This window comes from Calypte anna, chromosome 1, assembly GCF_003957555.1.
Source record: "Calypte anna isolate BGI_N300 chromosome 1, bCalAnn1_v1.p, whole genome shotgun sequence".
In the NCBI taxonomy this organism is placed as follows: Eukaryota; Metazoa; Chordata; class Aves; order Apodiformes; family Trochilidae; genus Calypte; species Calypte anna.
The window spans coordinates 53,013,995-53,133,152 of NC_044244.1; the positions used below are offsets into that span (position 1 = coordinate 53,013,995).

General features: G+C 44.0%; 2 protein-coding genes across 3 annotated transcripts; both read left to right on the plus strand.

Annotated features, from left to right (window-relative positions):
• Window positions 1-1,039: 1,039 nt before the first annotated feature.
• Window positions 1,040-10,558, plus strand: TXN2 (thioredoxin 2). Of its 2 annotated transcripts, none has more exons than XM_030462497.1 (4): window positions 1,040-1,097; window positions 1,746-1,954; window positions 3,387-3,510; window positions 9,820-10,558. In XM_030462497.1, the coding sequence occupies exons 2-4, from the start codon at window positions 1,746-1,748 to the stop codon at window positions 9,934-9,936; spliced, it is 450 nt and encodes a 149-aa protein (XP_030318357.1). In that variant the 5' UTR covers window positions 1,040-1,097; the 3' UTR covers window positions 9,937-10,558. The 2 variants fall into 2 exon arrangements, with proteins under 2 accessions (XP_030318357.1, XP_030318365.1); XM_030462505.1 differs by having other exon boundaries at window positions 1,050-1,068.
• A 24,266-nt stretch (window positions 10,559-34,824) lies between these two features.
• MYH9 (myosin heavy chain 9) lies at window positions 34,825-105,814 on the plus strand. Its single transcript, XM_030469249.1, has 41 exons — window positions 34,825-34,991; window positions 50,509-50,861; window positions 56,299-56,455; window positions 66,225-66,252; window positions 67,066-67,159; window positions 72,644-72,736; window positions 73,426-73,489; window positions 74,052-74,150; window positions 75,004-75,147; window positions 77,302-77,397; window positions 78,462-78,580; window positions 79,665-79,817; window positions 81,578-81,751; window positions 82,502-82,675; window positions 83,242-83,356; window positions 85,707-85,900; window positions 86,240-86,361; window positions 86,737-86,806; window positions 87,756-87,916; window positions 88,678-88,786; window positions 89,761-89,892; window positions 90,536-90,742; window positions 91,240-91,377; window positions 91,875-91,998; window positions 92,786-92,957; window positions 93,535-93,747; window positions 94,215-94,359; window positions 94,983-95,189; window positions 96,175-96,279; window positions 97,246-97,398; window positions 97,729-97,977; window positions 98,459-98,671; window positions 99,311-99,523; window positions 99,850-100,011; window positions 100,689-100,817; window positions 101,164-101,252; window positions 101,457-101,580; window positions 102,669-102,874; window positions 103,329-103,437; window positions 103,946-104,118; window positions 104,272-105,814. Exons 2-41 carry the CDS (start codon window positions 50,529-50,531, stop codon window positions 104,387-104,389), a joined length of 5,880 nt encoding a protein of 1,959 aa, XP_030325109.1. The 5' UTR covers window positions 34,825-34,991; window positions 50,509-50,528; the 3' UTR covers window positions 104,390-105,814.
• The last annotated feature ends 13,344 nt before the right edge of the window (window positions 105,815-119,158 follow it).

The window sequence follows — 119,158 nt, forward strand, 5'->3', positions numbered from 1 at the left end:
GCTCGAGTCCCTTCACCAGCACAGTTGCCCTCCTCTGGACCTGCTCCAGCACACCGATATCCTTCCTAAACTGAGGGGCCCATTCTCCTCCATTCTTAACCCCTGACTCCTTCGGCCAACCCCATGCTTGGATCCAGCAGCTTAAACCCTAGAGCTTTGGCCACCAATGGCTCCACAGCGGTTCCCAGGGGGCAGAAGCCGCGTTCCCAACCTCCGGGCGCCGCTGAGCGAGCATCGCCCTTCCGGCCCTGCTCCTGTCGGGCCCTGTGCCATCGAAACTGCCAGTGAGAGAGGGAGGGAGGGAGGGAGAGAGGGAAGGAGGGAGGGAGGGAGAGAGAGAGGGAGAGGGAGGGAGGGAGAGAGGGAGGGAGGGAGAGAGGGAGGGAGGGAGAGAGAGGGAGGGAGAGAGGGAGAGAGAGAGAAAGAGAGGGAGGGAGAGAGGGAGAGAGAGAGGGAGGGAGGGAGAGAGGGAGGGAGGGAGAAACAGAGGGAGGGAGGGAGGAAGAGAGAGAGGGAGGGAGGAGAGAGGAAGAGAAAGAGGGAGGGAGAGAGGGAGGGAGGGAGAAAGAGAGGGAGGAAGGGAGGGAGGGAGGGAGGAAGAGAGAGAGGGAGGGAGGAGAGAGGAAGAGAAAGAGGGAGGGAGAGAGGGAGGGAGGGAGAAAGAGAGGGAGGAAGGGAGGGAGAGAGGGAGGGAGAGAGGGAGGGAGAGAAGGAGGGAGAGAGGGCGGGCGGGCTCCCCATCCCTTTCCCAACGCAAACGCCGCTTCCCGTTCTGCTCCGCCCCGATCTGGCGGGGGCGGGGCCGGCGGCACGTGCGGATGGCGCGCCACGCCCCGGCCGTCCTCGCGGGGCCCATTGGTGGGGGCGCCGCCACCAATCAGAAGGCAGGGCTTGCCCCACGTGATACATCCCCCCTTCCGGGGCGGTGGGAAGTGGCTTGAGGGATGGCCGCGGCGACCAATAAGAAGTCGGAGGCTGGGAAATGGGGCCGTCCCGCCGCTCGCGACCTTCCGGTGGCGGCGACGAATCGTCGCGCGGGTGGGCGGGGCGCTAAGCGGAAGTTGTGTTGTGCGTGGGTCACCTCAGGGCTGGGGAAGGTGCGGGGGGCTGCGGGCCAGGCCAGGCGGGTTCGGGGGGCCGGGGGTTCGGTTCCGTGGGGGGCGAGGACGTTCCTTATGCCGCTGTGGCAGTGCGAGCCCCTGTGGTTAAGGCGTCCTGGCCTCTAGGAGTGGGAGGAGGAGTCGGGCCTTCATAGGTGGGGGGGTTGCGACCTGAGAGAAGGAGTTGGGCCCCCGTGGCTGGGGGGATCCAGCGTTATGGGGCTGGGGGAGCAGCGGGGCCCCCGTGGTTTGGAGGAGGCTGTCCTTCCCCAGCGGGACTGGGGGCTGAGAGCGGGCCGCTCCGTAGCTCGGGGGGTGCCGACCCGCTGCTGGGAGTTGCTGGGACCGCCTGGCTGAGGCCGTCGTGCCAAGGGAACAGGGGTCACGTAGCTGGGGCCCTGCCATGCGGGTGGGAAGGAACGGGGGCTGTGCTCTGTAGGGCCGGGGGAAACGGGGATGCTGAGCCCCGTGGAAATGGGGAGGAAGCCGGGTCGGTAGCTGGAGGCTCCGTGGTGGGTGGCCCTGCACGGCTGTGGGGCTGGAGCATAGGGGCTGCCCTGGTGAGGGGGCTTTGAGTGGGACAGCGCTGCAGTTGGACTGACCGTGGGGTGCAACCACCCCACATACCTCCTTCTCTCCCAGTAGATGGCCCAGAGGTTGATGGTCCGGCGGCTGCTGTCCCTCACCCCCAGGACACTGCCCCCACAGGGCCCCTTGGCACCGTGTGCACCCCCTGGCAGGCTCTTTGGCACCTCGGCAAGCTGGAGGAGCACCTTCAATGTGCAGGATGGCAGTGACTTCCAGGATCGAGTGGTGAACAATCCCAAACCCGTTGTGGTGGATTTCCATGCACAGTAAGTTCCCCCCTCGGCTCTTGCTGGGTGTCAGATATTAAAAGGTGCTTCTGCCCCTGCGGCACAACCCACAGAAGTTTCACCTGTCAGGTTGTACCACTGTGGGTGTAGCTACAGCCTGCAGGAGCATAAATGACAAGTGCCAGGAAGGTGTTCCCTGGGGTGGTGCAGCTGCACCTCCCAAGTAACTCAGGTGTCACACGGGCTGTGGTGTTGCATCATCTTCTAAAAGACGCCTCAAAAAAAGCTCCAGTGTCTCCTTTTTGTAGCTTTGTAGATTAAATGTCCTCTTAAAAACACTAAATGGTGTTAAAAGCTGTGGAGGAGCTTGGCGTGCCCCTGCACCGTCATGTTTTGCCTCTCCAGCTTTCTCAGGCTTCTGACAGCAAATGCCTTTTTGTATTTTTAACAACCACGTGATACTAACAGCAGCATTTAGCATTGATAAAAACGTTTCCATCCTCTTGCCAGTAAAAATATTCCAAGATCTTATCTCTGGATTAACGACCCTGATTATCTTTGGTTTCTCAAGTATTTTCATAGTCCCACGGTGCTGTCATGTGAGCCTCTTGTGGCTGATTTTGGGCAAACAGAGTATGAAACAGCTCCAAAACTTCTGCTCTAGATAGACCAGCCTGACAAACCCGAATGAACATTTATTGGGATCAGCCAAGGAAGAGAGGGCAAACAGCTGAAAGCCTGAAGCCTGAATTAGAGGGAGACTGAGGAGAAATAAAGTTTACCAGAGCTTTGATTTTAAAAGAAAAGGGCACGTAGAGCATTATCTCCTGTTTCCTTGGAAACAAGTAAGTTGGGAGCATCCTCACGGGTTGTGGTTGAAGGTTGCAGGGGTTGTTGCATCTGATTTGGAATAGGTGGTCTCTCTGAACAGTCCTCTGCCAGTTTTGCAGCTAAAAGGGGATTTCTGTGAACTCTGCAGTGAGTGTGGAGGTGAAGCCTGTGGTCTGACAACTGGCATAAGCTCTTCTGAGTGTGGGCTGTGACCCAGCAGTGACATTTGCCCCAGGGCAGCTTTGCAGTCAGTGAGAGCACAGCTCTGCACATGCCCCTCAGCAAAGAAGCAAAGCAAGGTCTGGATGAAGGGCCAAGAAAAAGAGGCAGGATGAACACCAAGGCTGGCAGAGCAGACTGGTCTGATCAGAATGACATCAAAAGCACCACAAAGGCTGAGCAGGTGACCTCTTCTTGTTACTCGGTGTCATCCACCCCCCCAGCACACACACAGGTACAGAGAAAAAAACCCTTTGGCAGTGCCTTTGTGAGAGAAATGTTTCTCTAAGCGTTGGTTAAGGAATGGTGTTTCCAGGCTGGCTCTTGAATGGAACAGTGATGGTGGTACAGTCCTATGAGCTTTCCACAGCTGCTGGGGTGCTTGCTGCCTCCAACTCCCCCTCTCCTCTTTCTCCATCAGGTGGTGTGGCCCCTGCAAGATCCTAGGCCCCAGGTTAGAGAAGATGGTGGCCAAACACGAGGGGAAAGTGCTGATGGCCAAAGTGGACATTGATGATCACACAGACCTTGCTATTGAGTACGAGGTAGGAGCCAGAAGAGCACAGACCTTCTCTTGGTGGTGGTGCAAAGAAGGTCCCCCCTTGGGGAGAGGTGTGACTGGGGCAGGGGTGTGGGTGGGCAGGGGAAGCTCAGTGCCTACAGGTTCCTGATTCTTCAGGTCATTCATTGGTAGGTGGATTTCACTTCTTGGCTCACCCCTAGCTCTGCTGCTCATGCTCGGCACCCCCACCTCTAATTCTGCAGAAACGTGGCCTCTGAGCCCTGCAGGTGTTTGTAAATGCCAACTCTTGCCTGGCCTCAGGGAGCCCCCAGCACAGGGAGTGTTTCACTGCATGCATGGGCTGCTCAGGTGCAGGGCAGGAATGTGAAGGGACAGACTCCAGTCTCCTGCTCTTGAACCCAGCTCTTCATGCAGCCAACCTGTTCTCTTTTCCTTCCTTGCTGGGGATTCATAGCATCATAGAATTGGCTGGGTTGGAAGGGACCTCAGAGATCATCGAGTCCAACCCTTTATCCACTACTGCTGCAGTTACCAGACCATGGCACTGAGTGCCACATCCAGTCTCTTTTTAAATATCTCCAGGGACAGAGAATCCACTACTTCCCTGGGCAGCCCATTCCAATGTCTGATCACCCTCTCCGTAAAGAAATTCTTTCTAATGTCCAACCTAAACCTCCCCTGGCACAACTTAAGACCATGCCCTCTTGTCTTGCTGAGAGTTGCCTGGGAAAAGAGACCAACCCCCCCCTGGCTACACTCTCCTTTCAGGGAGTTGTAGAGAGTGATGAGGTCTCCCCTGAGCCTCCTCCAGGCTGAGCACCCCCAGCTCCCTCAGCCTCTCCTCACAGGATCTGTGCTCGAGTCCCTTCACCAGCCTGGGTGCCCTCCTTTGGACCTGCTCAAGCACCCCAATTGCCTTCCTGTACTGACGGGCCCAGAACTGGACCCAGTACTCGAGGTGTGGCCTCAGCAGCGCTGAGTACAGGGGCAGAATCACTTCCTTGGACCTGCTGGCCACGCTGTTCCTGATACAGGCCAGGATGCCATTGGCCTTCTTGGCCACCTGAGCACACTGCTGGCTCATGTTCAGCTTCCTGTCAATCCAGACTCCCAGGTCCCTTTCTGCCTGGCTGCTCTCAGCCACTCTGTCCCCAGCCTGGAGCTCCCCACGGTGTTGTTGTAGGTGTCGCTGCTGGGTGACAGTGTCCTGTCCTTAAGCCACAGCTCAAGGAGGCACCATGGGTTTTGTCTGGCAAGCAGAATCCAGGTCTGAGAGCACTCGTGGGCAACAAGAGCCCATGTCCTGTTCTCCATAAGCATGGACCTTGATGCTTACACTAGAGTTTCACATGCCTGTTGTGTGTGTTGCCCATGCTGCCTTGCTCCCAGAAAGAAGCAGAGTGACTGGAGAAGGTCACAGCCTGGGTTTATGTGATTTATCTTTTCCCTATGTCAGTCATTAGGTAGTTTTAAGAAATGCAGAAATCGCTCTGACAACTGTGCTCAGTCCTGTTGTCTGTCCTTGTAACAACGCCACCACAACATGGTCTGCAGAGTTGGGGCACACAGGTGGAGCTGCTTTCCCTCCCCAGGTGAAGTCCTGCTCCCAGGGCAACACTTTGCTTAGCAAATTGTGAACCATCTGAGCAAGCTGGCATTTTGCCAAGCCTGGAGGTGCAGCTCCGGGCTGTTCAGGCACCCTGCTGGGTCAGGAGAAGGAAGTGGAAACAGCTTAGAATCATAGAATAGAATCATAGAATTGGCTGGGTTGGAAGGGACCTCAGAGATCATCGAGTCCAACCCTTTATCCACTACTGCTGCAGTTACCAGACCCTGGCACTGAGTGCCACATCCAGTCTCTTTTTAAATATCTCCAGGGATGGAGAATCGACTGCTTCCCTGGGCAGCCCATTCCAATGCCTGATCACCCTCTCCATAAAGAAATTCTTTCTAATATCCAACCTAAACCTCCCCTGGCACAACTTAGGACCCTGCCCTCTTGTCTTGCTGAGAGTTGCCTGGGAAAAGAGACCAACCCCCACCCAGCTACCTCCTCCTTTCAGGGAGTTGTAGAGAGTGATGAGGTCTCCCCTGAGCCTCCTCTTCTCCAGGCTGAACAGCCGTAGCTCCCTCAGCCTCTCCTCATAGCTTGTTCCTCTCCACAGCTCCCCAAGGAGACCTTTCTGGCTGTGCTGTGGTTCACTCAGTTGTCACCCACAAACATGACTTTCAGCTTCCACAAGCTGAGCACAAGGGCCCGCAGTGTTCTCCATGGTGGCACACCAGCAGATACGCCTTGGGGGAAGGAAGATACGGGCTGCTGGCTCCTGAGCAGGGCCGGGTGTTGCAAGCCCACAGACTGCTTAGCTCAAGGGTGCTGGTGAGAAGAAGTTGAAGAGGATGAGGCTGATTTAGTGGGGGTCAGAAAGTGTGTCAGTCCTCATAGGTGGAGGCAAGGCTCTGGTAGCACTCACCCAGGAGAAGAGAATGGAGATTATTAGATTAACTCTTGTGTTGTTCCAAGCCTTCTAATAGATTGAATTAGCTGGGATTATGAGAGGATATTCTCAATTGGCTGGGAAATGGCAAACTGAGTGCATGCATGTGAAGAGAGGTCTTTAAACAGAGGCTGAAAGTTGCTTCAGGTGTGCAGGGTTGGTGACACACTGCACTAGACAGTGAGCCAGTAGCTGCACAGCCCATTGCATGTACACATCTGTCTGCAGGGTCTGCATGTCTGGCCCTGGGGGCATAGGTGCTGGCAGGATTCAGGCTGCAGGCAAGGGCTGCCTGCTGGCAGAATGAAGTTTTTGTTCTACAGGAGAGACTGCTGCTTTCCACTGCTCTGAACAGTGCATGTTACCTGTTTTTTGACCATTGTGGCTAAGCCCTCATCCGTAGAAGAACATCTACAAATGGGTAGGGATAAAGGAGAAATTTTTGCTTTGCCCTTTGTATTCTGGGGCATCCTTTTCAAGACAGAAGTTTAGCTCATGTGCTGAGCATACACTTGAATTTACATCTTCTGCTAAGGAGATGTGGACATCAGAGCTGGTGGGAAGACACCAAGCTGAGATCAAAGTAGGACCAAAGATATTGTTTGAGAGAGATCAGGAAGACCAAAGGTTGTATTTAGGAGGGATCAGGAAAGATTTGTTTTTTTTAAAAAATTGGGTTTTTGAAAGCCATTCCAGTGGGGCTCAGATGTCTGCAGTCTGAGAAAGTTCTTGTTTTAGGATCCATGCTGCTCCCACAATTCTTCTGCTAGCTGCCAGGATTCTCCTTCCATCTGTGCTCATTCCCCTGCCCTTGCACACAGCCATCAGCTTGCTTTCTGGTTGCACAATGTCCTCTTCAGCAGTCTCCTAGGTGCAGGGGGAGGCAGGGCAAGGGAGAGACCCCCCTGCTCTGGAATGTTTGTGCATTCCTTCATGTGCTGCCTTCTGCCCGTGGCTCCCACTCATCCCAGCTTAGCACGAGGAAGGGATGTGCTTCTTGCAACTAGGAATGTCTCCAGCACTCTTCCCCATCAGCTATGCCCAGCACAAAAGTTCTTTTTCTGGGGATTCCTCCTTTTATCTAACACCTCTCATCTCTGGTTGTGGCCTTTCTGTGCTGCTCCAGACTGCTCCTGACCTCTCACCCCGGGAGCAGAAAGGGGAGAAGGAATACTTTTGTTTCAGCTGCTGTCTCTTTAAAATTCTTCAGATTCATCTCTCCCCTTGGCCCATTGCCTGCATGTGTGGCCACTGGGAAAGGGCAGCCCCTTCTCCAGCCACTGCAGGTGGGCATCTGGGGAGAGATGCTGGAGACAGGGAGGGGTGTTCAGCAGCAGAGCTTGGTCCTGTCTTTTGCCTCATTCTGAAGCCCGGGTGAAATCCTTCCCCTTGCTCCATTCTGTGGCATCCCAGCTCGTATAAAAGCCCCAGTTTCAGATGGGAGAGAATTTCCTCGTCACGGGTGCTGCCAAGAATAGCCTGGATGGGTTTGTTTATCTGTGTGGTCAGTGCTGATCAAAAGCAGCCTGGCCTTTTCTCTAGAAACACTCTTGAGAGAGTAGGAGGGTTTGTTTAGGTTCAGTGCAGATGGGACCCAAAAAAAGAAGAAAAAATTTAAAAAGGGGAAAAAAAAAAAAAAAGGCCCCAACTTTGTGTTCTAGAAGTTCCCATGACATTTGCTTCTCAAGCAGCAAAACAAAATATGTGCTCTGTTAAAGGGCTGCCCTTGCTGCAGCCAGCAGGAAGGAGACTGTCAAAAGCATCATGTTTTCTGGGCAGAGGCAAGCTGCTTGCTGCCCCTGCTCCTCACCCAGTTCTGCAGCACCAGCCCCAGACCTGACACTCGTTGGGTTTTGCTCACCAGCACAAAAAAGGGAAGAAATGGGGGGATGAAGGCTGTATGAAGCTCACAGGGGTGCTGGCCAGCTTGCAGAGCCCTGTAACTTCAGTGTTAGTTCCTTCTCTGCAGTGCTTCCAAGAGTTCCCCATTCCTCACCCAGGCTGTTGGTTGGGCACGTTGGGTTTTTTTGGGGTTTTTTTTTTTTGGATGGAGCTAAGGCAGCTCCACTCTTTATTTAACCCACTTTGCAAACCAGAGTGAGGCTCAGTGAAGTTTTGCCCTTCTCAGGGAGGGAGAGGAGAGGCCAATTGAGTGCAGTGCTGGTACCATCCTTTCTCACCCCTAAAATCAAACAGGAAGCACTCTTCCCAGAAGCAGCTGAGGGAACTGAGGCTGTTCAGCCTGGAGTAAAGGAGCCTGAGGGAAGACCTTATCACTCTACAACTGCCTGAAGGGAGGCTGTAGCTAGGTGAGGGTTTGTCTCTTATCCCAAGTATCAAGAGGAAATGGCCTCAAGTTGTGCCAGGGGAGGTTTAGATTGGATATTAGGAAAAAATTCTTCATGAAAGGCGTTTCAGGTACTGGATGGAAGAGGCTGCCCAGGGAAGCGGTGGAGCCTCCATCCCTGGAGGCAATCAAGAGCCACGTAGATATGTGGTGCTCAGGGACATGGCTTAGTGGTGGACTTGGCAATGCTGGGTTAAGGGTTGGAATTGATCTTCAAGGTCTTTTCCAACCAAAATGATCCTATGTTGGCGGCACCATCGGCTGGGGGAGCCCAGGCCCTCGGGCTCCGCTCCTGCCTGTCACTAGGAGGAGCTGAAGATCGTGGGTTGCAGCAGCCCCGGCGCTCCCATCCCTTCCGATGAGACTGCAAAAGCCTTGGAGAGCAGACTGCGGGGAGCCACGCCGGGCTGGCTGGCCGGGACCGGGTGGGAAGGGAAGCACAAAATGTCTCTTTCATCTCGGGCTGCCGACGGGAGAAAAGCCAGCCCTCTGGCAGGTTTCCCGAGGAAGGATTTGTAGATCCTTGCTGGCAGCACAGGCGGGAAGGCCCCTCAGGCTGGTGGGAAGGCAGCAAGCAAGATAAGGACAGGAGCTGTTTCAGAGGGGAGTCTTTGCAGAGATAAGGACACCGAAGCTGTGGGGTCAGAAGAGTGACCACATCTCTCCAGCACTGCAGCTCTCTCGAGTGCTGGTTCTCTTGATCATGTCCTCAGGGCCTCTTCTGTCACTGGTCAGCTGGAAAGTCCCTGGGGAGCATTGTCATTTCCAGTGCTGTTCTCTTGGATAATTCCAAGAAAACTTTGTTTTGGGATAAAAAAGCAGTGCTTAGGGCAGTGCAGCTGCCTGCTGGCTCTGTTCAGGGGGACTTTTTCTACTTAACTGTAAGGGAACTGCAATGGACAAGCACTGGTGTGTGACCAACTACACCATTAAAAGCTGGGGCAAAAAAGATAGGTTGGAGGGAGTTGTCACTACCATGGATGGAGCAGGAAATCTTGTGCAGTGATGGGAACCCTTCTCCAGTTTCAGATCTGTCTGGAGCAGGACATGGATTCAGTCTGATACCACCACCCTGGCTGTAAAACGTCCAAAGGTCATCATGTCTGAGTAGTGTCCTTGTAAAAGACTGGGTTTGTTTGCATATGATAGGACAAAAGGGAAGTAGAAATGGAATTCTTACTAGAGAGGGAGGGAAAGACTTTACCAGTTTGATTTTTATATCAGCTGTGGTTTTGTTCTCAAAATTTTGGGTCTTTAACTCCAAAAACTGCACAGACTTGAGCAGTGCAGAAATGAGGCCACAGGGAGAGAAGGAACATGAAATTCAGCTGGCCTGTGTTTTGTGAGTGGACAGGTTGCCCTTGGGCAGCACATGCTCAGCTCCCTGGTAGCCAGTTCTTCTGTTGAGCTCCATTTGGGGCCTGGGTGCAGTTGGGCTCCCCACAGCCTCTGCTCACCTGTGTCCCCTTGTTTCTCTTGCCCCCAGGTGTCGGCAGTGCCAACCGTGCTGGCTATGAAGAATGGAGATGTTGTGGATAAGTTTGTGGGGATAAAGGACGAGGATCAGCTGGAGGCATTCCTCAAGAAACTCATTGGAGCCTGAAGTAAAAGGGTGGCTGTACCTCTGCCTCTGGACGTGTCCATGTTGTGCATTCCTTGTTAGGGAGAACCGAGGGGCGTGTGAACTGCCTGCCTTGTACAACCTGGGGTTTTCTTCTGGTTTGGGGTTATTGGAGATGGACAGTGTGGTAACCCTTCCCTCCCCACTCCCCCTTCTCCTGAGCAGCAGTTGTAAAAAGTGCTGAGGAGTGGGGCTGCTTATCCTCAAAATGAGGAATGCAGCTGGAATTAGGAACCTTTGTTTATCAGCAAAGAGCTGACGTGTGGAGCTGCTGCTAAGCTAAGAGGAGGAATGTTTTTCTCTTTGCCTAGCATCTGATAGCCCAGAGCAGAGGGCAGTTGCTCCTTGCAAGATGTGGGTACATACCTGCCCTGGGTGGGTTTATTTAAAGCTGAGAATGCCTCTGCCTTGTCTGTGAAACCTGTCTCTTTGTCCCTCTGTCCTTTTGTTGCTGGGACAGGTACAACTCGTCCCTAGATCCATGGGCTCCCATCATAATTTTCTAAGAGAAAATAGAAGTATTTTATGGATCTCCTTTTGTAGGTCTGTAATAAAGATAAATTTATCGATCACTGCTGTCTAGCTGGAGAATAAAACTTGATTCTCAGAAAGCTCAGGGAAGTCCCTTGTTTATCTAGAGAGGTGAGAGAGCAGCACAGTGGCTGCTTTATAACGATGGGTTGGGAGAGCACAGATTATGACTTGATCCCTGCTAAAAGGCAATGTGCCAAAAACCAAAGCAGATTATTTTCACAGGGCTTTCAGTGCTGGTTCTAGGAGCTGCTCTGAGTGCTGCTGGACCCAGGACACCAGAAGGACCTGCCTCCAATGCCCAGAGGAACAGCATCTCCTTGTGCATGAGGAACCTGAGCTGTGCTTGCTCCCCCCATGTGTTTTCTACTCCTTTCCTCTCTGAGGAGCCTGAGAGCCTTCTCTCCCTTGTGTGAATGATTAAATCTGCTCACACAGGTGAGCCCTGCCAAAAGGCAGTCTTTTGACAGTAACTGCCCTGACCTTTAGACTAAGGGAGGCAGTTGTGTTCTCCTATATCTAGCAGCCTTTCTCTCTTCCTCCTCCTCACCATATACACCTGTTTACAGTCAACCTGGCTTCTTAGCTTCTAAGTGTGTGCTCCCAGCCTCTTCATTGTGCACTTATAGGCAGAGTGCAGCAGCACCAGGGTTGATGCCTACTGTAATGCTTAATTCCAGTTTGCTTATCTAAGCTACATGAGAATACTGTAAGTGCTTAATGGCCATGTACAACAAGCTGCTTTTTTTTTTTTCTTTTGGTCCCAGCTCTGTTTCCTTATGTCACTCTTAACTCTGCTTTGGCTCTGCTCCATTTCATCTCCCTGGCATAGGTTGTTATGAGCAGCAAAGCAATTTTTTTTTTTTCTGTGCCTTTGCAATAAGGATTTACAACATTTGAAGGAGTAGGGGAGTGGTGATCGAAGTACTGCAACCAACATCACTGCTTCCACCTGCTTCTATCATCCCTTGGAGCCTGGGCAGCAGCACAAGGTGGTGCTGGTCCCTGGAGATGAGTACCTCCCCACTGGGCTAGGCTGATCTCACCCTGCAGTGGGCTCCTAGAGGTGATGTCACTTGGAAGTAATTTGGTAAAGAGCTGTTGGTCAGTCATGATCAGTAAAAAATGGCATTTTCTTTTATTTGGGAGGCCACAGAAACCATGCTGCTTGTGTCCTGCTCATGTTTCAGGCTGGGCAGCTTGCCCTGCAGTTTCGGTGTTCCTGCTCTGTAAACATTTCTTGTAAAGACTGTCTCCATTTTCCTGCATGAGCAGGAAAAGTAGGGGAACAGCGTCACATACCCAACAATAGCCAATTTTCATGCTTCACCATACTGCAGAGCAGGAAAAAACACAGTGACTTTGCATTGTCTAATTAAGGGGCAGTATAAATTAGCTATTTTATCACTTCCCTCTAAGGAAAAGTGGAGGTTAGGTGCCACTTCTCTATTAAAGTGCCAGGATGCTTTAGGGTCCATTATGTGAAAGCCACAACTGTTTCTTTGAGAAATTCTTGAGACCCACATTTTGGTGTCCTCTGGAAATCCTTCAGAAAGAGTGCAATGGGTGGTGAGAAGGAGGCATCTTGAGATTCCCTGAGTGATTTGCACAGTTTTCACCACAGGACAGGACTCAAAATGTGAGGATGTTTTCTGTGGCAGGATCTTGGTTCAGCTCCCTGTTTGCTGACTGCTGAGGGAGGCTTCAGGGATTCCTGCAGCTGCTGTTAATAACAGAGGAGGTGCAAGAGGGAACCACTACCATCAGTGTATTTGTGTAGTGGTTAAAAGAGGAGTTGCACAGCAATTTTGACACCACCTGAATGTGATGTTGGTCTTTCCCAAGAGAAAAGAGCTGAAGCAATAGCCAAGTCCTTAGCAGTAGCTGCTTTTTCCATGTCAGCTGGAAAAACGTTTCTTCTCTGCTCACTCCAGCAAGGAATCACTTGTGTTCCCGTCTGCAGTTAAGCACATCAAATGCTCCTCTGAACTGTTATGCATTTGCTCTCTCCTGCCCAAGACAGCCTGTATTACAGCAGCTTTCTCAGCTTCTGATGTTCCTAATTGCTATTTTAAAAGGATATGATGGTTGGTGCCTTCCCAAGGGGCACAAAGTTCAGCTGAACCCACTTCTCCTTCCTCAGGTGTGTTCTGAACCCAGAGTCCAGGCCACCTGCAAAGCTTGGGCACAGTGCCTCTGTCCTCACCCTTTCATCCAAGGTGCCTGATCCCAGGCAAGTGGAGGTTTTCCATTCATTTCTGTTGGCTTTAAGCTTGCATCAAGCCCTAACACAGCTGCTGCTTTCCCCAAGATCTTTCTGCCCATCTGCTGAACTCTGTGTTAAACTCTGGGCCATGGCAAATGCCTGCAAGCAGGGAGAGCTGCACTACTTTCCCTGCTAAAGGTGCTATGCCAAGAGCTACTTCAGATGCTGGTAGAGAATGGAAAGTTGGGGTTACCTGGCTTGCAGCACACAGGGGCTGGTGTATGTATGGTCCTTTACAGCTCTGAAGGGGACAATTTTGGCTGTGTTTGTCTGCAATCAGGTCTGGCCCTAACAGCTCAGCCACCCAGCATTGGCAGTAAATCCTTTGCTTTATCAACATATTACATGATTCCTCCTGTGCAAAGAACAAAACAAAGACCAGCTCCACGTCAACAGGGAACTGGCCACCACCAGCACTACTCCTAGGCAGGGTCTTTCACCAGCCCAGCCCAGCCCTGCTGTTTGCCCTGGCAGTTTGTTAATCACTTTGGGCTTCTCTCCCCCAATACACACCCCTCATTTTTTATTTTTTTTTTTTTCAGCTAACTGGTGATAGGATTCAGATAGAATTAACAATTAAATTCTCCAGCCCTGCCAGGCTGTTAGCTGCCATGTTAAAAGCTCAGCGTTGTTCAGAACTGTTGTTGAATTGGGTTAAGTGCCTGCTGTGAGTTTCAGTTTCCTGCAAGTTAAAGAATAACAGCTTGCACAGCTGCAATGTCCTAAGCAGTAAAAAGATAAGATAAAGCTACCACAGGATTGTCTTCCAGAGGAAAACCAAACTAGATCACCTTGTTACATAGTCCTGTCCTGCCCCTGTAGTTCCCCCAGGCCCAAGTCCATCACCAAGCTCAGGTGCGCTTCTGAGCATTGTTGTTTCTCTTCCTTTGTTACCTCTTGGTAACTTCAGCAACACTTTTCCCTCTTAAAACCTTTCTCAGACACAAACTAGAGGCTGCAACTCATGGCAAGAGTGGTAGTCACAGGCTGGGCATGGTGCCAGAGGGGACTGCTGTGCTGAGCCTGGTTGCTTCTTAATGTGCCTTCTACCATCCAGGGGAGAATAAAGGCAGGAGCAGCAGATTCGAAATCTTCAAATTTCTTACACCAAGAGAAGCCAAATGGCTGGGACCCAGCAACCTCCAGGGAGAACTTGAAAAGGTGGCGCCCCACACCCCAGTGGGGATGGAGCAAGGAGAAATCCTGTGGCTGCCTTCCTCGTGGCTAGAGGTCCCTGCTGGGCAGTGAGATGGGAGAACTGGCCCTGTGAGGTAGAGGGTGGAGGGGGATGCTGGAGCTGCTCATGCCCTTTGGGCAGACGAGAGCAGGTAGCTGCAGGCAACAGGGTGGCACCCAACCTCTCACCTGCCCCCATTTTCTTCCCAGGCCCTCATAATCCAGTCAGCCACAAATAAAAATGCACTAAAATTAATCGGGTTTTCTCCATGGCCTCCAGCTTCTGTAAAGTAATGTCCCTGCACATATATATATATATATGTGTTTGTCCACCCACATACTGTTGTTCTCTCTGTTGTGGAGAGTGCCAGGAGCTCCCAGGGCTCACAGATGTCCCCAGCAGCTGCAGCCTCTGACAGAAGAGGACAGGAGCCAGCCTGCTGCTTCTCCCACTCAGGGGGAGGCTGAGCTCCCAGTACCCTTCTTGGCACACTCATCCCTCTGCTGCTGAAGGCACTCCCAGCTCCATCTCTCCTTTTGAGTGGAGGAGGAGTGGTTGAGCAATACTGAAAAACAGGAAATTTTTGCAGCAAGAGTCCTCAGAAACATCCACTTCAAGTTGTCCGGAGGGTAGAAAATGCACCGGAGGTTTCGGTGGTTTCCAGAGATGATGGTGACCTCCGGCCACCCCTGTGGCTGCAGCTCCTCTGTGCTGTTTGCATACAGCTGGCAGCAAGAGGGTGACTGTCCCCACTGGCTCTGCACGGGTGTAGCTTCACAGGCTTGAGACAGCAGAGGAGCTGCATCCTTTGAGGTTGCTTTCTTGGTCCCTCCATAACTTCCCCATGGGGAATAACTTCCCCATGCTTCCCCTTGGGGTCTTTAGCCATGGGTGCAGGGTCTTCATAGCTCTTCTTCTCTCCTCACAGAGACTTTCACCATGGGACTGTGCCATGCTGCAGCCAGCAGGTACCAAACACCCTGGGTCCAACCAGCAGAGCAGTGGTGGTGGAGTACAGAGCACCGTACTGGCTGCAAGCTCCAGCATGCCTGCCAGTATTTATAACATTGTTTTGCTTTAATCTGGCTTTTTAAGTGAATTGTCAAAGCCCTTCCTATTCACTAAGAACCTTTTTCTTTTTTTCTTTTTTCTTTTTTTTCTTTTTGACTGCAAGTTTCATCTTTCAAAGCTCCGCTAGTTTTGAGTGATGCTGAAAAAACCCATTTGCGGTGGCTTTTTGTTCCGTGCCTGTATTGTTCAGGCAAAAAAGTGGTTGTTTTCTTTTCATCCTGGCATAGCTCAGGAGTGACTGCATGGTCTGAGCTCAAACTTTCTAAAAATACTCACCCGTGAGGAGAGATCCAGCATGGCAGTGTTCAGACCCAGAGATTAATGCCTTGGAAAGGCATGGCAGTCTGAAAAGAAGCCGGTGGCAGCATCATGCCAGCTCCTTGGGCACTGTAAGCCCTGGAGCTGCGATGCGTGGCAGTCAGAGAGGGTTGGGGTTGAGGGTATCTCTGGGCCATGGAGGGTTGGGGGTCTCTCTGGGTAACCCAGACCCAGGTACAGGGGAAGTCCATGGCAGCTCCTGCAGAACCAGCCCAGGAGAAATGCTGTCTGTGGGGAGGCTATTGGGTGACTCAGAAATCATCAAAGAACTTACTGCTTGGAGAAGCAAGGCTGAATGATGAGCCTGCTCCTTGCCAGAGGATGGTCTTTGTAACCACATCCTCTTCTCAAAGTGTGAGACAGGGAGCTCTTGGGGAAGGGAGGATGGCAGGGACTGACTAGAGCTGAGCTCAAGCATATGACAAATTGCAGGAAAGTGTGTGGGAGCTCTTTTTTGTCCTTCCACTGGCTGATTGCAGGAAACTCCCCAGGTGATGGCTTTAGCAGCTGCTGGGACAGGAGACCTTATTGTTCTGCGCTCATGTTTACAGCTGTGCCAGCTTTTGGCAGGAAGCTACAAGACAAAACCCTCGCTTCTTTCTTGCTTGCTGGCCTTGCTCTCCAGGGACTGATCCTTCAGCTCAGCTCTTTCAGTGCTTAGCTGGCCACCTGAGGAGGCCCAGCTTCCACTTCCTACCTAGGCCAGGTCCCATCGGTTTCGCTCTATGATCCTGGCAGGAGCATGGAGTTTTTTTCATAGAAGTTGGGCAATATTAAGGGTTGCTGCTGTCACGCCTGCTCCTGCATTTCTAATGCTAAACTATGCTGTTGCTCAGCACACCAACCCCCTTGTACCTGTTCTGGGTCCTGTTTAGTTCCCGTTCCCCTTTCCTTGGCCTTTGGCTAAATTTCTGTTCTCAGTTTGGGTTTTCATGGTGACACTTAGAGGAAGCATATTTGATGCTTTCTTAATCTGTCTGGCATTGCACAGGAAGGCAGAAGCTGGCAGCACCCTTGAGACGAAAGGATGGGGGGGAACATGGGGGACCTGTCGCTGCTTGCTGGTCTCACTGGATCCTGCAGCACACAAACAGGACGTGGCTGTGTCCACAAGCAAACTCCTTAGGTTGCTGTCATTTCCCTGTTCTTCTCCCTGTGATGCTGTGGCTCCCTGTGACACTGTGCCCAGGCAGTGGCAGCTGGCAGCAGGCGGCCGAGCCAAGGGCACGGTTTCCAGCCTCGTCCTCTTCCTCCCACAGCCAGTGGCACAGCGCCTGAGCTCTGCCAGCGTTAAGTCCCAACCCTCCTTCCTTTTTCTCCTCCTTTTTCTTCCCTCCATGAGGTTTTATAGCAAGGCTGGGAACAAAGGTCACGTCCCCTCCAAGGAATCAACAGGCTGTGGCATTTCCGGCGAGGACAGCCATGCGCTGGAGGCTGCCGACAGCAAATCCCCCCCAAATCAGGGCTGACAAAGAGCAGGCAGGCCGGTGTGTCACCAGCTCTACTAAGGGGGGTGGGTGTCAGACAGGGTTTTGCATGGAGCAGATGTGCCAGGTGTCGTAATCTCACATGGAGAGCACCTGGCTGAGGTTCAGCCCCTGCCACGCTTGCCTGCGCCGTGATCTCATGGAGTTTTGCAAGCGCTGGCCGGGCACAGACAGCCCACGGTGGGGCAGCTGCAGGGGGGTGATGCAGTCAGGGAGCCTCTCTCCCAGCTGAGTCAAGCTTTATTCCTTTATGAGGTGTGGATATGTCTACAAATCATCAGAACCCCTGCGCCAGACTGGGTTTCCCCAGCACTGCTGCCCTTCTGCCACCCCCAGCCCAGCATCCCAGCCCATGCCAGCTGCTGCCGTGGCTGCTTCCTTGTGGCTGTACTGCTGCATGCACACAAACAGCTGCATCCTGTCGGCCCAGCGGGCAGTGCTGCCCTGATAAACAGCCCAGTTCCCAACAGCATGGATGGAGCTGACAAGGTTCAGCTCCCTAGACTGAGAGAAGGGCAGCAGATGGCCCAGCCACACCATGGGGGGACCTCACCACGCATCTCATCTGTGTCTCCCACCAACATCACGCCTTCTCTTGCCTGGTATCTGCTCTTGCCACACATATAGCAGTACAGGTAGCAGCCAGGCTGCTTAAATCCATAACCTCTGTGCTGCTGAAATGGTGAGTGGGATCTCCTGGGGCAGTAGGGTCAGGGGCAGCACTGTTGACACTTTGGAAAGCATGTACAGGCACTTGGAAAAAGGGGCAATGGAGGCTGGGCACCTGCAAACCTGCAGTGTGCCCAGGTGGCCAAGAAGGCCAATGGCATCCTGGCCTGTATCAGGAACAGCATGGCCAGCAGGTCCAAGGAGGTGATTCTGCCCCTGTACTCAGTGCTGGTGAGGCCACACCTCGAGTACTGTGTCCAGTTCTGGGCCCCCCAGTTTAGGAAGGATATCGAGGTCCTGGAGCAGGTCCAAAGGAAGGCAACCAGGCTGGTGAAGGGACTCGAGCACAGACCCTATGAGGAGAGGCTGAGAGAGCTGGGGCTGTTCAGCCTGAAGAAGAGGAGGCTCAGGGGAGACCTCATCACTCTCTACAACTCCCTGAAAGGAGGGGGTAGCCAGGGGGAGGTTGGTCTCTTTTCCCAGGCAACTCTCAGCAAGACAAGAAGGCATGGTCTTAAGTTGTGCTGGGGGAGGTTTAGGTTGGATATTAGAAAGAATTTCTTTACGGAGAGAGTGATCAGGCATTGGAATGGGCTGCCCAGGGAAGTAGTGGATTCTCCGTCCCTGGAGATATCTAAAAAGAGACTGGATGTGGCACTCAGTGCCATGGTCTGGTAACTGCAACGGTGGTTCAAGGGTTGGACTTGATGATCTCTGAGGTCCCTTCCAACCCAGCCAATTCTATGATTAAAAAAAAAACAAAAACCAATGCCCATGGGGAGATGAAGGAGGGGTATCCTCTGGCTGTCACCTCTGGGGGCCTCTTAGCAGCACCTCAAGTTTAGGCAGGGAGCACAAGAAAACCAAGTGCCACCTCATGGGGCTGTTCTCCTGCCACATTTCTTCTCCAGGCTCTGCAGGCTCTGCCCTCTCCCCGGTCAGGACAGGGGGATGGGACAGGAAGGCCCTCATTATTCAGGGCTTGCTAATTAGACGGGAATGTTATCTCCAGCCCAGATGTCAGCTCTGACCTCTCTCTAACCTTCTTCTGGAAATCAAAACAGACACAACTCTGTTCTAAAATAATAAAAATAAGCATTTGGGGTGAAGCAAGAAAACCCGGTCCTGGGGGTACAGCTGGGGAGGGAGGAGGGCACCCAACCAGGTAGGCCCGGTAAAACACACCAGGCTGCAGGGCTGGGAGGAGCAGGACACCCTGGACAGAGATATAAGTCCCGTGGTTTACAGTGTCTGTGCCAGTATTTTTGGCCCTCTAATCCATATCCAGCAGTGATGGTGTCAGGGACATGGCTCCCCATTCCACCCCAGCTGAGCCCCATTGGTCTCGGGGTGGAACTGATAGGGAAGGTGAACTGAGTTTGTATTTCACCTCCCTGCCTTGCTTTGGGGTTGACCAAACCCCATCTCATCAAAACCATCAAAACCATCAAAATGAGATGTCAGTCGCTGGAATGAGCTCTGTGTTTTAAACCTGACTTGAATGCCTTTTACTTATGCAACCTAAGGCAGTGCCCAAATGGTTTCAGAATAAAGGGATATGGATGACATAAATAGCTGGGGATTCTGGTCCTTAGTTTGTAGTAAAAACTTGGTTTATTGCATTTCTGTAATAATTTTCTATAGCTGGGGAGCAAACTTTGCCCAGCTCTAAACTAGGCCAGATCTTTGAGCGACTCAGCCTACATTAACCCAGGTTTACATCTCTGTTCTCCACAGCAGATTGCGTTTCTTTGCTTCCTCTTCTTTGTAATCCCACAGCTCCAGGCTGGAGCTAAACACCGAGGATATCTTTACCTGGCACCCTTTGTTCTTCTGTGCCAGACATCCTGGGCTGCAGCACCACAGCTCCTTATGATAGAGGCTTGATGCCAGTGCTTGCTGCAAAATGAGACGTGTACGTGATCAGATGACAACAATCACTCTGGGGCTTTCTCACTGAGCTGTAGCCTATGTAGCTTGGGGCAGCTGCAGGTCCAGCCTTGGCCATACCCTGCTTAGTCCATCTAGATCACAAGAACCTGAGTGTGGCCTGAACTAAACTGCCCCAAACCCTCTTGCCAGGGACTCCTCCTCATGGAGCTTTCAACTGTGTGAGTTGGCCTGGGGCGAGCTGAGATGGACACTCAGCCAGCAGTGCAGAGACCTGCTGCCCCTGCCACCCTCCTCCCTCCCTGACTGCACATCATGTCCACCACCTCATTCCTGACATCTCCTATCTTTGTGGTGCACTGCCCTCATCCACAGCCTGGAGCTCATCTCAGCTTTCCCCATTTTCCATCTTTTATGAAGACTTCAGAGGGATCGCTCATCACGCCACGATCCTGGCGTTGCAAGAGGCACCACTGATTTGCTGTTACTTATCATTTCTCCTACCAGTATCCCCAAGATGGCAAGCAGGTAAAAGTGTTGAGGTCTTCCTACTCACCTCCTTTCATATAAGACCCCATGTACTCATGGGGGGGGTGTTCATTTTTATGCTCTGAAGGTTATGCCTCACAGTTATGACATCGTGGCAGTGATGCATTGCCCTCGGGCAACATCACCAGAGCAGAACATGAATTCTGTTGTCGCCCAGTCCTAGCTCCTGCCTGGTACACTCCATCTCCCTGAGCATCAAGGTTACTGAAGCAGAGTAATAACTGAGAGGTGAGTAATTGAGAAGCTACCTGACCAGATTTAGACCTGGCTGTAAACATCCTCTCCGATAACAACGGGAAGGAGGATCTACGCCTGCACAGGCACAGAGCCACTGAAGGAGAAGGATGGTGCACAGGCATCCCCGGGTACACGCACTGTGTACATGCAGTATGGCTCTGCTTACAGAAACCAGCACAGCTCCCAGGCCGTGGGTGAATTTGCACTCATTTTGATGACCTAAACTTCTGAGGTAATATTTAACTAATAGGCGGAGGCCCTGACTCCCCGTGTGACACCGTGTACATGTGCTAACACAGCGCTGCTGCTCTGCAAGCACACCTCAACAAAGGCACTTCCAAAGACTCATCCTTTTACAAGACACCTACTCTTCCCCAGGAGGTGAGATGGACAGTTCCTCAGGCTGCTTCACCATGGTCCTTTGCATTTGCAAGAGGCACATTAAGAAACTGGAGCAAAAAAACTCTGATGGAAGCTTTATGCTTTATTCCATCAGAGAAGCATAAAGCTGGCTGGGGCTTGGAGCATCTGACACATGAGCAGGCACTAAGGAAGCTGGATTTGCTTGTAAAGAGAGAAGCTTGCTTGTGAGGAGTTGTGTAACTACTGTCTGCCAAATGGATGTTATGCTGAAGGTGGAGTCAGATTGTCAGAATTGCTCAGTGAAAGGACAAGAGGAAAGAACAGAGACTGGGGGTGTGACATCCTCACATGTTTTCCAGTCCTCCTGGATAAGCCCCTAGGAACCCTGATCTATCCTCAAGGATGGTCCTGCTCCAAGCATATGGTTGGACTGGAGACCTCCAAAGTTACATCCTACACTACAGGATGCTGTGATTTTGGTTATCCTACACATTTGGAAATAGATGTTCCATAATTCAGATGCTGATCACAGTTACTTGCATGTGGAATGCTGTAACAACCCTGGGCTGCTAGAGTAAACTAATTCATTGTATCACTGGAAAGGAGGGCTTCTGGCCTGTCCTGGACTGCAATTCCCACATAGTTTCTGACCTGCTTCTGTCTAGCTGCCATGACTGTGCATTTCTACTGCCTCTCCAGCACCTAGGTTGTCAAATGGATCAAGAAAATGGTGGATCTGAAAGCATCTTTATTTTTATTTAAACCTGTTTCCATTCCAGCTGGATCATCTGGCTGTGTCATCTGGGACTGGCAGCAGAAATGCAAAGATCCAAGGAGGGAGGGGAACAGGAACTTCTTCCTTTGGAGCCTCCTTAGACTTGGGTTGATTTTGTACAGCCATCAAGCTCTAACACTGACCTTTGAGAGGCTAAGGAGGAACATGATGTTCCACCCTTGTAGGTTAACCTAACCCACCTCCCTCATCCCAAAGGGTGCACAGCCTGCAGCAGTTAAAGTAAGCTCAGGAAATTGTGGTAAGGTCAGGAAACAAGCTTGAAACCACTCTCACCTGTGAGCCACTCCCACAGCTCCCTGCCCCTCTTGGCTCTTAAAATAAATGGCCTGAGAACAATAAAAGCTCAGTACATAGTGGAAAAAGTCATTACATCTGGCATCTTGTGTACCTCTGTGTAAACCTGGGTGTCTGAGACCTGGTGAGCCCATGTGGTAGCATCTAGTCCACTCAGCCCTGCACTTTGGTGACTTGAACATTGCCACAGCTATGAATACAAGAAGTGTATTATAGACGAAGCTCTTGATGCCTATTTCCTTTCTTATAAAACATACATAACTGCCTCCCAGAATGCTAAATATGACTTGTTTTGGTAAAGATTGCAGAGCATGTGCTTTGTTTCCACAAGGCCAGCCTTCTGCAGCTTGCAAGTGGTGTGGCTAATCCCTGCCTCCTGCCTGGTGCTCCTTCCCCAAATGTTCACAGAAAGAGGTGAGTGCTCTGGCATTTTTTTAAATTTTTCCCCACTTCCCACTGGGAGGAATTAAATCCCACTGGGGTAATGTCCTGCAGGCTGGCAGCAGGCCCAAAAACAGAGCTACAGCCTGAATCCCTGCTTACCATAACCCCCTACCCATCCCACTCACCATGTGCACGTGGCTTAACTGTTCACGTCCTTGGTTTTAATGAACCCATGTCAGGAATTCTATGTGCATAGCAACCTTATCTGATGGCAGTGACATCTTAAACATGTTTATGTTCAGTTTAATTTGTCAACAGTTTCCAGCATAGTTCAGCTGGGTGGATTGGATGGGGTTGAAAGGTGTAAGAACCCTATGTGCACACTAGTAGCTCAGCCAGATACTGGGGGGCTCCAAAGCACACCCCGAGGCCAAAGGATCTAAAACAGAGGTTTTTGCACCAGTTTTGCCAGCTGCAGCCTTTCACACACTCGCTGGTGTCTGACAAGCAACACTGGGAGTGGAGGGGAGGGTTGTTTGGTTTGGTTTGGTTTGGTTTTGTTTTCTTCCGGTTCTCAGTACTGTCCCAACCAGATGGGAATAGGTTTCCCACGTTGGATGTGGGGGACTCACCAACCCAGTGGTCCCGGATACCCACAACATTACAAATGCAGATGCTTCTGCTTAACCACAGCTCCGGCTAGTAGGAGGTACGGGGGAGAAGGGGAGGGGAGCCGGGTCATTCTGTAATTTTTAATTTAAACAGCTGGACTCGGGCGAGGGTTCCCAGGGTTTTTCCCGGGAAGGAGGTCACTGGCTTCTCCGGGCGGACAGCCTGGGAGGAAGCATCAGGAGTGCCCCTGGAGGCTCCACCTCCGCAGCTCTGCCTGGAGAGGAGCGATCTTGCCCATATAAGGCCGTAGTTGTCGCAAAGAAAAAGAGCCATAAATAGCTGTCTGATCGGTACCTGCCCCGCTCTGAGGGAGGCTGGGCACCTTCCCAAGTCAGACTCTTCCTGCCGGCAGCTTCCAGCCTTCCTCTCCCCAACTCCAGTTCCAGGAAGGCAGCGTTTTCCCGGATCTCTCAGCTGAAGGACCTGCAAGCCTAGTCCACGAGGTCCAGTTTCTCCAGGCGCTTTGCCCTGCACAGCTCCTTGCCTTGGACTGTCCAAAGTGTCCAAAGCCTGACACTATTTGGTTGCTTTGCAGAGTGCTGCAGGAGGGGGGGCTGTGTCCTGTGTGCCTAAGGTGCCTTTCTTCAGCAGCTCGTTGCGCCAAGTTCCCTTACTTTGAAGGGTGGCCCTTCCAGTCTTAAATTGTGAGCTTAGGAACAGGGGAGGATGGAGGAGGAAAACAAAAAAGATGGAGGAGGATAAATAAAAACAATACAGCAAAGCAAAACAAGATGCTAGGGGAGATGGTAGGCAACCCGAGGCAAGATGTTTCTGCTTGCTTCTTACTTCTTTTCCTGAGTGTGAGATTCTACAGGAGAGGATGCACTGAGGCAGGGGACTGAATGACAGAGAAGGGGCTGTGGTGACCAGCACATTAGGCAGGGATCACCCTGCCTTCCTGAGCTTGGCCCTAATACCATAGTATGGCTGTGGCACTTCTCTTGCAGGGCCCTCTGCACAGCCCCTGGGGACATGAGGAACAGGGGGGTGTAGGTTGGGTGAGACTTAGCAGTGCCACGAAGCCCCTGCTGTTGGTGTCAAAGAAAGAGGTTGTTCTTGGGGTCTTAGGCTTAGCATGTGAGCCTTCAAATGGCCACCTTCTTCCCTCTTTTCACTCTTGGAAAATAATGATCTGAGGACATATTGCCCTTTCAGAGATGCAATGAGTTCCCTTGGCAATACCTAAATACCTAAAAAAAAAAAAAAAAGACTTTGATGTCTTCTGGAAGGAGAAGCTTATTGTGATGAGGAAGACACTGGGCTGAGCAGCACTGAGGTCCTAGACCTGAGGTCCTAGACCAGCAGTCACAAGACCTGGTATATCTGCCAGAGAATTACTTGCCTGTTTCCTTATGTGGCTGTTTTATGCCTTCCCCACTTCTCAGTTTTTTCTGTAAGTAATGAAGCAATTCATTGTCAGTGGATATTTTAAACATTGAATCTCTTGGTTCCTGTCTTAGACCCAGCACAAACTTCCCAGAAGTTTCCTGTGGGCCCCTGCTACAGCAGTTTAAACATTTTCCATCATACATGAAGGAGCTACCATGGGGTCCTTGGTTCCTTTACTTGCCTGGTCATTCAGGGTTGCATCTTACACCTAGTTCCTGCCTGGGACCTGCTGGGGGCATTAGAACTGTTACCAGCTTTTCTTCATTCCTGATTGCTATCTCACACTGAGTTTGTCTGGTCCTTTTGAGCTTGAAAGCTTTTTGGGGACAGAAAGAGGAGCTAAATGCAGCTTGAAAATTGGTCTGAGCTACTGCAATGCAGCAACAAAGGAGGACTGTGGCATGATATGCAGCAATAAAGGGAGGGGATACCTATCTTCACTACATTATTTTCAGCCTCAGAGAAGAGGCAAGGTTGCTCCCAAAGAGAACTGCTATGCTTGGGAAGCTGCCACTGAGAATTAAGAATTTTCCCCTAGATTAAGTCTTTCCCAGGTCTGCTGACAGGCCAGGAGACATAGGCCCCGTTGGGTCTGTAACCTGAGCTACTTTTTCCCCAGTCATACATAAACACTGTTGCCCTGCTTTCTGGCAAAGCAGGCAACCTTTAGGAAACATGGGTGTAGCCCCTCATCTATACTTGAATATCTGGGTGCCTTCTACTTTCTAAAGGTCTTGGGCAAACAGTGCTATCACAGGTGGCAAGAGAAGTATGACACTATCATCACATGCTTCTCCCAGTTCTGTGGGTTAAAGTGCCTCGCTCCACCTTTCTCCAGAAATTCAACAGAGTACAAGGTTAGAGAGCAGCAGTGCAAAAGGTTTCATGCCAAAGCAGGGTGTAAAACAAGATGTTGTTGTTGTTGTAAGACAAGAATTGTCTTTATAGTACAATTTTCCATCACTGGGATTGCCTCTTTTTGAAGCTTTTTGAAGCCCAAAACTGCCCAAGGCTCTGGGTTTTCTCCTCCCCTTGCTGGGAGGCAGAGGGAGGCTGAGGGGCAGCAGAGCCAGGGTGGCTGATGCTCCCCTGCCAAGACGTGAGGTCATTGCCACCAGGATAAAGCGTGGCATTGGCAGGGAGGAGGGCAGAGGCCTCTCCCTTCCCAGCTGCTATGGGGTCTCTGGCTCTGAGTGCACACTGAATGGGCCAGCCAGGACGCTGGCAGGCAAACAAGATGTCCTGAAGGCCATTTAGGGCCTTGTTTTTACAGCAAACTTTGCTTTGCAAACAGAATGGAGGGACAGGGTCTCGAGGAATTGCAGCTTGCAGCCCCTCTTGCTTCCCTCTGCCTCCTCCTCCTCCTGCAGGAGTGAAGGTAGCGCTCATTTCAGAGCATGCAAATCCAGATCAGATTCTTTCCCATCCCCAGGCATTTACACCCAGAGTTTCTTCCAGGGAATCATAAGGCTGGATTTTCAGTTTTAAAGGAGACAGTGCAGTGATCTGAAAAGACCTTGGGCTCCTGTATCCTGAAGAAGCACATAAAAAAGGCTCCTTTAAATGTTTCTAATTATACATTTTTTTTAAATCCCTTCTGCTTTACATATTTTCCTGCTTGGGGTTCTTTTTTCTTTGCTTTGCTAATTAGAAGACTAATTTTAGAAATTAGTCTTGTCCACTCTGTAAAACTAATAGAAAATGAGTAAAAATGTGGTTGCATGAAAATGAAAGTAGGCCTGGGGAAAAGTATTTGTTTATAACTGAAGGGTTTTGTTGACTCCTGTGTCTAATTAACACACTACAAAGAGAAGCCTTTGTTGAAACTTCCACACCCAGCTTTCTCAATTAAGGTTCAAGAGAGATCATAATAAGAAGAGCTTGGAGACAGCTGGTATGTCCCCTAGCAAAGCCAAACCTGACTTAGCATTCCTTAAGTGAAAACAAAACAAAACAAAAAATATACATACCTTCCTTTCCTGTGCATGAATCTTTTTTTCTCCATGTAATGCAAAACTATTTCTCATGGGTTACTAGTGGGAACAAAAGCCTTAAATTATGCTCCTCATCACTGATGTGTTCTTAGCCCACAGGAAAAATGGGCTGGAATGATTATTTTCAGGGTTATGATGGCTGCTAGAAGAAACTTTGCAGGAAAGCTGAATCATTGGATGAGCGTCTCGTTTTCATCTCTTTGTGTTTTGCTATCCCACATCTAAGGGGCGGCTTATGAAAATTCAAAAGGCTTTTATATGTGTACATTCCTCTATAAAGACTCAAAGAATTACAGGCCTCTGTGCTGCCTCACAATTAGCTGCAAACTTACGTACAGGTGTGTGTTTAATGTTCTGCATTAGATGCAGTTGTAATCAGGAGAATGGTAGAGTAGCAAATGTGTTGGGGATGCTTTCACACCGTGTGGAGATAGAAAAGAGAACGAGGAGGGAGTGGACACTATTTACCACGGGTTGAATGTCTTGACCCACTAGGTAGAAAAAAGCAATGCTATATTCTTATTCTCTGCTTTAGATTTGTATGACGTTTGGGTCCGTAACTCAAAGTTCAAATGTTTTCTTCCACAAAAAAAAAATACTTTTTTTTTCCTAAGGTGGGGCAGAAGACAGACAGCAGTGCCTGCAGGACTCCTTCCATCCCAGCCTAACACCAGCCACTACCTCATGTAGAGGAATTTCACAAGAAGCCTCCAAGAACCTCTGTCCTGTGGGTTTGGTTCCTTTAACACTTCCTTGTCTCTTGGTAGCTAAGAAATATTGCAGAGTAGGTGCTGGCCTGCAGTTGGGCAGCTCAGTAGCCTACCACTCCTCAGTAAAGTATTGATTTTTGACAGGAATTGTGTGTCATGCAAACAAGTAGGATGCCCAGTGAGTTGTTCCAGCATTATCCCAGGAAAAAATGTTCTGATAAATGGGAAAGAAGGTGACTGAGTTAAATAGAGCTCAACGAAAAGGTGGTTTCCTACAGTGATGGCATCTCATGTATCGTCCTTGGTATTTTCTCACATCCTACAAATCTATAAATACCAGCTAATTTTCTGCCTTCTGTGCCAGTGCTGTCAGTTCAGTCTTCTGGTCCATTCACCTGACCCAAACATGAATCTTAGAATAAGGGCAATGTATGGATCTTCCATGTGCCCCACTTCTGTCACTGGCCCATGTGTTTCTCCAGGCAGAGCAGACTGGCACAGCAGTGCATGACAGTCCGAGCTGACAGTGGGAGGCCAGAGGAGCTGGGAGAATTAAGGAGGCTCTCAAAGGAGCAGGAAAAAAGTCCCAAATGTGGGAGGGAATCTTGGCAGAAATGAAAGGGGGGTTGTTGAGAAAAGCATGCACTGGCTCCAGACACACAGAGCTTCCAATATGTTACGCTGAGAATCAGTGGGTGTGTTTATAAGACCTGCTGCTGACTTGCAAGCACAAAGGATGTAGCCTCCTCTTATCAGAAAATGTGGGCTTCAGTCTTTCAGAAGAAGAAGAACAAATGCATGTGTAACTTCATGTGGAGTCTTCTTTCTGGCTTTAGCCTGAAAGAATGGTCCCAAAGTTTGACTTTGACCAGACTGACTTTGGTTTCTGGCACAAGGAGTGGTGTCTTTAATTGTGGCAGGCTATAAATGAGTTAGTTCCCCCTGCAGTTCCCACAACAAAGCTACAATGAGAATCTGGACAACTTTCTATAGGACTGGAAAAATCCCCTGTTCCTAGCATCTCTCGGGCATATTAGAGCATTTCAATCTAGTTTCACTTTGTCCTTAGCCAGCTCCCTGGAATGAGAACCACAGAGTCACTTCATTTGAGCAAATATTTGGCCTTGATTACTGTTACAGGCTGAGCCCAAAATCAAACAGCAAACATGAGGTAAGCTGAGAGGCACCATTAACAGAGCAAAAGCTCACACAGTAACTTCAAGAAAGGCAGCAACCTGAAAGTAAGGGTGCTCTTATGTTTTTGAAGGAAGAAAAAAAATTAAGGGGAGACTAAATTCCTGCTATAGTACGGTGCTTGGAAGAGGAAGAGGGAAGCAAGCACCCAGATACAGTCTTTTTGTTTAGAGGTCCATAAAGGTGACTGAGGCTGAAAAGCAACAAAAACAATTAAAAAAAAAATTTAAAAAGGCAAAATAGCCTAACACTATAACCTTTATGGTTTCTCTGAACTTAGTTCTGTTTTCCAGATAGTGTAGTCACCCTGATACTGAATTCTTGGTTCTCTGAAAACGTGGCCCAGCCTGAGACATAGGGAAGGAAAAGAGAAGCAAAGGTGGCATACAGCTCTCCATAACCCTACCTTATCAGAATGAATTAAACAGTGTTTAGATGGATTTGTCAGTCTCCTTAAAGCATTTTTTTCCTTATCAATATCTGAGCCAAGCTTGGTAAGTATGTTTGCTACCTGAGTGTCACAAGCATGACAGGTGCAGGGTGACAGAAGGGCTGGGGAGGGAGTTATTCTCCTTTCAGCTTACCCTCTGCTGATTAAGAATACTGCCCCCAAGGCCTTCTAAACTCAGGAATCTGAAGCATTTCTTACCCCCTGTGAGAAAAGGAGAAGAAAAAGGAGATATTTGACATGTTAATAAAAGAACCTTAGCAACTGCTGAACCAGGGAGCTGTGGGGGGAGGACAGGCAAGCCTAAAATTGCATGCGTTGTACTCACTGAATTATCACTGAAGGAGCCAAGCTGTAAGAGATCGTGTGAAAACGCTCACTTTGTTTTTTACAGCAAAGAGTTGCCGTGCTTATTTAAGTCAGGTATCAGGATGTGTTTTGCTGGTGTTTTGGACAAGTCTGGGTTGGCCCAAGGCAGAAAACTCAGATTCCAAATATAGGGTTTGGGGTAGAGATACTTCTGCTGGATGGTTGCATTCCTGTTGGCTCCTTCATATAATAGTGTTGCATGTCAGCTCTCTCCACGTTTGAAGCTGAACAGAAAATAGTGAGCAGGAAGAGAAACGGGGCCAGAGGAATCAAGGTTAGGAAGGTGATATACTGAACTAAAAAAATGCCTGTTGCTTAGCATTGTGCTTACATTTAAATGACAGAGATGACTGTATTAGAATTCCTTGGAGGTAAAGAGCTCTGGGCCATTATTCTTAGTGCATCAGATCAGGAAGGTGGTGTCTCTAATCATACATAATGGAGCTGTAATCTTATCTCAGGGTTTGGAGGAAATCACGAGCTCCAAGAAGAGTTTTCCTCTGCCTGAGACAGAAGTTTTCATTTTATACTTCATTACTTCAGTCGGAGCATAGCTGTTTGATAACCTGCTTCCCCCAAAAAGGTTATTTCAACATGATGATGTCAGTCCCATTTTATTGAAAGGAGGGGCTTGGGCACAAAATAAATATATTTACCACACTACATAACTGCTGCCTAGAGATATATGCCTCTGAATACTCTTGCAAACTAGCAGAGATGCTTTATGTAAATGCTTTGTTTTTCAGCTGCAAATCTTGTCATTAATGTGTTAAGAAAGTAAAAACATGTTCCTCTTTCAGTAAAGCTGAAGCAAGAACCACAATGAGGGAGCAGGAGTTCAGCAGGTTGTTCACAAGAGGACTGTGTGGGTGGAAGGTTGGGGAGAGGTGAAAAGCAGAATAACTGTTTAAATTGCTAGAGAGTGTCAGGTACAGCTCCTCCCCAGTCTTGGGGTGCAGGGAAAGTTCCCTCAAATTTTCTCCATCAGCAAAGTCAATTTGAAAGACTTCTGCCACAGAGCCTCAGTGTAATCCCTTCAGTTGTGCTGATGCATCTCGCTCAGCCTATAAACCATCTAATCACTGAACTCATCTTTTTTTCCTAAGTTTCTTTTTAAACTCTATTTCAGTGATCCAGTTTGCAATATGGCTTTTGAAGCATCTGCATCTACCACTACCATGACTGCAAGTTATGAGAAAGCATGAGGAACAGGAGAGAGAAATAGATGTCTTAAACCAGCTTTGCTGTTGAAGAGGACATGATGGAATTGCATCTAAGGTGAAAAAATGAGCCAATTAAGCTGCACGTTTTCCACAGCCATGCCAGAAGTTGGGCAGTCATGATAAGGGTAATGTTATTCTGTAAGAAAAGGGCTATTCTCCTCCTAGTATCTGCAACCGGCTGCTTCTGAGACAGGTTACCAGGTAAAATCTGTAAGCATATAGGTAAAATAAAAAAGCTATAGGTAAAATCTGGATGAACAGAGCTAGAGTTTGGGCTTAAATGGTTAGTGACTGAATTTGTAAGCTGTGACACTCTCGTGGAAACAGCACTTGCCTTCACTCCTTCCGCATCTTAGGTTCACAGCTTCCACCTCCCGTTTTGGATTTGGCATTTGTTATGGGAGCCAAAGAATAAATTGTAAGTATAAAGGGAAAAGGAAGTTATGTGCTAATAGATGTGCCTAAATTGCAGACAAATTTCAGGCTGCTCAGAGGACATAGGCGTGAAGTCTACAGACCTATGGCTTGCTTTTCCAGACTCACCTCCAAAGAGCTGTTTCCTTTTGTTGCAGCATGTGAAAAGTTTAAGTTTTCATCTGTATTTGTAGCCACTGCTTTGTAGGGGTGAATGCACTAAGGCTACTCCAGAGATGCTTTTTTGTTTGTTTGGGGTTTTTTTGTTTGTTTTTTTTTGTTTGTTTTTGTGTTTTTTTGTTTTTTGTTTTTTGTTTTTTGAGAAATTCCACTTGTGAATCTGTGTTGAAACTAGTGATGTTTCAGGGTTTTGCAAATGCAGAGCACAGGCTTCTTAGCAATACCAGATGGTGACATTCTCCAGCTCTGTACACCTGCGGTTTCTGTCTAAAGCCACTGTGGTTAACATGTAGCAATGTGACTTCTCCTATGAAGTAAACACCCTTTTTCTCTTGTCACTCTTCTTGTTTCACCCTCTTAATGCTTGTCAGTAAGAAGCTAATTTTGGAAGATACTACATTGGAAATCACATTGGAAATTATTCACCAACATAAATTTAGCTACTTTACCTGTTTGTCAGATATAGAAATCAAATGTCCTTGCCTTTATTGTTAATCACAGAAATGCAGGTTTCACACAGAGATTGCCATTTGCCAACAAACTTAAATGTTAGATTAGAATCATAGAATCATAGAATTGACTGGGTTGGAAGGGACCTCAGAGATCATTAAGTCCAACCCTTGATCCACTACCACTGCAGTTACCAGACCATGGCACTGAGTGCCACATCCAGTCTCTTTTTAAATATCTCCAGGGACGGAGAATTCACTACTTCCCTGGGCAGCCCATTCCAATGCCTGATCACCCTCTCCATAAAGAAATTCTTTCTAATGTCCAACCTAAACCTCCCCTGGCACAACTTGAGACCGTGCCCTCTTGTCTTGCTGAGAGTTGCCTGGGAAAAGAGACCAACCCCCCCCTGGCTACACCCTCCTTTCAGGGAGTTGTAGAGAGTGATGAGGTCTCCCCTGAGCCTCCTCTTCTCCAGGCTGAACAGCCCCAGCTCCCTCAGCCTCTCCTCATAGGGTCTGTGCTCGAGTCCCTTCACCAGCCTGGTTGCCCTCCTTTGGACCTGCTCCAGGACCTCGATATCCTTCCTGAACTGGGGGGCCCAGAACTGGACCCAGTACTCGAGGTGTGGCCTCACCAGTGCTGAGTACAGGGGCAGAATCACTTCCTTGGACCTGCTGGCGATTAGACCAGTGTAGGCGAAAACACAGCAGTTCAGCAAGGTGAGCATTTTTTTAGTCTGCAATTAAGGTTGGCAAATTGAAGAGCATCTCTGGATGCTCACTACTTAGTAGATTTTTTTTTCCCCCTGAAGTACCATTACTCCCACCAAACTGTTAAATCTGTCTTCTCTAGAGTTTTGTTTTGTTTTGGTTTTTTCAGAATTCACTGACCATTACAGGTTTGTTCTTCTGAAGTTTGCTGGCTTGCAACCATCAATGGAAAATGTGAGTGAAGTTGATCAGAAGGATCCAAATAAACGTCCTGTGAATTTGTAGAAAGTAACAGATGCATAAACTTAACATGATAGCATTTTTAGTCATAATTGTTTCTTTCTGAGGTGTGTCTCCTTTCCTGGGTAACTTCCTGCCACTAAGTCACCACAAAGAAACCCTGTTGCAGTTATTTTTCGAAGTAATCGAGCTACAGAAAACAGACATTTCAAACCTGACTTACTTCAACTACCTTACATCTACAAATCTACATGAAGAAACACAGAGTTTTCAAAAAGCTGCATTAATCTATGTTCTGAGCTAAGCTTTACTGCTGAAATCAATAGTAATGTTTTGATATTAATGAAATAGGAGTGGAACCAAGTTCTCGAAAGAAAAAGAAGCAAGCAAACAAACAAACAAACAAGGAAAAAAATAGTAGACCTTAACAAGACAGTCCAGTCTGACCTTAGACTTAAATCTTACCATCAGGAAGAACTGCATTTAAAATTATTCTTTTCTAAGAATGAAAAAAATTTAAAATGCCCAGTATCATATACTCTTCAAAAACTACTTCTTGACAGCCTTTTCTTGTCTGCATTTCATGCTTGTAATCATTACCTTTTATTTGCACATTACTACTGCTGTCAGTTCATTCTGCCTTTTCTTTTCCAAGCTAAGATCAGATATTTTTCTCCTTTAAAAACTTCATTTGGAGTTAGGGTAGTGACTGCTTTCACTTTCCTTTCCTCTCTCAGACACCTGGCTGAAGAGTCTCTCTTGTTCTTAAAATGCTCTTGATATATGCAGTTACCTCCACTGTTTTCATTCTGCTTCATTTTTTGTGGGAAAATGTTAAAGTTTGTTGTTCAATCAGTGAACATCCTTTCCATGTATCGGTCGCTTTTTTTCATGGATCAAAACAAGACTCCTTGCTTCCTCATATGAGGTATCTGGTTATATAGGTACCTCTGGCTGTCACAATTCCAGCAAGCTTTCTTTCATTTTCTACCTTGATGTATTAGTGAAGACCTATCTTGTATGTTCTCTTCTTGGTGCCAAATTAAATTCTCATTTCTGTTTTGTACCTCTATTTACATTTCTCAACTCTGCCTTTGACAACGACCCCTCTCTATCCCTGATACTCAGAGATACAAACCTTGCAGTTATTTCTCTCCCTGCCTTTTGTGTTTTGAGACACAAAAGTCTGGCATTTTTTCCCAGATGCTCAAGTGAATCTTTCTAAGCCTGAAGTGTTTCACTTGGACAAGACATTTCCCTGCTAACCACTTTATTTATTCAAGCCTCTTTGACTTCATTTGCTTCTTTCACTTGTAGCCTTGATACTGTTATCAGGAAACTTTGCCTTGCATTTTCTGTCAGCAGCACCTACACCTGCAAATCTGCCCTCCTTGTGGAAAGTAGAAAGCCTCAAAGGGAGAGAGCCTTGTATTTGCATCCTTCTAAAATGCGCAATAAACCTCATCTGCACAGCTTGATCTAACATCTGGATTAATACATGCTGTGATCTTTTCAGAAGAACTTTTGTTTTGCATCTTGGCCTCTGCTTTCTCTTTTTTTCCTTTGTACTTGTCTTAAAAGCTCACCACTGGAGTACTATAGTAATGCAAAGAGGTAGAATTACATCACCTTTATCTTTTTTATACCTCTACTTTTTTGGCATGCCTTTCAAAATCCATTTTGAGCCTTCTTTTCCATACACACTGGCTGTTCAAACTCCTTGGCAGCATCAGGAGCTGCTTGTGCTGATGCTTCTCCTTGACTTAGTTCTGTCCCTTTATTGCATTAAATTAAATCACAGCATCATACCACAGAAGGGGTTGCGTTGGAAGGGGCTTTAAAGATCATCTAGTCCCACCTTTCCTTCTTGGGTGGGGACACCTCCCACCAGACCAGGTTGCTCCAAGCCCCATCCAACCTGGCCTTGAACACTTCCAGGGAGGGGGCAGCCACAACTTCCCTGGGCAGCCTGTACCAGTGTCTCACCACCCTCACAGGGAAGAACTTCTTCCTAATGTCTAACCTCTTCCAGCTTAAAGCCATTACCCCTTATTCCATCACTACACGCCCTTCTAAAAATCCATGCATCTTCCACACGCGGTTATTTTCCACTGTAAGACAAGAGGACCGGGTGGGGATTCCCACCCCGACCCTCCCCCCTCCATTTCTGAGGCAGGGCCTCCAGGGGACGGCTCCCTCAGCCCCTCGCCCTGTTACTGGAAGCTTGAGCCCCAGCTCTCTTCTCCCAGCCCTGAGGGCAGGCCAGGGCTGGGCCGTGAGCCCGGCACACCCGCGGCTCTCGGCAGTGCCAGCGAGGCAGCGCTTCCGGAGGGGCAGAGGCTGACGCGGGCCGCCGGTGCCCGCCCGGCGCGGGGCATTCTGGGCCTAGCCGGGCACTGCCTGGCGCGGGGGGTTGTGGGAGCGGCTTGGCACGGCTCGAACCGCGGTGTTGAGAAGGGAGGAGACGGCGGCGGCTCAGGGAGGGAAGAGAGGGGAGCGTGCCCAGGCCCCGCGGTCGGTCGGTCGGTGACGGGAGGACGGTGCCTTTGGTCGGCCGCTGCCGGGCAGCACCGCGCCCCGCCCGAGCTGCCGCGGGGCTGGGCTGAGCTTCCGCCCCCCGGCAGGAGGGGCGGGGCGGGACTCCGCGCGCGCCCGGGCGTTGCTGCCCCGCCCCTTTCCCCAACGGCTCCCCGCTTCCTCAACGGCTTCTCCTCCGCCCTGCCGCCGGCTCCTATTGGCGGCGGGGCCCGTCAGTTCTCCGCTGCCGGCGCTGCCATTGGCTGGCGGTGCCCCGGGGGGGAGGGGCCGGTGAAGGGCGGGTCGGCGGCGTTGCTGGGCCGCGGCGGCTCCTCCCGGCTGAACTCCTCGCAGTGCCGGTGAAGCAGCGAGACGCGGTCGCGGTGCCTGCGGGAGGAGCCGGCAGCGTGAGGACGGCACTCTGTCGCTGCGAGGAGCGCAGCCGCCACCCCCGCCGCGGCGTTTCCCTCCCTCCGCTGTAGCCGGGCTCAGGTGAAGCCGGTCGGGTGGGGCGGTGGGCGCGGGTGGCCCTGGGGTTGTCCCCCTCTGGAGCCGCGGTTCCCCCCTGCCGGGTTTCGCGCCTCTTTGTCCGGCCGGGAGGAGAGGGTTACCGCTCTCCCGTTACTCCCCTCCTTCTTCCTGGGTAACCGGCCGGGCGGCAGCTCGGCTGGACACCGACCTGTCCTGCTTGGGGGTGCTCCCCGTACTCCCTCAGCGCTCTTCCTCCCCATCGGGGCCGTGCGTACCGCGGCGGCGAACGGTTGCGTTATTGCCCAGGGAGTTGCCTCTCTTCTCCCTCCACACCCTGCTAACTGGCCTCTTTGGAGGTGGGGTGGCGGTATTGGCGCTCTTTTTTCAGCCGCACGTCTTGGTCTCCTCACCCCCGTCCGGTGCTTCTCTCCCCGCTCCCCCCACGCTCCCCCTTCGCCTTTAAGTGTCCGTCCTTTGGAAGTAACGGGTAGGGAAAAATCAGGACCGTTTGGCAGCTGTCAGGGTGGCAGCCTGAGTCACGGGCTGACAATCCTCCTGCAGACATTGCAATGGGCTTGGCTTCCGCCCTCAGATCTCGACTTCCTCGTTCGGTTTGGTCTGTACAATAAAGCCAGGAGAGAGGGAGGAGGGAGTGACAGGGCAAGATGAAGCTTGCAGTAAAAGAAAAGGAAAAAAAAAAAGTTCTTGCAGATAGCTTGTGCTTTCAGGCATCATCTCCAAGCGAGCAGGAAGAGGTATCCGGGTTTTAGCGTTAAGGTTACCAACCTGCCTGCAGTAGGTGTGGAAAGTAAAAAGTTTCATAGCCCCTGAGGGTGGTGTGTGCCCAGTGGGTTTAGCAAGGATTGCTTCTAATTTGCCTAAACACAGGGCGAAATGGGTTTTAAAGAAATATCATGCTTCTGGTAACAAAGTGGAATTTTTCAGAACTACATTGGTTGTGAAGCTCCTCATGCAGTGGCTGCTAAATTGCCTGTTCTTTTCTCCTTATGATTCCTTTCTTCCTTTTTTTTTTTTTCTTCCTACTTGAAACACTGTTTCTGCTCTTCATCTTCTTCCCCAGGTTTTTCTTCTGTACCCCATGTCCTCAGCTGCACTCCATCGGAGTGGATTAAGAACCAAAAGTTCTTTCTTAAGGGAGCAGGTCTGCCCTATACAGGGTAATCTGTCAAGTGCTGGAACAGAAATTTCTGCTTCAGACTTGAAGAGGTATTGTAGTAGATGGACTTTGGCCTACTGACTATGATTTTTGTGCCTGTGTCATACACTATAAAGAAATACAAGTTAATTTGCATGGATGCTGTTGAACCATGGATTGAAAGATTAAATTACATGTCCTTAACTCATATACATCTCCCATGCGTAAGCCTAGATACGGCAAAGTTTTAACTCCGAACTAATAGTGCTCTAATCAGTTACTGCTTGTGTAAAAATGTTTTTGAAATTAGTCACTAGGTAACAATGTGACTAAGTTCACTTACCCATGACATTCTTGTAAAAATGGCAAATCATGGTAGGGAATCTGTCTGCAATGGTATCTCCCAGAGTTTAAATGAGGTAATCAAATATTTTTGTTAACTAGAAAGTTGTAATGAGGGGGAAGCGTTTGATAAATGCAAGTGAGGCTGCCTTTGGCATAAAGGAGTTTTGAAGTTGTTAATCACAATTGCCAAAACTGTGTAAACACAAGACTGTGCTGCTAATCTGACCTTGTAAAAATAATGAGTGAAATGACACAAGAGTTTCGTTAAGCTTCGTGTCAGGTGAAACTGTTTAAATTGTCATGTTCTCCTGTTGGTTGCACTTATTCGTTGTGTGTGCACTGTCTTTATGGAGGTGGACAGGCAAAATTTTCAGTGACTCTAATGTAGCTGCAATATTGCTAGTGGTGGATAGAAGTGGAGGTCTGAACTTCTTATGTTTACTGACCTGGAACCTCAAAGCTAGTTTGACCAGAACCAAGCTGATGAGTTATATGATTCTTTGTAATATGGGGTCATTTCTTGGACACTTGACTCGTATAGCCATGATCTGATTTTGGAAATTCTTTGGAGAAGATACTTTGACCTCAGGGTTTGCTCTGCTGGGCAGCATTTGGCTTTTTCTGTATAAACAGGAAGAACAAATAGTTATGTTCTGTCTGTCCCAGAAGAATAGCTATAGAAACTGATAGCTTTTTACTGGATTTTGTTTGCATAGATTGTTAGGATATTCCCACTATGGTTCTGGGATTTTCTTATTTTTACTTCCAAGTTTTTCTTGTAGGAAAAAAAAATGCCGGGGTGATATTTTCATCTGAAGAGAAAAAGAAAGTACAAGATTTGTTTCATTATTTCCTCTAGGTGGATTTCTATATGCTTCAGAACATCTTAGGGAGACAAATAGCTTGTGAGAGCTACACCACAAACTTTTAAGTGAATCACTAATGAATAAATAATAAAAGAATAAAGCCAGTTGTCCAGGAAAGGTGTAGGAAAGAGATTAGAGGAATTTCTCACACAGGAGCATGAGATAATCTGTGTTGTTCAGCACATTATTTTGTTATTATGGAAAATATTTGAGAGTGTTCAAACTGTGTAGTGGGTGGTAGCTCTAATGCTCATGTTTGAATTGAAAACTGTTTGGTGGAGTCAGGTGCCACAGGTGCTAAAATTGCTTTGCAATGCTACTTGGCACTGCAAATATTTCTGCTATGGAGACTTACATTTACCACTGCAACAAACTACCTTGAAAATTTTGATTATTATTGTCTTGGCAGGTCTTTAATGTATAAATGTTAATAGTAACTAATAATTCACAGGTTAGTCTTCTGACTGTTCGTGTTTGATTCAATAGTACACTCAGGGCCTGCTAACTTTTATCTTTGATTTCTCCTGCAAATGTCTTACTAGTCTTTCCTTTCTTAGTTTATAATTGAGGCACAGCTGTTTGCATGTTAAGTGGAAAAACGGTGTGCCTGACATTAAGTCTTCTGTGGGTTGGAACAGAAGCATAATAGTTCAGGATTGCCTACAGCAGCATTGTTTTTGCTGGCAATTGCTCTAGCTTAATGGTGGCTTGGTGACCTTGTGCCTTAAATTTCTTTTCAATTTAAGCATGCTATGGTTCTAATTGAGTTTCCTAGCATAGAAAGAGTTGGAAACTAGCAGCCTGATTTAAATGAAGTATGACAAGACAAAAACACACTTGCAACTTTCTACCCTGGAAGCTAATGCAAATGGGTGTTGTCCAACTAAATGAAATGCATCAGTTTACAAGTTCATCTTAATTATAGTTTATCAGCGTAACCTTTTTTTGTTTAGCAGCTGTGAGAACCCATTCTGAGTGTTTGGAGTAATATTCTCAATACTGATTCGTCTTGCGATCCTAGGCTACTGTAGTGGCTTAACATCTTCTGATCTCACTCCAACCAAATCATGTTTGGTACAAAGGGCTGGTCCTTGTTTTCAGTTAATGGCCCTTTGGCTTGTTACTGTTCAGCATAATATGTTGCCTTTTTGAGCATTCTGAGAAGTTTAAAGAAATACTGGTGTCTACAGTTATCCAATGGTGGAGCTGGGACTGGTTTCATTGCATGGTACTTTGGGAGCTTGTATTGCTAAGTAACATCCTTTTTAAACATGGGAAAATGGAAACTGTGAAATTGATCATACTTGTCTACTGCAAAATATTTCTTAACAGAAGTATTACAAATGTATTGCTGTTGGATGCAGAGATGTATAATGAAATATAACTCTGCATACTGTGGTATGATTCCATGATCTCTTAAAGAAATTTATGCCTCTAGAGTTTTGTACATAGAGTTTGGATTCTGCCTTTTTTCATGACTAGAAATTTAAATTTCTTCTAATGCATGTATGTTGACTCTATTGAGAGTAGTAAATAAAGCCTGGAGATGAGGATGTACATGGATGAGTGATTTCAGTAAACTCAAGTTAATTATTAATGTATGTTGAGGGGAACTTAACTTGGAAATCTATATCATAAAGTCTTCTTGACCGATGAATACTTCTATTCATCAAGAACTACCGTTTTAATGAGGCTCGGCAGGAAATCCATTGTGATATATGCCTCTACACAGAACTGATTTGAATCAAAGCAAAGTAGATATTCAAAGTTGTAAGAAAAGTGGTTTAGAAAATTTTGTAGCTTAATTTTGACAGTCCTATGAAGTCAGATGTTTTTTTTTTTCCCTTGTTAGGCAGCTTCCTGTTTAAAACTTAAGATTTCAAGCATATTCTTGTAATAGTTTACTTCCCTTTTTATTGTTTGTAGTGATGAGAGTACATTCATCTGTGTTTTTAAGATTGAGACTTCACCAGTGCACTTGAATCTAGGCTCTTTTAATCAACTTGGAGGTAGATTTGATTTTGGTTTAAGTTGATGGTGGCCAAAATTTAATCCAACTATTTTTACTGTCATACTTAGAGTTTATTTAAATATCTCAGAATAAATAAAAAAAAAGAAACACTGAATTGAACCTACAGCAAAATTGTGGAAAAAAATTCATTTCAGTTGCTTCTGTCTTTTTCTCCAAATGTGACTTAAAACAGCTGTGTCAATTGTAGGTAAACTGTCATCTCTTCTTGTCAGGGACCAAGAAGATAAACTGTAGGTCTGCTTGCCATTCAGTGCAAGAGATTCCAGTCGTGCTGTTCTCTGAATTGATCATATCTACTATTTTGAGAAGATTGTGAGTGCAAATTAATTTTCATTGATAGTGATTCTTTTTCTTAAGCTGATAGTCTATCTTGAGTCATAAATATATTAAAGTAGAAGATGCTTAAGATAAGAACCTGGCAACAAATACTGAATGTAAATCAGAAGTTAAACCAATAAAATAGGTGAGAAAGTACCTAGCTAAGCACTTGGAATTAATTGGTTGATAAGGGAAATCAACTTCTGGTAGGTTTTGGGTTTTTTTTAATATATAGATGAACAAAAATAATGTGCAGCTTCTTTTGGCTATATCATTCATAGTTTAAAACATAGAGGGAAGTGTTGACATTTTGCTTTGTTATCTTCCATTTTTTTGGGTGGTGGATATGGTGGGGTGTGTGTTTGAGTTAGTGGAACAGGTCAGAAGGGGTGAATTTGAAAGTATCCAGGAACAGCCATTTTAACTCAAATTGCTGATTCCAGGTAACTATCTAGAAAACAATTTCATTTAGTTTTTGCTTGTAAATGCATATGAAGCAGTATAGGGATTTTAAAAAAATTATAATTGAAATTTCCTTGTTCTTTTTAGCAGAATATCCCTTAATAGAGATTTTTTTCTTTATACATGTTGTTCAGATGCCTGTATTTTTGTTGTTCAGAGATAGGGAAGCTTTATCTCTTTGACATCAAGTACAATGTATTCAGACTTTACAGAATTGTTTAATAAATGGATTTTGGGAATATGGATGCAGGTATATGGTAGATTTCAAAAACTAAGTAATTGGATACTTTAAACTTTAGTGTTTCAAGTGGTTATGTCTGCTTACTGACTGACAAAGGGAATTCTCTTTCACAGAGAAGCATAACTACAAAACAAGATTTCTCCATAGGCACAAAAGCTCTTTAAACTGTGACTTAGGATTTGTGACTTAAACCAGTTCACTTAGCTTTTATCATCTCAGTTATATTGCAGTATGAACATTTATAGCAGATATTAAATGCTTTGACCTTTCATTACACAGTCAATTATTCAGAATTGTTTTAATGGCACTTTGCAAGTCAAAGTTTTGCATGGGTATACTTGAGCTGGCAGTTTAATGCAGTAAATGATGGGAAATATAAAATGAGAACACACAAATGTGTGTGGAATATATATTTGTCATAATTTTTACTTAAAAAGGTGATGGCTAATTTACTAGACAAACCAGTGTAGCTTCTAAAAATTAAATATCTGCTTATTGTCTGCATAGCACAGGCATATACATATGCACAGTCAGGTTATCATCTTCCTCCACTTAGAGGACTTAATATTTCATATAGTGAATTCTAAGGTTTTTCCCTAATGGGCAGAACGATTAGATTTTTGTAGATTTTAGCTCTTTAGCAGTCCAAAAGCTTGATGTAGATTTAACTGGTAAATATTACCACACTACTTTATGCCAATTCTATCAGGGAAAAGTACAGCTGAAGTAATAGTTCATCTCTTGCTCATGTAGATGAGGAGAGTAATATCACAGAATGATTTGGGTTGGAAGGGACCTTAAGGGTCATGTAGTTCCAACCTCCTGTGTAGCCAGGGACACCTCCCATTGGACCAAGTTGCTCCAAGCCCCATCCAGCCTGGCCTTGGACACTTCCAAGGGAGGGGGCGGCCACAGTTCCTCAGGGCAACCTGTGCCGGTGTCAGACAGCCATAGTTCTTTAGTGTATGTGGTTGTGAAGCATGTTGTTAATTATGGTGGAAAAACACAAAAGTTTTGCTACTCTATAGTCAGTATTTCCTCTTGTTTTTTTTATCCTGCTATTCCAAAAAGCAAAACTTTGTTGGAAACTTCCAACTTACATTTGCCTCCTCTCACTGCGGACCATGGAATGTCATAGTGTGCCAGTCTTCTGTCAGAAGCAAATAAATTTTTTTTCCATTCAAGTCTCTTCCTGTAATGCCAAAATATTGAACATTTTGTATGCCATATAACGTTGATTGTGAAAGTTCAGACTAAGTTCCTTCTTTAAGTGTCCTTGCTTCTACTCATTTCAGATTGAAAGATGAGTTCTTTCTCCTCCTTTAATGCAAAAATCAGTGTTCCAGGAGATCCAGACGGGAGGGCATGGTTGGATGAATTCTAAAATAAGATATGCCTAATGCTGTTTCTTTTTAGAGACTGATATATATGGCATTTAGGGAAAAAAAGCACAGGTCAGGAAAGGGACAGGCTAACCAGAAAACGAGCTTGAGTGTTGGCTGTATAGACAGACCAGACAAGTGTTCCTTGTGTGCTCTGCTGCACTGGGGGCTTTCTCCAGAACATTGGTTATAATGGACAGTGAAGCAAGGAGCCAGTTAGATGTGCAAGACCTTGAAGACAATAAGGAAGTGTTGTAATCAGAATGTTTCAAAGTTATTCTGACCATCTTGAACTTGATATTTATGCTCTACACGATTATTTTCAACCTGTCCATCTTGTACATCCTGGAGCTTAAGGCTGCGTAGCTTTTTCTTCAGTGTAGGAGTTGCTGTTGTTCTCATGTCCAGAAGGAGTCTTTCTCCTCCTGCTCCCCACCTCCAAGATCACTTTCATGAACAGAAATAGGTCCTCTTAATGAAACCCTGTATGAAGCTAGAAGAATTGAGACTCAAACTTGGGCCCTGTAAAGCTGGCAAGCTTCTCTGCCTGGGTTTTTTGCCTATAATCTCCATAGCTGCTGGTAATGGTGGAGAAGAACTATTTGAAACATGAATAAAAACATTAGAGCATAAGGCTATTTATACAGTGTCATAGTTTGGCACAGTATTGAGCTGCAATTGTCTGGAGAAATGCAGTTACCCACCGCAGTGTAAACATAACTTTTAAAAAATGATTTGCCAGATGTGTTTGCACTGATTATTGGTTCTTTCCAATGTGAGCTGAAATAAAATCAGTATTATCAATGCTGAGATCAAAGGCAAGTTCTCATTTAATGTAAGCAAGAATAATTGCTCCTGTAAGATGACATGGTCTTAGCTGCTTACCTGCTAAATATTTGTCTCTAAAAGAGCAAACCAGAACCATATTTTTCTTCTCTTAATATAGGTATAATTGTTTTGTTCCTTGTTCCCTCTTGCAATGAAGTGAAACATGGAGCTGACAGAGATGATAGGGAGTGCTAATTAATACCGAACTGTGAATTGGGAGCTGCCTTACAGTTCAGTGCCCCATAGAGTTCTTGGCAGGTATCTTTTTAGCTTTAAATCAGACCATTAGGATAGGGATGAAGAGTGACCCTGAGATAACAAGGACAGGCTGAAACTTTCCAACCTCTTCTTCCCGCTCTCATGCAATGTCCCTAGGGAATTCTGCATGCCTGATCAGAACTTTTGCAGTCAGTTATGCCTCCTGAAAACAAGTGTTCCAGCAAACCAACTTAAAACAGCAGGGATGGGCTACAACAGTTTTCTGAGCTACAGCTGTCTCCTTAAGTGGGATTACTTTGCTGAGTGGTCAGGAAGAATGTGTTCTCCCCCTGGAATGTTTTCCTTGTGGGCACACTGTCTCTGGAACAGGAATTCTCTCCTCTGCTGAGAAGGCATGTAGTGAATGAGCACTAATGAGAAACAACAGTTGCAGAAAGTGTATTATGCAGGATTGTAAACTTTTGAATATTTATTCAAAGTGAATGGGGTTGGGTGGCAGCCAGCCTAGCTTTGTCATGCTAAAGACTGGACTTGAAATCAACAGAAGGCTACCCTTCCCCCCCTCCCTAAACCAGTGTTTGGTGTGGTTAAGCAATGTGCATAGGCTTCATAGAACTGATTAACTTTATTGGTGCCATGTAGGTGGTAACGTGCCTTCATGTCTCACTGAGCTGAAAAGGTGCAGTTAAAATACGGGTAAGCTGTGCCTGGCTGTATTTGCCCAGCAGTTGTTAATTTCTTCACGGTATGCAGTGTGGTTGCCCAGGATTATTCAGTGCTTGTATAATCTGTGGTGAAGCCTGCACTATCCCTTCTTCAGTGTTTGTACCCAAACCTAACCTCTTCAGATTATGTTACATCTACATGCGCTGTGTTGTAGCCTCTGTTTTGATCATCCCATTCATTTGAACTTGGTGGAGAAAAAAGCTGACAGCTAAATAGCATGTAAGGATATGCTACTTGTGTATGTCTTTGTGGCCTTTGCATTTTGCCATGGAAAGTCCCAGCTTCTCAGAGCAAATCCACTTTGTCAGCTGTTAAAGTCAAATATGCAAACGCTGCTTCACACACACCAGAAAATGCTACTTGACAGCTGATGCTGTCAGGAGAGGAGAGACCTGGACCTGTAGAAACTGAGAAACATTCCAGGTTTGTTCTGAGGATACATTCCAGGTACCTTTAGGTCACCTGTAAGACTAAGAATTCCCTTCTACTTATTTCTTCTGTTTTACATGTAGTCTGGTCAGTACATGACTTCTGTGATATATACACTGGATAAGCAGATTCTTCCTCTTTGGTTCTTGGAGCCATGTGCATACAGAGAAGGCACTTCCATGCTCCACCTTGAGTTTAACTTACAGTAATAAACATGGTAGCTGACAAGTCTGGGCAGCACTACAGTCAACCTGAATATGCAACAATTATTGCCAGCAATCTGCATTCCAGTTGTGAAATAAATCTTTCAACGATGTATTGTGTACGTCATACTGACTAGAGAGGAAAGCAGTGAGCTACTGTAAGGCTAGCAGCAGTCATTATGAACCCCAAATAAAGCTGAACCTAGAAGAAACGAGTGCATGTGGCAGGGCAGCATTCTGAACAAAAAGGGTAAGTGCAGCCGAAGGTATTCAGCTCGGGGGAGTATTAATTGCAAACTCGTGTAGTTCCTTGATGTGCTCCCTAATGGGAAAACTGAAATTCATGGTTCTTGAGTTCAGACTGAAGCTTCAGGTACTGGTGTGTCACAATATACTGAACTCGAGAAACAAGCAGATACAACCAGTTGGGCATTTCAGCTTCCTGGCAGCTTTTTGTCTCCCCTTCCTCCCCCCATCCCCCATCTCTGTGATTCTTTTTTCACACATAGAGATTCAGGCTTCAGTTTTTATGTAACTGACAAATTGAAGCAGTTTGTGCTAACAGTTTTCTCAGATTCCTTCCCATAAGCATCCAGGCACCTGGAGCTGTGAGGTGTCAGCCTAGTATGTCCTGAACAGATGAGATCTGAAAAAATTTCTTAGTAAATACAGAATTGCAAGGGTGTTTTTACAGGTTGGTTGGGTTTTGTTTTTTAATATTGTCATTTTGTGGTCACTGTAGGTAGACTGGCCACTGAAGTCTACTTACTGTGCTTTCTTGCTGCGCTGAATGAAGCTGTTTGTGTTGACTTGCTGAACTGTATTCATCTTGCTGGGGTAATTAAATAGTTGAGTTTGCAAATGTAATGCAAGTGTTAGCTGTTCAGATGATACACTTAAGATTTCTCATCATATGAATATTACTGACCAAACTTACTTCAAATTACTAGCTTCTTCTCAAAGTCAGATTATTTTTTAAAATTCTGTGTATTAACAAATCAAGTTTTTTCACTCAGGACAATTTAGTTGTAACTGAAAGGGGACTTTAAGTGTCCTGTGATGCTTTCATTTTCTAGTGTAAAAGTCTTGTCTTACCTGCAGAAGTGGTGCACTTTCCTTTTGTTCTGTGAAAGGGCTTTTTTTCTTGTTGTCCATTCTGTCATAACCTGCTAAAGGTAAACCAGTTTGGAAAGTGGCATGGGATCTGTGTTCATGAAATGCTTTAAAAGTGTGACCTATAAAAGAAAAAAAATTGCTTTAGTCTAAATGAATCTGAAGTGCATTTTATTCATTCTTTGTCACCTTGACAGTCACTTACCCCTCTTGTAGTCCTAGTATGAAGGCCACTACATGAGCCATGTGGGGGGGGGATCATTTCACATGAAATTACAAAGTTTTTATAACGATACCATACTGGGGAATATGAAGTGGAAGAAAACTTTTACTTACTACCTGTGCAGGTTCCTTTTCATACATGCTCAATCTTACAGCAAAGTTCTGAAATCCTGATCTGCATCAGGAAATATGCAGTACATTCATCTGGCTATTTTATGTTCTTTATGCCCCAGCATTTCACAAAATTCATTAAGGTAGGGAAATGATTTGTGATTAAAGCTGTCTATTCCAATGCAGTAATACATATTTGCTAATAATGAAGTTGAAGCCTAAAAAGAATAGAGTGAGAATCCCTCTTTAACAGTGGTGTGGATAGCTCTGAAGGGCTTTCCTTGTCTACCTTGTGCTCTAATACTTGTTAGTAAGCATGGTGCTTTAATTGCTACCATTAATGTTCTTCTGAATTTATTAGTTGTGTTTCTACTTCAACCTTTATAGTTTACCATAGCCAAAACTCATCTTATTGAGCAGTGGCTCAGCCCTATAAACAATTCGGTGGCTACTGACAAAGTAAACATTGGGGGTGAATAATATGAATAGTTCTGGAAAATTAAATTGCAAACAGATAATGTTCTATGCTTTTGGGAGTTGCAAAACACTGTAACCCAAAGGAAGGGACCTTTTAGCAGAGGTAGCTTATAGACCTCTGCAAGGCAGAGCAGGTGATTGTTTCCAGGTTTTTGGGAAGCAGTTGATATTTCAAGCAAGGAGAAGAGTGTGTGAAGTGTCTCATAATTCAAGCCTTAGGGCTGTGAAATTGTAGGAAGCTAAGGCAAACTTCTTTCCAGATGATTGCATTCAACTGGGGGGTTTGGATAATTCTGCTTATTTCAAAGGGAATGCATGGCATCTTAAAGCCAGTGTTTAATTTGTCCATCTGAAAAGAATCTGCATGGAAATATTTATGTAAGGAGCTCTTGGGTTTTTTAGGGGTTTTTTTTGTTTGTTTTGTTTTAATAATATGTAGTCCAACCTTAATGTCTTGCTCCCATCCTGTTCATGACTGTAGTGATGGCTTTGCCTTTATTGAAACTATATAGCATATTTGTGGGAACTATGTAGTTAGTTAAATGGCACAGGAGTCTTTTGACATCTGTAATAGTGGAAAACAAGCAACATTTGACCAGCCTGTTCCTTAGACTGATATAAACCACAATAAAGGAGCATACTGGGTTAACGGGGAAGTGACTGTAGTATTTCAGTTTTGAAAACAATAGTAGGAAGGAGGAGGCATTTAAACTCAAAACAAGGTTGGTCTATCTTTTGGAGCTTGTTGTTTTGGTTTTTTGGTTGTTGGGGTTTTTTGTTTTGGTTTTTTGATTTTTTTTTATTATTATTATTATTGTCTGTAGACTGGTGTTGCATCAAAAAGAATATTGTTTAGTGGTATTCTCATTTGACAGTTGCACGATAGCCATGTACAGATAAATGTCCTTGCCCCACATAATTGTCTACACCCAAAATGCAAACTACTAGGCAAACAAATTGCTTCCTAATTTGTTCCTAAAATGGTAATGACTTGCACTGGTTGCAAGATGCTGTAAGGTTGCAAGAGCTTGTTGAACTTACTTCCTTGACAACTGAAGTGGTTGTTTTTAGAAATGTCCAGAGAAATGCAGCATAAGTGAGGAAGGTAAGTTTTGAAGCCCATGAGATGGAGCTTGCTGAATCTGATTCCTCTGGTACTGTTCTTGTGGAGAAGGCAAATTAATGGTTGGTTTGTGGTAGTGCTAGTTTAGAGGCCCTCTGGGTTAGAAGTCAGCTTTGAGAATAGCACTAATACCATGTTATCTTAGTATGATCCTCTGTTTGTTGTTTTTTTTAGTTCTGGTACCTGAGGAGTCTTCTTTTCTGAAGCATATAAAAATTAGTTTGAAGTGGTGGAAATGACTGTGTGCTGCTACCATAAAATAAGGGCAATTTTTCAAGTCTGTTTAAAGTTTGAGTTGCAGACCATCTTTTAATCTCCATACTATTTAGTAGTACTGACATAAAAAATGTAGTGTTTGGTGAGATTTTAGAATGTTAAGTCTATTCTGCTTTTTACTGTCATAGTTTGTTTTCAGTCCTGGGGATAAAAAGGCATAGATGCTATCCCATACTGACTAAAGAATGCTATCTCACTGTATATAAGATAATTAGGGTTTCTCCTCCGGTATTGGACTTGATTAACCTCTCTGTGGCTGTCTTCTCAGTTCACTTCAGGTCTTGAACTGTCTGGGGATAGATTGAAAGATTTTTTTGTCATCTAATGTATTTTTTTTTAATCCAAAAAGTATTAGTCTTTACCTCAATAAATCTCCAAGGTGTACTGAACACATGTATTCTAACAGTAAAGAAGTCAATAATATGTTTCAGTGTAATGTAGGACACTTCAGATGGCTGGTTACTTAGGATTCCTCAGGAAATGATGAAACTGAATTTAGCCGAAGCATACTGCATCTGTGTCCTGCCTGATTATAGCCAAAAAAGGCAACTGGTTAGATTCTGGGAACTGCATAGGCAGGAAACTGTGTAATGGAGGGTAGAGCACAGCTGTTGCCTTGCCAAACCTGATACAACTCTGGAACACAATTGAATATTTATTTCATTTTTTTTTCCCCTTTTAACCCTCCTTCCTTCCACTCCCTTTTCTTAACCCTTTGACCACAACCTGCAGATCATGCTCTGCAATGACGTGGAGTCTCAGTATCCTTTGTTAGGCTTGGCTATTTCATGGAATCATTTAGTTTGGAAAAGGCCTTTAACATCATTGAGTCCAACCATTAATCTAGCACACTGGCAAGTCCACTGCTAAACCATGGCCCTGAGCACCACATCTACACAGCTTTTAAATACCTTCAGGGATGGTGGCTCTACCACTTCCCTGGGCAGCCTGTCCCAGTGCTTGATGAACCTTTCAGTGTATAAATTTGTCCTAGTATGCAGTATAAAGCTCCCCTGGCACAACTTTAGTCCGTTTCTTCTCATCCTGTCACTCTCTACTTGGGAAAAGAGACCACCCTCCACCTCCCTACAATTTCTGTTCTGGTAGTTTAAGAGACCAATAAGGTCTTTTTCTATCTCTTCTTTCCTACATACTCTGTCAGGCTAGCTGTTGTAGTGTGGTCTTGGAGCTCTCTTGACAGCTCAGATTTTTTCATGGCAGCCTTCTGATTGCCACATCTTAATTTCTGTCACAACTCTCTTCACTGTGTAGCCATTAAAATCTGGATTTTCAATAAAAATGTGAAAAGTCAGTAAGGAGGAGTTGCTCAGGGAATCACCATTGTGGTGACTGAGGTCTAAGTGTTGGTGACTCTGTGGGGAAGGAAAGATGAGGTAAAGTGTGGGACAGCTGCTTGGCATATCCTGCAAGGTTTAAGACAAAGTTTTAAACTCAAGCTAAAGGAAGCAATTGTTTATAGAGTAATTTTTTCTTTGTTTGCTAAAGAATTTTTGACTACGAATACAGAGCCATCCATACAGTCTCTGGCACAAAGTTGCATACTACTTACAGTGATATATTTGTTGAAAGGAATTTCCCTACATGCTTACAAATGACTGGTGTGGGCATTTGTGCCCATCATTATTATAGCTGATGTTTTTCTGGCTTCATTCACTGCTTGCTAATGCTGGGACTCAACATCTATTGTTGCTCTCATGCATATTTTGGGAGTTAAATTGCTTCTGTCCTGCTCTCAATACCTTTTTGTCTGTGGTATCTGTAGTCAGACTTCACCTATCTGATTTGCAGGGTGTTTTGCAGTTATGGGTATGTTCTGTAGAAGAGTTATCCCTGTAGATCCTGTCAGCCTTCCATGATGTGAATATTTATATTTTTCCATTCCTGTTCTTTTGGTGGTAAAGAGCCCTAGCTTCTATCTAATTTAAGAAAAACATATATTGAGGACACTGGCATCTTTGTGAGGAAGAATTCAAGAAGTAATGTTTATGGGACCTTGTAAAGAGGCTGCTGCTACGTGGTTAATGAGCCTTGACGCATGCAATCCTTTCTTCTGATTGAAAGCATTTCTGAATGGCACCAATAAAATTGCTGCCTTATAAACTGGAAAATCCCTGGCAGTTGTGTTCTGGTTTTGTTGAAACACTACATCTAGGGTGCCTTTTTTGGGGCGTACTGCCTAAATCTCTCTCTTATAGGGGTGGTGCCCCCTCTATCTCACCATACCTTCAGTAGAAGGTTTTTGTCTGTAAAATTTCCTGACTACAGGTTTACTGTTACTTTCTTGGAGGAATTTTGGTAGAGAACATTATCTAGAAAAAAGATACAAACTGGTGGGCTGGCTGGATGTTGCTGCTAAGCTGGTGACGTATCTAATGTTGGTCTTGACTGATGTCCTCCAATTATTGATGATGTCTTGTAGAGGCAAGTTTTTCTAGAATGGTATATGGCATTTCTCAGAAGTTGTGCTACTTGATGAATAGCTTGAGTATCTTCTTGTCAGAACAAGGAGATAGGAAATAAAAGTGTTGATTAAACATTTATTATTATATTTCTGAGCTAATTTCTGTATGAAGTAGAGCAGTGAAGGGGCTAATCCTGACCCGAATGTTACTGACATAGTATCTGATGCTTTGAGTATTGGCACATCTTACAAACCATTTGATGCTTGCAACTTTAATATGCTTTCTCTTTTCTGCCAAGTAATGCCTTCCAAATGCTTAATAGTCAGTGTTTTGTTGTAGGTTGTTTTTTTTTTTTAACTGCATGCTAGTTTGTTTTTTTTCATCCTCTTGGCAAGCAAAACCTTGACCTTATTGGAAGTTTGACAGCTTACCAGTGCTTACTAACATGAAGCTAGAGGAGGGGGAGGCATGCTCTGGTGACCAGGGACTCAAGAGTATTTAGCATGTGCCTGTCTGCCTTTAGGAATCTGCAAGGCAGTTTGAGGCTTTAAGTATATTTTTTTTCTTTTCCCCTCTCTTTTCACAGGTCCCCAATTCTAAAACACAATGTCGCATAGAGATGCAGATAAGTACCTTTACGTGGACAAAAACATCATTAATAACCCTCTGACTCAGGCTGACTGGGCAGCTAAGAAGCTGGTATGGGTTCCCTCAGAGAAGAATGGTTTTGAGGCAGCTAGCCTGAAGGAAGAAGTAGGAGATGAGGCCATCGTGGAACTTGCAGAGAATGGGAAGAAGGTGAAAGTAAATAAGGATGACATCCAGAAGATGAATCCCCCCAAATTCTCTAAAGTGGAAGATATGGCGGAGCTGACTTGCCTGAATGAGGCTTCTGTGCTTCATAACTTGAAGGAAAGATACTACTCAGGACTGATCTATGTAAGTGATCTTTTCTCTTGGGGTGAGAGTTCTTGGTTGTATACTGTGTGAACTTATTTTAATCTGTTTACTTATGAAATGCTTTATGTTAACCTTTCATTGCCCCTATAAGCAACTCTCATGTGACTTAGTTTATTTCCTCTACTTAAAATTTTTTTCACTAAACTATGCCAATCCCCTTCTAGTTAATGTTGAAGCTTTCAAGGAATGCTGTGGTAAATATCTTTAACATTTTCGTGTCTTCATTTGCAGGATGCTTTGAATGCCATTTAACTTTCTTTTAGCAACAGACAAGTTGGAAGTGGTAAACAGGGAGTCTGATCTGAACTGACCCAAACAATAATAAAAACACAGTCCTAATATACCTAACATCTGAATTGCATTTTCCCATGTCTGGAGCTTCAGTGAGGAAGAATGCTAATGCCACCCTTTTTGTGTTAGAAAAATTCTAGATCTCAGAATGTCTTATTAGAAAAGGTGTATGTGTCTGCATGTGCTTACAGAGAGGAAATACATCCTTTTCTTTCCACCCCAAAATGGACAAGAGCAGAGATTCTTGCTTCTTATTGTTGCTGAATTGACAAAGATACCATTTATAGGACCAATGGTCACACCCAGCAAAGCATGCAGCAACTACTTCACTGAATACCAAAAGCAATAAATAGGGAAATTTATGGCAATAAATAGGGAAATTAGTGGGAAAGGAGAATTAGAAACCTTGTCCTTACTCTGCGTTTCCCTTTTCAGTTTCTACTACATATGGCCTCTTATTTAGCCAGCAGATGCTCATCATGATAACCACTATTAATACTCTGCAGGCATAGAATGAATACTTAAATTCAGCAGTAATGTAAAATTTGGGTGCAGTGATTGGTTAAAACAGAAACTAGTGTTTCTTAGTTTATTCATTCTCTGACTAGCCTCTGCTTATAGAATTAAAATGGGACTGTCTGAGCTGGAGTCCTGAGTGATGTATAAATGCTGGATGTTCAGTATTTTTAAGTACTACTTTTTCACAGTAGATTAGAAGATCTATAAAATGTGTTAATAATAAATTTTGTATGTAAACGTCTATTAATAATTAGTGCTTAGAAAGTCTGTCCAGATTTTCACTCCCCCCCTTTGTGCTGCCAAAGCCCTAAGGCTGCTGATACTCTTGTTTTACAGAGAAGACAAAAGTAAATAGTCTACATCTTTAAGTTTGGGGGGGGGGGTTTGAAAGCTTTGTCATACCTGAAGGGGTCTGTTTTTTTATGTAGCCATCTTATATGGCAAGCTATAGATGATCTCTTGTGCCCTAGCAGAGTAGGAATTCACCCTAGCAATCCATCTTGGGTAGAAACCTTTATGAACAGTTGCCTTTGAGGTTAAGGAGCATGAACACAAGCTAGAAACTGGCTCTGGCTGGTGGTGTGACCACTGCTTTTCTTGAGTGGTGTGAAGTCTTCTGAGCAGCTGTTGCAGAAGCTCTCAGAGAACATCTGAAGGATTCAAAGTTGCCATAAATGTAGTCTGACTCCCCCTATCTGATCTCAAAATTTTGAGACTTTATATCATTGGAAGTTAATTCAGTTAATTACTCTGTGTAGTCAACAACTCCTTTGACTACTAGTCAAAATCTGTTCTTGGAGGGAAGAATATTAGTACTGAGATGAAATAGGATGTGCAAAATAATGTGTAACATTTTTAGAACAGGAAACATTAATAGGTTGTGTAGAAGGTTGTTGAAAAATAATTCAACAGAATCTTTTAAGTCTGTTGCACACTATGCAATGGGCTGTTTCACATACCTTACAAGAGATCCTCTGAAATCTCAGATGTAGTCTGGGACTGTATTAAATTGAGTTCTTTTAGTTGAATTGTAAGAACTATAAAATAATAATCCCCACACCCTTCACCCAAGTAAACCTAGGATAATAATGCTCTGTTGCAGAATCATAGTCTTGCCAAAACTGTGTGTCTGGGTACTTGTGAAATGAACTGATCTCACCTGTCAGCAGATCTCAGCAAGTCAGGAGATTATTGTGAAGGCTTAAAATACTTTCACTGGAGTGGCTGTTTGCTGATCATTAATCCTCTTGAAGAAAGAGAATATACGCAATGTATCTCTAGCATAAATGTCTCTGAAAGATCATAAGCATAATTTAGTTCTTAGTTCTTCTCTTGTCTCTCTTCTTTGCCAGCAGGACTCTGTGTCTTTGTTGCTTTTTTTTTTTTTTTTTAAACTTTATTTTTCTACCTACCCATCCTATAAAAGAAAGGGGGAAATATTATGGCTGGTGCAGACAGATTTTGAGCAGAGAACCTCAAACATTTCAAGAACTGAGAGCTTGAGTCTGACACCAATTTGCTGTTTCCATGTGCTGGTTGTTTCTGCACTGATGTGACTTGCTAATAGAATGGCTTTTATATTAACCCTTGCTATTTGGAATGTTTCATCAGAAGATAATTTTCAGCTTCTGCTTTGCTTACTTGATCAGTCCTGCTTGAATTCAGTGTGAAACTCAAAACTCAACTTTACAGGTTCCAGTTGTATCACTGGAGTTGACAGTTGCTTGAAAATAAACTTTCTGATGCTGTGCCATGCTGCTGATGCTCTTCAGAGCTAGTTCAGCAGTTAGAAAAATAAAACCAGTTCCAATCTAGCCTGTGTGTCATTTGAAATAGTGAAAGGTAATGCCAGAATTCTATTCTGAGACAGTAATGTCTGAAACAAAGTGCAGATTTCCAAGCCAGCTATACTTATAATAGATTAGCCTTTCAATTGGAGCCTTAGATTCACTTCAAGGATTTATGCATATAAGTCATTAACTTGTACTTTAATAAGATTAAGATGACTTGTCTTCTCTGAGGTAGGACTGGCAGCTTCTGCTTAATATAATTCAACTTGCTTCCTGTAAAAAATTATTTCAGTGTGCTTAACTGGCAATCAGCACATGGTGGTCTCTCTCAGTTGCCTATCCCAGCCACAATTAGTTGCCTCTTTTCTTGTTAAACAAAAATATCACCTCACGCATCTGTCTGAGTACCATTACACTGCAAGGAAACTTCCCTCAGGTATTTCTTCTGGCAACCAGGATGCTGGAAGAAGGTGCTGGAAGAATGCTTCTTCCTGCACACCTGCTTCATGGCTTCATCACTCTTAATTGAAATTAATGTCTTGTGCTTTCCGAACTCCTGCTCTCATCTATAAGGCTTCTCCAGTCCTACTTCAGACCTTTACACTATTACTTGAAAAGCAGCAATTACAATTTTTCAGTAAACATGGACATTAGTGTCTTTGAAGGAGAGGTAGGTCTGGTCTGTGGTACAAGTTACAGTTTTGTTACCCAGGGGAATGGGCTTCTTCTGATTACTACATGCATGTTGCTGCTTCCATGGGATTTGAGGCAAGATGACTGCTAACACAGACAGCTGAACTGATTCGTCAGAGGGTTTTGGCTAATTGTTTTCCAGAATTCTGATAAAATGACAATTTTTTTTATAACAGCTCAGTTGGTTCCAGTGTCAGTTGTTTTCACACCAGTAGAACCATACTGTGAATGTGCTACTTAAGACAACTCTTTTCTACCTCTTGATCTTATTCTGTCTTCCACTAGTGTAGTCAAAGATCAGGAAAGCATGACCCAGTCTTTCAGCTGGTGTTCTGTGCTGTACAAGTACTGACTGATATGATTGAGGACTAAGGCTGTGGCAAAAAGAAGTAAGATTGCCAATTTGGTTTCTGCAAAGTCCTTAAACTGTCCCTTTCAAGGAACTTTCAACTGCTTCAAACCTAACCTAAAATGTCACTGAAGCTTGGCTTCCTGGAATTTTAGAAGTCCAACACGAGAAGGTATTTAGCTAAATTTCAGTTTCCCATGTATTTTATGTAAGCTATCCAAATATTCCTCAAATGTTTTAAAAATCAAACAAATAAAACAACCCCAAGCTGTCTGAAAGCACTCCCTGATATTTTATACTGGGGTATGGAAAAGAAGCTTAAATACCTATGAAAAGTTTCCTTTCTGGGAGACATGGGTGAAAGTTGTATCTGAATGTGCTGCATCTAAGAGTGGGCTTATTACTTAGTGCTAAGCCAGCATGTAGGAAAATTTGTATGTATGTGTAGTAAATACTATTTTCACCTCTCTGATCACTGTAGTCTAATCCTTACCTTTATCTAGCGAAAGACCCTAAATCTGATTAAGTACTCTCTGTGCTCATTTTGGAGAACTCTTTACCATTCTGAAGCACTATTCTTTGAGCACACAATATATGAAGTGCTAGCAATAAAAATGAGAAGTGTCAAATGTACTCACTCTAGCACTGCAAGTTGCTGTAGAAAGCTGCTTTTTTCCAACTGTTTCTAACAGCTGTCTCTAAAATTAGAAAACTGGGGTAGCTCTAAACCCCAAGAGTCAAGCTTGGAATGCTATTCTTAGAATATCTAGGAAATATCTAAGGAGCCTCTGCCACTCATATTGCCTTTGAAAGTAAAATGTTTCCAAGGGGTTATTTTTAGGTATTCAAATCTCAATTATATATATATATATATATTTATTTTTTTTGTTTAAAGAAGCTTAATATTTTCACTTGAAGTATTTTGACAGTTGTCTTTCATGAGAACTATAGAATTTAAGCCAGTGGAAACCAATTGAGAAACCAACTTGTGCTGTTACTGGTTTATAAATTAACAATTTGAGATGAATTTGAAATAAACCTTGGTAAATGTTGCTGACTCCTTGCGCATAGAGTGCTTTAGAATTGTTTCCTAAATTGACTGGTTCAGAAGTCGACTTCACTAGAGACCTTTCAGTTTTTAATTTAGTTGTAGTTACACTTACTACATTATCTGGAAGAGTCTATAGGAGGTCATCTAATACAACTTCTGTTGAGCAGTGTGAGCACTGAATTTAGGCTAGTGCAGTGATCTTGAAAATGTCTAAGGACTACAGTGTTCTTATTTTTCCTTTAGTAACCATTTTGGCTTCAATTTTTGTTACATTGCATTTGATCATTTACCTGATATGGAGGATAAATCCATAGCAAACATGAGGAAGAACACATTATAATGACTGTTTCTGGGAGCTGAGCACCTTCCTTATATAATGAAATGGACACTTGACTTGAATATAGGAACTTAGGAAGAAAAGCCAGTCCAAGTGGACCATTAATTAGCCAGAGAACAGTCAAGTTTGGTATCACTGTGACAAATGTGTCAGTTGATGCACTGAGTGTACTTGGAAAAGTTGAGTAGTAGTCAAGTTGAAATGACTTCAGCTGTTGCTCAGATTCTAATATTGTTTAGTGGGAACTATCCCATGTGACATCAATGGAAGAAGCACTTAAAAAAGGACTGTTTGGTAGTGTTTGTTTTTCCAAGTAATATATTGTTAATATGTGCAAGTAACTTTTGTAACTCCTGTCTTTATTTGCTGCAATGTTTTCTTTCCAGACCTACTCAGGCTTGTTCTGCGTGGTAATAAATCCTTACAAGAACCTGCCCATCTACTCAGAAGAAATAGTGGAGATGTACAAAGGCAAAAAGAGACATGAGATGCCCCCTCATATCTATGCAATCACAGACACAGCCTACAGGAGTATGATGCAAGGTGAGTGCTGACTGAGATAATGACTTGTTGAAATCACAAATCAAAGTTGCAGTCAAAACATTGTAGAACAACAACTTACTGCTATCAGTAGGCATTGCTGCCCCCTCTGCCCTTGCTTACAGACACCTACCCTACTTGGTACCAGCTTTTGTGTTCAGGTGAATCTCTTTCTCCTACTTCTGTGGAAGAACTTTACAAAAAGTCTGGCAGGAGCTAAACAAGAACAGACTGGTATGAGTGCAGGGGGTTCAGAGGAATAAGCAGGGACAACTTGTGAGATGGTGAACTGTCCCTCGCAGTGATGAGCCTATGGAATGATTGCTGTAGGTGGGCAGTTGCGTGTATTGGTTGGTGGAGGCTTTTAACCAAAAAATTTCAAACCACTCATACAGTCTAGTTGGGTGAAACAAGCTTAGTATAAATTGCATTTTGAAATGCAGTGGTCAGTGTTGGTTTTACTATCAGGGGTTGTTTGGTTACGTTTTTACTCTTCATAAGAATAAAACTTACTGTCAGGCAGTATTAAATATGTCTGTTGGCTTTTTGTAAACTTAAAGAAAGCAAGCAGACTTTTTTCTTTCTCCCCCATGTATACAAATGAGAAAAAGCCATATATGTTACCAGCTGTTTGTTTGTCACTTGAGGACTTTAAAATGTGGACTTCTGAATGTCCTGTGCATAATTTCCCATCTGAAAAGAGGTGTTTTACAGAGTCAGTGCTTGTGTCTGTGGTGCTTGAGAATGTTCAGTTAAGCAGGTATGTTGTGCTGCTCTTCCTGTTTGTAGCTGGGTTCTACGCAGAGACATGCTTTGTGAGATTTAAAGCATGTAATGTACAGTTTAATTTGGCATAGCTTATGTGAATTTGATTGCTACTTTATTTTCTGATGACTAGCAACGATTAAGGTGTTTATCTCTCCAAGGTATTGTTATTACCCTCATTTTTTGAACAAAGGCCAGATAAAATAAAATTCTTTAAAATTCTAACTAGATGCAGTTTTAAGAAGTCCTGCTTTTTCCCTTCCCTCAGCACCATTTGAGCCTCCAAGTGCAGGAGCACTATAACAACATGGTTGCCCAGAGTGGAAAGGAAGCAAGAAAAACTCCTTCTACTTTAAACAACTTTTAGGTGTGGAGAATGCTGGGAAGGGTTGAAAGTGTGGTCCATGAACAGTAGAGCACATGAGAGAGCCAGCATGATGGATTGATTAAGCTGTAGTTGTAAAACTTTGGGTGAGGAGGGGTGCAGCACAGGGACATGCTGCAGCAAACTGGTGGCATGGTGCAGATGGCAGTTTAAGATGCGGCAAGTCTTGAAGGAAAACAGCTATACTGCTGTGTTACTCTGAAAGGATTGCTGTATCCAGAGGAAAAAAAACTGAGAGCCTGGACCTATGTAGGACCTCACTTCCCTTGGATAAAGACTGGATCTTCCACAAAGGGCAAGAACAGATGCTCTGCCTGTACTGTACATGACAGCATGGTTGTCCATAAACCTCTTATCACTGTTTTGCTTCCTTTATTATTTCCTTCTCTCCCTTGCCCGCTCCTTGTCAGCTCAAGTACCAACATATATTTTTCTTAAATAAGTTACTTACTTAACCCTACCAGAGTTATTGTTCCCTAAAAATAAATGTTTTCTACATGGAACCAGAAAATTTCTTTGGCACTGTTGTAGGGAGGGTAAGTCCTTTTCCCTCTACAAAAAGCAGTTAAACCATGGGGAACTTTGCACACATGCATCTTGTTCCTCCCTACCAGATATATGAGTGTGTGGCAGTGGATATCCAGACAGCCACAATACTGTGGCAGGGGTCCAGTGACATTTCCTGGTCTGATGGTGGTTCAGAGCTAGTGATGTGGATGACGTGGATCTTTTCTTTCCTTTTGGAAGGCGGTGTCTCTCCGATCATTGCCTGGGTAATATCTAAAACTTGGAAATCCTAGACTTAAATTTCTTTGGTTTACAGTGCTAGAGAACAGCAGACCTGCCTCTGTTATCCTTGCATGAGAAAGATACTAAGTGCTCTGCTGCAGTGTTTACCTTCCCCAGAACAATTCTAGCTATGCAGTCTTCTCAGCAGTATTGGCAGTCTAGAAGTTTACTTCAGCTCTTCTTTGCCTGGTTTGAGATACCTTGTGGCTTACTTCTTGGCATATGTACTAGATGTGACTGTCATTCCCAGTTAGCTTTTGAACCAGCCCTTTTTTTACCTACTTAGCTAGACTTAGAAAGATTTTTGTGTGTGTCTTTCTTCATGTGTGCTTTGTGTGTGCTAGCAAGAATGTAGAGATCATTTTAGGGTAATTTGCTGCCTTATTTCCTTATTCCAAAGGAGTTAATTCTGATTGCTGCTGCTGGTAGTGAAGGTGAGTAGGTTGTTGCAGTGTCTCTGGTCCTTGCTGGGCTCTAGGGCAATGGAGAGCAACATTCCTGTTCCACTTTCTCAGTTTTGCTTAGCAGTGGGGGAGGCTTGGTACAGCAGCCAGTGGTATGGCAGGAATCTGTACAGAGAATAGAAGATGAAAGGGTCCAGAGCTCCACATGAGCCAGAGGCATTTAGGATTAGGCTGCCTTCCCTAGGTTGCTTTCAGAGCCCTGGAGACTGGAAATCCTTCATGGTCAGGAGAAGGATAGGAAGCTGTTGATTTCTGTGAGTATAGGACATAGTTACCTCTTAAGCTGACAGAGTGGGGAAAGCCTTGTATGTTAATTGATTTGGACTCTGATTTCTTTTTGATATGCTTGTAAGCAGATAATTCAAAAGGATTTTTGTCAGGAAAGGAATTGGGAAGAGAAAGGAAGATGAGAGCTTTATTCCAACCTCTGCTAATCCAGAAAATAGTTAACCCTTCTCAGGCATCTGTGCTGATGCACTATGGGTGACGTTGGTCCTCTGTGTCTGCCCTGGTTACTCTATTTGCAGAAGTGTCATGTGGCATGTATATATTCCAAAATTAAATTCCTCCTTGTTAAATTTTACCAGAAGTTCTTCCTTGAAGCAATAACATAATGGAGAACATGTTGAAAGTGTTTGTTTGTTTTCCTTCTTTCTCTGCCTCAAGACATTAAAACTCAGAAATGAGATGAAAACATTATTTTACTGCACGGTACTTGGAGCTACTTCCTGTGCTTTAAGGGCAGAACTCCGAAGAAGATGTAACATTTTTGGTTTTGGAGAAAGCAACCATTTGTCTCAATGTTCCTCTTCCCTGGGTAACCCGGGTATCAGAAGCCAGGGGTCTGACTGCTTAGGAAGAATTACTCCTCTGGTGCTGATGATCGAAGCACAGTGCCTTGCAAGTGGAGTGGTGTCTTAAGCAAACATGTCATTATTCTGATGCAGCAGATGTACACTGAAAGGTATATTCTTTACCTCGTTGCATATTCTCCAGGGGGTCTATTTATAAAAATATATTTTAAAGCTGTTAAACAGCACCTGTTTTCTATTTTGAACATGCATAGGGAACTTTTTAATGACAAATACTGATAGAAAAGGTTAGAAATGTCATTGGTGTCCAGAGCATGATGGCTGTTTTAATGCCAGTGCCTGAAACTTCAGTGGTGGATTAGATGAGCATGGTTATTCTGGTCTCTAAAGCTCAACCTGCTCAACTAAAAGGTAATCAAGGGGAATAGACAGCACATTGCTAATGAATGAATCTCCTTTCTCATCCAGTTTCTCCACATATTAGTGTAGGGCTCCTAACGGTTCACTGAACAAAACTCTTAAAATAGTTGTGTAGTGATTAAACCCTCCTTGACCTTGATGGATTAGTCTGGAAAGAAGCCTGTGCAGCTGGCACCTTGCTGATGTTCACTTGGGGAATTAGGTAGTCTCTGGGTTTGGCATTTAAAACAAAAAAATTCTGAAGCATAGGAACCTAAATGCTTTTTATTAGCCTTGTTAATATTAAGGGAGTAAACAGTGCTATAAGTTATTTGCTTTACCATAGCTAGTTGTTGTAGATCTTCACTTGTACCTCAGGCCCAGTTGTCATTTTCACAAGAAACAGTCCTTTAGATCTGCTTCTATAGAACATAAGGTTGAAGTATTTTATTTGTAATTCTTAGATGTTTACATATTTCTTAGGTTTCTGAACTAGTGGAACACTTCTGTTTTAACTTCTTGGCCTCAAGCCTTCTCAGCTTGCTTCTTAGCATTGGTTTTCTATATGCGGCATTGTATACTGCATTGTCCCAGTGGGCATATTTATTTTCTATACTATATTCTGTATGTGCTTACCTATTCAGGGGTAGTTGATAGTATCAGAGTTGTTCAAATTATGTAGAGGCACAGATGTCTCTTTCATGTTGTTTTCACTAAACGCTAAAGACTATAGCTTGTGGTTTCTCTAGTTTATTTCCAAAACACATCCAGATTTCTGTTGTAAGGGACAATGTTAAATTTGGACAGTAATTATGGAGGACATAAGTTTTGATGTTGTTTGTATACAAATGGCGAGAAAAGGTGTACATAGTTTCTGATTTTCTTAAGAAATGTTTTACATGCTTTGATTTACTTGAGATTTCTAAATGCAGCTTGCAAAATCTGTGTCTCAAAATGTGGCTTTCAGTAGAACAAGGAGCTAAAAAAGAGTCCATTGCCCACTTGTTTTTAGTAGTTACCACACCCTTGCTTCATTCCTGTAAACCAGCACAAGAGCTCTCTGGCAGTCACTTCTGTAATGGTTTAGCCCTTGCTTTCAGTTTTCCTGCAGTTCACTGTTTTAGTATCTTGAGCTGCCTGAGCTTTTGCAGGCTGTATACCAGTTGTTCTTTCCTGTCAGAACTTCATAAACATTTGTGTAACCTAAAATTACAGCCTAACTTGTTTTCCTATTTTGCTATCTCCAGATTCAGTTAAGGAATGCTAGAGAAGGGGGTGTGGGCTCTAGTCCAAAAACGGCTTGGGGAAATAAATATTTGCATTTGACCCAGTGGGATGTATTTCATTTTTTTAAATGAAACTTACTTTTCTACTTGTGACTGTCCTTAAACTTCAGCTAATGCAAAGCTGAATATTGGTACTGCAGTGTTCCTGCCAACTGACGTTATTTCCTTCTTTACATCTTGCAGTTCTGTTATTGAGAGCTGGCTTGGATGTGCTGTGTTAGTCCTTAGTTTGATTTCTTTCTCTTTGTTTTTTTTCTTTTTTCTTCTGTCCTTGATGGTAGATTATTAACATTTTGAAACTTGTCTGTAGTACATTCCTGAAATGATAATGCAAAACCAGGCTGTCAGGCTCTCTTCAGTTGTTCCCTTAAATCAGCATGCAGGTTAAAGCATCACAATGAACATATTTTATTAGATTTTATGCTGGTGGGATTGTTCCCAGTAGCACAGTGTGTCAAGTGCCTGGGGCTCCTCTTGTCTTAGAGCCCTTGAGGGAAGGATATTGTTGTAAGATTATATTGTGGTCAGAAGAGAAGTCTGAGGCAGGAATGAGGAACTGAAGCCACTGCATGGTCAAAACACATAAGTGCACATAAGGCTGTTTTCTTGCTTTAGGTCAACTCTCTAATTTGGTTAGCCAGCCCAGTGCCTAAGTTGGGCTACAGGCATTCACCACCAGGGTGGTAACAGAACCCTGGAGGGCCAAGCTGCTCCCTGCTGCCAGATACTGGCTCAGTGGTTAGGAGGTGGGTGGTTCCATCTAGCTATGGTTGAGCTTTTAGCCTTAGTGAGTCAGCTATAGGCAGGGGACTGCAAGCCAAGCCTTTGCCTTTCAGCTACACTTCCTCTTAGCTGGAGAGATGATGTCACCATGGTGTGAATGCTATATTACTTCTCCTTTTATGGAGATGAACAGGCTTGAAACTGAAGTCACTCATGCAGAGGAAGTGGGTGATAAAGGCCTGCTAGGATGTTCTGTAACTGAGATGTGGAGCTTAAATTACACATTCTCTTCTAGCCTCCCGACCTTTTTCTTGTTCTATCCCAAACCATCTAAAAAAAAAATAAATTCAAGAGTTTGGAGTTTATCAATTATGCCAATATATTTGACAACAGCAGTTCAGCATTCACTCAGATTCATTGTTTTGCAGTAGAATGTTGGGCTGGGGATTTCTTGTGTACAAGATGCCTCTTCTGAAAACAAATTCTGGTTTAACTAAATTTTTAATGTATGCTGGAGGTCCACAAATCAACCTAAAGTGTGGTCTTTTATTTTTGTATTGAAGAAGCCAAGAATGAGTTAAATACAGGTTTTTTTAATATAATAAAACTAGTCTACTGAACTTATACCATACTGCTGTCTAGCTTAAATTTGAAGGATGTTTTACTTCCTGAATTTCTGGATGCTTAAGGCTGCTGCCGTTTATGATCACTTGAATACTTATGGTGATGAGAGCTAAAGAAGGGCCTAGATAAAAAGCTTTCCTTGCCAGCTGGTCTGAAATACAGAACTGTTGCTATAATTAACTAATGAGTTGTTATTCTGGATTGGTTTTAATAAGTGACTCCGTTTAGGATTGAAAAGCAGATGCAGATTTCTTTTAATCAGGCGTTTCTTGATTATGTTATTATAAGCAACTGAGTTTATGGTACCCAGCACATTCTCTTTTGCTGAGTAGCTTGCTTGCACAACTGGCAATGGAGTAAAAGCAAGTGCTGACTGAAGTTGTGAGGTACGCCCATGTTGAAAAAAAGAAAAAAAAGAGGGGTGGAGGTGGCCTCTTCTCTGTGTAATTCAATTCTGATTTGTGATGGCACAAGTCAGTATTGTATGGAGAATGAATATTGGCATTTAAAGCAATTCTTAGTTGGAAGTGTGTCTAAGAGTTATGCTTTTGTATGCGTTAGCTCTTTGGCCTTTTGGTCGGCTTCAGTTTCCTGTTGCTCAACACATTGTTCGAGTTGTCTGTCTGTACACAATTAGAAGAATTCCAGCTATCCCAATGACTGCTGCTTTTGCAGTCCTGGGAAAGAATTTCCCCCGGATTGCAAACAGGAATGTTGCCTTTTAAGGCAGTGTCTGCACGCTGCCGGTGACTTGCCTGCACTCGCAGGTACGTTCCTGCTGGCTTAAAGCAGAGGTGACTAATGCAGCTGCAACTGGCCACCAAGAAAGTATGTTGGGGGAGGAAAACACAGTGCCGAGAGGGTTTTTGAACACTGTCTGTGATTTTTCCTGCCTGAGTGAGTGCCTTTCAACACCTTGCTCTGTCTTAAGGCATGGAAAAATCCTCTGCTTTCCCCTCTAGGATTTCCTCGGGTCACTCCAGGGTGCTGTTGCTACCTGGCCTCCTTGAAGTGAGGCTCAAAAGGAGCCTCTCAACTAAGGTGCAACAAAGCTCGTCATGATCAGAAAGTGTTCAGTGCCAAAGAGCTTCTAGGTAATATTTGATGATGGGATCCTCTCCTGAAGGAGAGGGGAGGGGGAGAGCATAGACTTATAGAATCATAATAGAATCATAGAATTGGCTGGGTTGGAAGGGACCTCAGAGATCATCGAGTCCAACCCTTGAACCACCGTTGCGGTTGCTAGACCATGGCACTGAGTGCCACATCCAGTCTTTTTTTAAATATCTCCAGGGACGGAGAATCCACCACTTCAGTGGGCAGCCCATTCCAATGCCGGATCACTCTTTCCGTAAAGAAATTCTTTCTAATTAGTTATTCCCCTGATCCACCCTTAAAGTGCCCAGTCATGAGGAGGGCTGGCAGCTGTGCCTGCTGAGCCCTTGACCCACTGGGAACCTTGAATGGGTGGGGCCTTCAGAGCTGGCTAGCAGCAACTCACACTGTCCCTCAGCAAGAGGGATGCATCTCTTAAAGGCAGTTAATAAAATTTATCACATGAAAAAAATGCATATCCAGTGCTGGTAAAGCTTCAGTATTTAGTTTTTGAATGCCTAAGAATTTGCTGGGCCAAAACCATTTGTGTGATGATTTTCTTCTGCTTGCCTTCTTCCAGTCATAGGGTTGTCTTTCTGAGAATGGTGTTAACAAAGATAAAGGAGATTGCATGCAATCAGTTTCCAGTAAAGAAGCTGAAGAGCAGGATTTGCCTTGTCAGTAGGTTGTGAACCTAATGTTCCCATTATTGGTTGCAGAATAATAATTAAAAAAAAAATAGCAAATTTGGTTGGTTTACCCACTTCCCTTGTTGCATGAAAATGTGTCCAAAGGGTAATAAACTCTCCTAATAAACTGAGTTTATAGGATATTTTTTTTATGATTAGGATATTCATGATGCTAGGACTAAAATACTAAATTCACTTGCAGTGTTTAGAGGTACAGAAAGTGGTTCCAGGTACCTGAAGTCTGTATGACTATCAAGCCTTCCCTAATTACAGCTCAATCTTTATCTTGCGCAGAATAACTCCACTGCTGACTCAGTTTTATCATCTAAGTACACTCTGGTGGGAAGAATACTGAATGCTCTTGGGTTTTCTAAACTACTGGAGAAAGGAATAGAAAATAAGGAGATAGGCATATTCGTAAATATACTGGTGAAGTTTACCAGTTGCTGAAATAATTTAATAGAGCAACCCAGTAAATTCTATATTCTTGTGGATGTTTGAGTCTTGAATTCTATCTGTTTAGACTTCAGCACAAAACTGGGGCTCAGTGTGGAAAAAGGAAAGAATAACATATCACTGGATGAAAACTAACTTTTGTGTTACCAAGGTTCTCAGACAGGATAATCTTAAAGTACTTTGATCTTGATCTTAAGAAAAAAAAAATCAAACCCAAAAATCAAACAAAACAAAAAAACCCATAGCCAAATAGATAACTTCCAAACTAATGGGGGTTTGGTGGCACAGTCTGTTCTGTGAGTGCCCCAATAGTTCGTGTGGGCTGTCTGTGGATGACTTGCTGTGCCCAAGTCTCTTCCATATCTGAACAGGACTTGCTGCCCCTGTGGTGACTGCAGTGAGCTACTAAGGAAGGAGACATAGGGTGAAGGGGTAAATGAAAAGTGAAGGTAAGGCAGAAGCAGGGGAGTGTCCTACAGAAGTGGTGGAAGAGCAGTGGGATGAAGGCTTGGTGGAAGGACTGATCAGGGAGGAAGTGGAATCATAGGTGAAAGCTGAAAGGTTAAAGATGTGGGAGAAGATACTGGTGGATGGGCTGGGTGAAGTAAGTTGTGTAACTGGAAAGATGTTATCATCCACAGCTGGGAACTGAACAGAGGATTAGTATGCCTGCTGTTACTAGCTGCTGTGTTAATACAATAGAGGATGGTGCCACAAACAAATCAGCTGCATAAGACCTAGGCTGCTCCTCAGTGTGGTAGTTATCAAGTCCATTCTGTACAAAATAAAAATTTTTCACTGAGCTTCCATTGTTCCATGTTGAGGGTGAAAGCCTTCATCTTATGTGAGTTTTTAGCATTTTGAGATTTGTCCCATTTCCCTTCTTTCCCTTCCATTTCCACTGCTCTGCTGGTAATTTTGAAGTCAGTATGGGCCCACTGTAATGGGGGGGAGGAGGCTGAGGAACAAGTAGATGTATATCAAATTGTCACTCTGTGGTAAAGAAATACTCAGTGAGAGAGTTCTGTATTGTTTGTAGAAAAATTGCAATGGAAACAGTATTCTTTCTGGATGAAGAAAGCTAAACTACCAGAGTGCCATTATACTTTGGCAGATGGTGGGAGGTTGGCATCTATTGTCAAGAGAGGAAGTACCCAGCCATATTTCTGAAGATGCTTGGCATTTACTAGTTCCTGCTTTTGTCTTTGGTGCTGATTTCATTCTTTCACAGAAATTTAAGTTTAGAGTCTCAGTCTGATTACTTTTTTTTAAAATTTTATTTCAGATCGAGAGGATCAGTCCATCCTTTGCACGTAAGTATAGCAGTTGTCGGCTTGTCTGGATGTCAAAGTCTGTGTTAAAACTCTTGGTTGGAGAGCTCACATAACTGTAAATGCCAGGGGTGGGCTCAGTAAGTCAGGAATAGTGGAGAGCCAAGGAAGGTCCCACTATATTTCCTTACATATATATATATGTATGTAATCCTTTCTGCAGAATAACTTTAATAAGAATTAGAGGAAGAAGGGAGGTCTTGAAACAGCCCCTGTGTTCCAGCTCCTAGGAGATATCTTTTTACTGCAAAAGGCTTGAGGAAGTCCTTCAGATTTGATGCAGCTGTTGCATTTAAGTACATTCATACTGATGAGACTGATACAGTAACAGATACTCTTGATACAGCAGTTTCGCTTCTAGACACAGCAAAATTTATTCGCCCTAAGTTCTACTTGTGGAGTTGGTTTTTGTTCTTGCAGTCAGGAGGGTTCCTTTTGGAAGGTTCTCTTCCTTACCTTTCACCCCCAGGTCTATATCAGCTTCTGGATTATTCCTCAGTCACTTGCCAGTCTTCCTATCCAAGTGATTAGAAAGAATAGTTCTTCATTGCCTTACCTCCTCCGTGCATGTATACAGAACCTGCACCCAAGGGCAGACTCCTTGAGGGCCAACTTGCAGTCCAGCAGTGTTGCTTGCTACTGCTTGCCAGTACAACTTGTTTTTTACTTTGTTTCAAGGGAGGTTCCATAATGGACAGAATGCAGTTAAGGAGCTCTTTAGCCCTTCTGGGTTTAGGAATATGAATGTGTCCCTTTACATCTTGTTTGTGTATGAATCGCATATTTTCTTTACAGAGGTGAATCAGGAGCTGGTAAGACAGAGAACACCAAGAAGGTTATTCAGTACCTGGCTCATGTTGCTTCCTCACACAAGTCTAAAAAAGACCAGGTAAGACATAGGTTAAATGATGCTTTATTGCTGTGCTGACTTTGGACAGTAACTATATATTGGCTGGTGTTTGTAAAAGCCATATTGCTCAATAAAACCCTAGATACTAACATTTATCAGGGGACTGAGAAGGACAATGAACTATGAAACAATAAAAGTTTGTAAAAGATTGCAAGCCAGGGTACGTTATTGTAAGTCATAACTCCTTTTAATTCAGTGGAGATACAGTGGGGATAAACTCATCTACAACCCCTTGGATTTGTGGGCAAGAGACACTATAAAAAAAGCATCACCCGTGCTGATCTTTTTACACAGATTTGTTGCTTATAACCAGTCCAGGCAGAATAAAACCTTTATAGATTAGGTCTGGCAATTATATATCCTGTCTCAAAACTGGAGAATACAGAGCAGGCTAGTGGACATCAGCTGAAAACTTGAAAATTGTAGGACAAAAAGGGTAGAAAACAGCCAAGTGTTAGCCATACATCAACTGAGGGTGGTGGTGATGGTGGGAGGACTTCAAAGGTGTCTCACTTTTATTTTTTTCCCCCTCCCTCTCCCCCGATGGACAATTGCTGAATTCGTCAGTTGTATCCTCGTAGGTGAGCTGCACGTTTACTGCACGTTCTGCACCAGGAATGCGTTTTCTGTACCATTGTGTGATTTGGGGTTTTTTTTTGTTTTGTTTTGTTCTTTTGAGCAGCTTTTCACTCCACACCAATTTCACTTTCTGCAGCTAAAACAAATCCATAGACAATTCACAATTTATTTTTTTTTTGTGTGTGTGTGGTGCACAGTAATATTTTTATAAGGATGTTCTGTTGGACACTAATATCAAGAATAGTTATGATCTGTGTTCAATACTAGTTTGCAATTAAGGTTTTTCTTGTAGGACTTTCCCAGATAAACCATTCAAGAATTATTCCTGCAGGACAATAGAACTGGACCAGACTTTCCTAGAACCATAAGCATCTAGGGTGTGTGATGTTCCTTGTAAGATAAATATAGTTAAGTGTTTAGCTTCTATTCATTGCAATGAGATGTGGTGGCAGGTTGCAAGGAAAGGTTGGGAAGAAGGCCGCCCTGCAGACAGGGTGTTCAAGGACTGAACTTGGTAGCCAGAGCTGAACATGTTGGAAATGTTCACTGGTGAGCTGTGTAATGAAAGCCAGATGCTAAGTGTGTCCACTAAATCTCTACGTAAGAGTTTTCCCATAGTAGCTTAATGTGTAAGCATGTCTCATGCATGTGTAGTATATGAATAAGAAGGCATTGCTGCACACAGGCATACTCCGTGTGTAAAAGGAACTTCTGGAATTCAACAACAACAAAAAAATCTTTCTACATGGCAGACTTTAAGACATGTGAAGGCTTTTTCCATGGTTTGTCAGTAGATGTATTTAGAAACATTCTCCTTTTTATTTTTCCTTTTTTGAAGTGTGGAAAATAGAATCATGAGGTTGAGTTAAGTATTCTGCCACTGCTTACCCTTGAGCAAAATGTGAAACCACCTAATGCAGGACAGGCAATCTGCAAAGGAGAATAAGAGTCCTAAGTTGGACCAGTCGGGGATTTGCCCAGGTTTGCTCCCTCCAGTACCCGTCATCCTCCTCTGCCCCCTTCCTGGCTAAGTTTTGGTTCTTACAAGAAGTCCTACGGATCACTTTTTGCTCTGCTTTTGTGACTCAACAGTGGCACTTACTGTACCAGAGAGGATTTGGAATTGGAGTCTTTGAATGTTAATTGGTACTAAGTGTTCTATGCAGCAACTCTTTAGAAGCCCTAAACTTGGAATCAGATAATAAGGATTTATGAAGATGAATACATTGAATTTTTTGAGGATCTTGAGTATACTGGTAACAGCAGATTTATTCTTTAGGGTTGAATATCATAGTGATGAACCTTTATGCTGCAAGATTAGGTACAGAACTTAACCAATGATATTATAGAAAGTAGTGGTGCTTATGTACCAGAAAGATTTCTTTGTAGTGGAACAGAGCGACCAGGTGCCTCTGATCATCAAGAAGTGGGTGTGAGCTGCTATCAACTCCACCTGTGCCCAGCCAGGGCAGGGCCCCTACGGAGCATGTGCAAGACCATGGGGCCAATAAATAGTGAGGCTCACACCCACCGAGGCAGCTCATTCTAGAGCTAGCTTAGAGAGTGGCTGGTTGCTTCCATAGCAGCAGACCATCTTTGCTAGTTCCACACTGTGGGCAATAGACTCAGATCACATCCTACGAGTCTATATCATCGTATCAACGCTTCGATCCCAGACTAGAGACTCCTTTCCGGTAACATTTCTTGACTGACTCCTATGAGAGATGTAAATCCATGTTTTTCCACAAGTATCAGAGCAAAGTCATATTTATAATGCCTATTCTCCAGCTGTGTCTTTCTTGTTTGGAGGCTATGGCAGTTTCCATTGATCCCAGTGCATTAGTGCATTCAGCTAAATAGCTTCTAGCTGCATGGTGTGACTACTAAGCACATTAAATCTGCTTTGGGGGGCCTACTGAATCTAATTATATAAGCACTTTTTTCATTACATGAAATTTTATTTATGGAAGTTGTGATTGATGTTTTCCCATGTTTAGTCTCTGCTTCTTTGCTGACTTTCTAAATTACTCAGTAGGTTTTTGACAATGAGAATGTTTGCAGCTAATCAGAAATTCATGAATTAGTTGCTAATGCTTAAATATTTGTAATGAACAGTAGGTTATTGGTGATTTATCTCCTTTTTTCCCTCCAGTGCACTGTTGCCGGGACTCAGTTATTTGAGAATCTCTCACATGGCTGTAGAGAAGAACAAAAAAACAAATCCTTCAAGTATAAAACCCAAAACAGCAAAAAATCCTGCCAAAACAAACAAAACCAGTAAATACCTTCCCCCAGCTTTTAGTTTTTTTAAATTGCATGCTGTTAAAGCTGCCTGTGATTTCTAGATGCCTTTCTCCATGCTTCCTGAAGAATAAACAGCTGGCAAGACTTTTATCTGGCATAGAAATCATTCCAAAATGTGTACGAGATGCAAAAAATTCAGAATACAAGATAGGTGTGAAGGATTTTAATTGCTTTAAATTGGTGCTGTAACTTGAGAGCAGTAGAAAGAGAGCATACCGAGGAGTGTGTGCTGCCCAGCCGTGAGCTGACAGATCCCAGTGGCTGTTACTCCTTCTGTTTTCATGAGAAATATTGTACATACTTCAAATGCACGCCAAGTAGTAAACAAGTTTGTTTCAGGTCAAGGAATGGCAATTACTCATGCCAGAAAACAGCGTCTAAGTTACAGGAACCTTAGAATTTCTAGAAAGCTTGTGACAGACACTTCTGTGGTGTACTGGGTTTGCTTTGCAAAATTATCCATTGGGTAATAATAATGAAATATCGTCTGTGAAAGGTGAACGTCAAAACTTAAGGTAAATAAAACCAACAAACCCCATCAAAAAACTTCTTTAAAATTTTGAAGATAGTGAGATTCTCTTTTTAAACAGAGACAGTGTACAGTGAGGAGTGGACACGTAGCAATAATTGCAGCTGCTTAATCTTGCGTGCCATTGCCACGGCACGCTGAGAACTTGATCTTCTCACTTGTATCATGGTGCTAAGACGAGTCTTCAGAGCTAAGAGATCTCACCAACTATTTAGTGTTTTCCTTTCCCTGCAGCTTTGTATTGCTCTGAGCCTGAGATGGCATTCTCTATGCGTATTACTGCGTAGACCCTGTCACTTCTAGACTATGGTTTACTAATACCTACTTGAGACTAATGCCACTTTCTTTCTGAGGTACAGGAGCATCTATAGTATGGATTTCTATGAACTTTTGATCTTTGTGTAGCTAAATATGACCTCAGTTTTATTTCTAGCCAAATAATTAAAATATTTAAAGCCTGTTTAAAGGAAAAAACAGACTTGTAAAATAAATTTCTTCTTCCGTAGCTGGGTTGAAATGCTATGTTGCTGGCATCTCACTTGCATAGTAACGTTGGTGTCACAAACAAAAGCCTGGGATTTCTCTGCTAGACTAAGAGAAGGAATGGGGTGAGGGGAAGAGTGTTCCAGCTTCAGTACATATGGCAGAATAGGGAGAGGAAATGTGACTACCACACAGTTTCAAGGACTGAACCCTAGTTTCAAGGTTTTCTCCTTAAAAGTCACATGCTAGCTGTGTTGTGAGAGAGTAGATGTCCGAGCTCAGGTTCCCTTTCCAGGGCTAAATCCCTTGTTACATATATTTAGTAGTGAATGAAAGTGTCTGCAGTAGCTGTTCCTTCTGTATATGTGCAGCTCTGCAGGGTGTGAGGGCCTTGTGTAGCCTTGCACTTTGCAAGTATGAAGTGAGGTAGTTGTCTAAGTTAGAAATAAACTTGCAGTTCTTTGTACAGTTTCTCATACATCTTCCTCTGTGTTTTTTTTTTCCTGCATGTATTTTTAGAGACACTGTGTGAGGATTAATCTGTTGTATAATGCTCTTTGGGAATGAATGGGAACAATTTTCCTTCAGAAGTACTCTTAATAATTTGCCCATAAATTCCAGTTCTCATGAATCAAAGTTCATTTCCATCTGTTATGCATAGGAAGACTTGAATACTTACTGATAACTGCTAAAAAGAGAAACATTAATCTAAACTAGTTTTCTGTTTCTATAAACTTTTTAGGTAATCTTGAGATAGAACTCCTTGGTTTTAGCACAGAGAAGAGGTAATTTTTAAAAAATTCAAAGATATATTTAGAGCTGCAGGGAACGGTGTATATGCTCCAGTGGTCTGATACTTGGCAGAAGTAAAGGTTCTGAATTTTCTGTTTTCTACAGCTACCAGCATTTTGTGTTCCTTGAGGGGAGAAGTGTGTGAATATGGCAGCAGAATGCAAGCAATCATGCAGCGTGTGGGATACCACTAATTCTCTTTTTTTTGTGTACCTCCTTAAAAGGAGGTTTTTGCTTGTTTGTATACTGGAAGATGTAGACTTCTAGTGCAAGCTTTTTGTTTAGGTTTTTTTGTGTTGAGTTTTGTTTTTTAAATACTAGACCTTTTCCAACTAACTTCTTAACCTACCACTAGCAGATATCGGGGTTGCCTTGCAGTAGCAAGACAGGATTTTCCTCACTCTTCCCACCTGGATGGCAAGGAGCTTCTGGGTTGATGGCCTGATCTTGGATTGTGTGGTGTTCCACTTTGATCGTGGGAAGTCTGTGGGATGTTCTGGCCAAGCGGCTTTGAAGGGCTTCTTGTTAACAGGAAGACAGCATTGGGACGTCTTTGTGTTGAGGAAGTGAATAAGACATATTTGTGGATGTTTCTGTTTTACACAGATAACTACTGAGTCTCCTTTGAAGGTTTAAGGGTTTATCTCCTAAGGTTTAACATGGCTTCTCTACAACAGATGTCAAGCTAGTGTGAATTGAAACTTCAGCACTTGGTTTGACCCAAGTTTAATGCATTGAGCTGTTACCTACATTATTAATTTCTGGTTTCTCTCTAGGGAGAACTGGAGAGACAGTTGCTCCAGGCTAATCCCATCCTAGAGGCCTTTGGAAATGCCAAGACAGTGAAGAATGACAACTCCTCAAGATTTGTAAGTGTTATTATCCAGTGCCAGTATTCTGCACTTTCCAGAGAGAAGATTTGATATGCTTTTGAGTGAATTGCTGTCAGGAGTAGAACAACTGTCTGTGAGTGACTTCCTTCAAAGTTACCTGAGAAGTGACTTTCATTCAGTGAATTATCCAGAACAGACTTGATAGGTCTCTGGAATAAAGGAACCTGACCCTGTGCCAGGTTCATCTGTATAAGTTTTTATTGAAAGTTTGTAGCAGTCAGTTCTATCTTGGAGCACAAATACTGGTCCTTTTTGTGCATGCTTTGGAGTGCAATGGGCAGCATCTGAGAGGCAGATCAGGGAAGCTAAGGCTGGAACTAATTAAAAATGGTTGAAGTTAACATTGAGGGATGTGAAACTATCTGGATCATACAACAAATGTAACTGAAGAGGCCCTGATTGTGGGAAGTGTCAGCTGAAACACAATGGGCTTGAACTGTAGGCTGTTAGAATGTCAGAAATGTCTTGAAGTGTTTGGTGTCTTCTTTGTTAAATTGCTCTTGTGATCAGCAGGCATTGCCTATTAGGTGACCTTATGTTTTGCCTAACACCTGCCTGCCTGTTCTGGATTTCTTTTCCTGGGTCAGAAAGACAAAGCTTACCCTAGCTGTTTAGTACTGTTACCAGATAGAATAAATGTAATTTTAATGTTGTTCTCCTCTTAGGGCAAGTTCATCAGAATCAACTTTGATGTGAATGGCTACATTGTTGGAGCCAATATTGAGACCTGTATCCTTTCTGTAACTGCTTAAAAGGCGAGGTTAAAGGTTATGGAGGAGGCAATAATGGCACTTAGCAATTTCTTCACAACTCATTCTGTCAGGCTGAGAAAATGGTAGGAACCACTTAAATTTATGCCAGCAAGTTTAGTATTGTAGTCTCCTTTTTCTTCATACAGTATTTTGTGATGTTTGTGATTATGGTGGAAATTTCTTCTGAATTAATGTATTCTAATCATAGGAGGCCAAAATGAAAGCTTAAACTGCAGTAAGATGAAATTGGAATTTCATAAGCCACTCTTGTATCTATTCAAGGCAAGTATGGATGGCACTGGTTTTGTGGAATTTATCAGCTAAGTCTCTCTTACCATAGCAGTCTTTCAGAGTTTGGCAGAACTGAAACAAGAAGCTCAGTGGGATGTTGCAGTGGGATGTTGTTGACTGATGATGATTGCTAAAGCAGTACCCCTGTAAATTGGCATGAGCAGAACATCAGATAGTACATATTTTTTCTCCTGCCATAGAATAGGAAGTGATTTCTATCTCCTACCATATGCCTTAACTCCCTGAAGATCTGCTGGAGAAGTCACGTGCAATTCGTCAAGCCAAAGAGGAGAGAACCTTCCACATCTTTTACTACCTGCTGTCTGGAGCAGGGGAGCATTTGAAGAGTAAGTATGATTTTGTTGTAGTTAAGAGTTCCCTCATGACAGTGATAGAGGGTCCAAAACATTTGTAGGCTAAGACCTGTTCCTTCGTAGTTCCTTGATTCAGCCTTTTAGATGTGGTCACTTCTCCACTTCTTCCATACACTCATATATCCTCTGCCCTCCCTCCCTCAGTTCCTGAAAACTTGCCTCGTAGGTTCTTTCCTGCAGTTGTCTCCTTGCCAGCAATGACTCTACTCCCTTCCTTATCTAAATCACTGTCCCATGTTTGGTCTGTCGTGCGTGATGCAAACCCTTCTAGTGCAAGAACGGTCCCTACTGTGATGTACCCAGCGTTTAACTGAGTGTAGTGAAGCTGCTAGCACCTAAGCAGCTCTAGGAGTCTAGAATCCTAGCTTTAATACCTTAGCCTCATAGTCAGAGCCTGTGTCATGCTAGAGCTGCAAATTGATCTGGAAGAAGAGAAGGACTTTGGAGTTGCAGCTGTTTCAAGAGCTATGTGCTAACTTCCACCTGACTTGAAACAAATGAGGTATCTGAAATTAAAGGCAAATTTACTTTCGAGCTAATCCCTGCTTCTTATAGACTTAGTGCATAATGATGATTGACACTCATTTTGTAGAGTAGTCTAGAGGAGAGAATAGAAGGAAATAAGGCTGAAAAACTCCAGTTTTGTCTAAAATGTTAAATTTTCAGCCTGAAGTAAAACTGGCCTTAGTACAAGATTCATCTGGCACCTACTAGTATATGCAAATCAGAAATTTGATCTCAGTCATAGCTTCTTGTCTATTAAAAATAAAAAAAAAAGGCAAGAAAAAAAAGCCATTGTTAACTTCTTTCTCAATTCTTTCCTAAGGTGATCTGCTGCTGGAGCCTTACAATAAATACCGCTTTCTTTCCAATGGGCATGTTACGATCCCGGGTCAGCAAGACAAAGACATGTTTCAGGAAACCATGGAGGCAATGAAGATCATGGGCATCCCAGATGAGGAGCAGATAGGTATAAATCCTTTGAAGGACTTAAAAATGCAAGGAAGTGAAAGAGGAAACAGATCATATCTCTATGGAGCTTTTTTGTTCTAGGATTCTTTTTTTGTTGGTTTTGTTTTGTCTGGTGTCCATTCCCTGCCCCATCCCCCCCACCTATTACCCCTCCTCGCAAACAAACAACGTGAAAATAATAATCTTAATGCCTAGTGGCTTTGGAGTGACCCACCTCAGGATCTACCAGCACTGTTTCAGTTTATACAGTTAATGTTAGAAGTCATGCAGCTAATGAAAACATGCTTCTGCTTGCTGTTTTTGTTCCTAATCTGAGGGGTGTATATCCAGTTTGTGAATAACACATCAAAGATACAAGAATTCACTTATTCTCTTGTGCAGTGTACAGCTTGTGTGCTCCCCCTGTCCCTAAGCAGTGGCTTTAAAGTATCTAATCCAACCACTGCTGGATTAGTACTTTGAGAATTGCCTGGTCATAGTGCCTTTCTTTCCAGCTTAACACTGAACTGCTGATCAGAAATTAATATTGTCTGTTTCTGGGAGCACAGTACCAGTGAAGTTAGACTTGCGTGCAGCCAGCACAAAGTGGAGTATTCACCACAGTTCTGTGCTGTCTCATTCATGATGTGCCTCAGTGGTTGGGAACCAGCACTCTGCAACATGTCAGTTTCTAAATGTACAAGGTCCTCTAAAAAAACAGGAGTGTTTATTCTCCACAGTGAAGCAAACATCTGTGGTGGTTTGAGGTTGCCATCTCCTGCTGGAGGCTGCAGCTTTTGTGGCTGTAGGGAATATGTACCTGTGCCTCAACTATTACTCCTCACAGTCCAGAGTGCTGTAAATTCAGTGTTTAATGTACTTCTTGATATCCTGAGTCATCTGAGACTGAAACTGAATAAAAAAATTGGGAATCTTAATTTATTGTCAGGATGTCCTGCTATGCTTAGGTTTTTAGAGCTGGATTTTTAATGTGTGCTCCAGGGCATGTCTGCTGTCATATGGATAAGTTGTTGGTTCCAGCCACTACAGCAAATATAGCTTTAGTGGTTTGCACTTAGTGTTCAAAATATGAAGTTCATCACTGTTCCTTATGTGCTTAGAATACATACTGTAGCTGGCTGGATGGTAGGCTTGCTTAGTTTTGATGTGAAGTCTAAATGCTATCTTCATTTATGAAACAGCATCAAAATAAGCTGTCTGTACAAATGCCATGACTCCAGATTCACTGAATTTCACTACATGCCACTAGGAACATATCTACTGCTTTTCTGTTAGCCCTCTCGTAGCATACATTGAGCCTTTGTTTGTGCTGGATAAACAAAAGGATATTGTTTTCAAACAAATGTGTCTGTATCAGGTAGAAATTAGGGAATGAAAAAATCTGTGGTGCAAGATCCCATTTGCAAGTGGCTGGCAGTTTGCTTTGCTCAAGGCAATTTGAAGCTATTATGCAACGAGCTCTGATTCATGCACGGTGAAAACTGAATAAATGCTATGGCACTGATAATTTCTTTACTGCCCTAACATCTGATGCTGCTTTTGTGACGCGCACCATTCAAAGAGTATGAATACATCATTAGCCATGGGTGGGGTGCTTCAGCATGTAATTAGTTGTGGTACAGGCACTTTCATCCACATCCTGCAGCCCTTCATACATTATAATGTATTTCTGTGTGGACTACAGACCTTGGAATGAGTTGGGTTAAAGGAACAAAATCTTCCCTCTCTTAATTGGTTTTTTCTTATGCTTTCCTGTGTTTAAAAGAAGTTGTTGAGGGAAATAGTGAATTTGGCCCTCTAACAGAGAACAAACATTTTTATTTTATTTAAAAAAAAATAAAAAATAATATATGTATTATAGGGTGGGGTGCTATTCTCAGTTTTGTCTTCCACTTTACTATAGGGAATAGGTAATTCCACTTTTCTGAGAATAGGTAAATTTCCAGGCTGTGTAGTCTTGTAGACAAGGAACAAGGCAAGTCCTGTGTTGTGAATGGGAGTCATATAGAGGAATTGTCTGATTTATTTTCAAAATTCCAGAAAGATCTTTGGGATATTGTACGGGCCTCTTAACCATGTCAGGAAAGATAACTGGGTCATAACAGGGCTTTTGGTGCTGTCTGACACTAAGCTATTAATATTCTTTTGAAAGGTCTGCTGAAGGTTATCTCAGGTGTTCTTCAACTTGGCAACATAGCCTTCAAGAAGGAGCGTAACACAGACCAAGCCTCTATGCCAGACAATACAGGTAATCAATCTTCTTTCTACCCCAAAGAAAAATACATAAAGCCTACAGGAAGTTTGTTTGTGTAGAAGAATATATTACAGTATGTAGAGAATGCTGGAATCATGTTTTTCTGCCCGGTGTGAATTACTTGTCAAAGGAGCAGACATGCTCCTTCATAGGGATATGGGCTGTTTTTCCAGGCGTGTGTTTGCAGCCACCCACGGGCAGGAATGTGGTACTGTCCCTGTGACAGTGCTGGTGGGAAGCACAGGCAATGACCAGATGAAAAAGATGACTGTCCTGGAATCTGTAGTGCATATACATTTTAACCAAGATAAGAATGATTTTTCCTACAAACCCGTAATATCAGATTTTCAGGAATTACCTTTGCTAGGTAGGTAGTCCTGTAACTACAAGGCTAAGGTGGATGGTTTTGTGATGGGTATAAAGTATGCAGGCACATTTTAATTGCACTGCCCATTGTGCATGTTTAAATAGTGCCATGCTTCACATGACAGAAGGTTATCTGGTGAAAGAATTAACTCAGACCTTCACTATAGATACACTTCAGAAACATAAAAGGCTACTAATATATATTTAAGTGTTTACATTTTGGGCTATTATTATGGAAAATATGCTTTAAATGGCATTTTGGGGAGCATAGTAAACCATTTGGGCTTTGGATCTTCAACCTGAAATAGAAAGGTGCCTCAAAGACTAACCAGTAGATGAAGACTGAACAATTAGCTTAATTAAGAAATCTGTTACTTTTGGTGTCTTTAAATTGATTACAGACTTTCTAAAGCTTCTGTTATGACTTAGTGGTATGAGAGTATTGCTTGTGGCTTATGGAGAAACTCATTAATCTGTAGTATGGGTTGGAACAGTTGATTTTTTGCTTTGGTTTGGGTTTTTTGAAGATACCTTGTCTCATCAACCTGCTCTTCATTTAGTGCTTTTTACAGCTGTTTCCTGACTTTCTTGGGAAGGCAGTTGTAGGAAAGTTTTTCTTAATTTTTTTTTCCTTTGTCACAGAAAGCAAGAGAATATTAATCTATTTTGTTGTTTCCTTCTACCATCTTTAGCTGCTCAGAAAGTGTCTCACCTTTTGGGTATCAATGTGACAGATTTTACTAGAGGTATCCTGACTCCTCGCATCAAAGTTGGACGAGATTATGTCCAGAAAGCTCAGACCAAAGAGCAGGTATGCATTCTTTTAGAAATAAATGAGAACTTTAATTTTGCTGCTGCAAAGCTAGCAAGTGTAGTGGAGTTTCCTGAAGTGTTTCATAACCATCTTTGACTGCAATGTGTAGAAACCACACTTGAATAGTGTAGCATATATCTTGCTTCTAATATTTGCTTGAGTGATCTGTGTAAAGATAGAAATCACCCTGCCCCTCTAGCACTTTTTCTCATCTGAAAAAAACTAACCAAAAAACCCACAACTCCCCTTGTTTTTGTGACCAGCTGTCCCAAGGGAGTAAGTTCCTTCAGTGCTGTATGGAAGGGTGACATTTTCAAGTTGCTGTGTACAGGAAGCACCATTTTTGAGTAGGTCAGCTACTAGGGTGGAAGAATTTGCTGGTCACCTTTGAGACTGTATATTATGTAACACTCTTGAATCAGGTTGTGCTCTAAATGAAAGCAGACCTAGGAGTTAGTGGCCTTCTGAAAGGAGCAAAGCCCCCATCCTTACGCAGTGCACAGCTTCTTTATAAACACATTCTTCTGCTCAGTAGGAATAAACGTGGCCTCATAACATGGAAGAGATTAGGAAGAGAGTGATTTCTAGAAATAGTCACAGAGCGCCTTTCCATTTTGATACTTAATTTCTTAATGTACAGAGTGTTTTCTTTGTCAGTCACAGGCGGGATGGTGGCATGGGAGGGAGGGATTTGGCTTCATAAATCCTAAACTACAAAAGAATTCTAACGTTTTTCTTTGGGCCTATGAACCTGTGATGTTACTATATTCTTTGGAGGTGAGTGGGCATAACTTTCTTTCTTGTATACCAGGCATTGGTTTCTCCAGCAGGCAGGATCCTGAAATTTGGCTTTGACACACTAATTTAGTAAGACAAATTATTTGCTCATGCTTATGGAGTATCCCTGCGACATCTCCTTTTCACTGAGAATAACTTCTGAAATGAGCCTTTTTCAGTGAGTTTGGCAGTGGAGAGAAGCTGTTGGACCTACAGTTGGGCCATTAGACGTTGAAACAGCGTAATCTGTGCCTTTCTTTGTATTATAGTGTAACTTCTGATCTTTATTTTTTTTCCAATTTAGGCTGACTTTGCCATTGAAGCTCTGGCTAAAGCCACTTACGAGCGTATGTTCCGGTGGCTGGTTATGCGGATCAACAAGGCACTGGATAAGACCAAGAGACAGGGTGCATCCTTCATTGGAATCCTTGACATTGCTGGGTTTGAGATTTTTGAGGTAAGGAGGTGTCAGGTCTTTGAAGTCAGCTGTTTACCATGGAGCAAAAATTGCTGAAGGGAATAACTTTAACCAGAACAGTATATTTTTGGAAAGGTTGTGTATTCCATTTCTAGTATTTTAGATCTCTGCTCCAATGTTATTTTGGATATGAACTGTTAGATAAGCTATTAACTAGCTAGTGGTTCCTTTAATATTTTATATATTCTACAAATGTCTTACCTTGTTGCTGTATATGCTGGTGCTTACATCTTTATTGAAATGTGCATTAGAATTATTTTAATTTCATAGTTCTAGATGCTCTTGATTCTTTATAGATCACAGGTTTAGACTTTGATAACCTACAAAAAAGATCACCACCGGAATTAAAATTTTATGTCTGGTTAGTCTGTCCCAAAATATTTAAGGGATGACCCTCTGAAACCTACTAGCTTAATGAAAAATTGTTGGAAATGGTTTTTTTCTTCCTGATGATGAGTTTTGGAAAAGACAGACAGGGTAACTAGATCAGATCCAACATACATTCTGACCTGTATATGGTGTGTTCTGCAAGAAGCCTGAAAATCATGAATCAGTGTGGTTTTGCATACAGCTAAGTGGATTTAACAGCACCTCCTTGATGAAGGAGTGAACCTGCTTCTTTCCCCCTCTGCTGCTCCTGCCTACAACTACTACTGCTTACCTCTCTAACCCTGTGGAATATATGTTCTTAGGGTGTTTTATGATTGAATCAGTCTGCAAATGGGAATCTGAGCATAAAAGCTGATGTAAGATAAATGTAGGTGAGGAAGAGCCAAAAGAAAGCTGAGGAGGAGTCTAAAGGAAGGGGGAATGGTAACTCCTTCCATTGGTGGCAGTGAACTGTTAGGCCAAACCATTATGTCTATGAAACAACAATTTTAGAATGTGTCTTTGCATTATACTTTGTCTGAAGCAACCACAGACTGTCATCAGGAAATAACTATACTGCCATAATTCCAGCCAAATAGCTTCTATCACCTGTGCTATATTGGATCTGGTTTATGTGCAGCTACAGAGTGAACTGGACCAATTTATTCATGAAATGGAAAATTAAGGCTCAGAAAGGTTTAATTTTATCCCCACCCTCCTCCCTCCTCTGGTCAGTCTAACTCTGGTTTCATGGCTGCTGGATCTTGTGACAAGGAGGGGAGTGGAAATACATAGCAAGAATTTTTTTACTTTTTTTTTTTTAGCAGCTGAACTATATTTAGTGTGGTCTAACATGAAAATGCACTGTGGGTTATTAACCTTGTACTTACAATTTGAAAAAATCTGGAGATGAAGAAATTTCCCTCACTTTCCTCACTGTGATTTTATAGATGAGGATTAAAAAGGGACTTTCCAGTCCACATGCTTTTAGGAATTTGTCTTCAGGCTTCTGTTTCTTCCTCTCTTTATGAAGAGGACTTGCCAGCTCTGAGTTTGTGAGAAAAAGTCTTTTCTTTTCCTGGGCTAAGTAGCTGCAGTAATTCTTCTGCTGTTTGCAACTAAACATGCTTTTGTGTAGTCTGAGAAATGGTGTGGATGACCTTCTCTAGGGATTGCAGCAGTGATACAGCCACACGTTATAGGAAAGGCAGCTCACAAGCAAATGGGATTATTGACAAAAGGACTGTCCACCCCACACAGAACACTAGCTTAAATTGCTTGAGTATAAATATAATCTTTAGTTCTAGGAGAATAGTAGCTGTGTCTTCAAAAGCAACTGTTCACACCTCTTTCTATGTTTCCTTCATTAGCTGAACTCCTTTGAGCAGTTGTGCATTAACTACACAAATGAGAAGTTGCAGCAGCTCTTCAACCACACCATGTTCATTCTGGAGCAAGAGGAGTACCAGAGGGAGGGCATAGAGTGGAATTTCATTGACTTTGGCCTGGATCTGCAGCCCTGCATTGACCTCATAGAGAAGCCGGTAAGCTCCTACTCCTACCATGGAGCAGCAAGAAGTGGCTGCACTTATTTTGTCAGTGAGCACACAACCCCTACCTATAGACTGAAAATTAGCTTTTTAGCTTTTGTAGTCCACTACTAACACAGCACTGTGAGCAGTTTCCTCTTTGTCTCGTAATATATTACCAATAAATCTTCCAGTATCATTTCTGTAGGAAATACAGCATGAAGTTAAATTTAGCCACTTTTCCATCTCACACAATTTTCTTACTTTGTGTATGACTGCATGGTACCATAAGTAGTGTGAACTTCTTAATTAATTGTGATGAGAAGTTCTGAATCCCTGTTGCTTTCATTCTACTCTAATGAAACTTGGAAATTTATAAATTTCATAGAAGATGTTCCGGTAGTAAGGACTAGCCTGTGAAATGTTCTGCTGTGGCTTTCTGCATTTAGACACAGAGATATTTGGAGAAGAGTAAGGTACTGTTCCTTCTAATAAAAAAATTCACTTTTTTTTTTTCCCCACATAAAGCAACATAGACAAATATCATGATAGAAACCTTTTCCTTAAAATGCTCAGAATTCAGGTGAGGATTTTGAGTAATTATAGACAATTTCCATTAATATGGAGGTAGTTGAACTGATACCACACAACAGGTGAATGGGATGAGGATCAGGCTTAGGTATCCTTTTTTTTTTTTTTTAACCATCTAAAGGTATTAATTTTTGGTATAGTAATGTATTTTTAAATGTTTGATTTTTCTTTAAGGCTGGGCCTCCTGGTATACTGGCCCTGCTGGATGAAGAGTGCTGGTTCCCAAAAGCAACAGACAAAAGCTTTGTGGAAAAAGTTGTGCAAGAGCAAGGCACACACCCCAAATTTCAGAAGCCAAAACAGCTGAAAGACAAAGCTGACTTCTGTATCATACATTATGCTGGCAAGGTAAGGTATTGGTAGCTAAAATGTGAACATTGTCATTTCTGCTGTATTTTATTGTGCATAACCACAGCTACTTAGAAATAGCTACTTACCAGAATTGCTGCCTATGAGAAGCCATTGGAAGTTTTCATGAAGTTCTTCCACTGCTGCAGACCTTATAAGGCCTGAGGGAATTTGCCTGCAAGTTGTATAGCCATAGATGAAAGCATGTCAGACTGACCAATGTTCTCTGGGACTCGTTGAGATTGGAGGTACTTTTCCAAAACCTTGCATCAAGAGTTCATCACTAAGAATGATGATGCTTTTGGTTTTTGTGCCACACTCGGAGTGATGCAAACTAGTACTGTAAACCCATTCCCTTTACTGACAGAACAGAACATGCAGCTGTTTGTTAGGGTTTGAAATTTGTAGGTATGCTTGCTTAGATTGTAAATCAAAGAACGATTAGGTAACCTGATGTTGATTGTGCAAACCCCAGTGCTAGTTTTAAAGACTTTGCAGGACCTTGTTGCATTTTGTGCTGCAGAAAATGCCCCCTCCCAGTTTCTTGACTTGTTAATTTTCTCCAGGTGGATTATAAAGCAGATGAATGGCTGATGAAGAACATGGATCCTCTGAATGATAACATTGCTACTCTTCTCCACCAGTCGTCGGATAAGTTTGTGTCTGAGCTGTGGAAAGATGGTACGTAATTAAACTTAATCTCATTTGTTTTCTCTTGTTTTATGTGGAAAGGTTTGTTTGATCATCAAAAGTCCATGATGAGCTGTGTTGCTTTTTCCCTTGAAGACTAAGCCACCCAGATGAACACTGCCTGGAACATCCTTTGCTTTGATCATGGTATTGCATTAAAAGCTCACTGTAACTGAAGAGAAAGGTTCACTTGCATCAACTTATGTTGAGCTTGTTGCATATATAGCAATTATTTTTCAACACAAAGAATGACAGGATAAAATGTGAATGTACCATTATGTCCCAGCAGCTAGTGTAGCTGCACCACTCAAACAAAAGATCGGAGGATTAATCTGTTTTCAGTTCTGCAACTAGCTTGTTCTCTCTGCAGTGTTGTTCAGTATTTTACTCTATCTTCTCTGGGATTATCTGCTTTTGAGTCTTGCTGTTGCTGTCACTTTCTGTAGTAGGTTTTCTTTGATGTCTCTGTTGCAGAGATGCAGAACGTTCAGAGAGCCTATTTCTATCAACACTTTCCTATTCTTCATCTAGAACCAGGTGACTGAGAAACCCAGCTGTTGTGTCATGTGTGTAATGCATCCTAGAGCTGTGAAAAAAATGCTTCCCATTAACTTCTCTTTGTCCCTTTGTCATACCTGCTTGTCTTTCTTGTTCATTTCCTCTGCTTTGTGCTAGTAGCTCCTCGTGGACTTGAAAACAAAAGCAAAACTCTCACCTTGCAAATGGATATAAGAAAAATACGGATGTATTCAGGTGCTAAAGGTTGCTCTTGCAAGACTTGTATAGGAACAGCTAAAAGCAAATTCCTGACAGCTCTGAATGTAGAGGTATCAAAGCTGTATTTCTTACAGGATTTGGAAGGAATGTTTCTGAGACTGTCTAAAACTGGAATCTGGGTTAGCATTGATTCTGGTATTGGGTTTTGACTTCAGCTGCTGATCATTTAAAGAAAGTTTGGCAAAGTAACTTCTACTGCATGAAAAATGGCCATCAGCAACTTGTGCCTAAGAAGACCTTTGCTGTGTGAGACTCCAACTTGAAACATCAGCTGAACCACAGCTGAATAAGTTCTCACTTACTGTTCCTAGCTGGATCTTCTGTTGAAAGTTCCTGGCCTTTTTGCTATCTTGATGTAGATTGCAGGGCTCAAGATTTTTAAGAGGATTGTTCCAGCTGCAATCTGGGACACTCTTCTGTGGATTTCCCTTTGACGTCATCTTCTTTTCTTTCTGATAAGACAACCTTGACCCTTTTCTAAGAGTGGCTCTGGAAGTGAGCAGTTCTAAACTAATACTGGCTTTAAATCAGAGTATCCTTGTTTCTTCTTCTGTAGGGGTTTCTCGTAACAGTTTTTTGTTTTGTTTTTAAATCAGAAGCCAGCTGAGCACAAGTTGATGTATTTTCTGAACTACATGTTGAGGGCTTGAGCATAGGCATCAGTCAACCACTAAAGATAAAGTGAAATAGTAGCTTGAACCCCTTAATAAAAGTGTACTGGGGGTGTGGAAATTTATAGTGATACAGTTGGCTTTGGTTATATGAGTGAATTTTTTATCTCCATGTAGAAAAGCAATGGGAAAAAGTAATGTTTTAGCTTCTTCTTGCCCTTGCTACTCTCAGATCTGGCTTACTTCAGTTTTAAAAAAAGGATCTGTGGAGTCCACCCATCAAGGTGATAGCTTCATCAGTGCTTGGATGTCATTGTGGCATAGTGGAGAAATTGTTGGGGCAGGGATTTCTGGCTCTTTCCTAGTGATATTTTTCATGTCTCTGTGATAAAATTATTTGTACTCCAAAAATAACTCACCAGTGGTATCTTGGACTTTGGTTTCTGTCGTGTCTTTTACCATGTTTGCTCAGTTTACAAGTAGATGTGGCTTTTCTGATCACAGATCATGGCAGTTCTACCTGTAGTGCAAGAGTGAAGCTGGGCTTTTTCTCTAACTGTGGCCCATTCTGGATCAGAGTCAACTAACAGTTGACTCTGCTGGGCTAGCAGCTAGAACTCTTGGCTTGTTGTTTTTCATTGTAACATAACCAAGTAGAAGCATCTGAAACTCACTTCTAGATTGCAATTCCAGAGCTTCCATCCAGAATATCGATAGAATATGTGTGGGAGTAAGTTTGACTTCATCACTCAAACTTCCTGTAGTGAGCTGTTGCTTTTTTTCCTTCCTGCTCCTATCCCTGCACAAATTCTGTACAGGAGTGGACATCTGTGTAGAGATGAAGCAAAAAGGATCCTCTCATTTATCCTGTTCTACCCAGATGTTTTTTGTGTGTTCCAGTGCTTCCTTTGTTTGTGGCAGAAATTTAACTCTCTTTCTTGTGCTCTCTCTAGTTGACCGAATTGTTGGGCTGGATCAGGTAGCTGGTATGTCAGAATCAGCACTGCCAGGGGCCTTTAAAACCAGGAAGGGTATGTTCCGAACAGTGGGACAGCTCTATAAAGAACAGCTGGCTAAACTGATGGCTACCCTGAGGAACACCAACCCCAACTTCGTCCGTTGTATTATCCCCAACCATGAGAAAAAGGTAAAAGACTGTTATAATACTACTACCTGTAGTAGTAGTAGTACAGCCCTACCTGGGTTCCTGAGGGCATGTGGCTGGGTTGCTATCTTTTGTCAGGTTTTGCAAGAGGTCTTAAAGAGGTCCTGTTTTCTCAGGATTTACGGTCATCTTAAATAACTGTATACTTACTGCACTTTTGGAGACTGATCTTTGCAGTTCTTAAGGTGACATAAAAGCTTTCAATTGCTTCTAATCAGAAAGGAGAGAACTCTCTACCTTATGAAAAAGAGGGGGAAGCAAGGGGGCAAGGCCTTCTGTGAAAGTTTGTGGTATTTATAACATGAGCTTTTTCCACACTAGGCTGGAAAACTAGATCCCCACTTAGTCCTAGACCAGCTTCGCTGTAATGGAGTGCTGGAAGGAATCCGTATTTGTCGTCAAGGTTTCCCCAACAGAGTTGTATTCCAGGAATTCAGACAACGGTAAGGCCTAGAAAAGAACCTGAAGCAGTTTTTAACCTAGAGAAGTTAAGGCATGAGTACAAAAATTTAAATATTTTGTTGCAACTAGATTGCCATTGTTTACAAAGACAGCAACACAGAATAGCCCTTTATGCTTTCTGGCACAAAGTCTCCTCTGACTTCTCTAGTAATGGTATACTTAGGTAAGGTATAGAGGACGTTATCTAAGACTAATGCTTCATTCTTTGTTGTCTAGAGATGCATTTTTTTCTTCTAAGGAGGCTGTATGCTGTCAAACTCATAATGCCCTAGGAATATATTACTGATTTTTTTGTTGGTTTGCTTTTTGTTTTCAAATATACTTGTATAACAAATCTAATGCTTTTTCCTTTTCAGATATGAAATCTTAACTCCAAATGCAATTCCCAAAGGATTTATGGATGGAAAGCAGGCTTGTGTACTGATGGTAAGACATCCCAGAAACTCTACTAAATTTTATGGGTGTGGTGCGGAAATCAGAGTTGTGCATGTTAGATGTATCCACTATTCACAGACCAAAATTACAAAGTCAGATGTTTTGTCTGACAGAAGAATGGTGCAAAAAGCTATCTCTTGGCTTCGCAGATGGAAGCTTTTGACTAGCATGAGGTTCAATAATTCTAGGTAAAGAGGGTCTTCCTGTTTCCACAGATTCATACACTTTGAGGGGCCAGTAGTATTCATGGAAACAAAATGCTGAGAAGCATTAGTGTTATCCTTAGCACATGCTTGAAGTATGAGCTTCAGCAAACCTTTGGTGATGGCCTGCTGATCACAAATGCTTTCATTGAAGGCTCCTATTCATTTCTGCAGAATTTCCTGCTTCAAAGGGAAAGCTTTGACTCTGTAGCTTGAAGACTAGGGGAGAATAAATTGAATTTGGCTGTAAGGGATCCCTTTTTTCTCTCTGAAAGGTGTATGCTTCATTCCTTTTAACTAGTACAAGTGTTGACATCAAATCCTTTAAAGGATGGTCAAGTTGATTGGGCTGCCTTTTTCTGACAAAGTTTAGGACTGGGAAAAATAATTAGGAAGGATCAACAGATGTGTCTCCTTCAGTAAGGGAAGAGGGCTCTTGGGACTAGGTATATGTTCCTCACAGGATCCTTGTAGTTCTGCAAACCTGATGTGGTGTTGTATTAAACAATGCTTTCTGTCATATATTTTGTATCTACCTCCATTTCATGCTGTGCTTGGCTGAGCTCCAGCTCCTCTAATTGGGATGGTACTTTATTGGGAGCTAGCAATTTTGGTTGACCCAAGTGGCTTGTTGTAAGGAAGTAGCATCTTAAAGCCATGAGGCACAAATGTTTTTGTGATGTTTCACATGAAGCATTCTTTACAGGAAATAAAGTAATTTTTCTGTTTTATGTTAGATCAAAGCCTTGGAGCTGGATAACAACCTTTATCGAATTGGACAGAGTAAAGTATTTTTTAGAGCTGGAGTCCTTGCTCATCTTGAAGAAGAGAGAGACCTGAAGATCACAGATGTCATTATTGGCTTCCAAGCATGCTGCAGAGGCTACCTAGCTAGAAAGTAACTACATTATAATTGTGTATATCTCCCATTCAGGAATAGGTTTCTTTTAAAATGCTGGCTAGAAATTACTTCTTGTCAGAAAGGCCATGATTTATTTGTTTTATATTGCAGCTGATGGTTCTTTTAGGGTTTTCTGAACTCTAATGCAGACTCCTGGCACCTGCAAGAAACTGTGGGCTGCTCTCCCACGGCTGAGACATACACACACATGTCCCATGTACAGCAATATGTGCTGCCCACATACAGATAGAGCAGTAAAGTCTGTTACTCTCTCTAGAATTATTATACATTAGGAAATGCAAACTACAACTGTAAAAGTGAATCAGTACAGTACTGATTCAGGATGTGTAGGTAGGGTTTCTCTTAAGATATTAGGTAGGACGAATAGTGCAGTTCTGAAAACAAAAGTAGTTTTACTTTTGTTTTACAAGGAAACTGTTGTTTTACAAGGAAACATGACTCTGGTTTGGATCTCCCTTTTTTTTTGAGTGGAAATACTGAGACTTTGAGATTATAAGACACCAGGGAAAAAAAGTCTTTGTTAAATAGGAAATACAATACAGAAAGGGATAACCACTCTTGAGGAAAAAAACCCCATCATATATTAAAGGCAGAGGAAGTTACCCAGAAATTTTGCTGTTTTTTTTTTAGGAGGGAACTTTCTAAAGTAAAAATGTAGAGGGATCTGAGAAAGGGCTTGGTGAAGATAGTTGCATGCTGCTGTGGGTTCCTTTTTCTGACCTCCAGTTCCCTTGCAGAGCCTTTGCCAAACGCCAGCAGCAACTGACAGCCATGAAGGTGCTTCAGAGGAACTGTGCTGCCTACCTGAAGCTGCGGAACTGGCAGTGGTGGAGGTTGTTCACCAAGGTAATACTTTTCCCTTTGCAGTTTTGGCAGCGGGTTTGCTGTTTCAGCTTTTCAGGTTGAGCCAGAGCACAAATCTTATTTCCTTTACAGTCAGGCTGGCTTGCAGCTACACTTTGTTGCATTTAGGCAGTGAATGTCATAGCATATTTCATTGCTGCACAGTATGCCTGCATAAACCAAGTGCAAGGCTATACACACGTAATGCTGTGGAAAAGCAGGAGTCATCTTTTAATGCTTCATGCCTAAGAAAAGAGGATCACTTTGACTCTTGAAAGTGTCGCTTATTACATGGCTAGCTAGTCAGTTTAGCTAGACAATAATAGTTAATATGTGGATGGCTTGTCATCTCTTTCTCCAGGGTTGTAAGAGCCCTGAGGCTCAATGAGGAAAAGCATTGAGGTCTGATCTTCTTGTTAGACTTAAAGATATCTTACCCTTATGAAGAAAGTAAACACATGAAGGAATATTTTCTTTTCTAAATATATGGGATTTTTTTCTTTTTAGCAATGAGACTTAGCAGTTAAATGAGAGCTGAAAACAGAGTTTAAACTTCTTTTCTCTTCCCTATGAAGTGACTTCCAAAGGTTTTTAATGGGGGAGCAAAGAGGGAGGTGTTGTTTGTTTTCTATTTACATTGACCTACCTGTGAACTTTCCCATGGTATGGCAACTTTTTTAGTCTCCTGCTATTACTACTTAGCCCTTGAGGGTCTGGAATTTACTCATCCCTTTCTTGATGCATCCAGTCCTGGAGAAAAAGTCAGTCAGGCAGAAGGTGTGATACTGGCAGAGCAGATGGTACCTAGTCCTCTATGAACCTCCCATTGTTCACAACTAAACAATTGGTCAGTCTTTAAAATGACACCGAAATTGATTTTTTTTTAAATTTATTTATTCAATGCTTATCAACAAATGCATTCCTTCATGCACTCTTCGTTCCTTATACACACCTCATTCCCTTGACTTCCCTTTCAGGTGAAGCCTCTCCTGCAAGTAAGCAGGCAGGAAGAGGAGATGATGGCCAAGGAAGAAGAACTAATAAAGGTCAAAGAGAAGCATCTGGCTGCAGAAAATAGACTGAGTGAGATGGAGACTTTCCAGGCCCAGGTAAGTTTGCAAATTTTATTTGTAAAAGTCATTCTTTATTTACTGGCCTAACGGCTTGAGAGGTCCTCCTTTGCTTTATCAGTCTTATTGCTAAGCTTCACCATTTCAACTTGTTGAAATATGGGACTTGGCTGCCATGTTGTTCAGTTTCCTTTGCCTTTCTTTCCAGCTCAGTTCCCCTAGCAGGTAATTTTTTACAGTGACTACTTATTGCCCTTCTGTACACACTTTATGAAGGAAGGTCTCCTTTGGTTGAGTATTACAGCAAGCTGGTTGAATTGAACTTTGTTATTAATGGAATCCTTTTTGTTTGGAACACAGAAGGTGGCAGCAGGGGTTGTTTTTCTGTAAGGCTGATAATTATTTGTGTTACTTCTGCAGGGGAAAGCTAGACAATCACCTTGCTTGAAATGGATATGATCTTGAGAAATTTAAGACAAACAATAGTTACAGAACCTGGTTTGTGAAGGAGAACAAACACTTAAAAACTGAATTTTGATATTTAGCTTTTGATTAGCAGCAGGAGGACTGCTGCAATGATTGGGACTAACTGTGGAACACAGGAGCACATCACTTAACACAGATTGCTAAATGCTTCAGTAAATTGGAGCTTGTCTTATTTCTGGCTTTCTGTCCAATGTAGCTAATGGCAGAGAAGATGCAGCTGCAGGAACAGTTGCAAGCAGAGACTGAACTCTGTGCTGAAGCTGAGGAAATAAGAGCCCGCCTGACAGCCAAGAAGCAGGAGCTGGAGGAGATCTGTCATGACCTGGAAGCAAGAGTGGAGGAAGAGGAAGAACGGTGTCAACATCTGCAGGCTGAAAAGAAGAAAATGCAGCAGAACATCCAGGTGATGCCTTAGGAATGCTGTTCTTTGTCAGTAAAGAGAAAAATATGGGTTAGAGTGGCTATTTTGTCTCAGCTTGGAGGGAAATGGAAGGGGAAAAAGAAGCATAGAAAAATCCGTCTGTGGAAAAAGCAATAGCACAGAGCGGATTTTGGTGCCAAACCTGAGGTGTTCAGTCAGTCATATGGAATGAGCTGTCCCATTCTTGCAGGTGATGACCACTTGTCAAATAATTAGTCTTTGTTAAAGCCAGGTGTTTTAGGAATGTTAGTATTCTCTTTTGTAAAATAGCATTGTTTAGTCTACTAGAAAACTTGTTAGAATGCAAAATGTTGCATTAAGTCATGACAGAAATGTCACATCTGAAAAGTACTGATAATACCTTGAAAAAGGGTAAAGAATCCTTCCAAGTTCTAGTAGATTTTGCTTTCTACTGTGCTATTACATTTGTTAGTAAGCAGTATTGACAAGTGCCTTGTTTTCCTGTGGATGTTGTGAAGGAACTAGAAGAGCAGCTTGAAGAAGAGGAAAGTGCAAGGCAGAAGTTGCAGCTAGAAAAAGTGACCACAGAAGCCAAATTGAAGAAACTAGAAGAAGATGTGATGGTTCTGGAAGATCAGAATCTCAAACTGGCTAAGGTAAGACTGCTTCAGTTTCTTAGGTATGCTAAAGATGCTTCTCCTAGAGCCACCATCCAAAGGCTGACCTTTGCCATATTACCAAGAAACTTAGAAATAAATTCAGTCTTGTCTTTGACAACTTCAACCTGAATTTTTGAAATTAGCTGCCTGTCTATATTCTTTAAAAGATATTTCTTTACAATTATACTTAAATAGCCTCAACTAGATAATGGTCTATGAGCAAACATTTTCTTATACATTGTTATGTCAAATGATATAAAGCTATTTCATAAACAGACTTTCCTTTCAGCTTTGAAAGGACTATCAAATACACATCTTCAAGTAACCATTTATTTGAATGCTATCTGTAATCATGAAAGGATTTCCTTTGTTCCAAGTTTTCTTGTAGCCAGAAGTGGGCACTAATGGCATTGACCTCTTCAAGTACAGTCAACTCTGGAAAAATCTCCTGTAATTCCAGAAAATGCTTTGACGCTGCCTTTTCAATTCTACAGGAAAAGAAACTGTTGGAAGACAGAATGTCTGAATTTACAACAAATCTGACAGAGGAAGAGGAGAAATCTAAGAGTTTAGCTAAACTCAAGAATAAACATGAGGCCATGATCACAGACCTTGAAGGTGGGTTTTAGTTTGGTTTGGTTTTTTCTTTGTTTTTTTCAAGGCAGATCCTTGAAAAGGGATCTTACCTGTTTAGTTTTATGTGATTTCTTGTAAAAATCTGTTGAACTTCAAGTTCCTTTCTAGAGTTTTATTTCTCTCCAGTTTCTGTGGGGTTAAAAGTTAGTCTATAGTGTGTTTCCTATTGATCAGTTTGATAGAGCTGTTCAGTGGCTGCCTGAAGGTTATGTGCCTTGTCAGCTGAGCCCTTGTTCTAAATAAAAGTCCTCTCCAAAACAGCAGTCCAGTGGAGAAGAGAGGCTGGTTCTCTTTCTTCTCCTGCTGTGCAAGTGTCTCCACTTTCCTTCTTCAGCAGCATCCTTCTGTCAGGGTTAGTGCTGTTTCTGCTTTCTTCAGAGTTCAAGCCAGAGGCACTTCATCTGCAGGCTGCCCAGGTTAACAGAGCAGGAGCCAGCCTGTTTAGTTTCAGTACAGGGAGGGCAGACCTTGTGTTCAGCATCACTTGATGAGTGGTTATGCTGTGGTAAGAGGGTTGGTTATGAGTAGTAAGAGGGGTTGGCTGTAAGATGAGGGAAAGCAAAATCACCCAGATACACGGTTTGAGGGCAAAATATGGGGTAATTGCATGGATATGTCCTGGCAGAAAAATGCACTCCAACTGCTGTTTGGACAGTTGTATTTATTAGGAAAAAAATTACTGCTTCTAAATATCCTTGTTTTCTCTGCTCATTCAGTGTTTTTTGAGAATGTGTTGTTATGTAACTTACTGTATCCCCCTCTCCATCAGAACGTCTTCGACGGGAAGAAAAGCAGAGGCAGGAATTGGAAAAGACTCGTCGAAAGCTTGAAGGAGACTCCACTGATCTGCATGACCAGATTGCTGAGCTGCAGGCTCAGATTGAAGAACTGAAAATGCAGCTGGCCAAGAAGGAAGAGGAACTGCAGGCAGCCTTAATTAGGTGAGAAACTGACCTGTGGGGTTCAGGGACCCCCAGGTTGGGAAATATTTCTTGTCTTGTGTCACTTTGGAATGTGAACTAAATGGAATCAATGGCTGTTGTATTTCAGCCTGTGAACTGTTAAGATCCATTCCTCAGCATCAGAGTTCCTTGGCTGCTGCTCACTGGTGCAGTCTCTGTGCAGAGCTAGGCTATGAACATAATGCACACTGCATATGTTTCACTGGAACAGTAAGATTGCAGAGGGGGCTAGAAAGTAGTGGAAACACATTGTCTCTCTGGTAGTTGGTATATTCATCTGTTCAGTAAAGTGTCCAATTTCTGATGTAAAATGGTGCTTCCTCTTCTGCTTTCTTCTGTAGTCAGTCTCTCTCTTAGAGTCCCCTTCTTTAAGGTAAGTAATTGTGGTCTGTCAGATACTGGGAATTAGAATTTGTACAGGGATCAAAGTTTAAATGTAATATTGTAGAGCTGACCCAATACCAGCTTTTTTCTTGATTATTCTTGGTAGGACAGGTGGTTTTAATTTATGTATGGCTTAAATCTGGTTCTGACCAGAACACTATGTTAAACACAGGCTGGAAGAAGAAGTAGCTCAGAAGAACATGGACCAGAAAAAGATCAGGGAACTTGAATCCCAGATCGCTGAGCTGCAGGAAGACCTGGAATCAGAGAGAGCATCCAGGAATAAAGCTGAAAAACAGAAGCGGGATCTGGGAGAAGAGCTGGAAGCATTGAAAACAGAGCTGGAAGACACTCTAGATTCTACAGCAGCTCAGCAAGAGCTCAGGTAACTCCAAAATGTAGCTTTGTCTCACTTGGTTTGGGTTTTGACTTCTAAAATAAATGTTGCTACATTCAGTCTCTAGCCAAAGCAAATCTTTGCTTTATCAAGGCAGGCTGGTTAGCAGTGTCAGTGACTACAGAAGAAGGCAGTGTGTAAGCTTGTAGTTAAGACTACAGTACCTCACCTGATGTAAGGAAGTTGATTTGCTCCCTAACCACAGTGTTAGCCATACCCCTGACACATTCATACTTTCAGACTGTTACTACTTAGGTTGAACATAATGCTGCCAGCTTTCACTTAAGGGCCTAATGCTAAGTTCTGACTTTGATAACTGTCTTGATACAGTCTATAACAAGCTTGGAGGGCAAAACAGACCATGGCATTTTTCTGCAATAGAGCTGCTGTTGATAGATATACAGATCTGTTCAATTTTTCCCTTGGCACATAAATGGAATCTGTGAATTTTGCAGGTCAAAGAGAGAACAAGAAGTAACGGTTTTGAAGAAGACACTTGAAGATGAAGCAAAGACTCATGAGGCTCAAATCCAAGAGATGAGACAGAAACACTCACAAGCTATTGAAGAGCTAGCAGAGCAGTTAGAACAAACCAAACGGGTATGTGGAACAGAAAACAGAAGGCTAAAGCAGTCAGCCTCCCTGAAAAGATAGCTGCCCTGTGACCATGGCTCGACCATGTCTCACACACCTCCTGTGTGACCTACTCAAGGTGATCTTGCTCTGCCAGGGGTGTTGGACTTGGTGATCTTTCAAGTTCCCTTCCAACCCCTAATATTCTGTGACTGAAGCTGCAGAAGAATGTGAAGTGTTCATGATACTAGATTTCTGATACCTGTGCTCTTGGTAGATCTTTTTTCATTATGAAGCAAATATGAAATTGTTCTAGATAGTTGCTTTCATTCTTTTCCCTTCAAGCATGTTATACTGCATAGCCAAGACATTCTTTTCACAGCTATCACTTGTTGATTTGGACAACCTTTAATTTGGAAATCTGATGGTGTAAGACTTGCCTGTATTATTGTCTTCTCTGATTGTTAGATTGTCGACTGCTTATCAGTGGCAAGTTACTAAAATTGTTTTTTCTGACTTAGCAGTCTACAACTTAGCTGCTAAACATGCAACATTAGTTTGCTTGTTGGGAAAAAAAAAATTGTACCCAGTGGAAGGATCCTGCCACATCTAAACTCTGAGGGGTTTGCTCTCATTTTTTTCCTCTTCAGGTGAAAGCAAATCTTGAAAAAGCAAAACAAACTCTGGAAAGTGAGAAGGCTGAACTGTCCAATGAGGTGAAGGCCCTTCTGCAGGGCAAAGGGGATGCTGAGCACAAGCGGAAAAAAGTAGATGCTCAGCTCCAAGAACTGCAGGTGAAATTTACAGAAAGTGAAAGAGTGAAGACCGAACTGGCTGAGAGGGTTAACAAATTGCAGGTGAGTGGGATGGGTTTTCCTAGTTTCTGATTCAGCCCAGGGCTAGAGAGAAAAGGTGGTAGGATGGTACCTCCCCATAGCTAATTCAAAAAGTTTCTTCCTCCTGAGGATAAAGTTCCTACTGAAAGAAAATCCATAGTTTGCTTCCCAAGGACTATACAAACTCCTTACTCATTGCCAGGGCAGAACATTCAAACCAATGCTGCTTAAGAGCAGCCCTGAGAAAGTGAAGTAACCAGTTGTATTTGAGTTTTGTAAGCCTAGTTTTGTAAGTTTTAAGTGTCTGCTCCTCTTCAGATGCTGCCATTTATGCAGGACAGTTCTGTGAACATTCAGCTGCTGGAGTGGCACAAACAGACTGATGATTGTGTAACTGATTTGGAGGACAGCATCTTGAAGCTTTTAATGTGGTTGACGGTGATGAGGGGTGGCTCAAGGGCAATGTGGAAATTTAGGGTTTTCTTTTCCTTTCTTCAAGGGATGAACAAATCCCTTTAATTCACACAGGGCATTGTTTTCTGCATTCTCCTTCATGGAGGGTCATCATTAAAAGTTGAGCATTGCCATTGTATGTGCATTATCTTTTGGAGTGTGAAAATGTAATTGAGATTCCAGATACAGTCCTGGAGCAGATAGTATAAAATAGAAGAAAGTTAGTTCAATACAAGCTTTTAAGATTTTTGCCAGGCTATCTAAAACCCCACATACACCTTAAAACAAAACCAGAAGGCAGTCTAAGAAACTGCCACATCAGATCCACATCAGATCACAGAAGTGATCTCAAGTAAAAATGTCTGTTTGACTTCTTATATTTCATCCCTGGTACTTTGGAAAGGATGCATTAATTTCATTGAGATATTATGCACTTGCCTTAATGTTGAGAAGTGCCTTGGTTTTAACTTTGGGGTCTCGTAGCTGCTCACCTGTTCCTGCCTTTGTTTTTGTTTAATGCATTTAATAACTGATACTCTGATCTCTCCTTCAGGTCGAGTTGGACAATGTCACAGGTCTTTTGAACCAATCTGACAGCAGATCAGCCAAATTAGCAAAGGACTTCTCTGCTCTGGAATCGCAGCTTCAGGATACACAGGTGAGAGACTTGGAAGCAAAGGCATCTGTGTGTGGTGCAGCCAGTACCCCTTACAAATTCTAAAAGTGAAAAATAACTCTAGACCCCATTGAATACTGAATATACAAGACTTTGAAGGATTGGGTCTGGCTGTTTGTTTGAAGGGGTTGTATTGCATAGTAAATGGTAAAGTTAAGCAGAAAAATTTGTATTCCTGTGGACATTGGGAAGTGGTAGATTTAAATAATTTTGCATTTTTTCAGGGGGGAGAAAAATCATAGTTTGGGACAAAGCACAAAGCACACATTTACTGGCTCTTGATAAAGCACGGAGTACCAAGCAGAAGGTTGAAAGGGGAATTGGAGAGCATGCCAAACCTCAGATACTAAGTTACTTTGAACAGCCATTAGTGTTCTACTTATTACTTTTTCTAAAAAACAGACTCAAAGACAGTGCCCAATAGAAAAAAATATGCTCTATTTTGGAGACTTCTCTTGGTAGTGTCTACAGACCCTCAAGATCAAGCACTGGCAGCAGAAATCAGCAAGTGTTGCTGGTGAAATGACCAGTGTCTTACAGTTCTGCCAAGACAAATGTTTTTAACCATGCTAAATTGCTTCAGCCTGTTGTCCATTTCTTTGATACTTGAATATGAGGAAGTCATGTAGCGAAGTACTGTCACACTGTTGTTGGGAAAGGTTTTAATGCTTTGTGTGCTACTCAGAAGACTCCAGAAAGTGCTGTGGATGGCTTGAGTGTGAAGTAGTATCCTTTGTTCATCAGAGTGTACAAGAGAATAGGGCCCTGAACATTTTGTTTCTGTACTGACTCACTAGAAGACAGTAATTTCAGTTGTCTTCAGTTGTCTTATCTGTGAAACAAGTTCCATGCTTAAACTCAACTTCAGAAGTACTCTTTCTGGAGAGAGTGGGTGAGGATTGTGAGGCAAGGAGTGGTGCTGAATTCCACTGGGTGTTTGCTTTATAGGAGCTGCTGCAGGAGGAGACTCGCCTAAAACTGAGCCTGAGTACTAAGGTGAAGCAAATGGAGGATGAGAAGAACACTTTCAAAGAGCAGCTGGAAGAAGAAGAAGAGGCAAAGAAAAACCTGGAGAAACAAATCGCTATTCTTCAGCAACAGGTACAGAGTCTGCACCCCATAACCCAATAACTTTTGAGAGGAAGCATAAGTGAAGGTCTTTCTTGAAGGAAATAGAATCTAAATGCAGAATTGACTTCTAGTAACAGATTATTTCCAGGGAAAGGTGATCCTGATGATTTGGATGAGACAGGAAATGAAGATATGAACTGCTTGTAGATTTCTATCCAGGAATTCAGTCATACAGTATTAATTGAGGGGGAAGTAATACCCTCAGAAATAAGCAGATTTAATTACTCAACTTCTGGTGCCAGAGAAAACTACATACAGTGTTAGCTGTGGTGTGACTTCATGTGCTATCTTTTCTGTCAGGCAATAGATGCAAAGAAGAAGATGGATGATGGTCTGGGCTGCCTTGAGTCAGCAGAGGAGGCCAGGAAGAAGCTGCAGAAGGACTTGGAGGGCTTGAGCCAGCGTTATGAAGAGAAGACTGCTGCGTATGACAAGCTGGAAAAAACAAAGACCCGCCTGCAGCAAGAGCTGGATGACCTTGCTGTGGACCTGGATCATCAGCGGCAGATTGTTTCCAACCTAGAAAAGAAGCAGAAGAAGTTTGATCAGGTATAACTTCAGTCACTGAGCATTCAGTGGGTGTGTCTCACAAATGGGTCTGTTTTAAGAATATCTAAGCAAAGCTGAATGGACAAAGCATGTTTATTTCTGAACAAAGGCAGAGCATGTGAAGAGAAGAAATAAACTTTCAAAGTAGTAAATTAGTTCTGTTCTGTGCACAAGAAGTTTAGTGATGCTTCTTTTCCCAAAGAGAACCTTTTTATCAAGATCAAGTTCGAAGCATTGTTTGCAGATCATCTTTGAGAGAAAGTTGGAAATAATAGTTTAGAGGTCTAGGGAATCAGAACTTTGGTCATTTAGGGTCAGCAAAATTATTAAAGGGATGGCACGCTTCATTATTTGAAGCTGCATTTTCTTCTGCTATGGATAGAAGGAACCTTGTTAAGGAGATGTTAATGAAGAGTTGCATGCTTACCTTGTTAGAATATTGTCATTAATTCCTCAGGTTACTGATGCTGTGTTTTTTTAGCTATTGGCAGAGGAGAAGAACATTTCTGCCAAGTATGCAGAAGAACGGGACCGTGCTGAGGCAGAAGCTCGTGAGAAGGAGACTAAGGCTCTCTCCTTGGCCAGAGCCCTTGAAGAAGCCATAGAACAGAAAGCTGAGCTGGAACGTGTCAATAAGCAGTTCCGCGCAGAGATGGAAGACCTGATGAGTTCAAAAGATGATGTTGGGAAAAGCGTAAGTAAGAAATTAAAATGTCTAGGCTGGAAATGTCACATAGGTGATACAATTAGTGTAATACTGCAAAAAGCTTATGCTAGTGTGAACACAGGAATGCACTAGAGAGTACTGGACACATTGTGATTTTGTGAATGCTATGTTTGTGTTACATTAGTAAGTGAGAAAGAGATGTGTTGGAACAGCCTCGAAAGTACACAAATGAAGTAGAGGCAAACTGCAAATTAATTGGTATTGTGGCAGAGAGGAAGGTATGATGTGAGTCTGATACATAAAATACCAATTAGTCAGGCAGTGGAAAACAGTAACCCCAGTATTTCAAGACAAAAAATGTTACAATAAGCAGGAAGGAGAAGAAAAAACTTGGTGGCTAAAAAGCATTTTAATTAATTCTGTCAGAACCAGAAGTGTCCAGCTCTGATAAATCTGTAGTAGGTCAGGACTGTGCTAACAAATGCTTTTCTCTTTCTGTACCATACATGACCAGAACTAGTAGGTCATTGTGATCCGCATGGGCAACTAGCAGGTATGCCAGCAGCTGGCTTTGAGGGTTATCCAATGTTCTTGGACTTTTTTGCTCTCAGAATAGGTGAAGTTGTCCTGACTCTTTGAGGAAACCTCATGTGTACTATTCTGTAGGTCCATGAGCTGGAGAAGGCTAAGCGAGCCCTGGAGCAGCAGGTGGAGGAGATGAAGACCCAGCTGGAAGAGCTGGAAGATGAACTGCAGGCCACAGAGGATGCCAAACTGCGGCTAGAAGTCAACCAACAGGCCATGAAGGCACAGTTTGACCGGGACCTCCAGGGACGTGATGAACAGAATGAAGAGAAGAAGAAACAGCTGATTAGACAAGTAAGAATTGCTCTGTAAATCCTGAAAGTGTTCAACACACAAAGGCACTCAAGTGTTCAAAGCTGGTTAGACAGGTAGTGCCAATCCTCAGAGTCTTGTGAATGGGAGCCCCCCAGGCAGCGCTGCGGAGCTGTGAGAGACTTGCCCCATCTGTGCCTGATTGTCCATATAGCCTTTGTCCCTCAGAGGAACCCATGTGAGGAATGTTAGCCCCATCCCTCTGCCAGGAGGAAGAAAACAAGCCACATGCTTGCACTTAGGTACAGTTTAAAATGTGGTGCAAAAAGTGGATGCTAGAATGCTGATGACTGTAATTCTCCATACAGGTGCGGGAGATGGAGGTGGAGTTGGAAGACGAACGAAAACAGCGCTCCATTGCTGTGGCTGCCAGGAAGAAGCTAGAGCTGGACCTGAAGGATTTGGAAAGCCACATCGAAACTGCTAACAAGAATCGTGAAGAAGCCATCAAGCAGCTCCGCAAACTGCAGGTGAGAAGCTGCAACTGGTTTAGCAGTCAGCATAGAGTATTTACCCAGGGAAATGGGATACAGAATTTCACCTCATGAGAACCATGCATCAATGTCACAAGAGCAGCAGAGCCTTGTAGCAATTTACCACAAAAGATATCTTAGCATTTCAAACATCCTTCTAACCCTGATCTGCCTGTTTAACTCCCTGGGAGATAAGCTGTAGGGGAAAGTCCACCGTAGTGCTTGTCTCTTGTCAGTATCTTCTGGAAAGGATTATGGACCTGCAAAGCTAGAGGGGCATAGAAATCATTTAGACCTTCTTGTGCCCAAAGACAGTTCTGTTATTATTTTGTAATTCCTGCAGGCATTTGTCTGACCTGTTCTTTGGAAAAACTGCAAATCCTCCCTAGACTGTCCATTCCATTGAAAGCTTCCTATAACTTCCTTCCCCTCCTCACAATATCTGGCAAGATTTTAATTTTTTTCTGCAGTTGCAGCTGCTTCCATTCCTACTTCTGCTTTAAGTTGTGAAATGGTAAAAGGGTGTTTCTTTTGGTTTCACAACAACCTTTTTGGTAGCTGAAGTTGAATGAATCCCTGTTTCTGTTTTCCATCCATGTTTCCTGTAGGACAAACACGCCTAATTTGTCAGTGTGGATGCTCTGAAACTCAACCTTTTTGTTCTTCCCTTTCAGGCACAGATGAAGGATTACATGCGGGAACTGGAGGACACACGTACTTCCAGAGAAGAGATCTTGGCACAAGCCAAAGAAAACGAAAAGAAGTTGAAGAGCATGGAGGCAGAGATGATCCAATTGCAGGAGGTAATGGAATATGCATGCAAGTCAAGGGTTGGTTCATTTTTTTTGGCTGAGAACTAAGTGTAGCAGTCTAAGCTTGAGTGTTTTGGGTTTTTTTCTTCTGTACTTTTTGCTCTGCTCAAATATGAGGTCCACTTCAAAATGCAGAATTTGGGCCTTTCTTGACAGCTGTGATGGGAGTGTGCAAAGTAAAGGAAGCTGTGGGCTGGGTGGGGAACAGACTGTGTCTTAGAATTGCATCTGGACCTAGCTAGAGACCATACCTCCCATTACCAGTAACTACTTTTTCCTATGCTGCATTAATTGGTAACTTCCCATTGGATTGCTGACTGTCTCGTTTTTATTCCAGGAACTTGCTTCTGCTGAGCGTGCCAAACGCCAGGCCCAGCAAGAGAGGGATGAGCTGGCTGATGAGATTGCCAACAACAGTGGTAAAGGGTGAGTAATGGTCCCAGCTTAAGGGTGGAGGAGGAGGTGGTTTGGAAAAATACTTTGCAGCTGTTACTTTTATGTAGATTGCAGCAGGCACTTTATGCCCTCTGCTCTTGAAAGGCTGAGCTTATTTGGTAAAATTAGAAGTGGTGAGTTTTCTCCAAGGCATTCATGCCATCAACTCAGCTTTAATGATTCTGGGTCCTATAGAGCACTGGCCATGGAGGAGAAGAGACGCCTGGAGGCCCGGATAGCTCAGCTGGAGGAGGAGTTAGAAGAAGAACAGGGCAACACAGAGATAATCAATGACCGGCTCAAGAAGGCAAATCTTCAGGTACCTGTTCAGACTTCTCTTGTCTGTGTAAATTGTCAGACTGCACTCTGAGTAATGCCTGCTGCTGCTTTGTGCAGCACAGACCCTCAGATGTCTGTAAACGTGAGCAAGGCAAAGCACAAGGGTACCACAGTGCAGAAAGTCACGTGTGCAGTGATACTAACTGATATTAACTCATTTTCTGATCACTTAATTCGTTGAGTAGCTAGAACACTCTTCTAGTTTTATTTAAAAAACAAAATAACAAATACAAATGAAACCTAAAAAAATCTCAGTACCTTTTTTTCCTGTATTTTAAGGGATTATGAGAAAGATGATCTGTAGCATTCTGCTCCAACTTGGCATGCCGAATGCTGCCACAGTGTGTTTGGAAAATTACATTTCTGCCAATTCTGTGCTGCTTCAAATGGGCTAACCATATGGAATTTGTTAAGCTGCTATAGAAACCCTGATCTTAATCTGCCTGTTCTCTGCCATATTTTATATGCCCAACTCTGAGAGTCCAGTATGTTGTTTTCTTAGGGCTCCTAAGCCAAGGAGCTAGGCTGATGATTTTCCAAACACCTTGTTCACTCTGGTGGATGGGAGCATAGTTCTATACTCTGAATGTCAGCCAGAGCTCTGGCTTGGAATTGGAGTGAGTTGTTGCCCTTTCATCTTTGAAAGTCAGTAATTTTCAGCTCCTACTTTGTAGTGGAAGTAGACAGACATGAAATAAATTATAAATTAGTAAAGCATGTGTATCCACTTGCCTCAGGATTCTTATAATTCAGTGAGACTGATAATTAACTGTGTTAGGTGCCAAATAATGGCCTTTACTCCAGACAGCATTGTATGTGATTGGCAAATTTAGCCCCAAGAGTAGGTTGATAAACCTGTTATTCAAGGAATTACTTGGAAAATCTGGGTAAACTGAGATATTTTGAGAAGTAGCCTGTCTACAGACAGCTCCCTCTGCATCAGAGTTATCCGAAGTACTCAGCTCACCCCGAGGGTCCTTTTTCTTTGCGTGTCAGCATGTGTCTGAGAAATAACTCAGCCTTGCAGGCTGGAATGCTCGATATGCTGAGTACTTCTCCTCTTTGCAGATTGATCAGATGAACGCTGACCTGAATGCTGAGCGGAGCCACGTACAGAAGAATGAGAACGCTCGCCAGCAGATGGAGCGCCAGAACAAGGAGCTTAAGGTTAAACTGCAGGAGGAGGCTGCAGTGAAGTCCAAGTACAAGGATACCATCACAGCCTTGGAAGCAAAGATAGTGCAGCTGGAAGAGCAATTGGGCATAGAGACAAAGTATGTCCTAGTAGAAGCTCTGTCTGTTGACAAGCCTTTACCCATTCTGGCATTTTCAGCTTTTTTGAACAAATTCTGATTTGTCTGAGGGCTTCATCCCAGGATCACTGCATAGTACGGATACTATACTGTCTGTTACAGTACAAAACAAACATCTATTTCAGATGTCCTTGTTTTTCACTGTAGAGACTTCTAGCTTCTTCCAGACTTAACCACTCTTAAAGCTATAGATGTGATACACTTGCTCTGTGGCTTCAAGAAGGGTTGTGTCATGTCTATGTGACATCAATGCATTTTGGTAATTTCTGGGAAGCATTGCCTCCTATTCCCTTTTTTTCTAATTTAGAAGGACTTTTAATATCATCCTTGTTTCTAACTTCCCCAAGTCTGGGTCATCTTGTTGGGGACAACAGGAAGTAAGTTCTTGTCTGAGCATCCCTGTATTTCTGTGCAGGGAACGCCTGCTTGCCAGGAAGGAGGTGCGCCGTGCTGAGAAGAAGCTGAAAGATATCTTGCTGCAGGTGGATGATGAGAGGCGTAATGCTGAGCAATTCAAAGATCAGGTGTGTATGATTACTTGGAGCACTGGTAAGTCTTCTGGTGGGAGGATTTCCCTTCTGTGACCAATGCATCAGCCTGGAAAGAGGGCTCTGGCATTATGAGGGTGGGGAGATGCTGGCACAGGTTGCCCAGGAAGCTGTGGCTGCCCCCTCCCTGTAAGTGTTCAAGGCCAGGCTGGATGGGGTTTAGAGCAACCTTCGTCTACTGGGAGGTGTCCCTGCCCATGGCAGGGAGGTTGGAACTATAGATGATCTTTAACATGCCTTCCAGCCCAAACTGTAATATGATTACCTTCCTATAGATTTGTCTTCTTTTCCCTCACTGAGAACTGCAAGATGACACAGATGAAAATGTAAAGCTTTTAAGGAAAAGCTTGGAGCTGTCAAGCCCTAGGCAGCTCTTTTCAGAATGGGAAGAGGGAACTTTGGAAGCTTTGGGTTTTTTTATTGCTCTAACTGCTGTGCTGTAACTCTGGGGAAATGCTGATCTCTCTTTCCCATTCGTGCTCAGGCGGACAAGGCAAAGATGCGCTTGAAGCAGCTGAAACGCCAGCTTGAGGAGGCAGAAGAGGATGCCCAGCGAGCCAACGCACACCGTAGGAAGCTCCAGCGTGAGCTGGAAGATGCCACTGAAACAGCTGATGCCATGAATAGAGAAGTCAGCTCTCTGAAGAGCAAACTCAGGTAAGGCAAAGCATTTTGGGCAATACCTTGGCAGCCGGTCCCGAGCAGTCTCGCTGTGGCTGCCCACAGCAAACACCTCTCTCCAAAGCTTGCCCTTTCTCCTGAAGTTGAGTGAAAGCTTATGTTACTGACCTACTGTCCATCCTTCCCTAGGCGTGGGGACCTGCCGTTTGTCGTGACACGTCGAATTGTCAGGAAGGGTACAGGAGAGTCCTCTGATGAGGAAGTGGATGGCAAGGCAGATGCTGGTGAAGCCAAAGCTACTGAATAAGTCCTCCCATTTGACCCAGGTTACACGCGATGGAGTGACCCATGCACCCTCCCCTCTTCCAATGGACTTTGAGCAAACCCTGTCCTCCTGAATTGTCTGGAGATCTGCAGAGCAAGCCCAGCTCTGTGTATCTGGAGCCATCGGGCATCTGTGTTCCTTGTTTCCTCCTCTTTCCAGTTTCCTAATCCTCTTTGTATTTAATGCCAAAGAGTCAGGGCTCTGAAATCCAACCAGCAGTTTGGCCACTACAAAGGCCTGTAGAACTGTCTGTGCCATGTCTGCTGGTGAATCCTTACACAGTTTGGAGGGAGCGGGGTTAGGGAAAGATTATTTTTGCTGTAAATCTCCTTTTGTCTTTGATTCTAGCTGCAGGGAAGCTCCTTCCTGTATTCTTTCCCTCCCTCTTTGTTTGCTTTCGGCAATCATGTTCAGTGACCTCAGACTTCTGCCTCTTTTAATCTGCCCACCCACATGGTTTGGGAGCAGTTTCAGGAAAAACGGTGTGCTTTGGCCATGGCAATTTGTCCTTTCTTTCACACATTTCCAGGGAGGAGTGAAGAGGGAAGCTCCTCTCAGGACCACTTACCTGGAGGACTTGCCAAAGTTGTCTTTTTTTTTTTTTTTTCCTATTCTATTTTTTTTCCCTCATTTATACTGTCTGGACAGATCTCTGAAGTGCAATGATGTCCTGTGAGTGTCTCTGCCTCTGAGCGGTTTCATCTAAGGTAGCGTGGACCAGTAGTTAGTGGCAGGCTGGGGAAGGAAGCAGAAGCTGTGTCCTTGTGCTTGTCTGAGAATCTCTGGGGGACCAAATATATTTAATGGTAATAGACAGAATCTAGGGGAATTTAATAGGGTATTGGCCAGAGGGCGGGGATAAGGGGAGGGAAATTCCTCTTTTAATTGACATGTTCAAACCTCTTGCACCTGCTCTGTAACCAAGGGATGGGATTAGTTATTGTGCACCATTGACTAAGAGTATATTAAAAACCCTTTAATCTGCACAGATATATGTAAGGCCTTTGTATCTCTCGTAATAAGTAATAAAGAAAAAAAATAAAGGTCTTTATCACTGCCTTTCTATTGGGACCATGGTTATATATAGATAGTCTTTACTTTTCTACACCATACACTGGTTGCTGGATTTACCTATATTCTTAACCATATTGTATATGCTGCATTTAGACCTACTTATGAGCGAAGTAAAAAATAATTAAATATGAAGCGCCATACTGTATGCCTGAAGCACTCTAAATGCAGGAGCCTCGTGTCCCAATTGCTGTCACAGAAAAATTTAATTTTTTTTTTATATATATATAATAAAAGTGCCTTAGCATGTGCCTCAGCTGTGTGTCACCACTACAGTCAGTAATGGTTTACTGGTGCTCCACTGATGTTACCAATAAAGATTATCCATGTGCTGCAGACTGCGTTGCCCGTGTTGCTGTTCCCTCCTTCCCTGGGTGCAGTGAGGACCACACACACCTCACCTCCAAAGGTAGTGGCTGAGGTGTCAGGGCATCATCCTGTCCTGCTGACCTCCCCTGATGCTGGGTGACTCTTTGTAGCTGGAATCAGGTGTTATGGTGCCCTCAGAATGTCACCGGGGCAGCTGGCAGTGACCAGCACTGGGGATTTTGGAGGAAGATGGTGCACCTTGTTTATGTGCACCACACAAATTCTCTGTGTTTCAGAGAAACACACAGGGCTGTGAGTTAGAGCCGAGTTCCTTCGGGTTTTGGCCTGAAGATGGTATTTCTGAGTCTCTAACAACCGTGCAAACCAACTCTCTTTTTTGCTTTTATTTCCAGTGAAAGTGGAAAGTGAGTTTAGTGGAGGAGCTGATCAGTGTCTAGAAGTATGTGTTAACAACAGATCTTCCAGCTTGTCCACAGAAAACCTACTTTTTGTTATTTTTGCCAGAAATTGGAAGGAACTTGGATATTAATCTTCTGGTCCATGGCCTCTCAAGTTGCCTGATGTGCTCTGGTGCTACAGCCGTGGCAAAAAAAAGCTGGAAGGTGGCACCAGCACCTGGTAATTGTAACCTCATCCTTCTCACCCCAGGTTGGCGGAGTTTTAAACCTGGATGGGAAAGTCTGAGCTAGAAGTGGGTCAGACTCTGGGTGGGAACAATGGGGAAGGAAGTGGTGATTTTCCCCACGAGGGCTATGGTGTAGCCAGCAAGTGCTGCTGCCAAGGCCAGTGCTGGCAAGCGATGAGCAGGGAGGGTGCAGCTTACAGTAAACTCCATCTCAGGGGAGCACATGATTGTACCACTCCCAAAGGGTGGGATTTCTGTCTCAAGGAATGTTGACAGAGAAAAAAAAAAGTGTAGGTAGGGGAGCAGAGGGGAAGGGGGTGAAGAAGGAAGGGTGGAGTGTGCTGATGTGCGAGTGGTTGTCATTTAAGGGGTACACGTGTGTATGAACAAACTTTGAGGGTATGTTAAACATGCTGCAGCTCTTTCAAGCCTGAAAAGAGATTGAAGTGTAAAGGGATGGAAGTGTTTCGTGGTGCATGGAATGCTGTGCTGGTGTCTTGCATAATTACTCTTGTCTGGGAGTTTGTATGTTCAGATACTTGGGTCGTCTTCTAAAGTGTTTTGGAGAAACATAGGGTGTCTGCATGAGCAGCCTGCCCTTTAAATTACACTGAAATTGCTTTTCCATCATAGGATCATCTTGAACGAAGGCCAGCTGGCCAGGCACTGCTGTGATACAGAGCAGAACTGTCCCAGCACCTGCAGGCTGAGGCTGTGCTGACCTTTTTAAGCTCAAGCTGCTCTTTGTGCCCTTTACATTGCTGTGTGCACTGCTTGGATGCTGCTCTGTCCTGTGCAAGCTGGAAGGAGCCTTGTGTCTTTTTTTTTTTTTCCACTGGCACAGTAATTCAACTTTTCACCTTTTTGTGCATCCCCATGAAAGGGCAGAGAGTAACCTCCCACGTTTTCCACGTTGCAGAGTTCAACCTTGAGCTAGCAAGTTTGTGTTCCTCCAGATGCGTTGCTCTGGGGACCTCTAGAGCTGCTAAATACCTCACATAAGTATTACAAAGCCTTACACAGGCTTTCCTGAGATTCTGGTGATGGTCTGACCACAGGAGTGGTTACAAATGCTGTAATAAAGCAAAAGTAGTAAAGAGAGTGAACTGGGACATGATCTGCAAGCCCTGTGAAGGAGATGCTCCTGAAAGTCAGTGCTGGAGCTCCTGTTTGTTGTTGCCTGCATGGTCCAACCTCAGGACTGACCCCAGCAGGAACTGGATGGGTTTGAATGAGAGAGAGAGCACATGGACAGTCTCAAGGGGTGCATGGGATAGTGGTAATGTTGATTTCAAACGTTCCTGTCCCTGCACCCGGCTGTTGTGCTGGCACAGAAGAGCTGTAAACAGGATCATTAAAGGTAATAAACCTGGCTTAAAAAAATATTAAAATATGGCTGTGCGGGTCATGGCAGGGCCCTCGCAGGCTGTTGTAACAGCAGAGCCAAGGGACAGAGCAGTCAGCCCTATCTCAGCCTCAGGGAGATGGAGGTAAATCACTAAGCCTCTAGTACCTAAGTCCTGCTTGGGAGAACAGCTGAGTGCTGGGCTTGCTCCTGCTCCAGCTTCCCCTAGGGCAGAATGAAGCCCGGGGACATGAGAGAGGGTTCCAGCTGGGGTCCTGGGCAGCAGCAGCAGTGACCTGACAGGTTTAGGATTTATCACTCTTCCATTTCCTCCCCTAACTGTCCCAAGTACTGCCTTAAGGTAAATGGAGAATCACTTTATCAAAGCCCAGGGTGCAGGTTAAATGGCTGTGGGGCTGGAATGGCTCTGGGGTGGACATGGGAGGGAAGAAGGGAAGGAGTGAGAGAGCTATGGTGGAAAACTGCAGCCTTCCCTGCCTGGAGGGAGACCTCAGACTTTTGAGTAATCCGAAAACAACACAAAAGCTGCTGTGGCCCAGCTGGAGGTCAGTGAGCAACAGGCACCAGGGACATTTAAAGCATTAGTTGTTGGGCTGTGCTGTCCAGGAGTTTCCATCCATGGGGATGCAGAGCCTGGCTCATGGCACTTGGAGAGGGGAGGAAGCTCTGGAACTGGCATGGATCCCTGTCCTGGCTGCACACAGGTCTGGGCTTCCAGGACAGGGAACCCAGCCCAGTCTCTTCTCAGCCTCTTCTGGAGATGCCTTATCCCAACCCTGCTGGCAAGATCCCAGCTATGTTGCCTTCCCTGAAGAGCCCAGATCCAAACTTTGCCAGGGCCACGTCCTTTTAAATGCCTCCAAGCACAGTCAGAGTCAATATTCCCAGTCCCAGGAGTGATAGCTAATACAAGTAGATAACTGTTTGTTGTCCATCCAGATATATTTCTTTTCTTCCTCTGATACCAGCAGTGGTAGTGAAAGCAGAAGAAAAAGGAAAAAAAAAAAAACTAAAACAACAAACCAAAACAGTCTAGTTCTAAATTTGTGACCCTCCTGTCCTTGCTACCATTTTGAGCTGGATTGGCTGAGCAAAGCAAACAGCTGAGCAGCAGTGCAGCAGGAGGAAAAGAAAAACATGAAACCTCTTGAGCAATGATGATCTGGTGTATGAGAGGAGATGTTCTGGACTCCCTTCTCAAGTCAGCTCCCCACAGTGGGGCAGCCTCTCCTCTGGAGAGCAGAGAGAGCTGTCCTACAGTGCTTTCAATCCCAGTAAAACCTTCAGAGAAGGACATTCAAAAGTCAAGTAGATAAAAGCATGGTTACTCTCTGGGCTGGGTGATCACTTGGTTGTGCATGAGGAGCATTTAAGGCAAGCTGCCTTGTCCTCTCACCCAGGCAGCAGATGTCTACAGGATGTGGTGCTGCTTGGGTGCATGTGTGCCCCATGGGAGGGCTCTTCCCTGGAGATTTCACTATTGCTCAGCTCCCCAGCCCCAAGGAGGGTTTAGGGAAGAAATGGAGAACTGATGATGATGGAGCGTCTGGCCTTGAAGTGCTGTTCCTCATAATGTGGTTTGTGTGATGGTAATTAATCTGGAATTATACTGTGAATGGCTTAATTCGCTACAGTCTTAATTGACTTTCGATGGAAATTGTGTGGAACCTCATGGAAGAGGCTGTTATGGCAGGGTGTATCACTCAGGATGAATTAATATCTTTCTTAGGCTCCTTTTTAGGAGAGGAACCACCACTCAAATCCCTGGCCTCCTGCAAGGCCAGGATGAAGTGAGGTTCTGTGGTCAGAAGAAGTCTCAGTGGGGACAAAGTGCTAGCAGAGGGGACCAGTGGTGGTCAGCAGAGAGCTTTGCCTAGTAGCAGAGATGCTGACTGCTGTAAGCCAAGAGCTGTGCTGACCAGCTGGCCCCATAAGGCAGCCTATGTCAGCTTTGTGGGAGAAATCATGACTTGATGGGGGAAAAAAAAATCAAACAAACCAAAAAACAACCTTTGCAGTGTTGGTCAAAGAAATTTGCTTCCTGTTCTTCACTCGTGCTGTATCCAGGGAAATATCTCCCTGTGTTGCCTTATAATGAAGCAGCATCACGCCAGAGCAAAGCTCACCTTTCACTTGTCCTCCAAACTCCTGGCACCAAGTGCTCTTGGTGTGGCAGCAAGGGAAGCATCCTTCCTCCTACCTTTGGTGTGACAGTATGGAGGCAGCCCAGGCTCTGCCCTCCCAGACCCCTCTTCCCAATCCTGGGCTGCCCGAGGAGCTTGAGAGGACCCTGGCCAAACTTCCCAGCCCTTCAAGGCTGCCGGATGGCTGCAGGCTGCCCCATGGCCAGCAGGCATGTGTCGAAAGTTCTTGTTTCATTTCCCCCTCAACACTTCCTCACTGAGGGCTGAGAGGGGCACGGGGGCTGCATGCACTGTGCCTGTGCTGCCAAATCCACCCTGGGTTGGAGCTGGCCCTTTCAGACCCTGCTTCTCCCTCCCCTGCAGCGGGTAGAGGCACAAGGAGCTCCCCATTGCGGGGGAGAGCCCAGCTCCCTTCTGAAGCAAGGCTCTCAGCTTGCATAAGAAGTGCTAATGCTGCTAGAAACGGCTGCAGGCTTTGAAGCAGAGGTATTGGCACAGCCAAAAAAAAAAAAAAAAAAGGTTTTAACGAGGTAACACGCAGCCCAATTTGCTGTGCAGGCTTTTGATCCTTTCTGCTGTCAATGTGATTGCGTGCTGTGCAGCTCACAGCTCGCCGGCTCATCATTTTCGGAAGCATGAGGCACCCAGCTGTCTTGTCCTGATGTGTCCTTGTGGGTAAAGCACGGATAAAGCTCTTGATCAGCTTTATGCTTGAAGCCCAGCTCACCGTTTCCCTGTCACCTGGGAAGCTTCTTAGAGGGGACTTCAAGGACGTGGCTGATGCTCCAGCGAGGATCCGCAGTCAAGAAGCTGTCGGGATCCCACAGAGGGAAAGGTGCTGGGTTCATGCTGACAGTGCTTACCCAGGCCCTTGCCATGAAGCTGAAGGGAGTTTACACAGCCCCTCTCTGGTGAAAAGGGACGTGTTCACCTGTCTGCTGAAGACAGGGAGCTTTGTTGAGAGAAGAAATGGCCAGTGGAGCCAGCAGGCCTGTTCATTGGAGTGTAACATGTAGCATCTCTACATCAGAGGAGGAAATCTGCACCAAGAGTAAAACCTCACCTACCCCAGGGGCTGTTTGCCTGCACCACTTCCCTGAGCAGAAGGTGAGGAAGCCAGAGCTGTCTGAATAGAAGAGCTGGTGGGTGGAGTGGCTGGGGACAAGCTCTGGAATTTGCCGCGCTGGCTGGTGCAGGGCACGTGTACCCCCTGCCACCACCATCACCAAGCATCAGGACACAGATGGGACAAGTGCATGTGACCCAGCAGCCAAGGATATGGCAGTGAGTACAACATGGCCTGCAGAGCTGGTCCTTCCCTTGAAGAACGTAGCACAGCCTCGGCAGAGCTTTGGGGGGATGCTGAGGTTGAGCAAAGCCTGGCACCATCTCCCTTTGAAGAGACCTGACTCGTTTGCTTCAGGCAGTGGATGGGCAAGTTAGGGACAAAATCATGAAGAGAGACCTGATTGCAGCTTCTCTGGGTGTCCTCTCTCATAATCCAGGACCAAAGATGGAGAGAGGAGATGTGATGGAGAGAGGAGGTGGGCACCCATTGCATGGACATGGAGCATGGCACAGGTGAAGCTGCATCCACATTATCATGCAGGATCATCTGGAAATAACCTCTCTCCACAGACTGATTTCAAGGTCTTGGTCCCCTGGCTGGACAGAGCAGCTGTTTCCTGCTCTGCTGTCCAGGCTGTGGCAGAGCAGTCCCCCAAAATCTTCCCTCAGCATCCTCCCAGAACCTCTATGAGCTGTGGTATGGGACACCTGCTCTCTATGGAGCTGCAGTAGCTATGTCTCACCCAGCCAGACAGCCTCATAGCAGCACCACAAAATATTAAAAGCTGCAAGATGTTAAATAAACTGTTATGGGACATTCATACCAAACAAAAAACATGAGCTGGTTTCCATCTTGTAGGAAAGATACTCTCTGTTTTCAGGCAAGGGAGATGCCCTGAAGCTGGAAGGCAGTGGGCAATGCTGGGAGGATGCTCCCCAGACTCCCTTGTCCATCTGCAAGTCATGTGTGGGCAGGAGTGCTGCTGTGGGCAGCTGACCCATTTCCCCCACTGACCAAAGCCCTTCCTAACTGCTGGGGTGGAGGAAAGAAAACACCCTGCAGCAGGCACCCCAGTGGGAAGAGCCAGTGCTCCCTTCCCAGCCATGGCAGAGCTGTGGCTGTGGGAGGTGACAGATGCCTGGGTGGGAGCCTGCAGGGCACCTCTCTGCTGTGATCCAACTTGCTGGGATACCCCTCCTGTGCACTTTCAGTGGGCTTCAGTTGACTTTCAAGCATCCCCACCCACCAGGGCAGAGAGTGTTCCCTGTGCATTGTACCAGGATGGTAGGAGTTTCACCCAAGCCAGGGCCACCCAGAAGAGCTCACAGCTCCCTTCTGCCCTCAGCTTCCTCCAGCCCAGGTTAGAGATGCCCTGACATCCCCCCAGCTGGTCCCAGCTTCCCTCTTGCATGCTCAATGGGGACCCTGTCTCTCTGTGGGCAGGTAACCCCCCTGCTGTCACTGAAAATAGACACTTGAGCCTAGACTTGAGTCTAGGCTGGGGGTAAAGGCTTAACAGCAACCACCCAAGCCTCCTCACCAGGGGTGACCACAGCCACCCATTCCCAGCCCTGCCAGCCCTGGATTGCTCCTCAGGTGGCTGAAACTGGTGACCCATTTGGGCCAACCTGTCATCTTCAAGTCAGTAGGTGAGAGCAAACCAAGCAGCAGCAATGGGTTGCACAGACAGGAAAACCCCTTTGGCATCATTTGTTCCCTACACCTGCTTAGCTTTCTGGTGTTGTCTGTTCTTCTTCCTGACTGCAACCAGCATGGCCTCTCTTGCTAACCTGGGCAGCTACTGCACCAGGATAGTGACTGCTCACGTGTGGTTTTGATGCTGCTGCTTTCTGATTTTGCTGAGCACTGAATAGATAAAATATTTGCTGTCTTCTCTCTTTTTTTTTTTTTTTTTTTTTTTTTTTTTTTTTTTTGTGGTTTTTTTTTTTTTTTTTGGTTTTTTTTTTTTTTTTTTTTTTGTTTCTTTCCTCTCTGAACTACCCAGCCAATGCTTTGATGGCAGAGCCAGTCATAGTACATTTCCCAGATGGTAAGAAGTGTTTGTGGCAATTCCTGCTCAGCAATTTGAACTGCTGAGCTCAGTTTAAAACCAAACCAAACCAAAAAAAAAACCAAAAACAAAACACCCAACCCAAAAACAACCCAAACCCAAAACACAACAAAAAATAACACAATGTACCATAACACAACAAGCCAAACCAACAAAAAACAACCAAACAAAAAAATCCCCAAACACTGACAGGAGAAAGACCAGAGGTGAACGTAGAAACCTGTGAGCAAATGCTCACACCAGTGTCTGCAGCTGGGCACAGGCTTATGCAGAAGCTGTCAGGTAAAATTTGGGGATGTGTAGATCTGGCAGGATCCCAGTGCTAAATTACAGCCTTAGAGGATGACGTGGAAATTGTGGATGGAGAATACCAGCTGTGACTGATGGACTGGGATGCATTTGAAAATTAAGTACCTCGGAAAGCTAATGAAGAATGGTTTCAGCTGAAGAAATTACTCATGGGTTGCAAACTGGAGCGGGAGGGGGGGGAATGAATTCTCGCCGATACGGGAGGTGAAAAGAGGTCACCTTATTTATTTCCGAAGCACAGCAAGGTGCAGTGTGTACTTACCTGTGTTGATTACGAGCCCTGCTGAGCTCGATTATCATCTGCTCTCCCGGGTGGGGGGGCTGCGCTCGGCGGCACAGAGGAAGCGCAAAAGGAATTTGTCTGCGCCGGGGTGAAACGTGATCCCCGCGTTCCCTGTGCCTGCAGCACGGGCTGCTGGATCGAACCTGGGGAGCCCACACTTTTTAGCCAACCCGTGAGTGCTAAACCACATGGGGGAAGTTTATGTATTTCACCTAGATTTTTTTTTTCCTTCTCTTTTTTTTTTTTTTTTTTTTTTTTTTTTTTTTTTTTTTTCCCTTCTCTTTTTTTTTTTTTTTTTTTTTTCCCTTCTCTTTTTTTTCCCCTTCTCTTTTTTTTTCGCCTTCTCTTTTTCTCCTTCTCTTTTTCTTTTTGCCTTCTCTTTTTTTTTTTGTCTTGGTGCTGTGACACCCAAGCTGGTGGTGTTTTGTCCCAGCACAGAGCTGAGAGTGCGAGGAGACCTTCAGAATCAACCAATGGCTTGATAACAGCTTTTTATTAAATAGAGAGCTTTGCTATAAAATAATCCTAAAGCAGATGCCCCATAGATGTAGAAGAGCTGAACAGTGTTTTAACAGGGGTTTTAGATGGAGCTCAAGCAATTTATCCAAGGGGTTACCTGGTGTGATGGCTGAACTCTGGGCTCAGTGGCACAGGCCAGGCATGGGCAGCAGGAGCAGGGACTTTGGGTATGGAGCAGAGACCTCAGTGGGTGCTGGGAAGAAGAGGCCTGAGCAGGGTCAGGGCAGTGTAGCCCTTGGCTTGTAGGCTCATGCTCCTGGGAGCTCTGGAGCCTTCAGTGAGGTTTTGGCAGTGGAGGGGTGAGTTTGTGCCTGTTCACTATCCCTACCTCTGGTTTTTCCTTTGCTCCCAAGGCAAAGTTCCTGCTGCTGGAAAATAAAAGAAAAAACCACGAAAGCTGAGGGATGTAAGGGGGGAAACAGCCTCCAAGGGGCCACCTCCTTAAGCAGACATAGGAATGCTGGCAAGGGAGTTGCTGTAGGTGTGGACACCTCCTGCTCCTCGTCCATCCCAGCTTGGGTTCCCATCAGTCCAGACCAGTCGGGAGGTGCACAGGAGAGTGAAAGATGAGGATGTGCCCCCAGATCTGTTAGACAGGGAGTGTCTAACATCAGGATCCCAGGTGCTGCTTTGGGAGTCGGCATCTGGCTCTGTGAATGGTGGCAGGGGGCCAGAGCATCCCCCTCCAGGCAGGACCGGCAGCTGGAGGAGATGGAGGCCCTAGGAGAGGCCCCAGTGAGGGGCTAGCAGCCTGCATGCACAAAGCAGCCCCCTGCAAGGAGTAGAAAAGAGCAGTGCTGAGGCTTTTTTTAAACTTTACATGTGTGGGTGGGTGCCTGTGTATCCACACGTGTATATATAAGCATATGCATGAACAAATGCACGTGTGTTTGCATTAAACAGAATATGGATGTTATCCGGGGCAAAAGTCCATCCGTGAGCGTTGTAATTAACCTCTAAATACATATTTCAAATGGACGAAAGTCAGTGTTGAGGTAAAATACAAAGGGCATTTGGGAAGTTTATTAAAGTAAGCAATGTACAGCTGAGGCACCCGAAGAGCTGAAGGATGGAGAACCAGAGTCAAGAAAAGAAAAAAAAAAACAAACCCAAACCATACTGTGCCTTTAAAAATCAGTGTGAGTCTGGGAGATAAAACTGAAGTGACTCCTCCTCCAGAATAGCACGGTCATAGCCTAGTACTACAATTACATTTATTTAGGTGCTCTACCTGTGCATTCCCAGTGCTGAGGAATATGCTCAGATTGCCTCCAGCTTTCCCCTTTGCCCTAAACTGCCTGAATTTATAGCACATGCTTGGGAGATTACAGCAATTTCACCATTCTGTGTTTAACCTGTGTAACTCAAATTGCTTTAACTCCGCCTGGGTGCAACTTTTGTGAAATTGAGTGGTGCTAATAAAGTCTGAGGTGAGGCTTGGGAGGGCTTGGGGTCAGCATGGGTGAATGGCAACCCTGGGACATACAGCCAGTTCCTGGGTCAGCCAACCTCTACAGCACAGGGCTGGTGTCCCCAGCCAGCTCCATCTCATTCAGGCAAGGATTTCCACCATGGTTTTATCACTGGCTTTGCAGGACTGTGGGTATCCCCTTCCTGAATTTTGCATGGGTTGGTAATGTTTCACTTTGTTTTGAATCTGTAGCCCTGCTCGCCTTCCAAATGGCTGTGGAGCAGGCAGGAATAGGAGAAGGGGCTGGAAAACATGACTAAATATGGCTGTGTTTCTGATTGCTACAGACTGAGGGATTAGAGGCCTTTTCTTGCCAGCAGCCACAGCTGAAGTTCCCAAGGCTTCAGGAGCATCAAGAAGAGCTCAACCTTTCCCCAACCTCACTGTTTTCTGAGTTTTTTAGTTTCTTTCTCTCCCGTCTCTCTCGTCTCTCACTCTATCTCATCTCTCATTTTTTTTTTTCCCCCACAAAAAAATCTGCAACCTATTGTCTGGGTTAGCAAACTTGGCACCCTGCAGCCGCCTATAAAATTGCATTAGGCGTTTATATTTCCTGTAGTGGATTATGTGTCGTCTGGATTTTGGATGATTCCCGAAGAGAGGTTTAGCTTTTTTTTTTTTTTTTTCAGAGAGGGCTACAAATTGCATTTGAAATAATTTCATTTTCTTGGAGATAAGAGAGCACTGGCTATTGGCAGGGCAGACGGACACGTTCCAAGACAGATGTAGGCAGCTTCCCCTGCCTGCAAATTGAGCAGCCCCTCTGGCCATCTATGCGAGGCACAGCCCTGATTCAGCCCAGCACCAGAGCACTCGCCTTGTCCAGAAGCATGCCAATGACCTCATTGATTGCAATGATATTTCTCATGCTTAAAGTTAAGCAAGTGCTTAAATGTCACGCTCAATCACAAGAAAAGGATTTCTTCGTGCTCCCGCAGTCAGTTCTCTTGACCTAGCTGGCTCTGTGTTTGTGCATGCAATGGGTTTTGATGCAAACTCTTAGTATTTATGCAGAGGTAGCACGTATTGTGGGATTTTCTTTACAGACTGGGGGTTTGCCTAACTTTAAAAATATCCTCTTGGCTCATATGTAGAGTATTTGTTGTGCTTTATCACCATCTTCTACTTTGGGTCTGAAGCCAAAGAGGCAATAACGATTTCTAAAGTGAAGAAAGCACATTAAAAAAAAAATTAAAACCAGTAATAAGTTTTCAAATCTTATTTGAAATATGTGCTGTATCAGCAACAAATATCATCTGAAAAGGTAAAATCAGACTGAAAGTGCTTATGATATGATGCTGTCATAAATCTATGTGGCACTTTTCTGGGCAAAGGAAGGTTTGGGTAATCTTTTGTAGAAAACATACAATCTAAGGGCTTGATTTTATGATCATAGTTATAGGAGTAAGGAGTATATGCATCTCAGTCCCTCCTGTGCAAATGCTGGGCTGCTGAATAGCCAGCAGGTGGAGTCATCTATAACGTATGTGTTGTGATCTGGAAAGTAGAGTAAGTACAACTGGACACGTGGAAATTTCAGCTGAAAGTTGAGACTGAGGAAAATATGAGGAATGGAACTGGAAAACTCTGTGAGCGTGGAGGACACAAAGAGCTAAAACTTCAGCAGCAGGAGAGGAGGGGCATGCAAAATGTTTGGAATAGCGAGAAGCTGGAGCAACCCTGAAAACACTCCCGTGGCTTGGATCCTGAGGCATAATTCATGCTGTTGTAATTTGCACAGACGGTGGCCGTCCCAAGGGCAGGCTGGAACAGCTGGGAAACATCAGGGTGTGGGCCTGCTTCAACCACACACCCTTTCTTTATCCCTGCATCAGTCACAGAAGTGGAAGGTGGTACAGGGATCGCTGTAGAAAATATCTGTAAGCTCTTCTCTTGCCCTGGGAGACAGCTCCTCTTGCTAGTTGAGTCGTGTTAAGGACCAGCTTAGTTTGGCATTTTGTGTAGAACAATGCTCTTGGAGATGCCTTCCAATAAACAGATTAAGGAGAAAGAATTAGCCTCGACTCCAAAGATCAGCCATGTAGTAAATCAAGTCGTAGGCTAAGGGGCTGTAATAAAGAGGGTGCTTCACTGAAAACGAACAGGAGTTACATGACAACACCCATTCTGCCTGTATGATGTGCCCGGCCACGACAGTGGGTGTTCTGCTTTGTCCCTCCCTCTGCCTGCCTGTTACACCTGGAATGATCACTGCCTCTGGAGGGGCATTTGCCCTTCTGGAGCCCTGCAGCCTTCAGCCCCTGTGGAAAGGAGCAGTTGCACATAAAGATTTGTACCCTGTGTGTGCCCACCTAGGCTGAATAATAATAATAATAATAATAATGTCATGGCCACGGCTGCTACAGAGTCATGTCTGAGAGAGGAGAGGGAGGCACAGCCTTGAGGCAGTTCAGAGACACAGCCAGGGATGTGTTTGTGCAGGGGCTGTGGCTCCAGAGAGGCTACTGGAGGAACTGCTAACCCATTGATGTAGTCTCTGGCCTCCAACAACCTCTGGTACACCCATGACAGACATAAATGTCAGGTATTTCCCTGCTTCTTGATCTCTGGCACCCAGAGGGTGGGGGAAAATCAATATTTGTTTTTTTTCCCTTCTGGTCTGCATCCTTATGTGCTTCCTCTGGTAACTCCATGGCTCATGGTATTTATCTTGAGCCCCGCCATCTCAACAGGAAAGCAAAAGACCCTTTGTTTCCCAGACTTGCTCTTTGCACAGCTTCCCATTATGATATGTTTTGGGGACACCATGGGGAGCTCCTTCATATTAGAAGAGCTAAAGGACCTTCTTTATTCCCCATCCGTGCAGACATAAGCAGGGCAGGCAGGCCCCATTTTTATGCTAACTGCATATATGCAGATAACTGGATCTGCACTGCAGGTGTTGTACTGCTGTAGCAGCACTGGCATACCTGTGTGAAACTGCACAACTTTTCTAACACCACCATACCCCACAGAACCACTGACTGAGCAGCCACAAGTGACGAAAAATGTGCTGCAGCAATGTTCACAGCCAGCAGGAAAATGAGTCAGGGAGGTCTTGCTCTGAGCTCTCTGGTTGATTCCCAGATGTTGACATTGATGCTTTGCCAGGGTGCTCGGTGGTGTTTGCTGAAGCCAGGTGTCCTCACTGCAAGAGGTGGCACTGGGGAAAGACTGGGTGTGTTACAGGTGTTGACCCACTGAGTGACAGCTGCCGGCACCCTTGCGTCAGAGTGACACATTGATGCTGGCCTCCTGCCACTGCCTGGGGGCTGGCATCCTTCCGGCAGGCAGTTTAAGTCAGGTGACAAGGTCTTTGGATTTTGTTGACTTAGGTTATTGTATTTTGGGCTGTGTGCTGACCAGTGAGAAGAAGGCAGCTTCTGTTTATAAAATTTTGTAGCAAAGAGCAGGCTGGAGGTAAGGGAGGAGAAACATCTACCTATGCTTGTGGCGGTGATAAAGCTCCATCACTGCTTCCTGTGAAACCAGG

Excerpts from the sequence above, each read along its gene's own strand:
- TXN2 (XM_030462497.1), top strand. The coding sequence starts at position 1,746 with ATGGCCCAGAGGTTGATGGTCCGGCGGCTGCTGTCCCTCACCCCCAGG. Across the intron at positions 1,955-3,386 it reads GTGGTGGATTTCCATGCACA|GTGGTGTGGCCCCTGCAAGA; the intron begins GTAAGTTCCCCC and ends TTTCTCCATCAG. Across the intron at positions 3,511-9,819 it reads ACCTTGCTATTGAGTACGAG|GTGTCGGCAGTGCCAACCGT; the intron begins GTAGGAGCCAGA and ends TCTTGCCCCCAG.
- MYH9 (XM_030469249.1), top strand. The coding sequence starts at position 50,529 with ATGTCGCATAGAGATGCAGATAAGTACCTTTACGTGGACAAAAACATC. Across the intron at positions 67,160-72,643 it reads ACAAGTCTAAAAAAGACCAG|GGAGAACTGGAGAGACAGTT; the intron begins GTAAGACATAGG and ends GTTTCTCTCTAG. Across the intron at positions 88,787-89,760 it reads GGTGGAGGTTGTTCACCAAG|GTGAAGCCTCTCCTGCAAGT; the intron begins GTAATACTTTTC and ends CTTCCCTTTCAG.